The sequence below is a fragment of the Salvelinus fontinalis genome, chromosome 2, assembly GCF_029448725.1.
Source record: "Salvelinus fontinalis isolate EN_2023a chromosome 2, ASM2944872v1, whole genome shotgun sequence".
In the NCBI taxonomy this organism is placed as follows: Eukaryota; Metazoa; Chordata; class Actinopteri; order Salmoniformes; family Salmonidae; genus Salvelinus; species Salvelinus fontinalis.
In genome coordinates this window covers 39628509-39772687 of record NC_074666.1, presented here as the reverse complement: position 1 = coordinate 39772687, position 144179 = coordinate 39628509, and the positions used below count along the sequence as shown (strand labels likewise).

Sequence of the window (144179 nt, the reverse complement as noted above, 5' to 3'; positions counted from 1 at the left end):
GGATGTAAACAAACGTGTGCACAATTTGAGCGAAAAAAGCTTTTTGTGCATATGGAAAATGTCTATTTCAAATCAAAATTTTAACTCAAATGTTATTGGTCACATACACATGGTTAGCAGATGTTAATGCGAGTGTAGCAAAATACTTGTGCTTCTAGTTCCGACCATGCAGTAATATCTAACAAGTAATCTAGCAATTTCACAACAACTACCTTATACACAAGTGTAAAGAAATGAATAAGAATATGTACATATAAATATATGTATGAGTGATGGCCAGAACGGCATAGGCAAGGTGCAGTAGATGGTATAGAGTACAGTATATACATATGAGATGAGTAATGTAGGGTATGTAAACATTATATAAAGTGGCATTGTTTAAAGTGACTAGTGATACATTTATTGCATCCAATTTTTTATTATTAAGTGGCCAGAGATTTGAGTCAGTATGTTGGCAGCAGCCACTCAATGTTAGTGATGGCTGTTTAACAGTCTGATGGCCTTGAGATAGAAGCTGTTTTTCAGTCTCTCGGTCCCAGCTTTGATGCTCCTGTACTGACCTCGCCTTCTGGATGATTGCGGGGTGAACAGGCAGTGGCTCGGGTGGTTGTTGATGATCTTTTTGGCCTTCCTGTGACATCGGGTGGTGTAGGTGTCCTGGAGGACAGGTAGTTTGCCCCCGGTGATGCGTTGTGCAGACCTCAATACCCTCTGGAGAGCCTTACGGTTGTGGGCGGAGCAGTTGCCGTACCAGGTGGTGATACAGCCCGACAGGATGCTCTCGATTGTGCATCTGTAAAAGTTTGTGAGTGTTTTTGGTGACAAGCCAAATTTCTTCAGCCTCCTGAGGTTGAAGAGGCGCTGTTGTGCCTTCTTCACCACGCTGTCTGTGTGGGTGGACCATTTCAGTTTGTCCGTGATGTGTATGCCAAGAAACTTAAAACTTTCCACCTTCTCCACTGCTGTCCCGTCGATGTGGATAGGGGGGTGCTCCCTCTGCTCCCTCATCTCCTTTGTTTTGTTGATGTTGAGTGTGAGGTTATTTTCCTGACACCACACTCCGAGGGCCCTCACCTCCTCCCTGTAGGCCTTCTCAACGTTGTTGGTAATCAAGCCTACCACTGCAAACTTGATGATTGAGTTGGAGGCATGCATGGCCATGGCAGTCATGGGTGAACAGGGAGTACAGGAGAGGGCTGAGAACGCACCCTTGTGGGGCCCCAGTGTTGAGGCACAGCGGGGTGGAGATGTTGTTTCCTACCCTCACCACCTGGGGCAACATTTCAGCTCATGAAACATGGCACCAACTCTTTACATGTTGCAGTTGTATATTTTTGTTCAGTGTATTAACGCCCATCAGCCAGCTGGAACAGAGTAGTAGTCTTACTAGGTGATACTGTATTTTTAATAGCTATTGCATGACATATTTTGTGAAACAACATAGCTAGCTAGCTAGGTAGTTTTAACTACAGTACAGGAATGTTTGGTCAGTTGATTGTAATTTTATTGCTATAAACCTGAGGTTAACTATAAAAAGTGATTATTGTTGATGTTATCCAACCAGATCATAATGTCTGAACTCTTTTCTATATATCAGCAACACATTTTACAACCAGGGGAAAGGAGAGAATGAGCCAGTTGTACATGTTTTGACTGGTTACATTTGTACAAAGCACATTAGAGCCAAGAGGAACTTGTACAGAACTTGGGCCCTATTTCCAATGTGGTCGTTGAAGGAATAGATAGACCGCAGGATTAACCAATATAAATACAGTTCTCCATCCAGGGTTTGTACTGTCATGAAAAGTCATGGCATTTTAAAATAGTTTTCCAGGCCTGGAAATGTTTTGGTAAAATTATAAAATCTGAAAAGCCCTGAAAATGAATTTTATATTTTATATTAATGTGGTTTTATTTAGGCAATTTTTTTTAAATTTTGATCAATCAAATAAAAAATATACATATCAGCCAGGATCAGCATGACACTTTAGTGTCTATTTGCGCGCATCACTTGCATGTGATGCTCCCGAGTTGAGCAGCGGTCTAAGGCATTGCATCTCAGTGCTAGAGGCGTCACTACAGACACCCTGGTTCGAATCCAGGCTGTATCACAACCGGCCGTGATTGGGAGTCCCATAGGGCGGCGCACAATTGGCCCAGTGTCGTCCGGGTTTGGCCGGTGTAGGCCATCATTGTAAATAAGAATTTGTTCTTAGCTGACTTGCTAGTTACATAAAAAAAATATATAATAGTAATTTATGCATGTGTGCGAGAAGAGTGGACCTTTGCCCAAGGAGAGAGAGACAGTCGCACATTGCAGCAGCAGGTAGACAGACGTAGCCTATAAAATATTATAGAGAACAGACTAACTAGGTAGCCAATTCAAAAACATATATTGTACCCTATAGTTAGCTGTATAGCTATTATTTGTATGCATTGTTCTCGTCATGTCCCCCCAAAAAATCCACCGACACTTGCAAATAAGGCCATACAAAGTTGATTTGCTTTTTTTTGAACAATTTGCTTGTTTCATTAATAATTTAAACTATTCTTTTTGACGAAACGAACGATTCACTTCGCCATTGCATTAGCTGGGATTTGGTTCGATCGTGGTGAATCGAATCATGTGAATGAAAATAATAATTTGTGAATCACGAACAGTTATTTTGGGAAAAAATATTTGATGTGGCCTTTTGGATTATGTGGCCTTTTGGATTATTATACTTGTTTTGTAGATACTAGCAGTTGATTTGGGGATCAAATGTATGGGACATTGCAACTCAATAGACGCTAGTCAGCCTGCAATGTAAACACTTCTAAGGTAAATTTGACTAAAGTTGAATAGGTACATTTCCTGAAGAATATATATGGGCTTGCTTTAGCTGAATATAGCGATTTGTAGCTTACCATAGCCATTCGACCTTTGATTATATTGAATGAGCTAATTATTTCAAAGGCATAAAACCTATTTTGTTGCAATCAAGGGTGGTCAACCATCCCCCAGGAGAGCTAATGGGTGTGCAGACTTTTATTCCAGTCCCCTTCTAACAAACCACATTTTAGAAATTAGCTGCTCAACCGGACCTAGATAAACTGTCTCAGATGTGTTTTAAGCAGGGCTTAATCAAGAGCCTGCACACCCAGTAGCTCTCCACACTGAGGATTGACCACATGTTTTATACAGTTGCGTAACAGGTATTCTACTTTAAAAAATAATTATTTTATTTCACCTTTATTTAACCAGGTAGGCCAGTTGCGAACAAGTTCTCATTTACAACTGCGACCTAGCCAAGATAAAGCAAAGCAGTGCGACAAAAACAACAACAGAGTTACACATGGGATAAACAAACATACAGTCAATAACACAATAGAAAACATCTATATACAGTGTGCAAATGTAGTACTTGGGGGGGGGGTTGTTTAAGTGCCTTGCATAACGACAGGAAATGGTGCATGGGATCAGAGAGCAGCCTTCCAGTGTCGATACCACATTACGCTAACTTTTTTATGTACGTATAAAAAGGAAGCGCCAATTGTTGGTAATGCCGCCAACAGTTTGTCAAGGAAATTCTATCTGTCAAAATATGTATGAACCCTGTGCATCCCAATGTAAAGACAATATTCTGCCTTCTTTTTTTCTAGAGGAGGCAATGTCTCCCTCCTCCCTCAAGCTGTACGAGGCACAGTTCTTTGGTTTCACCCCTCAGACCTGCATGGTGAGAGTATACAGTGCCTTTCAGGACTGCCTGAATGAATTGCTGCTTGTCGTAGAAGCAGTGTTCGTGAGAAAACTAAGCGGGACTGAACCAAATGGAGAGCAACTACGTTTAAGGGCAAGAGAATGCACCCAAAAGTTGCAGATATTCCTTCAGGAACGCTTCAAGCGTCTGTCTGGTCGCATGGAAACCGTTTTGGTCAACAACGTCCTCTCAGTCCCGCCTAATGTGTTGCTGCCTGACGACCAGCCACACAAAAAGTACCCTCAACGTTTAGAGGAGGTTCTTAAGCTGGAGTCTTCCTTGGCGGAGCTGCAACAAGCGTACCAAGTGGAAGTGTGTGCCAGGCAGGCCTTGCTGGCTGAACTTGAGGAGCAAAGAGAGGTCCAAGAGCAGCTGGATGGGATCCTGAGATGGATTGGAGAACTACAGGCAGCATGGATGAAGGACGGAATGGGCAGCTTTCACAACAGCTTCTGTGTGATGATGCAGTCGGTCAAGAAACTGCAGGCTGTCATTGGAGAGATCAATAAGAAAAGCAAAAGACTGGATGAGGACTCGTCAGTAGGATGGACCCACATGGTGTAAAATACTTGTTAGTGGTGTTGTGAGAAGGGTAGGTTGCAGGTGTGGCAAAATTCTGACTTGGAATAGCGCCCTCTGTCAGACATAAGACAAATAGAATTCTATGCCTTTTGGATGTATTAACAATTATACAATTTGTCAGACACAAGTCTTACAAACAAGAATGTGAGCAGTTTTTAAACCATAATTCATCTTTGGTTTGATACATTTACTTTTTGATGGTTTTCTATACATTCAAAATATATTATCCACAATTTGAGTAGTAAGAGGCTCAAGCAGTTATTATTATTTTTTTTTTATCTCCCAGTCTCAACTCCGGATCTTTGAAAATCATTTTTTATAAATGTATGTTAATTAGTGAATGAACTTTGGAGCCATAGTCACCACAAGGGGGAAGCATTGGTTTGTTATTGCCATCTCAAATGTAAATTGACCTAGCAGTGCCATTGTACAGTGTGAATTATTTTTGATATTTTTGCCTTAATATCTTTTTGGCAAAATCATTATAAATGTACAACACTTTAATAATTTTGAATGAATAAAAGTGTAATTGTGCAATCGCATCTGATTTAAATCCGACATCATTTAAATCATTCCAATCCTTTCTCATCATGGTCTCTCTGTCAGATGCAGTCTTGTCTGTGATATCTAATGCTGTATGATGTTGACTGACTGATAAATAGCTGGTTTGACAGTGGGCTGCTCTGACAGTATGGTCTTGGTGGGAGTCCCAGCAGTGATCATACAGTTGTGTGATGTCCATGGCTGGAACCCCAGGCTCCATATTCACAAAGGGTCCTTCCTGTTAATGGATACCAGGCTATAATTACATTCCTATGTTTAAAAAGTACAGTAAAAACACATTTAATTGAATGTTGGCCTACATTTTACCAGCAGAGAGTACATTCAAATAGGTGTACAGATTTCCATCCAAACAAGGCAATATGCATTGGACATCCACCATGTTCTGGTGCTGGGGACATGCTGTAAGAAGAGTTTCTGTTCACAAAATTATTTTTTTCTTTTCGGTATGTCCAGATGCACATTTACATGCATGCACACAACCCAATTCTAAATTCATTGTATAATTATTTGAATCAATTGTTAGCCTGTTGTGGTGGATCCAGTCAGGTAACATCAAAGTAGCATAACATGTCTGTGAAGTCGGGTTCCAGCCTTTTCATGCTCATAATTAAACATGAGACGTATGTCTGGTTTCTTTTGATTTCTGACGCCTTGGGATACTTTTAGCTCAATCTCTTCATTCAAAGACTCAATCATGGACACTCCTACTGACAGTTGTGGCTGCTTTGCGTAATGTATTGTTGTCTCTACCTTCTTTGTGCTGTTGTCTGCCCAATAATGTTTGTACCATGTTTTGTGCTGCTGCCATGTTTTGTTTCTACCACACTGTGTTGTCATGTGTTGCTGCCTTGCTATGTTGCTGTCTTAGGTCTCTCTTTATGTTGTGTTGTCTCTTGTGATGTGTTTTGTCATTTTATTTTATTTTTTATCTCAGCCCCCGTCCCCACAGGAGGCCTTTTGACTTGCCTAGTTAAATAAAGTTCAAATAATACTTTCACATCTTAGTCTACTCAGCATATCAATTTTGTGGTTTATTATGTATGAATGTTCCACAGCCACCTCACAATTCCAAGACGTCTAAAAGCACTAAGTATTTATCCGATGCAGTAGATGTGAGTATGCACAATGGAAACTTAGATCACAAAGAATTGGTACCGTCTGAAAAATGTATTACATTTTTGCCAAATTTCCATACAACTATTGTGAATGTTATGGTACATAGAGTATACTGTACAGTAGTTCTGCTCTCCCAAAAAGTGACATGTCTTAGAAGTAGTGCTGCTGGAGGGCTAGCACAGCCTGAGCAGAATAAAAAGGATGAGAGCAGTGAGGGGTCTGAATATGGGGGAGGGGGGACTGGGTTAGCAGCCCCACCCTCTCTCTCTCTCTTTCATCTCTCTCTCCCGTTAAAGCCAAAGCAGCAGGGGGGCACCCAAACGAGCCCAAGGATGCAGGGATGGAGCCTCTCATCAGTAGGGTGGAATGGGAAGACTGGACCGGCTGCCTACTGTAAGCCCACCTTTCTCTCTCGTTCCTTCTTCCTCTCTCTTCAATCCCCTTCTTTCCCATTCCCTCTTTGCATCTCCCCAATCCCCCTCTCTCCCTAGCCTGCCACTCTTGGATTACACTGGGGCTCAAGTCCACTGATAAATAACTTATCTTTCTTTTTCCACCTTCTCACTCAGCCAGGACACATTGCTGACAGGGCTGCAGAGTAGCAGCTATCCCTGAGTGGGCCCAAAATAGTTTTTCTGTCAGATAGGGAGCCAGTGAGTGAGGCAGGAGGGCAATGTTAATGAAGTTCAATCTGGGATGGGGTGATAAAGAAGGGTGGAGTGGGGGAAGAGAGACCCCATTAGTTTAGTGATAGAGTGAGAGCTCTTTCTCAGTGCAATGGGGGATACAGGGATAATGCTGATTTGAGTATGTGCAGGTTTGCTTGGTGCCCTTATTACTCTTGAATTGAACTCCTCCTAATTGTCCCTAGAATTTCTAAGCAAAAAGCGGGAGGCAGGGCTTTCTCCTATAGATCTCCATTTTTATGGAAAAGTCTGCCTACCCATGTGAGAGACGCAGACTCGGTCTCAACCTTTAAGTCTTTACTGAAGACTTATCTCTTCAGTAGGTCATATGATTGAGTGTAGTCTGGCCCAGGAGTGTGAAGGTGAACGGAAAGGCTCTGGAGCAACGAACCGCCCTTGCTGTCTGCCTGGCCGGTTCCCCTCTCTCCACTGGGATTCTCTGCCTCTAACCCTATTACAGGGGCTGAGTCACTGGCTTACTGGTGCTCTTTCATGCCGTCCCTAGGAGGGGTGCGTCACTTGAGTGGGTTGAGTTACTGACGTGATCTTCCTGTCTGGGTTGGCACCCCCCCTTGGTTTGTGCTGTGGTGGAGATCTTTGTTGGCTATACTCGGCCTTGTCTCAGGATTGTAAGTTGGTGGTTGAAGATATCCCTCTAGTGGTGCGGGGGCTGTGCTTTGGCAAAGTGGGTGGGGTTATATCCTTCCTATTTGGCCCTGTCCGGGGGTATCTTCGGATGGGGCCACAGTGTCTCCTGACCGCTCCTGTCTCAGCCTCCAGTATTTATGCTGCAGTAGTTTATGTGTCGGGGGGCTAGGGTCAGTTGGTTATACCTGGAGTACTTCTCCTGTCTTATCCAGTGTCCTGTGTGAATTTAAGTATGCTCTCTCTAATTCTCTCGTTCTCTCTTTCTCTCTCTCTGAGAACCTGAGCCCTAGGACCATACGTCAGGACTACCGGGCATGATGACTCCTTGCTGTCCCCAGTCCGCCTGGCCTTGCTGCTATTCCAGTTTCAACTGTTCTGCCTGCGTTTACGGAACCCCTACCTGTCCCAGACCTGCTGTTTTCAACTCTTAATGATCGGCTATGAAAAGCCAACTGAGATTTATTCCTGATTATTATTTGACCATGCTTGTCATTTATGAACATTTTGAAAATCTTGTCTCTCTCTAATTTTCTCCTTCTCTCTTTCTTTCTCTCGGAGGACCTGAGCCCTAGGACCATACGTCGGGACTACCGGGCGTGGTGACTCCTTGCTGTCCCCAGTCCGCCTGGCCTTGCTGCTATTCCAGTTTCAATTGCTCTGCCTGAAGTTATGGAACCGCCACCTGTCCCAGACCTGTTGTTTTTCAACCCTTAATGATCGGCTATGAAAAGCCGACTGAAAATTATTCATGATTATTATTTGACCATGCTTGTCACTTATGAACATTTTTGAACATCTTGGCATAGTTCTGTTATAATCTCCACCCGGCACAGCCAGAAGAGGACTGGCCACCCCTCATAGCCTGGTTCCTCTCTAGGTTTCTTCCTAGGTTTTGGCCTTTCTAGGGAGTTTTTCCTAGCCACCGTGCTTCTACACCTGCATTACTAGCTGTTTGGGGTTTTAGGCTGGGTTTCTGTACAGCACTTCGAGATATTAGCTGATGTACGAAGGGCTATGTAAAATAAACTTGATTGATTGATTGACCTGCGCACAATGAGAAGAGTGACTCTTCAGGGGTGACATTTTAACATCCCAATCTATAGTGCCACTATGATTGGTCTTGAATGTCATGATATGCAAGGAGGGTAGTATGATCAATATTGTGGGTCTAGTCAGAGGCTTCTCTATGGTTGGCTAGGTCTTATGCTGATGTAGCTACAGAAATTAAAGCTTTATTTTCAGTTAAATTGCATAATGTGAATACTGACATAGTGAAGTAACTCAAATGTGATTCAGAGATCAAAAGAATTTGACTTTATTTGAACAGTGGTGTAAAGTACTTAAGTGAAAATACTTTATAGTACTACTTAAGTTTTTTTGGTGGGGGTGTCTGTACTTTACTATTTATATTTGCCGTGACACCCAAAAGTACTCATTACATTTTCAGTGCTTAGCAGGAAAATGGTCCAATTCACACACTTACCAAGAGAACATCCCTACTGCCTTTGATCTGGCGGCTCACTAAACACAAATGCTTCGTTTGTAAATGATGTCTGAGTGTTGGAGTGTGCCCCCGGCTATTGGTAAATAAAAAAAAAAAACATTGTGCCATCTGGTTTGCTTGATATAAGGAATTAGAAATGATTTATACTTTTACTTTTGATACTTAAGTATATTTAAAACCAAATACTTTTAGACTTTTACTCAAGTATTATTTTACTGGGTTACTTTCAATTTTACTTGAGTCATTTTCTATTAAGGTATCTTCACTTTTACTCAAGTATGAAAATTGGGTACTTTTTCCAGCACTGTTCAAGAGCATGTTGAACAATTTACAATTGTGATTACAGAAGGCCTGTAGTGTGAATATGCAAACATATTATTTATTTTTTAAATCAGGTAGTTCCAATTCTTTATGATCTTTTGTCCGTTTCCATTGTGCTTCCATCTATTGGTAAGTCCTTTTAGAAAATGTGATGTTGAGATAAGATCATAAAGTGTATGAGTAATGGATGATCAATAGGGCTTGTGGAAAGTTCTCCTTGGGCTAAACTTACATGGACAATTTATGCAGCCAATCAATGGAAAATAGCTGCTCAATTATGCATAGATAAATTGCTGGTTAAACAAAACTGGCTAAACAGTTTTTGCTACTTTTAGCTAGTTATTTCCTCATTGAGAAACGTACACAATTTGGTCCTACTCAGGTTTACATAGTGGCCCAGTTGAATTATAGACACATAAGACTCAAATATGCACATTTATATAAAAAATATATTCTGTCCAATTCTTACATGGACATAAAAGGCACATTAAAAAAACTCTGAGGGTACAGTATGTTTCAGTACGCTTGTGGCTGGCAGAACATGGATTAAAAAGAGAATTCATCTTTATTCAGCATGGCACATGGGGAATAACCCTGGCATGAGTTCCCCACACTCAAGCAATGATTACACAAATTCAGGGTTTCTGTGGTTTCAACTACACTCACGTTCCTATAGCAACCAGAAAATGCAGGCAGCAGAAACTATGCTTGTTATTCACCTTAGGTGCTTTAAGTTTCTTCCAGACAGTCAAACAGCATTCTGAAGTAGCCAAGCGTAGCCTTCTTTCACCAGCTATGTGCCATTTTTGGTGGAGTTGAAACAAACATTTCTTAAATAAAATGAATAAAAGTCTAGCCACAAACACTATAGATACAAGAGTATGTGGACACCCCTTCAAATTAGTGGATTTGTCTATTTCAGCCATACCCTTTGCTGACAGGTGTATAAAATCGAGCACACATTCATGCGATCTCCATAGATTGGCAGTAGAGGGCCTTACTGAAGAGCTCAGTGACTTTCAACTTGGCACTGTCATAGGATGCCACCTTTCCAACAAGTCAGTTTGTCAAATTTCTGCCCAGTTAGAGGTGCCCTGGTCAACTGTAAGTGCTGTCATTGTAAAGTGGAAACGTCTAGGAGCAACAATGGCTTAGCCGCGAAGTGGTAGGCCACACAAGCTCACAGAACGGGACCGCTAAAGCGCGTAGCGCGTAAAAATTGTCTGTCCTCGGTTGCAACACTCACTACCAAGTTCCAAACTGCACCTGGAAGCAACGTCAGCACAATAACTTTTCGTCGGGAGCTTCATGAAATGGGTTTTCATGTCTGAGCAAGCCTAAGATCACCATGCGCAATGCCAAGCGTCAGCTGGAGTGGTATAAAGCTTGCTGCCATTGGACTCTGGAGCAGTGGAAACATGTTCTCTGGAGTGATGAATCACGCTTCACCATCTGGCAGTCCGATGGACGAATCTGGGTTTGGTAGATGCCAGGAGAACGCTACCTGCCCGATTGCATAGTGCCAACTGTAAAGTTTGGTGGAGGAGGAATAATGGTCTGGGCCTGTTGGTTCGGGCTAAGCCCCTTAGATCCAGTGAAGGGAAATCTTAATGCTACAGCATACAATAACATTCTAGACCATTCTGTGCTTCCAACTTTGCGGCAACAGTTTGGGGAAGGCCCTTTCCTGTTTCAGCATGACAATGCTCCCATGCACAAAGCGAGGTCCATACAGAAATGGTTTGGCCAGATCGGTGTGGAAGACCTTGACTGGCCTGCACAGAGCCCTAACCTCAACCCCATCGAACCCCTAATCACCCAACATCAGTGCCCGACCTCCGTAATGCTCTTGTGGCTGAATGGAAGCAAGTCCCTGCAGCAATGTTCCAACATCTAGTGGAAAGCCTTCACAGACGAGTGGAGGCTTTTATAGCAGCATAGATGGGACCAACTCCATGTTAATGCCCATGATTCTGGAAGGAGATGTTCGACGAGCAGATGTCCACATACTTTTGGTCATGTCGTGTATTTTGATATAGAATTCATTGATTCCACCATAGTTTTCCTTGTCATATGCCTACAATTACAGAACTGTATTGGGCAGTTCAATTTCTGTTGGCCACAAAACACATTTCCCCAATCCAGTATGTTCAATTACATTTATTTTCCTGTGTATCCCCTCCCAACGGTCTCCAAGCCTTTGTTCCTCCGTGGCTGCCCTTTGAGGACAGACTGTGTCATTGGATTGGGGTGGCACTGGCCTGCTCTCCAGGGTGCTGAAAGGCCATTGCTCTCCTGCTGCTGCTCCTTTCCCTAGCCTCCTAATGGAACAAGGCTACTGGTTAACCTTCGCCTTCATATACCCCAGACACCACTGTTCCCATAGCTTTTCTATTTGTTTTTACTGGCCAGTTATTGAGCCTGAGCTTGTAATTACACTGATGTTATACTCTGATCTATGTTTACTGCTAGGACAATAGAGACAAGGTGGTTTCTGCCTACCATTTAGATGTCCAGCTCACAGCTTGGGGATATTTCTCAAAGGTCTCGGTTGAAAGAAAAGACTGGCACAAATACAAGCAGACTCTAGTCATTTCTTAGCAGCAGCTCAGGGATTCTGGAAAGCTAACAATACCATCACTTTTTAGGCTTTTGCCTCAAAGGGATTTTCTGTCTTCTGGGGCGGGGGCAAAAAAATCTAAATTTTCCTTAGTGTAAAATCAATTAAAACATACTTCTGTTCCCAAATAACTGTGAAACCCCAATTTCAAGCTTGTAATTGTTGGGCAAAATATAAGGAAACATTTCAGACCTTTGAGAAGAAAAAAAAAACTTAACACAAAGTATCAAGCGTGATTATAGAAAAATATTTATCTAGGATCTGAACCTTGATAAATAAACATTCTCATTATATTTGTTTTTTGGAGCAATTAAAAATGGCAACATACTGCCTAAATTACAACATACAGTAGTTTCAATAAATAGTTAGCACCAATACTTCATGATGCATCGTGCCTGTAAACAGATACTATAGTTAGGGATGGTTTGCTACTTTGTAAGTAGGCTTATTTTCCACCATTTAATTGTGGATAACCTGGAACAGGGCTTCCCAGCAGACAGAGGCTCATCCCTTGGCCTTTGGGGTGTGACTTGACCCAGTCAGAGAGTGGTGGGCAGTGAGGGGGAGGGACTGGCCCTGGTCCAGCCTAGCAGACAGCTGGTGACAGATTGAATTATCCTGGCTGGCAGCCCACTAGAGTTAGGGAGAGGAGAAGACAAAAGCCCTCCTACGCACCCACCCGCTCTGCCTGGCCCGCAGTCTGGGAGTGGAGGAGGACCCCCCCCCCCCGAGCTTCTCTCTGTCTATATGGAGCTCCATGGTTACCAAAACTCCCAACACTTGACTTTACGTACAGGCAATGGACAGCTAGAGATGGACATAGAATACAGTCTCTGAAGAGGTCTAATTTGAATATACACTGAGTGTACAAAACACAAAGGACACCACCCTAATATGAAGTTGCAAAGGGATGCTGGCCCATGTTGACTCCAAAGCTTCCCTCAGTTGTGTCAATTTGGCTGTATGTTCTTTGGGTGGCGGACCATTCTTGATACACATGGGAAACTGTGAAAAACCCAGCAGCGTTGCAGTTCTTGACACAAACCGGTGCGCCTGGCACTTACTACCATACCCTGTTCAAAGGCACTTAAATCTTTTCTCTTGCCCATTCACCCCCTGAATGGCACACACACACAATCCATGTCTCAATTGTCTCAAGGCTTAAAAATCCTTCTTTAACCTGTCTCCCCTTCATCTACACTGATTGAAGTGGATTTAACAAGTGACATCAATAAGAGATCATGGCTTCACCTGGTCAGTCTGTCATGGAAAGAAAAGGTATCCTTAATGTGTCCTTAAAGGTATCCAGTGTGTACATTGAGGCGATAGGAAATTATGGTGAAGCAAATAGTCTGTTGGCAATTTTGAGGTCAGCATGAACTGATGGGGCACCAAAACCTTTCAATGAGAATGTGCAATTTGCACCTCACGACAAAACCCTCCAAAAATATGCCTCATTATGAAAAGACGTGCATGTTTTTTCTTTATTCTACATAGGCAGCTATTAGGACACCTCAGACAATGGGCGAGGCATGAGTGGCTGGGTGAGGCAGCTGTCACAGCGGACGCGGGGAGTCGCGGCTCTCTTTCTCCTAGTTGTCACTCAGCCTGGAGGGTCCAGAGACGACTCCTGCTGGCCAATTATCCCCCCAGAACCAACTAAGGCCCCGTAATGGCAGCCCTGCTGGCCCAGTGCCAGGTCAGGAGGGGAATAACGGCTGTTCCAGAGAGAGGTAGGGCAGAACAGGGCCACTCCCCAGCCTCAAGAGCAAGACGTCCCACTAAGGAAGGGGAAGTTTACCCCCCTGCTGTTCCCTCATGTCCTTTCTCTTGTGCTGAAAGAGAAAAACGTAAGGCCTGAATTCAATTCCCCAATGGTGTTTAAATGATAATACGGGGTAGTAATGACTGAGTGTGGGTGGCATTCAATCAATTATGAACGTTTTAATGCTTCATACTAGTTGATGGATAAAGTGTAAAGCCAATACAAACTTTTCTCAGATAGAATGCACTGCAGTGTAACCTGGATTCAAGCACTTTCAACCAAGGAACTGCTGTGTATTAAACTACTGTTCTTCATACATTGAATAGTAGACAGGGGAGCAGGTGAAAGATCATTGTAGCCCACACCAGTCTCACAGTACCATTAAAATGTGTAAGAATTCCTCCATGCTACAGTTTATTAATTTGTAGGAATTCCTAGCTTAAACATGCGCCTGGCAATGTAATAACCATATTACTATGATGAAGCTGTTATAACACATGGGACTTCCCTATTTTCACAAGAGGCTTATTACACACACTTGCAGAAGAGCAGATAGCTGACACAACACAACTTACAGAAAATGACCCAATGTTTCCACTCACTGAGAATATCAGGAAGTGCCCCTGCTGACCACTGACAACATATCTTGTGACAACATGAGCCACACTGACACACCAGACTTTGAAAACAGGAACACACAAACGCACACACCAAATCTCCTGTTTAGCTGACCATTTGGTAACAAAGAACTTCTGCTACAAGACTCAGAAGGATGACGCCCAGCTCATCAGGACCAATCTGAGAAGACAACAACATGTCCAGAACCAACCAGAGGACCAGAACTTCCAGACTCAACCTACTTTCTGTGCTGTATAAAATGTCTATGCAAACTGTTTTAGGGGCTCTGCTCTGCTAGTTCCCTCTGAGCTAAAGGAACGAGACTGTGCACGCTGTACCAGATATCTTTACTCTGAATAAACTGTCAACTGTCATACAATTTAACACTTCGTCCGAATCGCTCCTTGACCGACTCTCCTTCCTCCTAAAAGAATCATCAACAAATGACACAATGACAAATCAGAGCTCATACAGTGAATATGATTACCAAAACAGCGAAACACTTAAAACTGCATTGTTTGCATATTTATTTCCTTGGCCAAAAATATCTGGGGGTCACTGTGTGCGAGACATCCATCATCCAGATTTATGTCAATGAATAAAACGCATATGAATGGTCTACCACCATGCCCTATGGCGTACACACACCATCTGCAGTGGTGTTAACATTTCAGTTTTGCTTAGTCCCCAGTATGTGACAAATAAAGGTATGGTGAAGTGTTACTAATGTATTCGCAACCCTCCACAAATTGTATCGATGGTTAAAATATAGATCTCTACAGAAGTCCAGAGAGGACATATGAATAAAAAAAATATTCCCTCGTTATGTTGAGTTGACAATTTATTTATCTCATGATCACAACATAACAATAGTTTTGTCGATATCAAAATCATTTTCTCATGATCACGACATAAACGTTTTTTTTGTCTAGATCACAACAATTTTCTCATGATCACGACATAAAAGTTGTTTTGTTGAGATCCCAAGAAACTATAAATAGGAGTGGAGGTATTGATGATAGATTGACAGTATGGCTGAGGCGGCAGCGCCCATGGTGGATCAATGCATACATTTTTATTGTTTGCTACACTAAGGGATGGTACATTTCATGCTAACCATGCTTTCATTTGTGTTTGGAGCTCATTATCAGTTTATAAGTTAGAATGTTAGCAAGTTAATTGTCCCTTACCTTTGAGCTAAGAGACATTTAAGACCTGAACGATACCTGACAGGCAGCACGGTCTCCCAGGTTGTGTGCCACCCCCAAGACCACAGCACGCAACAACACAGCTAACTTGGCTAGTCTTGTGCGCGAACTAGCTAGCTAGTTAGCCTTGTTAGCTAGCTAGCCAGTTATCTATGCTAATTGTTAGCATGCATAACTGATATGTGTATACTTGTAAGGGACACTTCATGTTTTATGGATAATATTTACATTTACAGAGTGGGTGAGCTACATTCCCGACAGGCTGATCAGATTCAATAGCAGCCTCAGAGCTTGATCAGATTCAACAGAAAATGGTAAATCAAAATGCTGCCTTCTAGGCTGCTTCATAGGTAAAGCTCATTGCAGGCGGATTAGCAATCAGTCCATTATGTATATGATCAAGAGTGGGCGTGATCTATTCCTGGCATGCTGATCAGATTCAATAGCAGCCTCAGAGAATGATAAATCAGGATGCTGCCTTGTAGACTGTCTGCAAGAAGCCTAACATAACAAAAGTTGTTTTCGTATGTAGTGATCATGAGATAAGTCGTGATCTCCACATAACGAGGGAATTGTATTTTTTTATGAATATGTCCTCTCTGGACTTCCGTAGATTTCAGCTTTGATGAATAAATACACACTGGCATATACACATGAAAAAATATGGAACTATAGCCTACAAGGCATAGCCTGTTGCATGTTTATTTGATGATACAAAAACATTGACAAGGGTAATGAATAGACAACACATGTATCTGAATAACTTAAAAAAACATTTATAAGTACAAAACATAGAAAAATGCATGACCTTGTGCATCAAATCATAACACAAACTTAAGGTAGTGTAACATTTTGCCAGTCTACATATACAGTATGGATGATAAACAGTTCCTTTAAATATATTAGAGCAGTGTTAGTCTAGTTTGCTCTGAATTTATTAGTTCTCAAACAAATGGGATTATTCCTTATCTTCACAATTTATACATTGTTATAGGCCTATAAGTCATTTATAAGTTATCTATATAAAATATGACAGTACAGGTGCAGCGCTCCTACAGTATGTGCCTGAAAGATGGAACTGGAAGTATTCAAAGTCTATTCAATTACAAACGTAATATTTTGTTCACTGTACAAGCCAGCACAGCAGCTTCGTAGCCAGTGCAATATAGTTAGTGCAACTGTGGAAAACCATCAAGGATATGTCCACATTATATAAACTAGACCTAAAGGACCAAACGCCTAAAATGCAAGCTGCAATATGAATTAATTGAACTGGTGGAAGCAAAGTGTGAGCATCAGAAACCCTATGGGCTTATTTGGGTTAGAGCATTGATAGCAATGTACTGCACAGAGACAACAAAACTCTACAGTCAATGCTATTCTATAAAATTCATGTCTATCTGAATGTTCCACCCCACTAAATAGGCACCATACATACAGTACCATTTTTTACATGACAGTGGACAAGAGTTGTGTTTTATCAGCACAGCTATACATTGTGGAGGTCTATCATTACTCATTATCCTGAGTTTAAAGTCTTCCCCTTCAGTGTTCGTAGATCTAAAATGTACAAAAGAAATAAGTAATATGGCAGAAGCTCTTTTAAAGCCCATTGGAAGTCAAGCTGAAGCCATCCCCATTATGCTAACTGGAGTTGTTTTCAGACTGGCTGCATTTCTTTCTATGTATTTATCAGTGTCCCGCTCTTTAACTCTGGGGGCATGTGTGAAATGGTACCCCAAAGTGCACTACCAGGTCCCTCAGAGAAAGACGTCCATGGTTTGTGTGATGGCCTGTCGGCAGAGGGGACAGCTGTGCTGCTGGGGGGGCTGCTGTAGCAAGATGGCCGAGCAGTGGCGACACAGGCACAGGTGGCGGCAGGGCAGCAGCAACACGTTCTTGACCCTGTCCTGACAGATTACACACTTCTTCCTCTCCTCATGCTCCTTCAATAGGCTGAGGAGGCCAGTGTCAACTGGAGAGGCCTGGCTGCCTTGACCAGAGGCAGGCTGCTGCTTCACTGGAGTCCTTGTTGTAGACTGGTGGTGGTATTGGTCTGGGTCAAGGTTGATGTCATCCCACCTAGTGTCGAGGTGTTGAAGTGTTGAGTATAACTCCACTTGTTCTCTTCCAGTCTGTTCTGGGGGAAGAAGGGTACCTGTATGGTCAGTAGGAATACCTGGGGCCCTTGGATCCAGAACTAGGTGCCCCACTCCACCTTGGTCCACAGACGGCTGTACTGTTCTGCCCCTTGGCTGTCTTGCTTGGGCCACCTGCCCCATAGCCTGTGGTCCAGCAGCATTGTCCTGAAGAGCTTGAGCTTGCTCCATGGCCAGCAGGTAAAGTCTATAGATGGTTCTCTGTAGACTTAGCATTCCTGGGATTGTGTTGACAAAGTGAAGACATTGCTGGGCCACATGACGAGGCAACTCTGGGTTGAGATATAGCAAGGTCAAAGCAACAATGACCGCTGTTAAGAGCAAGCCATAGATGTTGAGCATGAATACTGTGATAAAGACATGACCGAGGGAGCCCAGAAACTCAAGAGCTAGTTGGCAGGGTGTCCAAAGCAGTACAGAGGTGCCCACCAGGCAGCTGTATAGGAAGGTGAGGAGTGTGAGGGCCAGCTCCAAGGCTTTATGCAGGGGGCCTGACACTGCCTCCCAGGCCCCTACCATTGCAGAGAAGCAGTTCTGGGTACCAATGAGGAGAATGTTGACGATAGTGTTGACAAAGTAGAGAACGAGGCTGAACGCGATGCTAAAACCGTCACAAGTCTGTTTAAGCACAGTATGTCCAGACAGGAGTCCGCGGTGTAGCAGCTCCTTGGTGCGCCATGCAACATGAGAAGAGAGGTGGCCCACCATTTTGAAACTCTCGAACACCCCTCCTAAGGTCTGAAGCCATCCCTCCAGTAGATTGAAAGCTCCGTGTGCTGTGCTTGTGACCACCTCTGTTACAGTGAGGAAAGAGAACAGTGCACAGTTCCAGTATTCTAGTAAGATGGAGCCACTCGGGACCACTTGCAGGTCGTGCATTGATGAACTCATGTTGGAGAAAAGTCGGCCTAGCCAATTCACAAACCAGATGACCAAGTCCAGTAGAAGGCAAAAAGTATCCAGGCATTTCCCAATGGCACAGGAAGCAAAGTTCACTACATCCATATTAGTGTTCCCTACAGAATACAAGAACGTGTTAAAGTTTGCCATTGAACTACATTTACGTTAAAAACTTGCTTACACACCAGTTAGCTAGCATGCTATCAGTTAGGCTAAGCAGCATAGTTAGCTAACTTTCAAGCTGTGCAACATTATTAAGTGGCTAGTTAAAGCTATAATTCCTGATTACCAATGACATAACATGAACTGAGAACAACAGAAATTTGAAAAATGACACATTGAAGAAAAAACATCTCTGGTATGCTACTTCTAATGCTAATGGAAACCCCACCCACTATCAGCTAGCTAGTTAGCAAATTATGCTATCTAGCTATAGCAGCTAAAATAGAAAACGGATCTCACCTTACATAGCGTATATAACACGCTAACCAATTGCTACCAATGGGATAATTGGATTGACATAAATCCTGGTTGACACAATCAATAAAAATGTTTGCAGGCTCCAATCTAAAGACGCTGTCATTTTAGCCATCCATGTAAACACGACCAACCAGACAGGAAGATTCAATTTTGAGAAGCCTATCTAGACAAAATAATCGAACTCAGATCTTGTGATGGTGACTGCTTCAACTTTGATGCCTGTGAAAGAAATAAGAACGACAAAGAATAAAATAATGATAAATACAAATATTATATTCTAACTAATAATTAAATTGTAACAGTAGTTCGTTTATCACCAATCATAGTGACCTTATACTCTTAATCATATATATTTTTTTACCATGCTGTCATGTCCATATTATCCTGTTTTTGCATGGACAGTGGAAACATATTTATACATATTTAGTGCCATTACAGTTTCTTTTCACATGTATATTTCAATAGTTTCCCATGTTCTGGTGTTTCCTTGCTAGACAGTGGCCAACCGCAAAACTGTGAGATATTGCACACTCATGTCACCCCCTGTCATTCTGTGCTTTAAGAGACAATACAGGCCAAGTAATTTGATATATTTAATGTATTTACTTACCCACCCACTCACCTGAGGCAACACCATTCAAGTAGTAACACCATTAACACCACTGTACTGTAGGATATCCCAAGTAATCTCACTCAACAATTCACTAATGACTCTAGAATGAGAAAATGTATCTTGGGCAGATCCTAGTCCATGTTGTGAGAGACTAACATGCTATTTCTAATAGACGTCTTGTATCTCATTATGAGTCAATAAATCCCTCAGCACCAATGTATGTTATTTGTGATTGATCTCACCAGCAAGCTTGCCATGAGGACAGTCATAATGGAAGTGGCAAAAAAAAATCACAAATTTGACTGCTTAACACCCATGTCCACCCCCATCCTGTCTACTCTGGAACCGCAGCCAACCGTGGCCGTTATCAAATCATCGCACAACCTGAATATATGGCTTCTTTTGGAGGGTTGAAAAGCATAATCAGTCATGTTCCTTCATCCCAGCTGTGCGTGTGTGATGTTGTCTTAGAAGAGAGAGCTGTTTTGCACCCGCTTCTGTGTTTTCCCCACTATACTACTATTTCCCCACTCATGCTACTCGACTTTCTAAAAATATGTGGTAGTGTACAGACTAACACGAGCCAGTCAACAAAATGCCTCCATTTGGAGTCCAGAATAGGGTGTTGCCCTCTTCAAATGACTTAAACCATACATCAAGCCCTCTTGCTCTTTAAGTGACATCATGGTATTCCATGGATGAGCCTCCAGGTTAACAGATAGGTAACCTAATGTCCACAGTTAGTCTTTTGTTATTTCCCAGACATTTTTAAGACAGCTGCAATCTCTCTAACTCTCACTCTCTCACTCCTCGCCTGTTTGTTGTTCTTGCCCATCTTATCACAGCTGCTGCTCTCCTTCAAGCCCAATGTGGAAAAATGGCATCAGACACCCTTCTCCTGCCAATTAGGACCCCTACTAAACACTCCTCATATAGGCCTTCGGAGCATTCAACACTTGTCCTCACTAATAGCACAATTGGATGCCTCCACTGTCTCACCCTGAAAGAGTTGTCCATGTTTAATGTTTAAGATGTTCTGAGAACAGGAAGGCTGTTAAAGACTCTGCTGGTGGAAGTGCACTGTCGGTATCCTAGGTTGATGCTTGATATAAACCATTTCAATGTATCAAATAGGAAAGATAGTTGACATTCATAGATTGGTCAATATATTAATGCCAATGATTCTAATGAAACAATTGGTTTCATAGACATAATAGAATGGGGTAATAGCACACTCAACTTATTGTTGCGATGATAAGTATCTTTTCCCATACAGCCAAGGACACACAGAACAACATTGCCTATAGTCTATTCAGGCTAAATTATATCTTCATAGCCTAAATAGAGCAAGCCTTCAGTTGGTAACTGAACAAATGAAAGAATAGCATTCATATTTTCTGTCAATCTGACAATTTTGAGGGTTGGGGGTTCTCTGCCTGTGAAAGTCCGCTTTACAAGAACAGCTGAGCTATAATTGCTTTCCTCGGTCGATGCTCATAGGCCATGCTCGGAGGTGAAATCTACTGAATTGGCTGCCCTTGTCCTGGGCTGGGTGTGGGGATAGGGACCTTATCAATGGTCTGTCAACGAAGTCTCGAGGCTAACCTGAAGCATACAGCTTTTACAATCACACCCTTGTTCACAACTGAAAATGTCACAGAAACAATTTAACACAACACATGTACATAACCTACAACAAACGGTTCATCTTTAATTAAGTAACAGCTTTATTATGAGGGAGGGATAAATTATTAATACTAACATTTTAAAATGCAAGGGTTGCCCATAGTTTATATAAGAAATGACTATTCAAAGAAGTTTTTGATAGGGAACCTACAGTATGTGGTTGAATTTTTCACAGCATCAAAAAAACATATTCCGACTCTTCACCAAACCATCACGAGCTGAATTTCAATAAGCTACAACTGCTACCCTCACTATAATGTAAATGGAAAAATGACAAGAGCCAGAACTGGGAAATGGTATAATATGATAACAGAGAAATTATTGTAAAGAGTCTAGCCTTCTAATGATGATTAAGAGGTGCCCTGATCCCATTTTAACACACTATATTTGGCTCCAAGTGGCCACCTGGGTCCCACTTTGGCTCCACCCCTGTCCTCTACCCTACCCAGTATTGTGTCTGGGATTCAGCCTACAGTCCACCCCTTTCTCCACCTGACCAACCAGACCTTGATGTGTCTGAGCTGAGGAACTCCAAGGTGTTTCATTTGTTAATTATGTTGGGTCACCATGGCAACGGCTGTTATAAGGGGTCAGCGTAGATGTTAGAGTCCTCTTCAGCACAAGCCATGTCATTGTAACTGAGCAATGTGAAGACTGGCACCAGTCACCAGTCACTCCTCCCCCAAACCCCCCAGAAACCCCCTTTCCACCCACCCGCACACACAAGAAGAATAAGAAGAAGAGACAGGATAAGAAGAAACACTGTGCTGCCCTTTTTATTGACCTGTCTAAAGCATTCGACACTGTGTATCACTCATTACTTATTCAGAGGCTTTCATCAATTGGCCTTATCATAGCACATTGCACTTTATTATGGGTGATAGGTTCAGTACACATCATTGCATTTTCTATCAGAAAGTAGGCTGGCCCTCCTGGAAGTCTTGTAGATCAATGCATTACGCTATTTTTGTCTATAAAGCCTCTTGCATGAACTTCCACCATAACTTACCTCATTGCTAACCTTCAGACGTATAAGTTACCAGACTTAGGGACGGCTAACCCTGGAGTTCCCTTCAATCTTCACCGAGTTAAGTAAATCTGCTTTTAGTTTTTTTGTGCGTCTCATGTGGAATGATCTCCAAAAGTCCATCAAGTTTATGTATTTGGTGCCTTTAGAGCAATTCAGGCGGATGTTAGAGGGCCTTTTTACTGAAGAATGTTTGTTTCAAATGAATGTGTTTTGATTTTGTGTTTGCTTTCATGTATTGTGTAATTCATGTGTATATAGATATGTAGTGTAATTGTTGTTTATTGATGTGTTGTTTATTGATGTGCTTGGTCGTCCTTGTAAATAAAGGTTAAAGTGCAGATCAGACAATGGCTCAATGATTCAAAAGGCCCCCTCAGCTAGACCAGGCAATGATCATTACAAATGTGTCATGGACTCTGATTTAAACTCAATTGCAACCTCTAGATTAGACCTGTTTAGCCCATTGCTCTTGCCACAATCCTGCACCTGTGTCTGAACTCACCTCCATTAACGATAAGCAGTATTGTCAGAGCTTCCGTATAGAGAGAATGCTCCACGAGCTGAAAATCACCTTCTGACAATGTGGATTCATTTTGATCTTTGAATGTATCCTATGCCTCATGTTCTGGAATAATGGTGCCTATTAACAGAGTACTTCTGATGACTAGTCATATGAATAAAACATAACCTAACTAATGATTATGGGCATTAAATAACTACTGATTGTAATTTACTTTAATTCATCCCCAATCACAATCCTTGAAATGTCCTACTGTGGCATGAATATTTAGTTGCTTAACTCACTCAGACATTTAACATGATTTTCAACTTGTCTTGACCTGGATGAATTCAGATTTTGGTTGAATAAGCTACAGGAAAATTAGCCACTATAACCAGAAAGAACTTAGTATCCTCAAGAAGGCATAATGTTGGTTACCATTCAGATTAAACTCAACCTACCCACTGTGTCTCACACATTAGTGAAATGTTTGCCACAACTGAGATGAGAGAAATGTGTGATACCCTGAGGTGAATTTCAGTCCCGATACACACACTTTCATGGGAACAAGGATCATACAGCTTCAGCTAATGGCATACATGATTAACTTTGATAATAATCCTTAAAAGTCAGAACAACGAGAGGTCAAGGTCACTTTTTGTACACTATGACCTATAATTAAGATCTTTGGAGCCCAAAACCTTCAGCACAAACTTCAGAAATAACCTTACAGTATCTGAACTTGGAGGGGGGTGAGGAAAAAGGACCTTGACATTGTCCTCAGCTCTTGCATGTCATCTTCGCTTTTGGCTCTGGCGAGTCTGACACCCCTGTGGAGATACACTCTGTTCCCAATCTGTGTAACCAGACCTGCCAGTGCTAGCTCCCGCTCCCGGCAACAAGGAGGAGAATGCTCAGGATAATCATGTTAGCTCTGTATCACCAGCCTACATCAGCTGCCCCACACTGAATGTCATTGAACAATATGTGCCATTTTGTGTTAGGTTCTTTGCCGTACCTGGTGCTGTGGCGAATTTGATCCAGAGGCCTACAGCTGTGTTGTCTTTACAAGCTGTTTTGTTGTCTTGTAGAGTGCTGTTGTTTTGTATTTGTTTTACAGTGGTGCCGAATGTAACAGCAAGGTGAAGAGGGGACCAAAGAGTAAAAATAAAAAGTTTGGTGGTGTAAAAGAGATACACTATTTTAATTGAAATGTACACCAAAGTGCTTGAGTATGACCAAGTGCAGCCACACTCTATCACTAATTAATGAATTCACCATCAAATCAATCAACCCAGTGAAAAGTGAAAATATAAACAAAATATATACTTTCTTTTAAGAACAGGCACATTAGGGTTCTCACTCACACAGTCATTGATATCATCTCATCAGCATTCTCTAGCGACAGAACACCTCCCGCTGTGGTATAAGATGACTATTCAGGTGTGACCTGCATGGCCATGGAGGTGGTCTTTGTCAGAAGAATACACATTCCCGATGCTGCATCATTACCGTGAGTAAGTCCATACAGTGGGGATCTTATTCAAGACAAACACCAACCACCAGAATCAAACATTGTAGGGGAGAAGATTCCTGTATTGATTGAAAGTTTTGGCAGGAGAGTAGCACCTTTAGCATGACTTTGATCCCAGCAGCTCTTCCCTCTTAATTCTCAATTCACTATTTTTCATGGTTGTTTTGAGTACGTGAAACAGATAGCTTTGTTAGGGATTTCCATGGTGACTGCAAACTGTACACACTTACAAATTAGGGTTCTTCAAGTGTTTTTTGGTAAGGGCGATGGTTCTTTGTGGAACCATAATGACTCAATCAACTGTTGAAGCCCTTCAATGGTTCTTTGCAGTTTAGAAAAGGGTTCTTTCTTCTTTTAGTGATAATTCAAATTTAGGGGTGGTGGCTCATTCAAATATTTTGGTAAGTGGTTTCCTCACATCTTTTTTTTTGTGCAAGCAAACCAAATGTTTGTGCAAGCAAACCATTCCAATGTATCTAATATGTTGTGTTGCAATGTTATATATTAAACATGACTAACGGCCAGTAGCCATGTCTTGTGAAAGACTCATGTATGGTATAAATTTGTACTTTTCAATTCTCTCCACAAGGAATCCCAGCTGTTTTACATGTTGCACACCTGATTTGCACACTTGTCAATCAACCCAATAACGCCCAAGGAATTTTTATAATATAATATGGCTAACGAGAATATAAAAAAAAACCTGTATGGTTCTTAAAAATTATCTACAAAGAACTTTTGAGATTGAGGGTTATTTATAGAACCGTTCTCCATAAAGGTTTTATAAAGAACCATAAAAATAGGTTCTATACAGCTCCAAAAGGGGTTGTAACCATAGAGGAACCATTTTTTGATGCTATATAGAACCTTTATTATTAATGGTTCTTTATAGAACCTTAGGAAAGGGTTCTATATAGCACCATAAAGGTACCAAACTCTTTGGGGCTGGCTGGGGACCCCTTTTGTGATGGCAAATCCACCAGGGACCCCCTCAGAATCAGAACACAACTCGCGTTTTACTATGACTTCGGCAGTGCATTGCCGGACGAACCAAGTCTTGGGCCCTGCCCTGGGAAGAAACATTTTAAAGGTTCGGACGACTGAATTCAAATGTGAGTTGGTTTCAGAGTGTGGTTTGATGTGGGTGACTCTTGTGTGTGTTTGCAGGTGGGTTGAGTTATACAAATTATTTAGCCAATTTGCTACAGCCAGCTGCTGTGCGACCATGGCAACATTGGTTTGACTTTGGATAGCCTAACTCTAGTTAGACAACTTTTAGCTCTTTCATTGAATGCTTTCAGTATTTGTAAATTAATTTCTACAATTTACATTTGGTTTGAGTTTTTCAAATCATTGAAATTTTTTTGATATTGGAATTTTTACATCTTGTCCCATGTACATTGTGTAATTTATTGATGGTCCCTAATTAGCCCCATAGGGGTATCCATCATGAACGCAAATTTATCACGGGCATTATGATTGGGTCACATGCAGCTACACTCCGAATTGATGATTACTTGTGTGCTGCCTGCTGTGGGCAGGTTTGAAACAACCCAAACTTAATTTGTGTTGCGATGCAGTCACGACCAAAAGTCTCACAAAACTCAGTTTTGGGTGAGATTGACTTTATTTACACTTTGTAGTAAATTTTGACAGTAGAATAAATGTTTCTGATTCATATTGATGTCACATAGGCTGTTTTCTAAATTATTAGTTGCTCTTTTAAGGCCCTCCTCTTGGCATAGGGGGCAGCAGGTAGCCTAGTGAGTAGGGCGTTGGGCCAGTAACTGAAAGCTTGCTAGATCAAATCCCCGAGCTGACAAAGTAAAAATCTGTCACTCTGCCCATGAACACGGCATTTAACCAGCTATTCCTACACTGTCATTGTAAATAAGAATTTGTTCTTAAGTGACTTGCATAGTTAAATAAAAATTAGGAGAGAACATTTAGAAGTTTTCAAGCCAGAGGAGGCTGGTGGGAGAAGCTATATGAGTACAGGCTCATTGTAAAGGCTGGAATGGAATAAAGGAAATTATATCGAACACATCAAACATGGAAACCACATTTTTGTGATTTCATTCATTCTATTTCTGCCATTACAATTTGCCTGTCCTCCTATAGCTCCTCCCACCAGCCCAAGCTAACTTTGTCACGTTCTGACCATAGTTCTTTTGTATTTTCTTTGTTTTAGTGTGGTCAGGGCGTGAGTTGGGTGGGTATTCTATGTTTTCTGTTTCTATGTGGGGTTTCTCGTTTGGCCTGATATGGTTCTCAATCAGAGGCAGGTGTTAGTCATTGTCTCTAATTGGGAACCATATTTAGGTAGCCTGTGTTCTATTGTGTTTTGTGGGTGGTTGTCTTCAGTCTTTGTGTGTCTGCACCAGATAGAACTGTTTCGGTTTTAATTTTTGTTGTTTTGTATTTGAATTGTTCAGTTTTTTGTTTATCATTAAATTAAGATGAACACTAACCACGCTGCGCTTTGGTCCTCTCCTTCTTCCACCGATGAAAGCCGTTACAAACTTCCTGCAATTCTAAACATTTTGCCAAGAGGCAGATAGAAAAATTGCTTAAATTACAGTGCATTTATGTTGTTGTTTTTTATACATAATTTGGGGGGAATACAAGAAGTATTGAGTTGAAAAATTGGTTGAGTATGTTTGACATTCAGCAGACGCTCTTAACCAGAGCAACTAGGGTTAAGTGCCTAGCTCAAGGGCACATTGACAGATTTTTCACCTAGTCAGCTCAGGGATTCAAACCAGCAACCTTAAGGTCACTGGCGAAACACGCTTAACCGCTAGGCTACCTGCCACAGTAATGTGGATACCAATATCCCTGTGAGCCTCCCAGGCCCATGTTGCCCAGGGTTAAGAACATAAATTGCAGATTAATAATATTGCATTCTATTGTAATGTATTACTCCCTCTAAACTTATTCCACAGAACCCTTGTCCAAAATGAATTAGTTTAATCTGTTGTTGTTGACAATATTCTTTTTTTTATAATGTAAAAATAGCACCTCCCGGGACCCCAATTTGAGAACCCCTGCTTTATAGAATCTTTTAAAAAGTATCTATATAGTATCAAAAAGGGATCCGCTATGGTTACAAGCCAAATAACCCTTATTCGGAACTTTATAGAAGATTTTCTTTGTGTGTGTAATCAAAGCGAGTGACATGGGAAAAAAACATGGTATTCTGTGATCTTGATGATAGGGAATTGTGCAGGCAGCCACGGAAACCAGTCACACCTCAGAGCTCATCTTGATCCTCTGTTGGCTCATCTCTCTCCCTCTCATGTACTCCACATCATCAGCACCTGACCTCACCCCAGTAAGCCCAATGGAAATGGATTCATCATATGACACTAGAGTGAGGAATAAAGATATCATGTGTTTTGTAAATGTGATGATTAGTCATAAAGGTGATAATTATTTGCAGGAAATGCATTACATTCATCTAGCAAGATAGTGAATTTTTAATAATGACTTTGTCACCCCTGATCTGTTTTACATGTCTTTGTGATTGTCTCCACTCCCCTCCAGGTGTCGCACATCTTCCCAATTATCCTCGGTGTACTTCTACCTGCGTTCTCTGTTTGTCTGTTGCCAGTTCATCTTGTTTGTCAAGCTTACCAGCATTTGTCCTGCCAGATCCTGTTTTTTCCCCAGCCTCTCTTTTTTCTCACCCTCCTGGTTTTGACCCTCGCCTCGCCTGTCCTGTCTCTGTACCCGCCTACCTGACCAATCTGCCTGACCCTGCCTGCCAACCGGTACCCTTGCCCCATCTCTGGATTATTGACCCCTGCCTGCCTTGACCCGTCTCTTGCCTGTCCCTTAGACTATTAAACCATTTTTTATTCAACGTGTCCGCATCTGGGTCTTACCTTGATTCCTGATAGACTTTTTTATTCTTATTCACCATTAACTCTTTCCTTCTTCAAAAATATGTCCACGAGACAGGAAAGCACAAATACTGTAGTGAGATAGAAACTTCAGTTTATCTTTCATGTATTGTTTTTTTTTTTTTAAATTTTTTTTTTGGGGGGGGGTCTTTCATGTATTGTTGGCTGAGTTTCAATTTGGAGCTATTAGAATTTTGACATATTGTCCCATGTACATTGTGTAATTTACTGATGGTCCCTAACTAGCCCATAGAGATATCCAAATTGAACCCAAATGTACCATGGGCATTACGATTGGGTCACATGCAGCTGTACTCCGAATTGATGATTACTTGTGTGCTGCCAGCTGTGGGCAGGATTGAAACATACCCAACCTTCATTTATGTTGTGATGCAGTCACGACCAAAAGTCTCACAAAACTCTTTTTTTGTACAAGAATGACTTTATGACCAAAATTCTCCTATTTACACTTTGTAGTCAATTTTGACAGTAGAATAAATGATTCTGACTCATATCGATGCCAACGGTAAACCCAACGGGAGTGGATTCATCATATGAAACTAGGGTGAGGAATACAGAACATCTGTTTTGTGAATGTGATGATTAGTCATCATGGTGATCATTCTGGTATTTGCAGAAAATGCATTATATTCATCTAACAAGATAGTGAATTTTCAATAATGACTTTTTAATCTTATTCACCATTAACCATTTCTTTCTACAAAAATATGTCCAAGAGACTGGAAAGCACAAATATTGTATTGAGATAGAAACTTCAGTTTCAACCTCTTGTCAACCTGTCAGTTCTTGAATAATACATTGATTGATTTGAGGTATCGGTCCAGTTGTACTTTTGAACCTCCTTTTACTGGAGTGACAACCTTCTTCGTCACAGTGATCTTGACTTGTTTATGAGACACTTGTACTTGAGTCTACAAAAACCACACTTGTCTTTCCAGCCCACAATCATTCTGGAAAAGTCAACTTGGAGACTTAACGAGAGTGTGCAGATCATCTGAACTGGCACCTGTCACCTGGTAAAATAATCAGTGTGTGGGTTAATGGTGTGGAGAGGAGAGTGGAGAGAGAGAGAGAGAGAGAGAGAGAGAGAGAGAGAGAGAGAGAGAGAGAGAGAGAGAGAGAGAGAGAGAATGGATGGATGGATGGAGGGCAAAAGAGAGAGGGATAGATGGACAGAGGGGGCAAGGGATACAATTGATTTGAGATGGAGAAAATCATCTTTTTCTGCCTCTATCACAGGAACAATAAGGGATTTCAGAGGGGGCCTGGGCTCTATGTCCACTTCAAAGGCCCTTTCTCATTTGCTTCAGATTTGCCTTCTCTGCTCTGTAGAATGTACCTTGGCCTCAAGGGACTGTGCTACATTCTGCCTTTTTGCCCTCTTTCACTGGCCAAGATTTGGTGCACTTGGCAGGGGTGGTTGCAGGGTGAATTGCTGCTGTGTACAGTGATGAGTGCTTTTGCATCTGCAGGTGCTGTGTACAGGGATGAGTGCTTTTGCATCTGCAGGTGAACAAACACACTCACACAGTGTGATGCATGCGGAGTGTGTGATGGATGTAGAAGGTGACCTTAACTACACTGAGAGTACATTTGTCAGCGTAGACGGTACCTCTAGAGCCCATTTTGTAAATGGAACATCTTGAGTAAAAACTAAACATTCTCTAATTGTTTACCATTATTTCTGATGTGGTCCTTCTGAGAAGTATAAATAAAGTATAAACATGATTTAGAAGTCTAAATATACTATAATTGAGGAGATTGAATGCTTTAATACATCAAAAAGGAAATGTCTTGCTGAACAAGATATCCTGCACAGCATAAAATAAAGTAAAAACAGAACATATTGTGTCCTGTTACATCTATTGTTCAACATAGCTCTATTACCGCCACTGAAGACTGTTCTTAATTTCTGCCCAATGGGTTGATTTTCCCTCCATTTGTAACCCTATATTCCCCTGCAATGTGTCCCAGGCCAGGCTAGTAGTGATCTATAGAGGGGGACCCAACCCCGCAGGACAGCTGGAGTGGGAGCCTTACTCTGGAGCCCCTTCTGCTGCAGCTGTTAGCTGAGGTGACAGTCCAGTGATGAAAAAAACAGAGGTTGTTAACGACCTGCAAGCTGATCTGCCTCAGAGAAGCCCCTTTACTAGGGTGGAGAGTTGGGGTCACTACTATGTTGGACAGAAATACATTGGTGGACAATGTATTTCTTCCAATATTTTTCAAATGTACAGTATTTCTCCCTATAGAGAGAACAAAGGATTATTTTAATGGAATAGAATGTGAATTGATTGTTCCAATCATTTTATGTCCTTGCATTACATGATTGGATTATTATTCATGAGGTATATCATCATAGAAATGGTTTAGGGTTAATGTGCACAATAAATCACATTTTCTCATTTATCAAAGCACCTAGTTCCTTATACACCCCAATGTAAATATAGCCAAATTAGAGAATACCATTTTGGCCAAGAGGTGTTATTTCAGGCAATGATGGTAGGCTTAGCTGTATAGATACATTTTTCTCGCAAGAAAAACAATCGTGTTACCGTTACCCACTAAATAGAGGAAGAGGAAGGGGGGGGGGGGGTGGAATTTGGAAATCAAAGTACAAAGTACTACAGACAGTACAATAGACGACAAACCTTTTTTCTGCAGCTCGACTCCCTCCCTCCCTTTTCTTCACAGCCGTCCAGACTTGACTCGCTCTTTCTTTGTGCGCGCGGACCAAGTTGACTAATAACTACATTTCATTTGGAAAGGACTGGATAAGACGGGAGAAACAGCATGGCTTTCCCAAAGAACTCGTTCATATTGGTGTTTCTCCTTGTTTGTTCCCTCAGCTGGAATGGTAAGTAAGACAAATAACGTATGTTTTCTTTGTTTTAGATTTTGGGAAACTTTTCTCGCGGATTTAACGAATGTTTACAAGGGGTACAGTTTGAATGGGATGCACTTCGACTCAGTGAGGGATGCTGTAGCAGCCTAACCTTGGCTTTCGATATTTGGCTGTTTTTAATGTAAATTGAATTTATTTCGTTGCAATCACATTAAAACCTAGTAGCATATATTTGACTCTTCTGCGAAGCTGTGGACAGTTATTTAGTAATAATAGGCTACACACTTTGAGTTAAGATGTTGAATTGTTGCTTATTTTAGGAGCAAGTGCAACTGTACAAAATGCAAACGTTGAAATGTGAACCGTTGGAGCCGCATGTTTTTGGGAAATGAAAAAGCGTCCCTTTTCCCAAACTAGAAAAAACTTGACGTAGCCTACGTGTAGCCAGAGTTAACTGAACATTTCCTTTCCGTGTCATTTTGTTTTAGTGAATTTAATTGGCCTATTCATTAGTTATACGGTTTTAATTACCGTTGCTAAATTGGCACCATGGCCAGTGTGACAATGAAACACGTTGTCAATCATCATGCATCGTGTTAAATGTGGAATTCTGGGTATTAAACCTTGTTGTGTTTTTGCATTATGAACATATTTTTCCTCACCAATATTATCATATGATATTTGCTGGTTTTAAATGTCAGACAGCCCTTTCCAACGATCAAGAGGTATAAATGGTTTAATTAGGAGTTGTTTTTCCAGAGCTATCAATGACATATCTGTGTTTTTCATCTCTTGGACAACCACGCGCCTTAAAAAATGTATATAAGCTGTGTTGTGTGTACTTTGCCTGCTTTGATAAAAATCATAAGGAATTACAGGACAGTGAGTTTGTATTTGTGCATGCAAGTGTATGTATGTGTGCATGCACGCTCTAAGCGAAGATGGGTTGGGTTTGAGTGTTGCTTTTACTAAGTGCATCTCACCTTAACAGTGTGTGTGAGTGTTCTTTTCATGGTCTGACCCTGCTGGTCACCAGGCCCCCACAACCCACCAGGCCCCCACAACCTTTCCTCCCCATCCACTAAATCCTCATGGTGTACAGATGCAAAATGGATATCCTGGTGTGCTGCTGCTAAATGCATATAGGGGAAACACTTCCGCTGACACTCACCTGTTCATTAATCTACCTGAGTATGGTGTGGCCCTCCCTCTCCTCCCCCCTCTCATGCTTCTACATCTGCATTGCTTACTGTTGGGGGTTTTAGACTTGGTTTCTGTATCGCACTTTGTGACATCGGCTGATGTAAAAAGGGCTTTATAAATACATTTGATTGATTCTCCCCCTCTCCCTCCACCACTTCACAACAGGACAACACTCACTCTGCTCTGGCCTTATCCCTAATTTAGCCTCCGAACCCAGTTTTGTCCTCTTTTAACCTTGTCTTAATTGGGTCACCTCCACTTAATCCTCCTTGCCCCCCTGGAAGATGAGGTAAAGCTGTTTGTTTTTGGATTATTGACAAGATAGAAACCCTTGGCCCCTCTGGAGAACCTAAACAGGGCCCGTTGTGAGTAGGATTCTCATCCTCATTGAGGCATTTTTAATCTAACTACACTGTCCAATTTACAGTAGCTATTACAGTGAAAGAATACCATGCTATTGTTTGAGGAGAGTGCACAGGTATGAACTTGAAAATGTATCAACAAACCAATTAGGCACATTTGGGCAGACTTGATACAACACTTTGAACAGAAATGCAATGGCTCATTGGATCAGTCTAGAACTTTGCACATACACTGGTGCCATCTAGTGGCCGAAATCGAAATTGCGCCTAAGCTGGAATAATACATTTTGACCTTTCTTTTGCATTTCAAAGATGATGAAAAAAAATTATAATACTTTTTTCTTTGTATTATCTTTTACCAGATCTAATGTGTCATATTCTCCTACATTAATTTCACATTTCTACAAACTTCAAAGTGTTTCCTTTCAAGTGTTATCAAGAATGTGCATATCCTTGTTTCAGGTCCTGAGCTACAGGCAGTTAGATTTGGGTATGTAATTTTAGGCGAAAATTGAAATAAAGGGTTCGCTCCTTAATCAAGGTACTTGTATTACAAATTCTTAATAGAATATAACTGCATTTCAAAACAAGGAATTCAACAAAATTGTCCTACTGTGTGAATATTGAAAAATACAGGTAAAACAGAATTGATATTGAACATGCATGCCTAGTCTGTGCCTGCCTTTTACTGTAACTCAAAACATGAGGTAATTTCAGGACTAACAGTAACTGACACATAATCTATAATCAGGCTCCTAAGGTTGGAGATTCTTTAATGAAGTTTTGGAGAACCAAATCATCAAAACAAAAAACAAGAAAGTAGTGCTCACTGAGCAGAGAAAACAGGCCTGGCTTTCTTTGAATGACACATAACCTGCTGTTATTTGTATGGTTGCATTTTGGGTTGCATTTCTCTCCATATTTCATGATGCATTGTCCAGTAATAATAATTCAGATGAAGGAAATAATGAACTTCAAATTAAGCCATCATTGGAATATGGATGTACATTACTGGCCCCCATCATAGGAGCTTCAGTAGACCTATGCCCACTCATTAAGGAGCCTGCTTCCTGCTTGATGGAGCAGCCCCTGACCTCTACTGATGGAAGCACAATGGGATGCTGTTCCCCCTCAGAGACCATTCTTTGCACACTGCTAGGTTCGTCCACAATGGAGCCCTGCTTCTCCTTACAGCTTAAAACCTCAGAATTATTACAGTCCTTTAAGTATGTACTCGGGACTGAACTCAGATGACCCAAAAAATGAAATTAAAGAAGGCATCTTAAAGGACACTTTTAAAACAACAGAAGGAAATTCAATGGACCTTTTTAAAGGATCTTTGGTGGAGGAATATGTTCTCTTCACATCTTCAATGATCTCCCTCTTCTAGAAAGAGGGGGGAGGGAGCGAGAGAGTTTTTCGAGACGGAATAAAACTTTTCTTCATTTTGACAGTCATTCTTTTAGTGAGGAAAGGAGCCCTCAGCCCTCCCTAAAATCCATTTGAACAGCTCCCCAGATTACACACTATTCATCATGAATGTAAACATTCATGGCATAGTAATACACATCTGCTAGTGGTTCTCTGACATACATCTAGATAAGATATAATGTCATTAACCAGAGCCCCTGGCTGAGATATCGACGTGTCACTTGCTGATGGGGGAACTCAGCATGCTCATTAGAGCATAATGCAAGTGAATGTTAATCGTCACTTCAGTCACCATATGATATAATGTCATAGACATCCAACAGGGGGCAGCAACAGGGTAATTCATTCTGGATGGTCTAAATCAGTGGTCACCAACTGGTCATGCCAACTGGCATTCCTAGTCGATCACCAAACATTTCTGTAGAAAAGCCAACGATGAAGGGTTGCGCAACTTTTTTTGTGTTGCGCTGTTGGCGGTGGGTACACTTCATTCAGAAGCCCTGTGCACCGTGTAGGCAAAGTGTTCCCATTTTAAACAATTTAATTTGTCTGAAAAGACAAACTCCGCCTTCCCAGTGGACCGGGAGATCTGTGGCTAAATTGAGTGTGCCTGCTGCACTGGCCAATCGGATAGTTCAAATTACCATGCCTACCTGCAGCTTCCACAGCTTTCACGACCCCGACCACAGCAAAGTTTGATACTAGCCTACGTGAGATTTAATAACTTTTAAATCCATGACCAGTGAGAGACTATCAAAGAATACAGCAAAGACGTGCAGTTTTTAGGAGTGAGTTCATGTCGTAAGTTTTATTCAGCACTGTTATAAAACATAAAACTTGCTTTTCTCTACTTCCACTTGCGCTGCAGCTGCAATGAATGGGTAGCCAAGTGTATCGATAGCCCTGTGTTTTTATTATAATTAGCAGCTCGCATTGTCATGTCTATTTTAATATCGATATTTCATTTTCTCTGGTCATAGGAACAACATGATTTTGTGCCTGAGACAGATGTGACCATCAGGTCAGTCTCACCGGAGGAAAGGAACGAGAGAGTAGACAGGGACCATGAGAGGCGGACCGTCTGCTGCTCTCTCCCTCCCTTTGCTGAGACTAATGCCGTGTTCAAGACAACTGGAAACTCGGAAATCTCCGACTTCAGTGCGTTCAAGACAACTGTGAACTAAAAAAAAAAAAGATCCGAATGGGGAAAATAGTTTTGAACGGTCATCCAACTCAGAAACTTCGGCATCTTTCTAGAGCTCCGACTTTCCGACTTGAAGTTCACTGACGTCATGATTTGACCTCGTTTTTTCAGAGTTCCCAGTTGTCTTGAAAGCACCATGACCATCAGATGCAGGTAGCATCAGTCCAGTAAATTAATGAGCAAATGATTTGCTCCTACTGCACAAACCTCATTCCTACAGCATTTTTTTGTTTGCTTAATGTTACATTTTTTTATTCATGTTTAAATAACACATCTGAGTGGTAGATCTCGGCTTGCTTTTTGACTGCGAAAGTAATCTTGACTCAGAAAAGGTTTGTGACCACTGGTCTAAATAGATAAACATGCTTAACCCTTAATTTTTATTTATTTATTTTTTATTTTACCAGGTAAGTTGACTGAGAACACGTTCTCATTTGCAGCAACGACCTGGGGAATAGTTACAGGGGAGAGGAGGGGGATGAATGAGCCAATTGTAAACTTGTAAACTGGGGATTATTAGGTGACCATGATGGTTTGAGGGCCAGATTGGGAATTTAGCCAGGACACCGGGGTTAACACCCCTACTCTTACGATAAGTGCCATGGGATCTTTAATGACCTCAGAGAGTCAGGACACCCGTTTAACGTCCCATCCGAAAGACGGCACCCTACACAGGGCAGTGTCCCCAATCACTGCCCTGGGGCATTGGGATATTTTTTTTTTTTAGACCAGAGGAAAGAGTGCCTCCTACTGGCCCTCCAACACCACTTCCAGCAGCATCTGGTCTCCCATCCAGGGACTGACCAGGACCAACCCTGCTTAGCTTCAGAAGCAAGCCAGCAGTGGTATGCAGGGTGGTAATGATGGCGCCAACATATTTTTTTGTGTGTTATTTCTTACATTATTTGCCCAGAACGTTTTCTGTGTTATTACATACAGCCGGAAATAACTTTTGGATGTCAGCGCATTGGTAACTCACCAGCATTACGACCAGAAATGCGACTTTCCAGAATTGGATCCTTTGTTCGTACCCACCAGGGCAATTGAACTTATCCCAGAGGCTGCTCCAAGACGCCGCCGGCAGAGAAGAGGTATTCGGGAGTGGACTTCTAGTCGGACTCAGGAGGCGTGCACACCATCCACCGCTTCCGATTATATTACGATTATATAAAGTAGACGAGCTCAGGGCAAGGATCTTCTTCTAGAGATAATCAGGGACTATAACATACTCTGTTTCACAGAATCATGGCTCTCTCTGGATATACTGTCCACGTCCATACAGCCAGCTGGGTACTCAGTACATCGTGCAGACAGGAATAAAGAACTCTCCGGGAAGAAAGGCCACGACGGCCCTCAAGGAACTACACTAGACTTTATGCAAATTGGAAACCACATGGCATTGTTTAAAGTAGAGGTCAACCAATTAATTGGCATGGCCGATTAATTATGGCCGATTTCAAGTTTTCATAACAATCGGTAATTAGCATTTTTGGACGCCGATTATGGCCAATTACATTGCACTCCACGAGGAGACTGCGTGGCAGGCTGACCACCTGTTACGCGAGTGCAGAAAGGAGCCAAGATAAGTTGCTAGCTAGCATTAAACTTATCTTATAAAAAACAATCATTCTTAACATAATCACTAGTTAACTACACATGGTTGATGACATTACTAGTTTATCTAGCTTGTCCTGCGTTGCATATAATCAATGCGGTGCCTGTTAATTTATCAGCGAATCACAGACTACTTCGCCAAATGGGTGATGATTTAACAAGCGCATTCGCGAAAAAAGCACTGTCGTTGCACCAATGTACCTAACCATAAACATCAATGCCTTTCTTAAAATCAATACACAAGTATATATTTTTAAACCTGCATATTTAGTTAATATTGCCTGCTAACATGAATTTATTATAACTAGGGAAATTGTGTCACATCTCTTGCAGTATGTTTACATACTGCTTTACGCAACGGTTCCGTATTTTACTGAAAGAATAAATATTTTGTTTTCGAAATGATAGTTTCCGGATTTGACCATATTAATGACCTAAGGCTCGTATTTCTGTGTGTTTGATATATTATAATTAAGTCTACGATTTGATATTTGATAGAGCAGTCTAACTGAGCGGTGGTAGGCAGCAGCAGGCTTCTAAGCATTCATTAAAACAGCACTTTCCTGCGTTTGCCAGCAGCAATTCGCTGTGCTTCAAGCATTGCATTGTTTATGACTACAAGCCTATCAACTCCCGAGATTAGGCTGGCAATACTATAGTGCCTATAAGAACATCCAATAGTCAAAGGTATATGAAATACAAATGGTATAGATAGAAATAGTCCTATAATTCCTATAATAACTACAACCTAAAACCTCTTAACTGGGAATATTGAAGACTCATGTTAAAAGGAACCACCAGCTTTCATATGTTCTCATGTTCTGAGCAAGGAACTTAAACATGAGCTTTTTTACATGGCACATATTGCACTTTTACTTTCTTCTCCAACACTGTGTTTTTGCATTATTTAAAACAAATTGAACATGTTTCATTATTTATTTGAGACAATTTATTTTATATATGTATTATATTAACTTAAAATAAAAGTGTTCATTCAGTATTGTTGTAATTGTCATTATTACAACTATATATATATATATTTTTTTTTAAATCGTACGATTAACTTCTTGCGGATCAGTGGGACGCTAGCGTCCCATTTTTGAAAACTTCCGCTGAAATTGCAGAGTGCCAAAATCAAATTAAATTACTATAAATATTGAACTTTTATGAAATCACAAGTGCAATACATCAAAATAAAGCTTAACTTGTTGTTAATCCAGCCGCTGTGTCAGATTTCAAAAAGGTTTTACGGAGAAAGCAAACCATGCGATTATCTGAGGACAGCGCTCAGCACACAAATGCATAACAAATCATTTTCAACCAGGGAGTTGCGACACGAAAGTCAGAAATAGCAATATAATATATGCCTTACCTTTGAAGATCTTCTTCTGTTGGCACTCCAAAAGGTCCCAGTTACATTACAAATGGGGATTTTGTTCGATAATGTCCTTCTTTATATCCATAAAAACTCAGTTTAGCTGGCACGCTTCAGTCAAGAACCCACTCGGTTTCCCTCCTTCAAAACGCATACAAAATTAATCCCAAACGTTACCAGTAAACTCAATCAACATTGATACTCAAACCTTAGGTACCCTAATACGCAAATAAATTATCAATTTAAGACGGAGAATCGTTATTGTCTTTACTCTCATTTACGCTCTTGGAAACACTACAGCCAAAATTGGAGCCACCTAGAAAAACTACAATTTCTGGCAAATTTTTCCAAAAACCAGGCTGAAACTCTTTCTACAGACTGTTGACATCTAGTGCAAGCCCTAGGAACTGCAATCGGGCACAATTTTGCCCTATTATAAAAGTGCCAGCCATTGAAATCAGTGGTAGGATGACATTTTTTTTGGGGGGGGGGTGGTTTGTCTTCGGGGTTTCGCCTGCCATTTCAGTTCTGTTATACTCACAGACATTATAGTTTTAGAAACATTTTCTATCCAAATTATAGTTTTAGGAGTGTTTTCTATCCAAATCTACCAATTCTATGCATATTCTAGCTTCTGGGCCTGAGTAGCAGGCAGTTTACTTTGGGCACGCTTTTCATACGGACGTCAAAATACCGCCCCCTATCCCAAAGAAGTTAATCGGTGTCTGCTTTTTTTGGTCCTCCAATAATCGGTATCTGTACCAGTGTTGAAAAATCATAATCGGTCGACCTCTAGTTTAAAGTGACTAGTGATCCATTTATTAAAGTGTCCAGTGATTTGGTCTCAATACAGTATAAACAGAAGGCGCAACAGTGCCTCTTCAACCTCAGGAGGCTGAAGAAATTTGGCCTGTCACCCAAAACCCTGACAAACTTTTACAGATGCACAATCAAGAGCATCCTGTCGGGCTGTATCACAGCCTAGTACGGCAACTGCACAGCCCTCAACCGCAAGGCTCTCCAGAGGGTGGTGCGGTCTGCACAACGCATTACTAGGGGCAAACTACCTGCCCTCCATGACACCTACAGCACCCAATGTCACAGAAAGGCCAAAAAGATCAACAAGGACATTAACCACCCGAGCAACGGACTGTTCACCCCGCTATCATCTAGAAGGCGAGGTCAGTACAGGTGCGTCAAAGCTGGGACCGAGAGACTGAAAAACAGCTTCTATCTCAAGGCCATCAGACTGTTAAATAGCCATCACTATCCGGCTGCCACCCGGTTACTCAATCCTGCACCTTAGAGGCTGCTGCCCTATATACATAGACATGGAATCTGTCACATTCCTCTGTCTGTCTCTGCTGCTGTCGCTGCCCTTCTCCACTCCGCTTGGTCCTCTTGTGGTGGGTGTTTCTGTTAAGGTTGTCGTAGTCGTTCTCCTCCTCAGACGAGGAGGAGCATGGATCGGACCAAGATGCGGAGTAGTAGGTATTCATGTTTTAATGGCAAACCAACAAACACTACAAATTAACAAACTAACTAACCTGCAACAGTCCTGTGTGGCCCAAACGCTGACACAGGAACAAACACCCACAAAACACAAGTGAAACCCAGGCTGCCTTAGTATGATTCTCAATCAGGGACAACGATAGACACCTGTCTCTGATTGAGAATCATACCAGGCCGAACACCAAAATCCAAACATAGAAATAGAAAACATAGACTGCCCACCCAAAACTCACGCCCTGACCAATAAACACATACAAAACAAGAGAAAACAGGTCAGGAACGTGACAGAATCACTGGTCACTTTATTAATGGAACACTAGTCACTTTAGTAATGTTTACATACTGCTTTACTTATTTCATATGTAAATACTGTATTCTATTTTACTCTATTTTAGTCAATGCCACTCCGACATTCCTCATCCTAACATTTATATATTTCTTAATTCCATTATTTTACGATACTATTGCACTGTTAGAGCTAGGAACACAAGCGTTTCGCTACACCTGCAATAACATCTGCTAAATATGTGTACATGACCAATAAAATTTGATTTGATTTGATCCTGAAGCAAACTTTCAGGCTCTCAGCAATGCTTCAGATTAATTATTATATCCAAGCCGTGCTTTCCAACAGAGGAAAGCATAATCTATAAAATGGAAGTATTTTTTGAGGCCAAGAGTGAAAGAACAGAAGTTTAGCTGAACAATGATCTTCTAGCTCCAGCAGTCAGACACTGCCATGAGAACATACAATGCCAATAGGCTCATACCTTTCTTGACTTTATCTATCTTTTTTTCATGTCTCTTCCGTTACAGAAATGGGCAGCTGTGGAAATTTAGTGGATTTGCCGTGTGCTGTACAGAGGCAGCTGGGATGTGTGATGCTGTGGGCCTCGTCCACACAGCATTACTGCTTTAGCCTGAGTGACAGCTAGCCACGGCAGGCAAATATTCAAATATACTGACTCTTTCTGTTCATTAGAGAGAGAGTGCTGTCTGAGCCCATAGGCTCAGGAAATACTGACACAAATGTACACCAAAAATGGTATTGGTCGCGAATATGCTCTTGAACTGATAGGCCTATTTGATATCGAGTAGATAAGAGAATGAATGTCTCAAAGCTTAAAGTCTTTTTGTTGGTGCACTCTGTACTAATCTACTTGCAGCACATCTCAGCAGACTTTTTTGGCCAAGCATCGCAGTTTACATTGCCAATTACTTTTTGCTTGGTGCTGGGACTTTACCAAACCATTAATCGAAATTTCCGGATCTTTTATTCTGATTGACCTCGGACGTCTACAGCCCTGACAGCTGCATTCAGGAGCTGAGACGACTATGACACCTCTCATTCTGGAGGCTCATTCATCAAGACCAAGGAGCCATGGAGTTAGGCCCTGAGCGTTGCTGTGATAAGCCCCCTGAGCAATGATGAGGTGAGACAGGAGTACGGAGACTGAGGGAAGCCCCAAATCGGTCCACTCCCCTGCACCATTTGAAGTTGCCCGTCGAAGTGTGGACCAAAACAATGAGTAGGAGCTTCTAAGGGCCCCATGTTGCTCCACCTGGGCTTTCATTATAGGAGGGGGGTCATCCTAATCCCAAATGCATCTAGACCTGTAGACAGGGGTCTAGAGGCTGTGTGCTGATCTGAAGACAAGATAGTCTTGGTTTGTTTGGTTTTACCTTCTCTATTGGACCTCTTGCACTTTAGAAGCATGATACTTTCGTCGTAAGCCCACACACAAATGATTGTGGTTACATACCCATAGCTTTAGATTTTGGTTGGACGTCTTTGCCACACTGTAAAAAAAAGAAACCAGGCACAGACAGTATATCAAAGAGGCATCCAGCAGTCAGGGCACCCCGGCCTGAGCTGAGGGCTTAGCCATGCATACAGTATCTCCAGAATGTGGATTATTGATTTTAGTGTGGGATTTCAGCTGCTCTTTATGAAGTGGTTAGATTTATCCCTGCCCTCTTGGAGGGAATTTCCTCAGCATTGAATTATTGCATTCGTGCCAGAAAACGGACAAAAAACTGCTTGAGATTTAACTGTTTTATTCAGGGCACCTCTTTCATGAGAATGGAATTTTTAAAATTGTATTTAACCTTTATTTAACTAGGCAAGTCAGTTAAAAACAAATTCTTATTTACAATGACGGCCAAACCCGGCCAACGCTGGGCCAATTGTGCGCCGCCCTATGGGACTCCCAATCATAGCCAGATGTTACACCGCAAGTTTTAGCCTTGGAGTATCTAGCGCCTTCTGTAAAATACTGGTTGTTTATCAAAGTCAGACGGGGAGATTAACTATGGTAATTGGGCGTGAGAGTGAATAACAATCATCCAAGTGCATCCAGGGGGTGAAGAATTTATCATTGACAGATACCAGGGCAGTCACTCTTTCAGGGCAAATCTAGCACTCTGTAGAAAAACCACATAATGCATACTGCTCTTGCGAAAATATTTATTTTCCTGTTAATTTCAGGAAAAAAGCAGTAGGGTGCAAGTGCTTAGGACTTTCACACCTTGTTGGCGGTAGGAAAGGAAGTTTGTATGCCAAAAGCTTTGCGTCCAGCTGTTAGCAAACATGTCTTTGTATAGTTGACAAATGTCTTAGTAGGTTACACTGTGACTGTTCTTTGCTTGTGGTTTTCTCAGGGCAGAGCCTTGATGAAGCCCACAGCTGTGTTAATTACATTGGTATTAACGGTCTATTAGCATTGTAAATGTGTATAACAGTACATTATATCGATGATAGGCATTAGTCTGGGTCGCCTCATTTTTATGCCATTATAGCCATTAAAGCTAGTGCCTGAACTCTCTTTGGGCAATATTAGCCATCTCGTCTGTACAGTATGTCCCCTCATATTGGAGCGCCCATCTGTGGGACACATGGCACTCTCTTGGGCCAGGATCTCGGCCCTGGCAGAGATCCCAATGATTCCAAAGGGACTCAGAGATCTTGCTGAAAAGTCCCTCATTGTTTGTCCTTTGCCCCAAGTCTCTCAAACACAGTTCAACAACCAGCAGCTGCACACACCTGGCACCCAATTCACAGACAATGCAGATTTTGGAGGGGGAAAATTCACAGACAATGCAGATTTTGGAGGGGGAATGGGCAGGGGAGGGGGGTACTACGCTGCTCAGGTTACAGAGAAAACATACACCACAGTGGACCTCCCCCTCCAATCTTCCACCCCCTATCCTCCGCAGTCAAAAACATGTCCTCCCACACATCTCTCATGCCTAACCCCCCTCCCCTTGTTCCCACTTTATACCCCCCTTGTCTTTGTTTGGCTGGTATCCCTGGTGGATTGAGCCTGAGGCTGCCAGGCCTCTGTGTTTCTGTTGCTGTAGTAAACAGTATTGATTAACATAGAAATATCCAAAGCAGAATAACAGCACCAGTGGTTTTTAGATAAAGGGACAGACAGGGTGGAGGTGTGGGGCAATGTGCAGTCATGTTAAAGAGAGATTCATTGTTGATATGAATTGTAATTTAAATTCCTTTCATTTATTGAGTGTATTCAAGGACATTTGTTTTCTACATGGCACTTTGTGGTCGTCTTGGCCTGGGATTATTACTCCCTTCCTTTGTACTGTGAATGGGCAGCAGAGAGAAGGCTGATATCATGTCCAGATCGATTGATCAGAAGTTAAGAGCGTAGTCTGTGTGACAGACATAGGCAGTCTAGAGTAACTTGGTATCGTACACCTTTCCAAACAGTTTGGATAGATAAAAAAATTATAAAAAATGTTTTTGCTAAAACGTCACTGGTGACTGAAGATAGAAGGTATATAGGTAATAGGTTGAGAGGGCTTGTTTTCAGAACAGTTCCCAGTAGTTCCTTTGTTTTGTCCACAACTGACTTCCCTCAGCTTCTGTTATGTTAAACCATTTTTTTAAATTATTTTTTTATTATTATTATTATTATTATTAAATATAACCTTTTTTTAACTAGGCAAGTCAGTTAAGAACAAATTCTTATTTACAATGACGGCCTACACCGGCCAAACCCGGACGATGCTGGGCCAATTGTGCGCCGCCCTTTGGGACTCCCAATCACGGCCGGTTGTGATACAGCCTGGATATTGACAAATATTGCAAAGTAATAATCAACTATTCATAGAACATTGGAGTCACACGTTTAAGGTTTTATGTAAGCATTGTCTCCCCAGAGTACATTTAATGTAAGTGCTGGGGGCATGCGGTAATACTGCCCAGTTTGATAGGAAAAAAACTACTCACAGTCACATGGGCTTAAAGCTTTAAGTATGCTGTGAGGGTGCTGGAATGTGAGCTTGACTTAGCTTCACCTATTGTCCTTAATGCTCAAGGGACACACTTGAGGGTTTGTGAAATTCGACCAAGGCAATGTGTCATAAGATAGAGGTTCTACTTTCATCTTTGGTCTGGACTCTATTGTAATAGATATGATAATGTTTCGTCATAGAACAATGCAACTCACAACCTTCTTCTCAGAATGCTCTCTCTGAACATACCCTTAAACCATATCATTGTCTTGAGGAATGAGTCTTTGCTAACGCCTTTTGTTCTTAGGGTTATGTCAAGATACCAGTTTAACCAATGACTTACTTTCAATTTGGAATATGCTATCAGATTCGCAGAAAGTCTCCAAGACAAATTTTTGAGGAGTATTTGTTTTTTGTGTCATTTTACCAGAAGTTGCTTGGCTCAAATTGCAACAATAAAAAAATCCCCCCGAAAGAAAGAGCTTTTGTGTGGAAATTAGCTGCTTTTTTTGCACAATGGGCTCATTGCAGGTTTTAACTTCATGAATATTCTTTATCTGAATATAGCCCCGGCAGTGGTTTTCCTCAGTCCTGCTCTCCGGAGGCAGTTTTTCAAATAAACATTAGGAAACCAGCGGAACTCAAAGAGCTGGCCCAGTTTTTGCATGGTTTTCGATATTGCCAGCCAAACCAAACTTAGAACTCTATTCAGCAAGGGTACTTTGAGTTGTCAAGAACCCCAGTGGAAAGAAGCTATGACACTAACCATGCTACCTTGCTTCTTAGACGCTAGCTGGCTCCATCTTAAACCCTTGGCAGATTGACTCTTGGTGCAGGGCCTAAGCAGAGACAGGTGAATACGAGAAGCCAATTGGTGAAACACATGATGCTTTTTCTGGCGCCATGCCAAATTCCTGCCACCAGCAGCTCTCATCCCAAACTTTCACATGTGCCTCACCTAATTAAAATGATTCCCGGATGAGTATGTAATGGCAGCTTTGGCAAAATGACAGATATGCATAAAGGCTGTGCATATGTACATAAATATTCATGTTTACACTGGCTCTTTGAGGAAAAGCGTCTGTTTCTGTATTTGTCCTCCTTCACTTTCCTACTGTCCTTACCATTGACAAAATGATTTGTGTTATGGTGTTTAGTGGGTGGCCCCTTAGGATGAATGGTGTGAAGGTACCTTAATTGGAATGTGACTGCAGGACACTTAGCATCTGATATAGCTTAGTGACAGAATGTATGGGGATAGGGTGTCAATTTATGAGATGTTCCATCAGTTTCTTTGGTGTCAGAGATGGAATTGGTCTGTTACAGGAAATGCTGCTTATAGTACATTAATTTCGGTCATCTGTAGAATGGGTTGTCTCAAAGTGACCACTTTGTGTCAGCATAGTGAATCGATTTTCCAAAGGAAATGGTCAAAAGTGTTCCATAGTTCAATGTCTGCAATAGCTTTGCTTGTTCAACATAACTTGTATCCTTCCAGGCCATGATATTTGCTGTTAAGAAAGCACCTTATCAGAATAACTCTGGTTTATGGAATAGTGCAAAAAAAATCCTTAAACACTGGAAAGAGCTTTTGTAGAGGAACCACCCACCCTGATTCAAGGGTAATTGCATCATGGATTGCACTTGCATGCCATGCAACAATGAGCAGAAAGTAAAAACAGTCACACCGTGGTGGTTAAGTGTTAAGGTTGCCCTATGGCTACTTGACTAGCACACATGCTGCGGCAGAGGGCAATGAGCATTGTGATGACAAAGGGCAAAACTAGGCTAAATAACTTTGGTTTCTGTGTTCCTATACCCTCAGGAGGCTCATAGGGTAATTATTCAAGAACTGGCTGGGTGGACGTTCTGAGTTTCAGGGCATTTATTCATCCACCGTGTCATTGGCCCAGACACCTATGGGACAGACCTCTTTGTTTAAGTGTGTCTCAAGGGGATCATGAGAGAGAGGACAGAGATGGGGGGGGTGGAGACGGGGTGTTGATGATCAAATAATGGAGGTAATCCAGAATATTACTGCACTCAGCAATTTGTTTGCGTTATCTATAGAAGTCTGCCCCTAAAATCTGTGTGAGTATGTATTTTCCATTTAGCATTTAGTGATATTTAGCAAGACGTGTTGATGAATGTGGGACAATGAACCCTCTTATCCATCCAGTACAGCTGATTTTCCAAGGAGAACCGGAATCGTGTATCTTATAATAAAAATATGCATTAATTCATCCCACTCATGCTTGTGAAGTCATTTAAAAAAGACGAGCAGAAATACCATGATATTTGGAGTGAAACAGACGCATAATGACAAAAAGGAAGGAAAGGAAAGAACGTAATAGGATGAGGAAAATAACTTCCTATTTTCAGATTCTTGCCTCACACACGGATGCAAATGATTCATTGAAAATCACAACACAGTTTCAGTAGCCAACTGCTTTCGGCAGCCAACCCTGGTTTCTCTGGGTTAGTCAGTTCAGAGCTCGTCCACAACCTTTCACTGATAATGTATCCCAGTTTATTTCCAATTCCATTATGGAGTCCATGTCACTAAATGTTAGCTTTTAGAGAAGACTTTATGTAACCACATTAGTTACCACTTTAGTTTATGACAGGCTCTGTAATGTGTCATTTAGTGTGGCGGAATTTATGTAGAGACAACTGTTCAGGGGTGCTTCAGAGTGTCAATGCACAAAACTACTACAAAACTCAGCCAGTTTGGAGTAAACTTGAGGGGACATTTGCTCTCCAAGTGTGTCTGTTTTTCTCAAGAGTTCCATTTAAGTTTAAAGTCGTTTGAAGGGTCCAGGAAATGTGATAATAAACTGAGGCAGTCTGTGTTACCAGATTAGACCTAGACACAGAGGAGCAGCCTGGCAGTGACACATGGGTTTTTTGTTAAGCAGATGGAATTTAAAATATACTTCAGCACAAAGTTGCTTATGGATCTGAGGCACTTCTCTATGGTACTTTTTGAAGCCCAGTAATGTGAAAGTGGTAATGTGACCTAAGGCTCAGCACAGGTTTAAACCCTGGAATGTATCCTGCAGGAGAGCTGTACACCTGAAATTTGTCATAAAAACTCTGCTTATGTCCTAAATAAATCATGGTACATTTAATGGCATATTTTAGAATGCAGAGACCAATAATATGTTGTCATCAAACACCTTGTACCCATTTGTCTTTAGCAATGCAAGCACTCCCTGCTTGGAAATACAATGCTTATAAGTTACAATCAGAACTGACAACTTCAATCAGTTTGTTTTGTTTCATGTCATAGCTGTTTGGTGTATTTGACCTCTGTGTCTTTTTTAATTTGGAATGAAAATAGAACACATGCTGATTTAACAGCATAAGTAAAAAATCTGTTTGCTCTTTTTTGGATTTAGAGGAGAGAGCAGCTCCTTGTAACTTATCTTGAGTTTCCTCCCAGCTGTCTCCCAGATTTCATATCTGACTCGTCCTTCCTGACAACAGGACTTGAAGGGAGGTCTTGTTTTGCTGTGGCGGGTCAGGGCACACTGAGGGACTGTGGCACTTAATTACACACTAAAGCCCGCCTTGTCAAACTCATAAACAGCGAGTAAAATGGTCACAATATAGAGCCCTGATACAGTTGAAGTCGCAAGTTTACATACACCTTAGCCAAATAAGAATGTGAAATGTCAGAATAATAGTAGAGAGAATGATGTATTTCAGCTTTTATTTCTTTCGTCACATTCCAAGTGGGTCAGAAGTTTACATACACTCAATTAGTATTTGGTAGGATTGCCTTTAAATTGTATAACTTGGGTCAAACGTTTTGGGTAGCCTTCCACAAGCTTCCCACAATACGTTGGGTGAATTTTGGCCCATTCCTCATGACAGAGCTGGTGTAACTGAGTCAGGTTTGTAGGCCTCCTTGCTCGCACACGCTTTTTCAGTTCTGCCCACAAATGTTCTATAGGATTGAGGTCGGGGCTCTGTGATGGCCACTCCAATATAGAGGTCGACCCGATTAATCGGGGCCGATTTCAAGTTTTCATAACAATCGGAAATCGGTATTTTGTGCGCCGATTTGCAGATTTTTTATTTATTTATATTTCATATTTTATTTTATTTATTTAACTAGGCAAGTCAGTTAAGAACACGTTCTTATTTTCAATGACGGCCTAGGAACGTTCTGCCTCGTTCAGGGGCAGAACAACAGATTTTTAACCTTGTCAGCTCGGGGGATACAATCTTGCAACCTTACAGTTAACTAGTCCAATGCTCTAACACCTGATTACATTGCACTCCACGAGGAGCCTGCCTGTTAGCGAATGCAGTAAGCTAAGGTAAGTTGCTAGCTAGCATTAAACTTATCTTATAAAAAACAATCAATCAATGACTGTCATTGCTCCAATGTGTACTTAACCATAAACATCAATGCCTTTCTTAAAATCAATACACAAGGATATATTTTTTAAACCTGCATATTTAGCTAAAAGAAATCGAGGTTAGCAGGCAATATTAACCAGGTGAAATTGTGTCATTTCTCTTGCGCTCACGCAGAGTCAGGGTATATGCAACAGTTTGGGCCGCCTGGCTCTTTGCGAACTAATTTGCCAGAATTTTACGTAATTATGACAACATTGAAGGTTGTGCAATGTAACAGGAATATTTAGACTCATGGATGCCACCCGTTAGATAAAATACGGAACGGAATAAACGTTTTGTTTTCGAGGTGATAGCTTCAGGAATAGTCAAAGGTATATGGTTTAGAGAGAAATAGTCGACGCGTTATAATTCCTGTAATAACTTGCGGCTGAATTTGAAAGGGGTTCCTTCGTTATTTTACCGTTCTTGTCTTCCATAGAGAATGTCTTGATCTACTTCAAATAAGGTCTGTGTTTCGTGCAGGCTTAAACCGCCTCGACGTTTTGATACCCGTGTAAATCTCACTAGGAAAAGGTAACGTTTGTCAACATATTTTCATAAATCCACTCTACCATTTTTTTTTATCTTCGCTTATATTTAGCCAATATTGATCAGAGTTACCTTGTCCTATGGATATCTACACAGTTATAAAATTGGCACTGTGATGTAAGCCTACACGAAACACAGACCTTATTTTAAGTGAATCTAAAAATATCCTATGGAATAAATAAAGGAACCGCTTTTCAGATTTTGCTAGAAGGTGTCATGGGAATTATGACTCGCACTTTGGTTGTCAATTCTTACCATGACCATTATTAAAATAGGATTTCCTGCATATAGAAATTAAAGTTTTTGTTTCTAACATTCATCACAGGTAACTTAAACTCTATTTTTATTCAAACAGTTGAGAGTATTTGTCTCCTAAGCAGACTCTTCAGTATCATTGTCACTTCAGAGCTGTGTGCGTGTGTGTATTTATGTATTATATTAAGTTAAAATAAAAGTGTTCATTGTTCATTCAGTATTGTACCAATTGTCATTATTACAAAAATGTGTGTGTGTGTATGATATATATATATATATAACGATAAAAAAAATAAAAAAATCGTCCGATTAGTCGGTATCGGCTTTTTTTTGTCCTCCAATAATCGGTATCAGCATTGAAAAATCATAATCAGTCGACCTCTACTCCAATACCTTGACTTTGTTGTCCTTAAGGTATTTTGCCACAACTTTGGAAGTATGCTTGGGGTCATTGTCCATTTGGAAGACCCATTTGCAACCAAGCTTTAACTTCCTGACTGATGTCTTGAGATGTTTCTTCAATATATAAACATAATTTTCCGTCTTCATGATGCCATCTATTTTGTGAAGTGCACCAGTCCCTCCTGCAGTAAAGCACCCCCACGACAAGATGCTACCACCCCGGTGCTTCACGGTTGGGATGGTGTTCTTCGGCTTGCAAGCCTCCCCCTTTTTCCTCCAAACATAACGATGGTCATTATGGCCAAAAGTTCTATTTTTGTTTCATCGGACCAGAGGACATTTCTCCAAAAGTACCATCTTTGTCCCCATGTGCAGTTGCAAACTGTAGTCTGGCTTTTTTATGGCGGTTTTTGAGCAGTGACTTCTTCCTTGCTGCGCGGCTTTTCAGGTTATGTCGATATAGGACCTGTTTTACTGTGGATATAGATACTTTTGTACCTGTTTCCTCCAGCATCTTCACAAGGATGAACTGTAACTCAGTAAAATTGTGGAAATTGTTGCATGTTGCATTTACATTTTTGTTCAGTATAATAATTAAAACATAATGGATAACAGAGAACATGTCTACCGTTTATCCTCACTTCTTAGACAGACCAGAGCCTTAGATATGCAGTTTTAGAAACTTCTTCATCCTGTAAGCATCCCATGGCAACGCAGGAATGTTAATAGCGCACAGAGCTGCGGGACAGAAGGTTTTGGGTTCTCAGACCACTGTGGACAAGAGTAGAGGTTGAAAGATCTCCTTTATAGTAAAAGCATTGCATGAATCTATCATCGTGTTTGCTATGTCATTTGACATACTGTATTAGCAGAATCGTTTTTAATACCACACAAATTACCGAAATTAAAGGCTAGGAATGGACAGAGAGAAATGTATATGTGTTAATCTTATCATATTTCTCCAACAGCAAATCAGTGTGTCTTGTTTGCAATGAAACTGTGCCTGTTTGCAAATAATTAAATCTGAGACGTCATTAGGAATCTGACCATGGTACTTTCAAAAGTTACGCCTACCTTTCCACCCCAGACAGAGTAGGCCTACCAACGCAGAACATTTAAGCTTTAACTGCTGGCTACTCTTCTTCCGTGGCTTAACTCAACAAGAGAAGACGGCCCCGGAGGAGATGGCTGACATTTTACATGCTCCTAACCGATTGTGTTTTTATGTTGTTTTTTCCCCCGTTGTTTGTAACTTTTAAAAAAAACGTATTTTGTACATAATGTTGCTGCTACCCTCTCTTATGACCGAAAATAACTTCTGGACATCAGAACAGAGATTACTCACCACAAACTGGCAGAAGCTTTTTTTTCCTTTAACGAGTCCGACGAGGCCGACGTGAACGACATTTCCCGGGAACAGGCCAAAATCCCCGTAATTTGTGTGAAAAGACGACAGAGAAAAAGAGGACGGAGGTCAAACTGCCTTCTGATCATTCGTATGGAATTCGAATAAACCCCCCCTGCCTTCCGTTCTACTAGCTAACGTGCAATCATTGGAAAATAAAATCAACGACCTATGGGGAAGATTAAACTACCAAAGGAACATTAAAAACTGGAATATGTTATGCTTCACGGAGTCGTGGCTGAATGACGACATTATCAACATACAGCTGGCTGGTTATATGCTGTATCGGCAGGATAGAACAGCGGCGCCTGGTAAGACAAGGGGTGGCGGACTATGCATATATGTAAAAAACAGCTGGTGCACGATATCTAAGGAAGTATCAAGGTTTTGCTCGCCTGAGGTAAGAGTATCTCATGATAAGCTGTAGACCACACTATCTACCGAGACTTTTCATCTGTATTTTTCGTAGCTGTCTACATACCACAGACCGATGCTGGCACTAAGACCACACTCAATGAGCTGTATTCCGCCATAGGCAAACAGGAAAACGCCCATCCAGACACGGCACTCCCAGTGGCCGGGGACTTTAATGCAAGGAAACTTAAATCTGTTTTACCAAATTTCTATCAGCATGTTAAATGTGCATCCAGAGGGAAAAAAACTCTAGACCACCTTTACTCCACACACAGAGACGCATACAAAGCTCTCCATCACCCTCCATTTGGCAAATCTGACCATAATTCTATCCTCCTTATTCCTGTTTACGAGCAAAAATGAAAGCAGGAAGCACCAGTGACTCGGTCAATAAAAAAGTGGTCAGATGAAGCAGATGCTAAGCTACAGGACTGTTTTGCTAGCACAGACTGGAATATGTTCCGGGATTCTTCCTATGGCGTTGAGGAGTACACCACATCAGTCATTGGCTTCATCAATAAGTGCATCGATGACGTTGTCCCCACAGTGACCGTACGTACATACCCCAACCAGAAGCCATGGATTACAGGCAACATCTGCACTGAGCTAAAGGCTAGAGCTGCCGCTTTCAAGGAGCAGGACTCTAACCCGGAAGCTTATAAGAAATCCCGCAATGCCCTCTGACAAACTATCAAACAGGCAAACTGTCAATACAGGACTAAGATCGAATCGTACTACACCGGCTCCGACGCTCGTCGTATGTGGCAGGGCTTGCAAACCATTACAGACTACAAAGGGAAGCACAGCCAAGAGCTGCCCAGTGACACAAGCCTACCAGATGAGCTAAACTACCTATATGCTCGCAGGGAGGCAAATAACACTGAAACATGCATGAGAGCACCAGTTGTTCCGAACGACTGTGTGATCACGCTCTCTGCAGCCGATGAAGTAAGACCTTTAAACAGATCAACATTCACAAGGACGCAGGGCCAGACGGATTACCAGGATGTGTACTGCAAGCATGCGCTGACCAACTGGCAAGTGTCTTCACTGACATTTTCAACCTTTCTCTGTCCGAGTCTGTAATAACAACATGTTTTAAGCAGACCACCATAGTCCCTGGGCCCAAGAACACTAAGGTTACCTGCCTAAATGACTGCTGACCCGTAGCACTCATGTCTGTAGCCATGAAGTGCTTTGAAATGATGGTCATGGCTCACATCAACACCATTATCCCAGAAACCCTAGACCCGCTCCAATATGCATACCGCCCTAACAGATCCACAGATGATGCAATCTCTACTGCACTCTACACGGCCCTTTCCCACCTGGACAAAAGGAACACCTATGTGAGAATGCTATTCATTGACCACAGCTCAGCGTTCAACACCATAGTGCCCTCAAAGCTCATCACTAAGCTAAGGACCCTGGGACTAAACACCACCCTTTGCAACTGGATCCTGGACTTCCTGACGGGCCGCCCCCCGGTGGTAAGGGTAGGTAATAACACATCCGCCAGGCTGATCCTCAACACAGGGGCCCTTAAGGGGTGCGTGCTCTGTCCCCTCCTGTACTCCCTGGAGTTCACTCATGACTGCACAGCCAGGCACTACTCCAACACCATCATTAAGTTTGCCGATGACACAACAGTGGTAAGCCTGATCACAGACAACGACGAGACAGCCTATAGGGAGGAGGTCAGAGACCTGGCCGTGTGGTGCCAGGACAACAACCTCTCCCTCAATGTGTTCAAGACAAAGGAGATGATTGTAGACTACAGGAAAACGAGGACCGAGCACACCCCCATTCTCATTGACGGGGCTGGAGCAGGTTGAGAGCTTCAAGTTCCTTGATGGCCACATCACCAACAAACTAACATGGTCCAAGCACACCAAGACAGTCGTGAAGAGGGCACGGCAAAACCTTTTCCCCATCAGGAGACTGAAAAGATTTGGCATTGGTCCCCAGATCCCGAAAAGGTTCTATAGCTGCACCATCAAGAGCATCCTGACTGGTTGCATCACTGCCTGGTATAGCAACTGCTCGGCCTCCTACCGCAAGGCACTACAGAGGGTAGTGCGTACGGCCCAGTACATCACTGGGGCCAAGCTTCCTGCCATCCAGGACCTCTACACCAGGCGGTGTCAGAGGAAGGCCCTAAATATTGTCAGACTCCAGCCACCCTAGTCATAGACTGTTCTCTCTGCATCCGCAAAGCAAGCGGTACCTGAGCGCCAAGTCTAGGTCCATGAGGCTTCTAAACAGCTTTTTCCACCAAGCCATATGACTCCTGAACATCTAATCAAATGGCTACCCAGACTATTTGCATTGCCCCCCCTCTTTTACGCCGCTGTTACGCTCTGTTGTTATCTATGCATAGTCACTTAAATGAACTCTACCTGCATGTATATTACCTCAATTACCTCGACTAACCGGTGGCCCCACACATTGAGTCTGTACCGGTACCCCCTTTATATAGTCTCGCTATTCTTATTTTACTGCTGCTCTTTAACTACTTGTTACTTTTATTTCTTATTCCTATTTTTTTAATTGCATTGTTGGTCAGGGGTTTTAAGTAAGCATTTCACTGTGTTGTATTCGGCATTTCACCTGTTGTATTCGGAGCATGCGACTAATAAAATGTGGTTTGATTTGATTTGACAAGTGTTTCCCTAAAAGGCGACTGGGTTTAAACATCTTCTATTGCACTGAGAGTGAATAGCTTAATTACTTTATAGTGACAGAATTAGATTACTTCCCAAGCAAAGTCTATTTTTTGTCACCTCGGCTATAGAAGGTTGTAGCTCAGCCTCTGAATGTCAAAGAAATGAAACAATGATATTCCCATATGCATCTGAGTCAAGTCTTTCCCATTTATTTTACAGCTTGTATCTAGCATAAAGCGTAGTGGACCAAAGTGTGGTTATAGATCACTTTATATAATCAGATCCGTTTTATTTTCTTTCAAATCTTAAGCTTTTTGCCATTTAAAAAAATAAATGGTAGGCCTATGGCATACCCGCTTAATTTGAGTCCTGTTTTTAACAGCCCTTCACTGACATGGAGGTAGGGTATTTAAAGAGTACATGGTGGGTGGAGGAATTTACTGACAAATCTATGTACAGTTGAAGTCGGAAGTTTACATACACTTAGATTGGAGTCATTAAAACTTGTATTTCATCCACACCATACATTTCTAGTTAACAAACTATAGTTTTGGCAAGTCGGTGAAGACATCTACTTTGTGCATGACACTAGTAAACTAGTAAAGTTTTACAGCAATTGATTATTTCACTTATAATTCACTGTATCACAATTCCAGTGGGTCAGAAGTTTACATATGCTAAGTTGACTGTGCCTTTAAACAGCTTGGAAAATTCCCGAAAATTGTGTCATGGCTTTAGAAGCTTCTGATAGGCTAAATTATATAATTTGAGTCAATTGGGGGTGTACCTGTGGAGGTATTTCAAGGCCTACCTTCAAACTCAGTGCCACTTTGCTTGACATCATGGAAAATCTAAATAAGTCAGCCAAGACCTCAGAAAAAAAATTGTAGACCTCCACAATTCTGATTCATCCTTGGGAGCAATTTCCAAATGCCTGAAGGTGCCACATTCATCTGTACAAACAATAGTACGCAAGTATAAACACCATGGGACCACGCAGCCGTCATACCGCTCAGGAAGGAGATGCTTTCTGCCTCTTAGAGATGAACGTACTTTGGTGCTAAAAGTGCAAATCAATCCCAGAACAACAGATGCTGGAGGAAACAGGTACAAAAGTATCTATATCCACAGTAAAATGAGTCCTATATCGACATAACCGGAAAGGCCGCTCAGCAAGGAAGAAGCCACTGCTCCAAAACTGCCATAAAAAAGCCAGACTACGGTTTGCAACTGCACATGGGGACAAAGATCGTACTTTTTGGAGAAATATCCTTTGGTCTGATGAAACAAAAATAGAACTGTTTGGCCACAATGACCGTTGTTATGTTTGGAGTAAAAAGGGGGAGGCTTGCAAGCTGAAGGACACCATCCCAACCGTGAAGCACCGGGGTGTCACGTTCCTGACCGGTTTTCTGTTATTTTGTATGTGTTTGACGGTCAGGGCGTGAGTTTGGGTGGGTAGTCTATGTTATGTGTTTTTATGTTGGTTTAAGGGTGACCTGATATGGCTCTCAATTAGAGGCAGGTGGTTTTCATTTCCTCTGATTGAGAGCCATATTAAGGTAGGTGTTTTCACATTGTTTGTTGTGGGTGGTTGTCTCCTGTGTCTGTGTCTATGTACGTTCCTCCACACGGGACTGTTTTCGGTTTGTTTGTTCGTTTGTTCGGTTTATGTAGTCTGTTCCTGTTTCATGCGTTCTTCGTGTCATGTAAGTTCTTATGTTCAGGTGCGTCTACGTCGTTTGTTGTTTTGTAGTTTGTTAAAGTGTTTTCGTGTTTTTTCGTCTTGAATTTAATAAATCATGTCATCTCAAGAAGCTGCATTTTGGTTCAATCCTTGCTCCTCCTCTTCGGATGAAGAGGAGGAGGAAAGCCGTTACACGGGGTGGCAGAATCATGTTGTGGGGGTGCTTTGCTGCAGGAGGGACTGGTGCACTTCACAAAATAGATGGCATCATGAGGAAGGACAATTATGAGGATATATTGAAGCAACATCTCAAGACATCAGTCAGGAAGTTAAAGTTTGGTCTCAAATGGAGCTTCCAAATGGACAATGACCCCAAAGTTTACTTCCAAAGTTGTGGCAAAATACCTTAAGGACAACAAAGTCAAGGTATTGGAGTGGCCACAAAGCCCTGACCTCAATCCTATAGAACATTTGTGGGCAGAACTGAAAAAGCGTGTGTGAGCAAGGAGGTCTACAAATCTGACTCAGTTACACCAGCTCTGTCAGGAGGAATAGGCCAAAATTCACCCAACTTATTGTGGGAAGCTTGTGGAAGGCTACCGGAACCGTTTGACCGACGTTAAACAATTTAAAGGCAATGCTACCAAATACTAATTGAGTGTATGTAAACTTCTGACCCACTGGGAATGTGATGAAATAAATAATTCTCTCTTCTATTATTCTGACATTTCACATTTTTAAAATACAATAGTATTTTTATTAGGATGAAATGTCAGGAATTGTGAAAAACTGAGTTTAAATGTATTTGGCTAAGGTGTATGTAAACTTCCGACTTCAACAGTATATAGCAGTTTATAGCCTAATTTCATCTGTCAAACAGGTAGGCCTACCTCTTATTTCTTAAATAGGAAGAAATAGGCTCCAACACAAAGCCCTCTTTTTGTTAATAAAGTAAAATTAAATTGAAGAAGGTTGAAATGAATTATACCTACTGGAATTTGCCTACTTTCAGCACCATGAGCTGTCCATTTACGATTGATTGTGCCACGGCTGCTGCTTCAAGTTTCAGCACCACAGTGTAAGAATCTGGCTTATTGTGAGGTCAATAACTCTGATAAATACATCATGGGCAAGAAACATTATAGTAGTAGCAAGTTGACCTCTAGTCCTCCTTCTCATCTTCGCGCTCTCCTTCTCAAACTGAACAGAACATAGGCATAGGCTAGTCCGCACGCAAGATGGGGAATTATTTTGGACTAGGCCTAATCAAACCTGCCACTGTAGGCTTATACAGCACAGCCATTGGTTAGGCAGCACACAAAAATGTTTTTGATCAGCAAGCGCAGAGCAGGCTCTTGTGTAATGCAGCCTAGTTGTGTTTACACCATCCCAGCAGCTATCTTAGAAATGTTACTTTGCTCAGTGCTTCTCCGAGCATGCGCTTAGTAGCTTATAGCCTATAGGCACACTTGATATTGTGTACCCAGTGGAGAATCAGAGACGAGGGGCAGCATCGAGCACACATCGATATACACTGAGTATACCGAACATAAGGAACACCGGATTCACCTGGTCAGTCTATGTCATGGAAAGAGCAGGTGTTCTTAATGTTTTGTATACTCAATGTATACACTAATCAGAAACTAATTCTAAAACACTGAGAAATATTGAAATTTCATCAATAACAAATTACATGAACCTCCCATGGACTAGATAAAAAAAATACTGAGTCCTCTCCTTGACTGAAATTGAAAAAGCATGACCATCCCCCATTTTCCTCCAGGTAACCATTCTGACAATTTTGATCCATCCCTTAGTTGACAAGTCAACCAAAATTAAATAAAAATTAAGACTTTGAAATGACGTCTATGCCCAGTGGGTAGTGTCTGTTGCTGTTGCAGTTTGTCTAAATGTGGACGACGTTTTAGTACTGTATGTCCTACATGTATATTTTGAGCTTTGTCACACAAGTCATGACCTTTTTGTTAGTATAGAGAAGGTTATCAGTTAAAGCATCTTGTAATAATGTACAAAATAAAATAAAAATGATCATCTCTCTTAATGATGAAGACATGGAACGTAGGCTACGCCTACTCCCTGGTATCTTGTGGTTTGTCTTTGTTGATATATCGCCCACTCAGCAGCGCCGCAGCAGTGGTTTGTTTAAGTGAAGCCACTCTTGCTGGTTATCATATTTATGGTTGATATATGTAACCTCTCACCCTTTCAGCTTTTACTCCCATCTTAGTGAAAACACAGCCCACAAAGCTCTCTCTGTTCCTTGTGAGGAATAAATAAAAAAACATGCCTAGGAGAAACTGTCTTTAGTTAAAAAATATTCCTTGGCTCCTGGCTCTTAATTCTCCGGTGTCTTTTCTGATTGAGTGGTCAGTAGCTTTGGCCGACTGCACACTGTCTTGTCATGCCTCATGTAGATAAATCATTTGGTTGGGTTTCGTTTGGTCAGTGTGCCACTCCCAAGGTTTCTCTTTGCACCTATAAATTCGCTGACAATGTCCTATTTGAACAGTGATGTGTATTCATGGCTTCCCCAAAAAATGTACCAATAAAACAAATTGTCTCTCTGTGTTTCATAATTTTCCTTAAATTCGCAAGAGGCTGAATGTATCTCACAGGAGAAAGCATCTGAGCGAGCGAAACAGTACCCCTCTGTTTCTCTACGTGCAGGCCGTCTATCTGATGCTGTCTGGTCCAAACGACTATGACATTGTTGCCCCCCGTAGCATTGAAGGCAAGGGAAGCCAGCGATTATCTGGCCTCCCTTGACAAAAAAAGTATAAAAAATGTGCCTATCAGCATTGAGCTAAACTGAGCGAGCTCAACTGTGAATGGTCCTGGTGCACCAAAAGAAAGTGTCAAAGGAAGTCAGTTTGGATTTGGCATCACTACTATCAAATCCCATTGAGAGCATACGTCATTGACAGAAAATGTTGAATTGTTGCATCTCGTTGTGTTTTTGTCCTCCGGTGGCTATCTAACCAGCTAGCTAAAATTGGCCCTTTCCTACATTAGTCATGGATGGAGATAGGGATTTGGACTTGTGGTTTTAGTTATTCTCCGCACTGGCCAATGATTATAACGCCAATTCTGAACCTACCATTAATTAATACATTATTGTGCTTCTGGCCTGAGAGTATGAAAGTTCAATATGTAGCTAGATGTAGAAGGCTACTGTTAACCAGCTTAACGTTGCCCATGAATAGAAGTTAGGCTAGCGAGCAAGCATTTTAGCCAGGTAGCCTAGGACAACTAAAAATACAAGTGTGTACTGTATGACAGAGTGATAGACCGTTTCATCAACAGGAAAGAGAATAGGATGGCATTGGTGTTTCTCTAAAAATAGGGTTAGTCAACATGTTTTTCTACTTGCACGAACGCACACACGCACAGAAATCAGAACCATGAACAGCCACATCATATTTAGCTTACTTTGATTGTGCTAAATTGTTTTTGGTTTCTTTTAGTTGTCACTGTATTAGACTAAGCAGAGGTGATTGATGATGTTGAAATGTTGAAGTTGAAATTGTGCTGGAATAGGTTAGGCAGCTCCTGTTTTCTTTGCGACTTGTGGTAACTCTCTGTAGTTCTAAAACAATAGTTGTTTAGTGGTCCGAAAATGTCGGAAACATTAACTTGCTTGACCATGCTGTAGGTCATGTAACTGTACATGCAATATGCTTTGTGGACAGAGGTTGCTATCCGGTTTTGTGATATAACAAAGTTGTGGTTGAATTTATTTTGCCACTGTGTTTTCTTATTGTCTCTGACTTTAAGCCTATATATCATGGTTGCAAGGCATATGAATTAACAGGTTATAGAGCAAAAAATGCAATTATCACAACACATAGTTTGTAATATATAAGATAGGTTGCTTGGCTTCCCCAGTGATTTTACCCACGCATCGCTACTGTCACGCCCTGACCTTAGAGAGACGTTTTTTTTCTCTATTTGGTTAGGTCAGGGTGTGATGTGGTGTGGGCATTCTATGTTCTGTGTTTCTATGTTTTGGCCGGGTATGGTTCTCAATCAGAGACAGCTGTCTATCGTTGTCTCTGATTGGGAATCATACTTAGGCAGCCTGTTTTGCCACCTTAGGTTGTGGGATGTTGTTTTTTGTTAGCTCTGAGAAGCCTTCAGAACGTAACGTTCGTTATTCTTTTGTTGTTTTGTTTGGGTGTTCTGAGGAAATAAAGTATCATGAACACGTACCACGCTGCACCTTGGTCTACTTCATACGACGAGCATTACAGCTACTGTATTTGAATTCAGCTGCGTTTAACTACTTATTCTATAAGCATGGTTGGAATGCTGCCCGATGCAAACCTGATCACAGAAAATTGTTGTTATTGTGGATCCCACAAAATTACTGTTAAAGCATCAAACTCCTCTTAACTGCACACCACCTCTGCTGCGTGTTAAACGGTCCGAAGCCTTTCATCGTCTGAAATGAATTTCCTCCCATTAAAAGTTCTCATAAACGTTGTTTATATGCACATATTCATTAGGACAAAGACAGACATGTCAGACAGAATGTGTCCATTTTGTTGTGATTGCTGGTGGGAAGAAATATTAGCTCATAGTGTCATCCAACATTGCCTTTTATAACTTTTTCGTAATTCTTGGATAAAAATACCCGTTGTCCTCGTAAACCTTGAAATACACTGCTCAAAAAAATAAAGGGAACACTTAAACAACACAATGTAACTCCAAGTCAATCACACTTCTGTGAAATTAAACTGTCCACTTAGGAAGCAACACTGATTGACAATAAATTTCACATGCTGTTGTGCAAATGGAATAGACAAAAGGTGGAAATTATAGGCAATTAGCAAGACACCCCCCAAAACAGGAGTGATTCTGCAGGTGGTGACCACAGACCACTTCTCTTCCTATGCTTCCTGGCTGATGTTTTGGTCACTTTTGAATGCTGGCGGTGCTCTCACTCTAGTGGTAGCATAAGACGGAGTCTACAACCCACACAAGTGGCTCAGGTAGTGCAGTTCATCCAGGATGGCACATCAATGCGAACTGTGGCAAAAAGGTTTGCTGTGTCTGTCAGCGTAGTGTCCAGAGCATGCAGGCGCCACCAGGAGACAGGCCAGTACATCAGGAGACGTGGAGGAGGCCGTAGGAGGGCAACAACCCAGCAGCAGGACCGGTACCTCCGCCTTAGTGCAAGGAGGTGCACTGCCAGAGCCCTGCAAAATGACCTCCAGCAGGCCACAAATGTGCATGTGTCAGCATATGGTCTCACAAGGGGTCTGAGGATCTCATCTCGGTACCTAATGGCAGTCAGGCTACCTCTGGCGAGCACATGGAGGGCTGTGCGGCCCCACAAAGAAATGCCACCCCACACCATGACTGACCCACCGCCAAACCGGTCATGCTGGAGGATGTTGCAGGCAGCAGAACGTTCTCCATGGCGTCTCCAGACTCTGTCACGTCTGTCACATGTGCTCATGTGCTCAGTGTGAACCTGCTTTCATCTGTGAAGAGCACAGGGCGCCAGTGGCGAATTTGCCAATCTTGGTGTTCTCTGGCAAATGCGAAACGTCCTGCACGGTGTTGGGCTGTAAGCACAACCCCCACCTGTGGACGTCGGACCCTCATACCACCCTCATGGAGTCTGTTTCTGACCGTTTGAGCAGACACATGCACATTTGTGGCCTGCTGGAGGTAATTTTGCAGGGCTCTGGCAGTGCACCTCTTTGCACAAAGGCGGAGGTAGCGGTCCTGCTGCTGGGTTGTTGCCCTCCTACGGCCTCCTCCACGTCTCCTGATGTACTGGCCTGTCTCCTGGTAGCGCCTGCATGCTCTGGACACTACGCTGACAGACACAGCAAACCTTTTTGCCACAGTTCGCATTGATGTGCCATCCTGGATGAACTGCACTGCCTGAGCCACTTGTGTGGGTTGTAGACTCCGTCTTATGCTACCACTAGAGTGAGAGCACCGCCAGCATTCAAAAGTGACCAAAACATCAGCCAGGAAGCATAGGAACTGAGAAGTGGTCTGTGGTCACCACCTGCAGAATCACTCCTGTTTTGGGGGGTGTCTTGCTAATTGCCTATAATTTCCACCTTTTGTCTACTCCATTTGCACAACAGCATGTGAAATTTATTGTCAATCAGTGTTGCTTCCTAAGTGGACAGTTTGATTTCACAGAAGTGTGATTGACTTGGAGTTACATTGTGTTGTTTAAGTGTTCCCTTTATTTTTTTGAGCAGTGTATATGAATCTGCCACTGACATTCAAGATTTATCGTTGGGAAATTATTATGCTGTGTTTCTGGTTCCTGTGAGGTTCCTTCTTGCAATTTTCAGATCAAGTTTCACTTCTAAGAAGGTTATTGATTACACAGCAGGGTCAATCCACAACTTGGCATTGGTTTGTTCAGAAGTAATGAACTGGAATGGAAGTCATTATTGTCACATAACTCACCAGTAAGTCACCAATCAAGTACAGTATTTGTCTGCCCTCAAGCCAATACTTCATTATGTTTCACTTTGTAATCCAAGAACTATAAGATAATCGCTCCTTGAGTTGTATGAATAATAGGGAAGGTAGCTGTTCCTTCATCTGATTGTTGATTTATAGTCCTAGTGTGTTAGTTCAGAGTGCTTAGCTTTGCAAGGGGTTACAGGGGTTACAAGTCTATGGATGGCAATTCTCTCGATTAGTATTGAGGAGAGGGATTAGAGGTGAGTTGCCCCATATGGTCATTCTTATCTAATATGTAACAATATTGATATAAACAGACCCCTCCCAAGTTCCATGATTATTAGCCACTTAATTATTGATGTTTCCTGAAGTGCTGCTCAGTCAGCCTCCGCTAATCCCAGTCACGTAAGGACCCTTAAGTGTAACCTACGTAGTCCACTGGGCTCAATTTAGTCCATTAACAGAGGTAGCTAGCTATGTATGTTTGCTTACAAAATGAAGTAAAGCTAAGACTCTATCACCCCAACCAGGGGCAACTGGTTTACAACTGTTGTATATCCAATGGAGAGTGCCAGCAGGTCTGTTAGAAAGCAGCTGACTCAGCACTTCCCCCTGCAGTGCTGGAGGAGTCATGGCACAGCGGGCTCTCCACTCCTACTGACTGGCATCTGCTCTCCCAGCGGACACCAGGAACTGTGATATTGACAAGCACATACAAACACACAAACACCGGGCACAGGGAGAACACCTAAGTAGCCAATTATAGTGAGGAGGGAAACAGACAGGTCAATGTCTTACTGAGATAGATACCACACCACTGAGGGGATCTCTGTTGTTACTCAGGAAGGAAGGGTTATTTTTGGCATCTTCAGGCAGCTAAATCACCCCCCCCAAAAAGATTAATTGAATTCATTGTACTGTCTCTCTTCAATGGCAATTCATTTTTGTAGCGTCATTTTGTTGGCTGCTAAGCTCCCCAAAGTTTCATTAAATAGCTTTATTTGGTCATTGCCTGCTTGGAACTTGCTATAAACCACATTTTCTCCATCAGTTTTAGGGGCATTATTGGATTAAATATCTGTTGTCCTCGAAGGTTGAGGCCATTTGATGCCTTGAAGCGTTCTCTGCTGAGTTATCATTCTCATTATTCCTTCATGTCTTTATTTCACCACCCAACTGTAGTATCATTTAGGAAACATAAGTGACATAATAGCAATTGAGCTTGGAGAGAGGGTATTAGGTACAAATACTATAACTCAATCTTCTGCTTTTAGGGTACAATACTATCAAATCGCATCACAAAATTCCATACCAATGACCCAAGCCTTTACCCATGACCAGGGTTCTAACATGCAATGAAATATTTTGTTGTGTGACCTGCAGTTTTAATTTGGGAGCACCAGTGAGACCCCCCAAGAAATACAATGTACACTGAGTGGACAAAACATTATTTTGAAGACATAAACTGACCATGTGAATCCAGGTAAAAGCTATGATCCCTTATTGATGTCACCTGTTAAATCCACTTCAATCAGTGTAGATGAAGGGGAGGAGACAGGCTAAAGAACGATTTTCAAGCCTTGAGACAACTGAGACATGAATTGTGTATGTGTGCCATCAGAGGGTGAATGGGCAAGACAAAATATTTAAGTGCCTTTGAACGGGGTATGGTAGTAAGTTCCAGGCCCAACGGTTTGACTGTGTCAAGAACTGCAACGCTTCTGGGTTTTTCACGCTCAACCGTTTCCCGTGTGTATCAAGAATGGTTAACCACCCAAAGGACATCCAGCCAACTTGACAGAACTGTGGGAAGCATTGGAGTCAACATGGGCCAGCATCCCTTTGGAACGCTTTCGACACCTTGTAGTCCATGCCCCGACTAATTGACGCTGTTCTGAGGGGAAAATGTGGGTGCAACTCAATATTAGGAAGGTGTTCCTAATTTTTTGTACACTCAGTGTATATACACTGTTGAGCGTGAAACCCAGCAGTGTTGCAGTTTTTGACACAGTCAAACTGGTGCGCCTGGAACCTACCTACCATACCCCGTTCAAAGGCACTTAAATATTTTGTCTTGCCCATTCACTCTCTGAATGGCACACATACAAAATCCATGTCTCAATTGTCTGAAGGCTTAAATTCCTTCTTTAACCCGTCTCCTCCCTTTCATCTAAACTGATTGAAGTGGATTTAACAGGTGACATAAATAATTGATCATAGCTTTCACCTGGATTCACTAGGTCAGTCTGTCATGGAAAGAGCAGGTATTCTTACTGTTTTGTACACTCAGTGTATATTTTTGTAATGATAATTGTTGTAATGATAAGGCTTTGCTGTACTGTTGTTTACCGAGCTCAGATTTGTTAGCGTCATGCTTGCACCATTACTACAGCAAAAACTGCTTGTTTCTAGTCCAAACAGTTCAAAAGATCAAGGCCTGATTGTTTTAATGACGCATCGTTCCTACAACGGCCGATAATATTATGTTGTTAAGCAATATGAAATATAGAGGAAAAAATGACAGAAAGCGTACAATTACCAAAATAGAACTCAATTGATTGAACATTAAATGGATTTCAATATTATTGAATTATAGGGCTTATGTAGCCTACTGTATTTATATTTTAATGCAGTCATCTCGGTTTTTATTTTAAGCATCTTTTAATCCTTCTCTTGTTTGGAAAAGTAGCTGCTGCTTTTGCAACAGCTAATGGGAATCATAATATAATACCAAATACCAAAATAATTGCACAGACATGGGCAACTTTGGGTTTGTATTGATCTTCGTTCTAATGTTACCCGCGGTCACAGATAGACAGATAAACATCTTGATTCTATGTTTAGCTGAGATATTCTGTGTATAAAGTGCAAAAAAGGGCAAATAAGTATCTAATGACACATCTTATGACGCTATACAGTGACTAACTTCCTGATGAAAACAAAGGGCATACAAACAAAGCATACCATAGGAACCCACATTAAAACGCTTTGAGCCATTCAGTAGTATAAAGGAATTAACCCAAATGCTCAGCTGTGGAGAAAAATGAATGCTAGTGGGGAAGTATATCGGCTACTCTTCTATTTTCCCATATCAATGACTTTCCAGCTTGTTCTCTGGCTCGCCTCCAGTTCAGCAGGGCATCGACTGGGGCTGACAGTGGAATTGAAGGGACAAAAATGAATTGGCAAGGCATCACAGAAACACTTCCTTGAATCAGTGCCCACTTTGCCTTGCCTCCAAAAGCTCAAATTTACAGTATATGAATTTTAACACTTCTACTTTAATACATTTTTTCCTAAAATGAGCATTCCACTTGTATCGTGCTGACTCAGTAGTATACTCTAGACTATGTGTACTACGTTTGCATATAATGTTCAGTTTTGTTCATACTGCACATTTTTTGGATGAAAGGGCTCGACTGGTCTAGACTTCAGGCTAAGAGAGTTAGCATATCACAGGGACTGCCTTGGATCACTTCCTAATTGAATAACTTAATTTGGTGATAAAAGCCTCAAATATCTAAGAATATTTCATTATGCAGAAATTGCTCTGATTTGATAAAACTGAAAGGAGCATGGGAAAAAACATAAAAGAATGTGGATCCATTGCGCTGCAGAGCTATTTTTGTGATATTATCATTGATAATAATAATAATACTTGTCATAGTTTTCAGGAACCCCCCATTGTCTCATGTCGGTATTGATCCGTATGATAACTCACAAACACTCAAGGGATATCTAAATAGAAGTCTGGCTATAATATCCTATCCTAACATTCAAAAATGTTACCAAGGTGACATTTCATCCTAAAAAGAATCAGAGATAATGTTAACAAAAACCATAAACCTGTAGCTAACTTTGAACAAAAGTATTCACTACCTAATTATACATCCAGCTAAGGCATTTTGTGGTTGTAGAATCAGTATTTATAAACATTTAAATGTGCACAAAAATTTACTAGCTGGCTAGTGTCTGCTTGCTGAACCAGTCTCAAATCAATCCATATGAAACGAAAGGGATGCTAACAACTCCAGTTCACACACTCAATGCTGAATACTCCCTCTAGCTAGTTATAGATACATTCTGATTTCTTAGAATAGTCCCATCATTTGGTGATGTGCATCAACAAGCTGGCAAACTATCTACCATAATGGCTATTCAAATAAGCTAGCACTAGGCTGCTAACTGGAGCAAATTTGCTCAGCTGATCGAGCATGGTTTGCCGTAGTGAGTGATTTTCTGCGTTAGGAACTAGTGCAGGGGTCTCCATCAGGTCGATCGCAAGCCACCTGTAGCTCACAGCTACTATGAGTAGGTCGCCAAACAATTCCCAAAAGTAGGCCTGTATGCAATGTTCCATCGCAAACTGTCATAAACAAATCTCACTAGTATCCGACACCACAAGCTCCCAGCTACTATCCTAGCTACTAAAATATAAAACAGAATTTGGGAAAAAATCTCACATTTTATAGGGCCCCCCTTAGAATTGTTTATGAACCATTATTTTACCAAGTATATTGACAGAACACACACTGCACAAATGACGCCATCTGAAGTCGGACAATGGGAACCACAAATAAAGACATTGCTGTTGCTCTATGATGAAGAACAGTTGCTTAGTTATTCTTAAGGTCGTCTAGGCCCACAGATGAAGGGGATAGTTGTGTATCTTTGAACTTGACGTTTCAAAGAGAGACGATAAAAGCTCCTTAAATATCAAATCCTCCCCTTCCTCTCCCCTGATATTAGACACTGTTAAAAGATCACGAGTGAATTAAAGTGGTGTGTTGGTGTGCATACTGATTATTTGGCGCGATTGCTTGTGCTGAAGTGATTCATATACCAGCTTCAGTGCACACCTAAAAAGGAGCCCTTTACCTCTTTTGAGAATTTTGGGATAGTGAGCCCAAAGCTATTACGTCCAATAATTCAATATTGCTACTATCTCTCTGATTCAGAATGCGGAAGACACATTTCAGTTGAATGTATTCAGTTGTACAACTGACTAGGTATCCCCCTTTCCCTTTAGAGCAGGACTTGCAGAACGAGAATCAGATCCTGACTTTTTCTCAGTTACCCATTCTTTCCATCATCACAATGATTGACAAAATCACACACTGTTAATTACACAGAGAGCCTTTGGGTGCTTGTTGAGGATATGTTGAGTTAGATAAAAGCACTTCCCTCCAAACACATTGTGCTTTGCCTCCCCAAAGGCAATGTAGTGTAATCCTTCAAAAGTCTAACTCATCAAACCAAAGACAGGCCACTTTAAAAGGAAAACTGAAGAATAATAGGAGCCGTGCACTCAAACCAGGCTTCCTTTTCTTGCCACAGGGAACATAGACATTATGGATTACACCTTTAAACTGAGAGACTGACATACTGAATTAACTCAACGAGTTCAGAGACTGATTAGTTCATGAGTTCAGTAGTATTGAACAGTGTTAATAAAGACTATCCCTTATCCTATGACAGCGTAATGACATATTCAAACAGACCAGCAGCTATGCATTGTCTACAAAATAGTAGGCTACATAAAGTTGCTCTTAAATCCAAGTTATAATAATAATAATAATTCATTTAATTTGTAAAGCTTTTTTCACATCCAAGGTGCAGTTAAAAAAATAAATAATAATAAAAACAATCCAAAACACAGAACATAGAACACAGACAACAATCAAAGGTGTCGTCAGATCCGGAAGACATGAGACCAGAATTAGGACAGAGAATCTGCAGCGCTAATAGTGTCTGGAAGTGCGTTCCACAGCGCGGCTATTATGGCTTAAGCAAAAGGCATATCCAGTTAAAAGCACCAGAGCACCTGCTGTTGACATCCCAGTGGGGGACATTAACCAAGCCGGTTTCCGTGACCCAAACTTCTGCAGAGAAACCGCTGAACAGATCCCTCTGAATGAGGGGGAAAGGAAGTGCAGGATTTATTATGGGCACAGGTGTGGCTGGTGTGGGAGAGAGAAATAAAAACTTGAGAGAGAGAGAGAGAGAGAACAGTGTCAGTCAGTGTGTGGTCCACTGCCTCTCCTCTACTTTCTCACCATTGTTCCCCCTCTGCCCACCTCCACCCACTCCTCCACCACTTTCCATTAAATCACTTGACAAATGGCCAGGCGACAGGTGTCAATAGGAGAGTTCTCTGTCCCCAGCTGCGCCTGTCTTTAGCTTGGGAGTCTGAGAGATGTTCCCATTGTTGCAGCTGCCCATGTCAGTGTGAACCCCACCTCTCTATCTATCTCAGGACTATTCCGTCCTCTCTCCCTGCGCAGCGTGACATGGGCCACCCAGCGGACTGGAGCAGCAGCCATAATAGTAGCATCTTTCAAGGTATTGGCATGGCGCACAGTCAATACAACATTAGTCTGGAGCTGTTGATATTATTTCCGCCACAGTGGATTTAGTTCCAGTCACAAGTTTAGATGTACAGAAGATATGAAAAGGAAAGCGCTTAACATTTTGATATGAAAGTCTGTGGCTTGGAGTTATGAAAACAGTCGATATGTCATTGAGCTTGACATTGTCTGACTGGTAGTGGATTAATTTGAGGTAAAGGAGGCTGTATTTTTGCTCCTGGAGTTGAGACTGTTTCAAGGGGAAACATGGGCATTTTTTTGTGAAAACAGAAGTGGTTGTAGGACTTCAAGTCCTGACGTTTAGTGCTAGGCTGTTTGAGGCTGCTGTAAACAGTGCTTAGGACGGAATGGGAGCAAAGAGTGCAATACACTGAGGGGTACGAGGAGAAAACCAACAGTTGTTTTTTAACTTTCACCTTTGACACTTGCTGGTGGGGAGAGAGGCTTGGGATTGGTAGGCAGCTGAAACAGCTCCAGGCAGCAGGATTCAGACAAACCTTTCCAGTGCCAAACTTTAGAACATTTAAAATACTGAATTCTCCTGTCGAGCTTGACCTACTATTTCAGTCCAAATCAAGCCATTCAAAGCCCACACAGGCCCTGTCTCCCAAAACATTGTTTGGTGGTTTGGGGCTGTGTACCTCTAAAACTGCCAATCTTAATTTAAACACGGAAACAACTCACCTACTCACTGCCTGTTCATAATCCTCAAGACCAGGCTTATCCAAAGCCCCATTAAAGAATTCCTGTAAAAGAGAAGATTAGAATTCAGACTAGCCCAGGCTCTCATTAGCTGACAGCCGGGAGTTTGAGAATGGGGGGGTTTGGGGGTACTAGTCCCCCCCACCCCCTCATTAACGCTATGGTGCACCTGTGATCAATCTGTTATTCTCTTTGAGGTCATTAAGCCCTTGTGGCGGGGGGTTCATAGAACTGGAGATATGCTGCTGGTTGATCCTCGTTTCGGGTGTGTCTCTGACCGGGTGACAGCGTCCTGACGTCTGATCGATAGGATAAAAGGACGGGTGTATGCAGATTGGTCTTTGTTGTGTGACTGGTAGAAGCTGGCTGAGAGTTCTGCCAGCACAAGAGGGATTGGTTGGTTGATGTAGCAGCACACACACAGGCCAACAGCAGCCCACATCCAGGGGATGGGAATGTTGGAGACATGCCAGAGAGGCTGGAGTCAGATTATTGGCGAGGTCGTACTGGAAACCATAGCGCTCTTTATATCTGGTTCATTTGATGGTTTTCAGTGTATTTCATGCTGAAAATACATAGAATACTTTGTCCAAAGTAAAGAGAAAAGCCACCGAAGGCCAGTGGGTTTGATTCCTCAGCTCCTCCACTCTTTCCTCTCTCCTCTAGGACCTTTCTGAGAGTATCTATTACATTGGTAACCACATGCCTGTGCACAGAGACAAGGAGATCTTTTGTCAGGTTCCTGTGAGGCTGCTGTCATGAGAGCTGACGTGATGTCATTAGGTGAATGCACCAATTTGTAAGTCGCTCTGGATAAGAGCGTCTGCTAAATGACTTAAATGTAATGTAAATGTAAGCAGGGATTCTATTTATAGGGTTGTAATAACGTCACATGCAAACGTCTGATATACGTTTTATATTTGCCACGGACCACCTGACCTTTCTGCTTTAATGTCAGTCAAACTTGTCTGTCACTCCTAGTGATTTTAATTCTAGATAGAATATGAATTGCCTTAATCAGCTTAGGGTTGTCTACCTGGAAACGCATGTGAATGTCACTCATGACTTACGTACATTTTCCAGACCCTTTTTGGATCATTATGACCTAAGGCTAGATTTATGATCTCTGGAGAGACTGTGAAAATACATAAAATTGAGAGAAGCCAAAAGGACCAAGAAAACCAAGCTGGAAAATAAAGTTAATTAATAGATCAATGAGAAAGAGAGTTCCAAATAGGGCTGGGCAGTATTTAGATTGTCATACCTTCGCTGCTTTAGGTAGCCTACCTCCTATCCTAGTTGGGTCTGCGAGATCAAGTATGCCTAGTATATGTGTGGTCTCAATGGGCAGTTTTCTTTCCAAGGAAATGTATTTCCTAAATATGATTAAGCTATTTCTACATTGCTTAGAATAAATAAATATTGATCACCCGTATTTGTCTCCATCTGAAAATCATCCCACTCCTAAAAGGTAGGCTGTAAAACGTAGCTCAAGAGAAAGTGCAAGTTTCTCCTACTCAGCTGTCTTCAAACTACGCCTTACCTATTCGCTGATATAGCCCAGTAATACCGATAGCCTAATATAATGATCCACATTAAAATCTGGTAATTTAACCTATTTCTTAGGATATTTTAGCGCATTTTGATATTGGCTATAAGGCGCAAAATTGCTGCGACCATGGCTGGCAAGTGAGCTGCATCATCACATATGCCTAAAATAACATTGCGAGACTGGGGTTGGGTTTGGACCAGTTCGGATTCGGACAGAAAGCCAGTGGTTATGGTATGGAAAGGTGCGGGTGCAGGTGGAGGTGGGAGCAGAATTAAGAAATCAGTTGCGCAGACCTCTAATGATTGCAAGAAGCTAACCAATTAGCTAGATAACTAGCTACTAAGTTAGTAAACCAAATGCACATCTGCAGAGCATTTAGATATCTAGCTGGCAAACATTTAGTTGTGAATTCCATACTGTAATATCACCTGGTGTATGCTGCACAACAGTGAGTGACTCACAAGTCTCCAGTCTCTCCTCATTGTGTGCTTGTAAACAAAGGAAATGTGCCTGGGGACTACTGGTAAGCTTCATAAGGTCAAATAATGTGACAGGTGAAATGAAGAACACAATCTGCTTTATCTCCTAACGTACATCACAAGTTGATTGCGGGTATTTACTTAAAAAGTAGCTGCAAATATTCAAATGTATTAAAACACGTCAAAGATAAATAGTTTCAACGGTATTGACGGTATTGAAAAACCATCCAGTGGCTATTGATATATAGGCTACGTGTGCATCTTTTAAATTGATGAAGTTCTGTCCTTGAGCTGTTCTTGTCTATTAATGTTCTGTATTATGTAATGTTTAATGTTTTGTGTGGACCCCAGGAAGAGTAGCTGCTGCTTTTGCAACAGTTAATGGGGATTCTGAAAAATACCCCGTTAAACGGTATATACGGTAGAGGTAGACCGATTACGATTTTTCAACGCCGATACCGATTATTGGAGGACCAAAAAAAGCCGATACCGATTAATCTGACAATTTTTATTTATTTTTTATTTATTCATTTGTAATAATGACAATTACAACAATACTGAATGAACACTTATTTTAACTTAATATAATACATCAATAAAATCAATTTAGCCTCAAATAAATAATGAAACATGTTCAATTTGTTTTAAATAATGCAAAAACAAAGTGTTGGAGAATAAAGTAAAAGTGCAATATGTGCCATGTAAGAAAGCTAACGTTTAAGTTCTTTGCTCAGAACATGAGAACATATGAAAGCTGGTGGTTCCATTCAACATGAGTCTTCAATATTCCCAGTTAAGAAGTTTTAGGTCTTAGTAATTATAGGAATTATAGGACTATTTCTCTCTATATGATTTGTATTTCATATACCTTTGACTATTGGATGTTCTTATAGGCACTTTAGTATTGCCAGTGTAACAGTATAGCTTCCGTCCCTCTCCTCGCCCCTACCTGGGCTCGAACCAGGAACACATCGACAACAGCCACCCTCGAAGCAGCGTTACCCATCGCTCCACAAAAGCCGCGGCCCTTGCAAAGCAAGGGGAACAACTACTCCAAGTCTCAGAGCGAGTGACGTTTGAAACGCTAGCGCACACCCAGCTAACTAGCTAGCCATTTCACATCGGTTACACCAGCCTAATCTCGGGAGTTGATAGACTTGAAGTCATAAACAGCTCAATGCTTGAAGCATTGCGAAGAGCTGCTGGCAAAATGCACGAAAGTGCTGTTTGAATGAATGCTTACGAGCCTGCTGGTGCCTACCATCGCTCAGTCAGACTGCTCTATCAAATCATAGACTTAATTATAACATAATAACACACAGAAATACGAGCCTTTGGTCATTTAAATGGTCGAATCCGGAAACTATCATTTCGAAAACAAAACGTTTATTCTTTCAGTGAAATACGGAACCGTTACGTGTTTTATCTAAAAGATGGCATCCCTAAGTCTAAATATTGCTGTTACATTGTACAAACTTCAATGTTATGTCATAATTATGTACAATTCTGGCAAATTAATTACGGCCTTTGTTAGGAATAAATGGACTTCACACAGTTCGCAATGAGCCAGGCGGCCTAAACTGCTGCATATACCCTGACTGCTTGCACAGAACGCAAGAGAAATGACACAATTTCCCTAGTTATAAGAAATTTGTGGTAGCAGGTAATATTAACTAAATATGCAGGATTAAAAATATATACTTGTATATTGATTTTAAGGAAAGGCGTTGATGTTTATGGTTAGGTACATTGGTGCAACGACAGTGCCTTTTTTGCAAATGCGCTTGTTAAATCATCACCCATTTGTCAAAGTAGGCTGTGATTCAATGAGAAATTAACAGGCACCGCATCGATTATATGCAATGCAGGACACGCTAGATAAACTAGTAATATCATCATCCATGTGTAGTTAACTAGTGATTATGTTAAGATTGATTGTTTTTTATAAGATAAGTTTAATGCTAGCTAGCAACTTACCTCGGCTTCTTGCAACCCTCGCGTAACAGGTAGTCAGCCTGCCACGCAGGCTCCTCGTGGAGTGCAATGTAAGACAGGTGGTTAGAGCGTTGTACTAGTAACCGGAAGGTTGCAAAAACTAATCCCCGAGCTGACAAGGTAAAAATCTGTCGTTCTGCTCCTGATCAAGGAAGTTAACCCACGGTTCCTAGGCCGTCATTGAAGATATGAATGTTTTCTTAACTGACTTGCCTAGCTAAATAAAGGTGTAAAAACTTTAATAATAAAAAAAAATGTATCTGCAAATCGGTGTCCAAAAATACAGAATACCGATTGTTATGAAAACTTGAAATCGGCCCTAATTAATCGCCCATTCAGATTAATCGTTAGACCTCTAATATACGGTATACCGCCCAAGCCTAGTTCCTAACCTCTCTGCCAATAACAGCTAGTTTTCAGTCAATGTGCACACATGGCGGCCTGGCTGCTTTTGTTCACCTGACCTAGAACTCCTTACAATCAAATGCCGACCACATTATCTACCAAGATAATTATTTTTGATTATAGTCACAGCCGTGTATATCCCCCCCAAGCACATACCTTGACGGCCCTGAAAGAACGTCACTAGACTCTATGTAAACTGGAAACCATATATCCTGAGGCTGCATTTATTGTAGCTGGGGATTCTAACAAAGCTAATTTGAGAACAAGGCTTCCTAAATTCTATCAGCATATCGAATGCGCGACACGAGCTGGTAGCATTCTGGACCATTGCTACTCTGAGAGTGAGAAGCACTCCCTGTCCTTTCCCAAATCTCTCAGTGGCCCCTAGCCAAGGTCGGCACCGAATCTTGCTCAGACAGTCTGTGTTTAAGACACTTTAGAGACATATTGTACAGATATATTGTTTTACCCTAATTCTGACTAAAACTACACACATCATTTATTATAATTTTACTGACTAAGACTACACACATCATTAATAATAATTTGATGATTTCCTTGATGATTCTAATCAATTACATACAATTATATAGTTTCAGGGTGGAATATTCTAATCATTAATTTAAACATATAAATTCCATCCACAACAACTTTGCTCGCTTTGAGGACAATACAGTGCCGCTGACACAGCCTGCTACCAAAGCCTGTGGGCTCTCCTTCACCATGGCCAACGTGAGTAAAACATTTAAACATGTTAACCCTCGCAAGGCTGCCGGCCCAGACGGCATCCCGAGCCGCGCCTCAGAGCATGCACAGATCAACTGGCTGGTGTGTTTACGGACATATTCAATCAATCCCTATCCCAGTCTGCTGTGCCCACATGCTTCAAAATAGCCACCATTGTTCCTGTTCCCAAGAAAGCCAAGGTAACTGAACTAAGTGACTATCACCCCTTAGCACTTACTTCTGTCATCATGAAGTGCTTTGAGAGACTAGCCAAGGATCATATCACCTCCACCCTACCTGATACCCTAGACCCACTCCAATTTGCTTACCGCCGCAATAGGTCCACAGACGACGCAATCGCCATCACACTGCCATATCCCATCTGGACAAGAGGAATACCTATGTAAGAATGCTGTTCATTGACTACAGCTCAGCATTTAACACCATAGTACCCTCCAAACTCGTCATTAAGCTCGAGACCCTGGGTCTGAACCCCGCCTTGTGCAACTGGGTCCTGGACTTTCTGACGGGCCGCCCCCAAGTGGTGAGGGTAGGAAACAACATCTCCACCCCGCTGATCCTTAACACTGGGGCCTCACAAGGGTGCGTTCTCAGCACACTCCTGTACTCCCTGTTCACCCATGACTGCCTGGCCAAGCACGGCTCCAGTTTGCAGATGACACTACAGTGGTAGGCTTGATTACCAACAACGACGAGACGGCCTACAGGGAGGAGGTGAGGGCCCTCGGAGTGTGGTGTCAGGAAAACAACCTCTCACTCAATGTCAACAAAACAAAGGAGATGATCGTGGATTTCAGGAAACAGCAGAGGGAGCATCCCCCCATCCACATCGGCAGGACAGTAGTGGAGAAGGTGGAAAGTTTTAAGTTCCTCTGCGTACACATCACAAACAGCGTTGTGAATAAGGCACAACAGCACCTCTTCAACCTCAGGAAGAAATTTGGCTTGTCACATAAAACAGTCACAAACTTTTACAGATGTACAATCGAGAACATCCTGTCAGGCTGTAACACCGTCTGGTATGGCAATTGCTCCGCCCACAACCGTAAGGCTCTCCAGAGGTAGTGCGGTCTGCCCAACGCATCACTGGGGGCAATCTACCTGCCCTCCAGGACACCTACAGCACCCGATGTCACAGGAAGGCCAAAAAGATCATCAAGGACAATAACCACCCGAGCTACTGCCTGTTCACCCCGCTATAATCCAGAAGGCGAGGTTAGTACAGGTGCATCAAAGCTGGGACCAAGAGACTGAAAACAGCTTCTATCTCAAGGCCATCAGACTGTTAAACAGCCATCACTAACATAGAGTGGCTGCTGCCAACATACTGACTCAAATCTCTGCCCACTTTAATAAATGTAATAAATGGATTAATAAAGGTATAACTAGTCACTTTAAATAACGCCACTTTATATAATGTCTACATATCCTACATTATGTAGACATTCTGTACTAGAGGTCGACCGATTAATCGGAATGGCCGATTAATTAGGGTCGATTTCAAGTTTTCATAACAATTGGAAATCGGTAATTTTGGACGCCGAATTATTTATTTAAATTATTATTCTTTTTATTATTTTTTACACCTTTATTTAACTAGGCAAGTCAGTTAAGAACACATTATTATTTTCAATGACGGCCTAGGAACGGTGGATTAACTGCCTTGTTTAAGGGCAGAAGGACCGATTTTTACCTTGTCAGCTCAGGGATTCAATCTTGCAACCTTACGGTTAACTAGTCCAACGCTCTAACCACCTGCCTCACGAGGAGCCCGCCTGTTACGCGAATGCAGTAAGAAGCCACGGTAAGTTGCTAGCTAGCATTAAACTTATCTTATGAAAAACAATCAATCAATCATAATCACTAGTTGTAACTACACATGGTTGATGATATTACAAGTTTATCTAGCATGTCCTGCGTTGCATATAATCGATGCAAAAAAGGACTGTCGTTGCTCCAACGTGTACCTAACCATAAACATCAATGCCTTTCTTAAAATCAATACACAGAAGTATATATTTTTAAACCTGCATATTTAGCTAAAAGAAATCCAGGTTAGCAGGCAATATTAACCAGGTGAAATTGTGTCACTTCTCTTGCGTTTATTGCACGCAGAGTCAGAGTATATGCAACAGTGTGGGCCGCCTGTCACGTTCCTGACCTGTTTTCCTTGTTTTTGTATGTGTTTAGTTGGTCAGGGCGTGAGTTGGGGTGGGCATTCTATGTTATGTGTTTCTATGTTTAGGTTCATTGTCTATTGGCCTGATATGGTTCTCAATCAGGGACAGGTGTTTTACATTTCCTCTGATTGAGAACCATATTAAGGTAGGCTGTTCTCACTGTTTGTTTGTGGGTGATTGGTCCTGTGTCTGTGTCTGTCGCACCACACGGGACTGTTTCGTTTTCGTTCGTTTGGTTAGTCTGTTCCTGTTCGTGCGTTCTTCGTGTTATATTGTAAGTTCTCATGTTCAGGTCTGTCTACGTCGTGTTGTTGTTTTGTAGTTATTCTAGTGTATTTCGTGTCAGTGTTCGTCTTGTTTAATAAATTCATTATGTCTTCATACAACGCTGCGTTTTGGTCCGATCCCTACTCCTCCTCTTCAGACGAAGAGGAGGAAAGCAGCCGTGACACCGCCTGGCTCATTGCGAACTAATTTGCCAGAATTTTACGTAATTATGGCATAACATTGAAGGTTGTGCAATGTAACAGGAATATTTAGACTTATGGATGCCACCCGTTAGATAAAATACGGAACGGTTCCTTATTTCACTGAAAGAATAAACGTTTTGTTTTAGTGATGATAGTTTCCGGAATCGACCATATTAATGACCTAAGGCTCGTATTTCTGTGTGTTATTATGTTATAATTAAGTCTATGATTTGATAGAGCAGTCTGACTGAGCGATGGTAGGCACCAGCAAGCTCGTAAGCCTTCATTCAAACAGCACTTTCGTGCGTTTTGCCCGCAGCTCTTCGCAATGCTTCAAACATTGCGCTGTTTATGACTTCAAGTCTATCAACTCCCGAGATTAGGCTGGTGTAACCAATGTGAAATGGCTAGCTAGTTAACGAGGTGCGCGCTAATAGCGTTTCAAACGTCACTCGCTCTGAGACTTGGAGTAGTTGTTCCCCTTGCTCTGCAAGGGTAACGCTGCTTCGAGGGTGGCTGTTGTCGATGTGTTCCTGGTTCAGACTCATGTTAAAAGGAACCATCAGCTTTCATATGTTCTCATGTTCTGAGCAAGGAATTTAAACGTTAGCTTTCTTACATGGCACATATTGCACTTTTACTTTCTTCTCCAACACTTTGTTATTGCATTATTTAAAACAAATTGAACATGTTTCATTATTTATTTGAGGCTAAATTGATTTTATTGATGTATTATATTAAGTTAAAATAAGTGTTCATTCAGTATTGTTGTAATTGTCATTATTACAAATACATTTAAAAAATCGGCCGATTAATCGGTATCGGGGTTTTTGGTCCTCCAATAATCGGTATCGGTATCGGCGTTGAAAAATCATAATCGGTCGACCTCTATTCTGTACCATCTACTGCATCTTGCCTATGCCGCATGGCCATTGCTCATCCATATATCTATATGTACATATTCTTATTCATCCCTTTACATTTGTGTGTTTAAGGTAGTTGTTGTGAATTTGTTAGATTACTTGTTAGATATTACTGCACTGTCAGAACTAGAAGCACAAGCATTTCGCTACACTCGCATTAACATCTGCTAACCATGTGTATGTGACCAATAACGTTTGATTTGATTTGATTTGACATGTTTGATGTGGACCATGACTTCTGTCACGCGTGCTCCCGCTCTTCCCCCCTGGAGCTTGAGTGCGCACCTGCCTTCCCCCTGTCAAGGGCATCAACGATTATTGGACTCACCTCTACTCAATCACCTCTGTCATTACCTTCCCTATATCTGTCTGGTTCCTTGCTCTGTTCCCTGCTTCTGCATTGATTGTCTTATGTCCTTGTATACCTGTGTGCTGACGCTGTTCCTGTCTTGTTTTATGTCTGTTCCTGATTAAATGTTTGACTCCCCATACCTGCTTCTCATCTCCTGCATTGTTCCTTACACCTTCATTCCTCCAGTTCTTTCTCTGGGAAGTAGTTGATTTTAACCCTCCCTTTGCTGCCATCTGAATGAATGCCACAGCCCTGGCCCTGGCTCAGACCCACCGTCCTGGGGAGATTTGTGCCAGAGTGTAGTTCACAAAGCCAGGGTGTGTGTGTGTGTGTGTGTGTGTGTGTGTGTGTGTGTGTGTGTGTGTGTGTGTGTGTGTGTGTGTGTGTGTGTGTGTGTGTGTGTGTGTGTGTGTGTGTGTGTGTGTGTGTGTGTGTGTAACAGCACACTGAGAGAGCAGAGCTGAGGCTCAGGGTCACTTTGATCTCAGGTGGGTGCTGTGTGGACTCCCCCGGGTGTTTCAGTGGGACCAGGGGGTGCTGTTTAAAGTTCTGAGGGGGCCATCACTGCCTAACTGTCACCCCGGGTTACATGCCAGCCCCACAAACTGACCCCTTTGACCCTTTGACTTCCTGAGGTGGCTTAGAACCACCAGGTATGCCATTTTCAAACCACACCACCTAGAACACATGGTGTTTGAAGAACAACAGAAGGAATCACCATTGCCTGGATAGGCTTTGGTGACTCTATAAAGATGTGAAGGTTAGATCAGTGTGTTGTAATTAAGAGGATCACACGTCAATAGGAATCAATAGAAAACTACAGACGTCATAGTAACCGTCTGGGAATGAGAAAGCCTCAGCGTAACAGCTCCTCTTTGGAAAGTGTGTCGCTGATCTATATGGGGAGTTGGTGCAGGCAATGCCCCTAAGCAGAAGAAGGCTGAGAGTCAGAGGCAGGGAAAACCACCATGGGGCCCCAGGCACATAAACGTTATACCTCCACTTACATTAGTCACCCCATATTACCAAGATTTCACATGATATCAAATCAAATCCAATTTTATTGGTCACATACACATGGTTAGCAGATGTTAATGCGAGTGTAGCGAAATCCTTGTGCTTCTAGTTCCGACAGTGTAGTAATATCTAACAATTCCCCAACAACTACCTAAAACTCACAAATCTAAAGGGGTGAATTAGAATATGTACATATAAGTATATGGATGAGCGATGGCGAAACAGCATTGGCAAGGTGCAATAGATGGTATAAAATACAGTATATACATGTGATGTGAGTAATGTAAGATATGTAAACATTATTAAAGTGGCGTTATTTAAAGTGGCATTGTTTAAAGTGACTAGTGATCCATTTATTAAAGTGGCCAGTGATTGGGTCTCAATGTAGGCAGCAGCCTCTAGTGAGTTAGTGATTGCTGTTTTGCAGTCTGATGGCCTTGAGATAGAAGCTGTTTTTCAGTCTCTTGATCCCAGCTTTGATGCACCTGTACTGACCTCGCCTTCTGGATGGTAGCAGTGTGAACAGGCACTGGTTATCTGCCACAACATACATATTGCACTATTTCATGCCTGGCTAGACATGGAGGGATTAGGCTATATCTCCCATTTAAATAGCTTTAATTTCTATTGCCACAGGTGATTCGTGTGTGTTGTCGTCAACGGTTGGCAGAGGCAGGGTGGGTCTGTTACCGTGGATAAGGAGGATGACGAGGAACAGCTGGAGCTTTAATGGAGCTCAGATGGGCCTGCAACCCAAGCTGATCCGCTTTGTCAGTGAGGGAGGTGAGGGGAGGTGCACAGAAGCTAATGTTGAGACTACCGTGATTAGCTTCTAATGCTATTGTCTGCGTATTAGGTGTATAATGACCGACTGTATGCAAGACCCCCCTCAAACAATCCATGCGGCACTTCCCATTGTCTCAGTGCTATTGTCTGCAATGCCTCTGACTGTTAACAATGCAGCTTGGATTCAATGGGCAATGTTCCCTAAGAACGGGACAAATTTTAAATCTCCTTGGTACACCCCCCTCCATTGCCTCTGTGACAGCCCAGCAGTTTCGGGCCTCATTGCCTCATTACGGGCCCTGTCAACACGTCCAAATATCCAGTGGCGGTTTCCAGCCAGCAGACTGTGGTAACCAGGGACAACACTCTGACTGAGTAGTCCACAGGTGAGGTATGCTGCTGTTGTATCTGTAAGTCTACACAGATAAGGCAGCCCATGTTGGCTTTGGAGTTAAATCCCCCGATTAGTAGATATTCTGTCCGCAAGCTAATCGGATTAGCCCAAAAATGACGAGGCCCAAAGAGACGGAAACTTTGCCCCCTCCTCTCTACTCCTGTTCCCTCATGAGCTAAACCACCACAGCTCAGGAGATAAACAGCAAACAACCTTAGTGGTACGTGAAAAACTCCCTGTAACCTCTGAGTTTGAGGTGAACAAACATTCTGGAGAGAGGCAGAGGCTAAGGTCTTACCAGGTGTGGGAACAATGGCGTGTGCGTCTTAGAGCTGACTGAATACAGCCTGGGGCCTCATGGCTCGGAGCGAGGGAAAGAGAGATTGAGAGAGAAACCAGATGAGAGACTGGGAGAATTGACACAAATAAGCCTCAACAAGCAGGGCCACAATGAGCAGGCTGGTTGCTTGGTGCTGTGGACAGGATAAAGGAGGGAAAAAGCAGGCTGACAGTGGGGGTGGGAAAGCTCAATAGGACCAGCGGGATGTGACTGTGAGTTTAATAAGGGCTCTGTATGTATGTGTGTGCGTCCATGCATTTGTGTGTGTGTATGTGTCTGCGTGCATGCATTTGTGTGTGATTTAAAATGACGTATCTGAATATAGAAGTTTGAAAATACTTCCAGAAAGTGCAAATGGTAATGGCTTGTGGGCTTGGACACACACACATACAGACTCAGACACATACCCTCCTCACAAACACACATACAGTACACACACACCACACAAACAAATGAATGAGGCCGATTCCAATTCCATTCCAGGACCCCCCTAGCCCCCCCCCCTCTTGCCATGTCTTCTTTGACATTGGCATTCCTACTCTTATGTGGTGAGAAAACAACAAGATAATTACTTGACACATTGGAAAGAAATAACAAAAAAGCTGAGCAAACTAGAATGCTATTTTGGCCCTAAACAGAGAGTACACAGTGGCAGAATACCTGACCACTGTGACTGACCCAAAATTAAGGAAAGCTTTGTACAGACTCAGTGACCATAGCCTTGCTCTTGAGAGAGGCCGCCGTAGGCAGACCTGGCTCACAAGAGAAGACAGGTTATGTGCACACTGCCCACAAAATGAGGTGGAAACTGAGCTGCACTTCCTAACCTCCTGCTAAATGTATGACCATATTAGAGACACATATTTCCCTCAGATTACAGAGACCCACAAAGAATTCAAAAAACAAATCCAATTTCGATAAACTCACATCTTTTGGTTGAAATATCACAATGTGCCATCACAGCAGCAAGATGTGTGACCACAAGAAAAGGGCAACCAATGAATAACAACCATTGTACAACCCATATTTATGTTGATTTATTTATTTGCACATTGTTACAACACTGTTTATAGCCATAATATGACATTTTAAATGTCTCTATTCCTTTAGAATGTTTGTGAGTGTAATGTTTCCTGTGAAAAGAAATCTCATTTTTTTCTGTTCATTGTTTTTCACTTTTGTTTATAATCTATTTCACTTGCTTTGACAATGTAAACATATATTTTCCATGCCAATAAAGCCCTGAATTGAATTGAAAAGCAATTTCACCCCCTTACCACTACCAATGTCTGCTCTCCCCTTCCCCTCCACCCAGTCAGGGCTCCTTCTGCCAACATGGAGGAAACCCATTAATACTCCCCGGCTCCCTACCAGCACCAGTCCCCGCCTCTCACATGCTTCCGATTAAGAAGGAAGCCTCTCTCAATTCTCTCTACTTCTCTCCATGCTGAAGTGAAGATGGAGGTTAGAGAGAGAAGAGGGGTTGGGGTGAGATAGAGAAGGTGGGGTGCGGTTGAGACAGGGGTAGACAGCGAGAGGGGGGGTTGAAATGGATTGAGAGAAAAATAAAAAGACGAGGGGGTGTAGATAGGAGGGGGTGCATGGTGGCCCCAGTGGACTAGGATCTGGCTAGATAGATGGAGGGGTGGGACGAGGGGAGAAAAACAGACTGTCTTTGAGCCAGAAAGAGGGGGATGTGCGGGGTAGAGAGGGAGAGGAGAACAGAGTGGGGGTCATAGCTTACAAGTCAGTGTGGCGGATTGCTGTGGCACCAAGGGTAGTTCAAGTTTCAAGTTCATGTTTATTTATCGTATGTACAGGATACACATGGTATGCACAGTCCAACGAAATGCTTACTTGCAGGTTCCCTCTCGATATTGCGACAAAAATAAGAAATAATTAAAGATAAAAATTAAAATAAAAAAGGAAATGAGCGCAGTAGAATAGAATAAAAAAGTAGCTTTAGTATAAATACAGGAAGGCACTCAACAATTTACCATGCAATATTTACATGTGTGTCGGGGAAGGGGGATTGAAGAGCAAGTATCTCTCCAGCATGAACGGGAGGCTTAATTTGAGGCATGTCTCCTTTTCTCTGGCTCAGACAGGGTATTACTATAGATAGAGATCTGTGTGGGGGCTACCTACTGGAGATCACAAGAACAATGTGGTAACAAAACAACACGTACTGTAAGACTGTCTCAGAGAATGTCTGTGTGGCCCAGCTTCAATGTAGTGGGAAGAGGCTTGAGAACAACGTTGCCAGATCATTTTGGAAAAGTGACCTTCAGAACAGACATGAGTGTGAAACATGATTATAACCCAATTCAATTAATATTGCATATTTGATTGTTACCTAAAATTACAAAACCCTGCAGTAGAAAACTATATAACTTTCAATTATTTGGTTATGGGTAGCTGTGTGACCCTAAAGTCTAGACAGATCTGCCAAGAATAGTGCTAGATTCTACATCCTATTAAAAAAAATGTTTTTATAATGCTGTTATACATCAAACAGGCTCTATCTTGTGTCTGGTGGTTCTCATGACGATGCTGAGCGGGCCAGTTTTAGGATAGTTTGTTGGCTCGGTCACGGGTTAACAGGGAACACTGCAGTAATTCTTCAGTCTGTGTGTAAAACAAGCCTTTTCTCTGTGCTGGCGGCTGGCGGGTGACATGCTGAAGAGCTGGACACTGCCCAGTGCTCCTGGAGGGACCAGGGTGGGCCCTGCTTCACACATTCCACACATTGTAACATCTCTCCCCTCTGCCAGCCAGCCACAGTGTCTAGTTCTCACACCGTTAGAGCGGACAAAACACAGGTCCCACTGATCCATCAGTTTGCAATAGAGTGAACATGCTGGCTTTCACACTGTGCCTGTGTGTCATTATAGTACTGGCACAATAGGGGTAATGAATAAAAAAAAAGTATTTTGAAATATAAAATGCGAAGCCTGTTTTTGGCCTGCCTTGCATGTTGTTGTGGTCCTTGGTGTGACAAGACACTGATGATGGTGTTGTGTTTGTTCTTTGCAGCCTGGGCCAAGGTGAACATGACCATGGAGGAGAGTGTGGAGGTGTACCTGGGTGACATAGCAGACATCCCCTGCCAGTATGTCTTCAGTGAGCAGGCCAGAGCAGTCATGATCCAGTGGTTTGTGGTGAGTACTTCTGGACCATTTTCTGCCTCTCTCTGCCTCTCTCTCTCTCTCTCTCTCTCTCTCTCTGCCTCTCTCTCTCTCTCTGCCTCTCTCTCTCTCTCTCTCTCTCTCTCTCTCTCTCTCTCTCCCTCTCTCTCTCTCTCTCTCTCTCTCTCTCTCTCTCTCTCTCATCTAAGTATGTGTGCGGAGCGTGCCCAATTTGACTGGAGCGCAGAGCGAGATTCCCAAAGGTTGGAGCGTCGGACTCCTCGCTGCTCGAATTTCACTCTTGTAGCACTCACTTAAAGAGCTCAGGGCATGCCCGGCCCAACATGCATTTGTAGTCTCCTTGTGTGCTGCTATAGCCCCTTGCTTCAGCTACTGTCATAGAGTTCACTAAATATTTTCATAAAGAAACTGATAGAACTCACAGGTGCTAAATCAAGGTGACTTAGAAAGATGAGGACCAAGAGCAAGAGAGGGAGTGTGGTGATGTAGTGTCCACAACTTCAAAAGTGTCCACAACGTCAACAGTGAAGAGGTGACTCCGGAATGCTGGCCTTCTAGGCAGAGTTCCTCTGTCCAGTGTCTGTGTTCTTTTGCCCATGTTAATCTTTTATTTTTATTGGCCAGTCTGAGATATGGCTTAGTCTCCCTGTCTGGCTCCTGACCTATTTAGAGTGTTTATATGCTGTTTAATATGACATTTAGCCTATTTTAAATTATGTGCACTTCTTACATTCACCTTTTCATGTTTATTCAAATAATTTTCATTCAAATCCATATGGTTTGGTTTCAATACTTCAAAACCAAATGGTAGGTCCAGGTAGTCACAGAAATAGATTGCTGTTGGTCAAATTGTGATTTTAATGAATGGAGCGAATTTGGAGCGGCAGTTTTTTTTCCTGTGAGTACACAACGGTTTTAGGCGGAGCGGTTGGAAAGGAGCACCGCTCCATGAGCGATGAACGGGATTTCCAACTGGTCCACTCCGCTCACATGCGATGACACACCAATTAATTTCTATGTACAGTACACTGTATTTTTCACATTCAACCTAGTTCATCTTCTGGCACTTTCCTTCCCTACAGAGGAATCCCGGTAGCAGTAGCCGGGAGCGGATCTACTACGGTGACAACACACAGCAGATAGTGGATGGTGGTACAGACTTTACGGGCCGTATCACAGTGTCCGACATTGGGGACCAGGAGGGCGTGCTGCTTACCATCCAGGACGTCCAGCTGACTGATGAGAGGGAGTTCTTCTGCCAAGTCAACGGCATGGCTGCAGGCAACGGAGAAGGCAAGACCCACCTCAGGGTGTTCGGTAAGACATTGGACTCTGCATCAGTCTCTTCCTAGCCTGATGGTCCAGATCTGTTTGTGCTTGATCCAACTTCTCTCTCCTTGTTATCCAAATGATTGAGGATTTGGGTACAGCACAGTATGGGCACATACTCTTCCCATTACCAGGTGTTTCAGTGGTTATTGATAGAATGCGTCTATACATTGATAATGTTATTTTTTCCAGATCCTCCAGAGGCCTCAGTAATTGAAGGTGTCCATGCTGGAATCTCTGTGACCAATGAGCTGCCATCAAGGGTAGGCACTAGGCAGTCCACTTGAGTACATCTCACTTTATCTCTCAGTCCATGAAAGCAACATTGAACATTATAAAACGCTTTACGGTATCTTATTCCCTCTATACAGATTGCATCGTGTGAGGCAAGGAACAGCTTCCCCAAACCCAACATCACCTGGTACCGTGACAGCAGCCCACTTACCCCCACACATGGCCGTGAGTAGCAAGAATACCAATGGACTATCTCACCAATGGACTATTTGAGAAAAACTAGTCAAGCAATTTTCTTGTTTTGACTTCATGTGGTGAGACTCACAACAGTTACTGAAATACATGTTGTCGTTACACGAAGAAGTGTTTCCGGATGTCAGCTATCTATCAGTCTGTGATAGCAGCTAAATCAGTGTTTTTCTCACCCCTCACAGAGATCAATGTGGTAACATTGGTGACCCGTGAGTCCAGTGGCTTCTACACGGTCCAGAGTGAGCTGCAGTACAAAGTGGCCAAGGAGGACAAGGACGCCCTGTTCTCTTGTGAGGTCAGCTACTACGTTCCAGAAGGTGTGAGGACAGCCAAGTCCAAGGTCATCAACATCACTGTGCACTGTAAGAAACCTACCAACTGTCATATACCCCAGACATGCTATCGCTAACCGCACAACTTATGCTAACTCAGCATGCTAATACTTTTAGCATTATTGAGTTCAATTGAATGTATTGCTAACTAGAGCTAATGCTTCCTCTTTGTGATAAAGGCGCTCTCCAGTTGTTTTTATGAATTTCCCTACCATAAAACTAGTAGGGTGTTTGCTGGTGTTTCTCTCTACAACACCCAAGTTAAAGCCTATGAAATATATCAGCCTATCTAAAACAAGTCAACAACAGCTTCTGGATTGTCAAAGTAGTAAACCAACTAATCTAATCCAAACCCACCATCTTTGGCGCTCTTTCAATTTTAGCCCACAATGTTTTCTCAATATGTCTGGTGTTGTTTGAACCAATTTCGCATACCATGACAGTGATGACAAAACACAAACTTTGCTGTTGTCAGTGCTGAGTAAATGACTGGCTTGTAAAGCGGCGTAGCCTGGTGACTTCACCAGGCGTTGAATAGCCCCGTTGATGTATGGTTTTTGTCCCGCAGTCCCCACGACCATCATCGAGTTGTGGAAGGAATCTCCCCAGGGCCTGGTCAAAGAGGGGGACACTGTGGAGCTTCGTTGCCAAGGCGATGGCAACCCCCCGCCGCCCTTCACTTTCAACCGAGAACAAGTAAGAATGGCCCGCTTTTCTGCGTCTGCCTATTGAGTCCAGAGAACCATAAAACGAGGGGGAAAAAATGACACGCAGGAGACATCTGGAGAATGTTTTTGATATTCAGACTCAGGCCTCGGAGTAGAAGTGTAGGCCTTGTGAACGGGACCGCATAATGTTTGACCCTGTGGCTCTGGGAGAGATCTTTGGACCCCGTCGGGCAAGGTCTGTGACTGACTGGAGATCAAAATCTTCAGGATGGAATAGTTCTCATTCCCATGTCTCACACACAATACCTACAGTATGTTCAACTGACCACAATAACACATTTAAGGTTTCCCCTGTTGGGTCTTAAGACTGGAATGTGGATAGAAGCATGATTTGGTCATTCAGAGCAGGGGTTCCCTAACATAACGTAACAGGCGTAAAAGAAACGCCTGAGCGTGACACCCCACATTCTGGTCCTGACGAGAGGAAAAACCTGTCGAGTGAGGTTCAACCAATCCAGTAAATGTGGAGGAGGAGTTAAGATGGAGTGTTGCCTTGTCAATGACCAAAAGCATAAGTCGCGTCACAGAAAAGTCTATAAACGGGATCCTTGGGACACCCCAACTCTGACGTCACCCCATAGAGCCCCACAGTGGATGTGTCATAGTACCCATAAAACCTAGTGGTCAAATAGGGAAATGGTTCCAATTGTTTTTCCGCCCTTCATTTTCCCCATAGGATTTTAGAGCCACTTAAAATAAGGGCTGTGTTTCGTTTTAGGTTTACCCTGGAGTGACGTTTTGATAACCATGTAAATCTCTCTCGGACAAGGTGACTTTTATCAATAGATTCGGCTCTATTTACTCTCAGCTGACACCTTTACTAACAGGTATTGTGTCAATTTAAAACTTGCACAAGACAGTTCAAAGAATTGTCAGTTTAAAGAAATGTTGCCAATTTATTAATTACTAAATATAGCTAACATTAGATAGTTAATACAGAGATTCTTACTTTTGCCTCAATTTGGCAGTCTCGTCCAGATCATCAAGGCATTTGTAGTTTTTGTAGGATGACCACATAAAAATCATCTGTACTCGGTTGCAACACTTACTACCGAGTTCCAAATTGCCTCTGCAAGCAATGTCAGCACAATAACTTTTTGTCGGGAGCTTCATGATATGGGTTTCCTTGGCCAAACAAGCCTAAATTCACCATGCGCAATGCCAAGCGTCAGCTGGAGTGGTGTAAAGCTACGGACATATTCAATCAATCCCTATCCCAGTCTGCTGTGCCCACATGCTTCAAGATGGCCACCATTGTTCCTGTTCCCAAGAAAGCTAAGATAACTGAACTAAATGACTATCGCCCCGTAGTGCTCACTTCTGTCATCATGAAGTGCTTTGAGAGACTAATCAAGGATCATATCACCTCTACCTTACCTGCCACCCTAGACCCACTTCAATTTTGCTACCGCCCCAAAGGTCCACAGACGATGCAATCGTCATCACACTGCACACTGCCCTATCCCATCTGGACAAGAGGAATACCTGTAAGAATGCTGTTCATTGACTACAGCTCAGCATTCAACACCATAGTACCTTCCAAGCTTATCAATAAGCTCGAGGCCCTGGGTCTCAACCACGCCCTGTGCAATTGGGTCTTGGACTTTCTGACAGGCTGCCCCCAGGTGCTGAAGGTAGGAAACAACATCTCCACTTCGTTGATCCTCAACACTGGGGCCCCACAAGGGTGCATGCTCAGCCCCCTCCTGTGCTCCCTGTTCATCCATGACTGCGTAGCCATGCACACCTCAATCTCAATCATCAAGTTTGCAGACGACATAACAGTAATGGGCTTGATTACCAACAATGACGAGACAGCCTACAGGGAGGAGGTGAGGGCAGTCGGAGTGTGGTATCAGGAAAACAACCTCTCACTCAACGTCAACAAAACAAAGGAGATGATCATGGACTTCAGGAAACAGCAGAGGCAGCACCCCCCTATCCATATCGACTGGACAGCAGTGGAGAAGGTGGAAAGTTTTAAGTTCCTCTGCGTACACATGACGGACAAACTGAAATGGTCCACCCACACAGGAGGCTGAAGAAATTTGGCTTGTCACCTAAAACCCTTACAAACTTTTACAGATGCACATTTGAGAGCATCCTGTCGGGCTGTATCACAGCCTGGTACGGCAACTGCACCGCCCAAAACCACAAGGCTCTCCAGAGGGTGGTGCGGTCTGCACAATTCATCACCAGAGGCAAACGACCCGCCCTCCAGGACACCTACAGCACCCGATGTCACAGGCAGGCCAAAAAGATCATCAAGGACAACCACCCGAGCCACTACTTGTTCACCCCGCTACCATCCATAAGGCAAGGTCAGTACAGGTGCATCAAAGCTGGGACCGAGAGACTGAAAAACAGCTTCTATCTCAAGGCCATCAGACTGTTAAACAGCCATAACTAACACAGAGAGGCTGCTGCCTACATACAGACTTGAAATCATTGGCCACTTTAATAAATGGATCACTAGTAACTTTAATAATGCCACTTCAATAATGTTTACATACAGTGGGGAGAACAAGTATTTGATACACTGCCGATTTTGCAGGTTTTCCTACTTACAAAGCATGTAGAGGTCTGTCATTTGTATCATAGGTACACTTCAACTGTGAGAGACGGAATCTAAAACAAAAATCCAGAAAATCACATTGTATGATTTTTAAGTAATTAATTAGCATTTTATTGCATGACATAAGTATTTGATCACCTACCAACCAGTAAGAATTCTGGCTCACACAGAACTGTTAGTTTTTCTTTAAGAAGCCCTCCTGTTCTCCACTCATTAGCTGTATTAACTGCACCTGTTTGAACTCGTTACCTGTATAAAAGACACCTGTCCACACACTCAATCAATGGGTCGTGGCTGGGTCTTCCAGCATGACAATGACCCGAAACACACAGCCAGGGCAACTAAGGAGTGGCTCCGTAAGAAGCATCTCAAGGTCCTGGAGTGGCCTAGCCAGTCTCCAGAGATGAACCCAATAGAAAATCTTTGGAGGGAGCTGAAAGTCCGTATTGCCAAGCGACAGCCCCGAAACCTGAAGGATCTGGAGAAGGTCTGTATGGAGGAGTGGGCCAAAATCCCTGCTGCAGTGTGTGCAAACCTGGTAAAGAACTACAGGAAACGTATGATCTCTGTAATTGCAAACAAAGGTTTCTGTACCAAATATTAAGTTATGCTTCTCTGATGTATCAAATACTTATGTCATGCAATAAAATGCTAATTAATTACTTAAAAATCATACAATGTGATTTTCTGGGTTTTTGTTTTAGATTCCGTCTCTCACAGTTGAAGTGTACCTATGATAAAAAATTACAGACCTCTACATGCTTTGTAAGTAGGAAACACTGCCGATTTTGTAGGTTATCAAATACTTGTTCTCCCCACTGTATCTTACATACTCGTCTCATATGTATATACTATATTTTATACCATCTATTGCATCTTGCCTATGCCGCTCAGTCATCGCTCATCCATATATTTATATGTACATATTCTTATTCCATCCCTTTAGATTTGTGTGTATTAGGTAGTTGTGAAATTGTTACATAACTTGTTAGATATTACTGCATTGTTGGAACTAGAAGCACAGAAGCTACACACACATTATCTGCTAACCATGTGTATGTGACCAATAAAATTTGATTTGATTTTATGTAGTGTAGCAACAACATATCACAGTCATAGCAAGTAAAATGTTTCTGTATCGGTTACTGAAAATGTTGTTGCTGTATTTTAAAATACTAAATACAGTTGAAGACGGAAGTTTACATATGCTTAGATTGGAGTCATTAAAACTCGCTTTTCAACCACTCCACAAATTTCTTGTTAACAAACTATGGTTTTGGCAGGTCGATTAGGACATCTACTTTGTGCATGACACAAGTCATTTTTCCTACAATTGTTTACAGACAGATTATTTCACTGTATCACAATTCCAGTGGGTCAGACGTTTACATACACTAAGTTGACTGTGCCTTTAAACAGCTTGGAAAATTCCAGAAAAGGCGTGTCATGGCTTTCGAAGCTTCTGTTAGGCTAATTGCCAACATTTCAGTCAATTGGAGGTGTACCTGTGGATGTATTTCAAGGACTACCTTCAAACTCAGTGCCTCTTTGCTTGACATCATGGGAAAATTAAAAGAAATCAGCCAAGACCTCAGAAAAAGAATTGTAGACCTCCACAAGTCTGGTTCATCCTTGTGAGCAATTTCCAAACTCCTGAAGGTACCACGTTCATCTGTACAAACAATAGTATGCAAGTATAAACACCATGGGACCACGCAGCCGTCATACCGCTCAGGAAGGAGACGCATTCTGTGTCCTAGAGATGAATGTACTTTGGTGCAAAAAGTGCAAATCAATCCCAGAACAACAGCAAAGGACCTTGTGAAGATGCTGGAGGAAACAGGTACAGAAGTATCTATATCCACAGTAAAACGAATCTTAAATCGACATAACCTGAAACCATAACGCTCAGCTAGGAAGAAGCCACTGCTCCAAAACTGCCATAAAAAGCCAGATTACGGTTTGCAACTGCACATGGGGACAAAGATCATACTTTTTGGAGAAATGTCCTCTGGTCTGATGAAACAAAAATAGAACTGTTTGCCCATAATGACCATCGGTATGTTTGGAGGAAAAGGGGGGAAGCTTGCAAGCCGAAGAACACCATCCCAACCGTGAAGCACGGGGGTGGCAGCATCATGTTGTGGGGGTGCTTTGCTGCTGGAGGAACTGGTGCACTTCACAAAATAGATGGCATCATGAGGTAGGAAAGGTATGTGGATATATTGAAGCAACATCTCAAGACATCAGTCAGGAAGTAAAATTTTGGTCACTAAAGGTCTTCTTCCAGGGGTGAAGGAGAGGACCAAAACGCAGCGCGGCTAGTGTTAAACATGTTTAATACAAACACAAATGAAACACTACAAACAACATACAAAATAACAAATGTGCAAAACCGAATACAGACCTATCTGGTGCAGAAGACAAACACAGAGACAGGTAACAAACACCCACAAAATCCCAATACAAAACAAGCCTCCTATATATGAGTCTCAATCAGAGACAACGACTACCATCTGTCTCTGATTGAGAACCCACACTAGGCTGACATAGAAACAGACAAACTGGACACACAACATAGAATTCCCACCCAGCTCACGTCCTGACCAAATAAACACATACAAAACAACAGAAAACAGGTCGGGAACGTGACAGTCACAAATGGGTCTTCCAAATGGACAATGACCCCAAGCATACTTCCAAAGTTGTGGCAAAATGGCTTAAGGACAACAAAGTCAAGGTATTAGAGTGGCCATCACAAAGCCCTGACCTCAGTCATATAGTACATTTGTGGGCAGAACTGAAAAAGCGTGTGCGAGCAAGGAGGGCTACAAACTTGACTCAGTTACACCAGCTCTGTCAGGAGGAATGGGCCAAAATTCACCCAACTTATTGTAGGAAGCTTGTGAAAGGCTACCCAAAATGTTTGACCCAAGTTAAACAATTTAAATGCAATGCTACCAAATACTAATTGAGTGTATGTAAACTTCTGACCCACTGGGAATGTGATGAAAGAAATTAAAGCTGAAATAAATAATTCTCTCTACTATTATTCTGACATTTCACATTCTTAAAATAAAGTGGTGATCCTAACTGACCTAAGACAGGGAATGTTTACTAGGATTAAATGTCAGGAATTGTGAAAAACTGAGTTTAAATGTATTTGGCTAAGGTGTAGGTAAACTTCTGACTTCAACTGTACATGTATTTTAATTAAATACATTTCAGAATACATGTATTTTGTAGTATTTGATACATTGATCTTTATGGTATTTTGTCATTGTATTTTGTCATTTTTGCCCATCCCTTGGTGTGACAATGGGCGTGGTCGGTTTTCTGCACTGCTGAATTCTGCCCTGGCCCTGGGCAAGAACATTTTAGGCCCTCATCTTGGCAGCAAGGAGAATATATATTTTTTCAATGCACAAAAAATATCCTCCCGTGACCCACCTGGACCCCTGACCCTTTAAAATTTTAAGGAACATTTTAAAGGGTTTATATACTGTAGCTCCCGGTAACCAGACTAGTTAAGCGGGGGGCCAGTACAAAAAAAGTATGAATGTATGTACTTGTAAGTCGCTCTGGATAAGAGCGTCTGCTAAATGACTCAAATGTAATGTAAATGTTAAGCTGTTGTTTGGGTGTGACTTAAAAGGGATAGTTCACCCCAAAGTCTACATTTGCCAAAGATTTCCATTCCATAAAAGTATCCAAAATGTAGATCCATTAATATGACAGTGTACACCTGATGTTGCCCCTCTCAGGAGCAGGAGACGGCGCTGGAGGCCAGCGATGACACTTTGGTGCTGAGGGAGGTGATCCGTGGGGACAGCGGGGTCTACCAGTGTCGTTCTCTGGACTTGGACACCTACGAGCAGGTCACGGGAGACATGCAGCTCACTATCCACTGTAAGTTAGCTAACACACACACACACACACACACACACACACATAATGAAACATGCGCACGCACACGTACACGTGTATTTTTTATGCTCTGTTTGTTTAGACTGGAAGTGGTTGAATTAGTTGCTTGACTGAGTTTACGCCATCAATTATTTTTACTCATGGACCTTTGATTACCAAGATAGCTCTGCTGTTGTGTTCCAATTGCTCACTTGTCACTGCATCACTTCACTACTCATTAAGATAATTTAATTGAAGTCAACATTTTCACCGTCGATTAACATGATTTGCAGTGATGTAATTCAAATTGAGAAGGCATTTGAATGGAAAAAGGTTGCATGGACCACACACTAGCATGGTACTTAGCAATGTCTTGTCCTCACATCATGTCTACTCTCTCCAGATCTGGACCCAGCTGTTGTGGTGCCCAAAGACTCAGAGATCTTGTTAAAAGGAGAGAGTCTGACTGCTACCTGCAACGCTCTGTCTTCCCTGGAAACCGCCACTGTCTGGTTCAAGGTACAGTATACCCCGTAATAAGCACTACCTTAGTGCTTTAAATGAAAGCCATTTATAAGACTGACATAACAGATGACCATGTCACTTGCCGAATGTAGCTAATCATGCATTGTTATTCAGTTATGTGGACTTAGTAATGTTCCCTCTTATATGTCTTATGTTTGTGTGTATATTTTTGTCTTTGTGTAGAATGGGCAGCAGGTTGGAAAAGGCCACGTGCTGTTCCTGCAGGATGCCACCTATGACACGGCAGGAGAGTATGTGTGTGAGGTGACTGTTTCTTCCCTGCCTGGACTGCACACCTCTGGCTCGGTCCACATCATCGTCCAGGGTGAGTCACCACGCCACCACATGTACTCTCTGTAACATACAGTCCATTTCTGGGGAACTCCCAAGGGGGTACACATTTTTGCTTTAGCCCAGCACTTTCACTACTTGGCGATTAGTTGTATCAGGTGTGATATGACAGAACAAAAACATACACCCACCCTGGTTGTTCTACCAGAAACAATGGATTGAGAAACAATGAATTGAGTTTGTCAGATAAGATGTTTTCATAGCTCAAAAACGGTCTTTTACCTGAGTCTATAATGTGTATGTGTTTGTAACCCATCTCCCAGGTGCTCCCCAGATGAAGGATGCTGACAGGGAGGTTGAAATGGATGAGGGAACTGGGAAGTGGGTGAACCTGAGCTGTGAGGCACATGCACACCCCCTGCCCACCATCTCCTGGACCGTGACTGGCAGCCAGGTAAAACAAGGCTTGGCAGTACACTGGGCAGTTTACATATGTGGGCATATTTACATTGCATGAATTTTTTTATGCTATCTAATTTTCTTGGTTATGTCTCTTTCCGATGCACATTGCTGTGACTGATGATATGACATTAGTGTGTGTGTGTGCTGTGTGTTAACAGAGCTGGCGCGAGGTGCTGACCAGAGCCACGGAGCAGAGCACTATCAGCGTGGTGTCCATCAAAGTGACATCTGACATCACAGCCTTCTGCAACGCCACCAACGATATTGGCACAGAGACAAAGTCCTTCAGCATCAGAGCCAGTAAGCCACCCTGCCACATACACTATAAGGAATATATGGGCATTAGTGATGCGCGGGTTGACTCATTACCTGCAGTCCCCACAGTTATGGAATGACATTGACCTCATCCCATCAGTAGAGAATGCCTGGTTATTCTTTAAAAGTGTCTTCCTCACCATCTTAAATAAGCATGCTCCGTTCAAAAAATGTAGAACTAGGAATATATATAGCCTTTGGTTCACTCCAGACTTGTCTGCCCTTGACCAGCACAAAAACATCCTGTGGCGTCTGCATTAGCATCGAATAGCCCCCGTGATATGCAACTTTTTAGGGAAGTCAGGAACCAACAGGCAGTTAGGAAAGCTAAGGCTAGCTTTTTCAAACAGAAATTTGCATCCTCTAGTACAAACGCAAAAAAGTTCTGGGACACTGTAAAGTCCATGGAGAATAAGAGCACCTCCTCCCAGCTGCCCACTGCACTGAGGCTAGGAAACACTATCACTACCGATAAATCCACTATAATTGAGAATTTCAATAAGAATTTTTCTACGGCTGGCCATACTTTCCACCTGGCTGCCCCTACCCCGGTCAACAGCCCTGCGCTCCCCACAGCAACTCGCCCAAACCTCCCCCACTTCTCCTTCACCCAAATCCAGATAGCTGATGTTCTGAAGGAGCTGCAAAATCTGGACCCCTAGAAATCAGCCGAGCTAGACAATCTGGACCCTCTATTTCTAAAATTATCTGCCGAAATTATTGCAACCCCTATTACTAGCCTGTTCAACCTCTCTTTCGTATCGTCTGAGATTCCCATAGATTGGAAAGCTGCCGTGGTCATCCCCCTCTTCAAAGGGGGAGACACTCTAGACCCAAACTGCTACAGACCTATATCTATTCTACCCTGCCTTTCTAAGGTCTAAGGTGTAAGGTTTAAAGCCAAGTTAACAAACACATTACCAACCATTACGAATCACACCGTAACTTCTACGCTATGCAATCTGGTTTCAGAGCTGGTCATGGGTGCACCTCAGCCATGCTTGAGGTCCTAAACGATATCATAACCGCCATCGATAAGAGACATTACTGTGCAGCTGTATTCATCGACCAGGCCTTTGACTCTGTCAATCACAACATTCTTATTGGCAGACTCAACAGCCTTGGTTTCTCAAATGATTGCCTCGCTTGGTTCACCAACTTCTTCTCTGATAGAGTTCAGTATGTCAAATCGGAGGGCCTGTTGTCTGGACCTCTGGCAGTCTCTATGGGGGTGCCACAGGGTTCAATTCTCGGGCCAACTCTCTTCTCTGTATACATCAATGATGTCGCTCTCGCTGCTGGAGATTCTTTGATCCACCTCTACGCAGACGACACCATTCTGTATACCTCTGGCCCTTCGTTGTACACTGTGTTAAATAACCTCCAGATGAGCTTCAATGCCATACAACTCTCCTTCCGTGGCCTCCAACTGCTCTTAAATGCAAGTAAAACTAAATGCATGCTCTTCAACTGATCGCTGCGCACACCTGCCCGCCCATCCAGCATCACTACTCTGGACGGTTCTGACTTAGAATATGTAGACAACTACAAATACCTAGGTGTCTTGTTAAACTGTAAACTCTCCTTTCAGACTCACATTAAACATCTCCAAACCAAAATGAAATCTATAATCGGCTTCCTATTTTGCAACAAAGCATCCTTCACTCATGCTGCCAAACATACCCTCGCTAAACTGACCATCCTACCGATCCTCGACGTCGGCGATGTCATTTACAAAATAGCCTCCAACACTCTACTCAACATATTGGATGCAGTCTATCACAGTGCCATCAGTTTTGTCACCAAAGCCCCAAATACTACCCACCACTGCGACCTGTATGATCTCGTTGGCTGGCCCTCGCTTCATACTCGTCCGCAAACCCACTGGCTCCAGGTCATCTACAAGTCTCTGCTAGGTAAAGCCTCGCCTTATCTCAGCTCACTGGTCACCATAGCAGCACCCACCCGTAGCACGCGCTCCAGCAGATATATCTCACTGGTCACCCCCAAAGCCAATTCCTACTTTGGCCGCCTCTCTTTCCAGTTCTCTGCTGCCAATGACTGGAACGAACTGCAAAAATCTCTGAAGCTGGAGACTCTTACCTCCCTCACTAGCTTTATGAACCAGCTGTCAGAGCAGCTCACAGATTACTGCACCTGTACATAGCTCATCTGTAAATAGCCCATCCAATCTTCCTCATCCCCATACTGTATTTATTTTATACTATATTTATTTTATATGTATTTTATCTTGCTCCTTTGCACCCCAGTATCTCAACTTGCACATTCATCTTCTACACATCCTACCATTCCAGTGTTTAATTGCTATATTGTAATTATTTTGCCACCATGGCCTATTTATTGCCTTACCTCTCTTATCATACCTCATTTGCACATGCTGTATTTAGATTTTTCTACTGTATTATTGATTGTATGTTTGTTTATTCCATGTGTAACTCTGTGTTGTTGTATGTGTCAAACTGCTTTGCTTTATCTTGGCCAGGTCGCAGTTGCAAATGAGAACTTGTTCTCAACTAGCCTACCTGGTTAAATAAAGGTGAAATAAAAAAATAAACATGGGGCGGGAGGGTTTAGGGTCATGAAACATCGTGTGGATGGGCAGGTTGAATAAAGAGAAAACAATGCATAAAAAATCCATAAATGTAACATTCTTGTGCAATTCATATCTATAGGCTACACTGAGGTTTTTCTTTCATTCTTTTTATCTAGTGCGTAGCCTAAGCCTAATCTTTAGGGTATAACTGTAGAACAACAAATACATGCCAATTGCCAAATGCTTTTGGGAACTTGGGCAGAAAAAGTTAACATTGATCCGCTGAGGCAAAAAGGACAAAGTCGTCAATAAGAGAAACGCTGCGAAATGGAGTTGAAAATGAATAGAAGGGAGGGCCAGAACAATAGTCTCGTGTTTGGGAAAGATTTGCTGACGTGGTAAAAGAGGATGATAGCAGTGTTACGTCTGATAATTGTGAGGCGCTATACAAATTCGACAGTCATGGGGACTTCAACATGGCCCGTCAAAGGAACTGTACTGTTCAGATGCATTAAATAGAATACTGGAAGCTGACTGTAGGTCTATAGCCTCTCACATAGCCTGATAAAATATGAACTCCTGCAGAATGAATCATTTCTTGCAGTAAAATTATACACCAAATGTAAATTTTTACTCTGGAACAGGAGTGGAGAAATATGATTTATTTATTTCAGCATCTTGAGAAAACGAATTCACGTTTAGGGACCGTCTGTAAAGGTGCCACCTTTATCAGCATCATAAAAGATGATAGTATTTCAATCACATAAAATATGCATCCAAGCCAAACTGAAATCAGACACATGTTGGGTCTTTTAACAGCTTTTAAAGACTAACTTACATATTTAAAAATATATATTTTTAAACCAGATGTTTTAGGCATAGTTATAGTGAAATACGTCAATTCTGGTCTTCATTTAGACAGTTTGTTGCAAAAGTGATACTCTATATATACAGAAATATGTAGTGGATTTGGAAATATGGAAATATGTAGTGGAAATATTTAGTGGATTTGGCTATTTCAGCCACACCCATTTCTGACAGATGTATAAAATTGTGCATACAGCCATCCAATCTCCATAGACAAACATTGACAGTAGAATGGCCTTAATGAAAAGCTCAGTGACTTTCAACTTGGCACCGTCATAGGATGCCACCTTTCCAACAAGTCAGTTCATCAAATTTCTGCCCTGCTAGAGCTGCTCCGGTCAACTGTAAGTGCTGTTATTGTGAAGTGGGAACGTCTAGGAGCAACATCGGCTCAGCCGCAAAGTGGTAGGCCACACAAGCTCACAGAACGGGACTGCTGAAGCGTGTAGCGCATAAAAGTCGTCTGTCCTCTGTTGCAACACTCACTACCGAGTTCCAAACTGCCCCTGGAAGCAACGTCAGCACAATAACTGTTGGTCAGGAGCTTAACGAAATGGGTTTCCATGGCCAATGATTTTGGAATGAGATGTTCGACGAGCAAGTGTCCACATCCTTTTTTTGTGTCATGTAGTGTATACAGTTGAAATCTGAAGTTTAAATACACCTTAGCCAAATACATTTAAACTCAGTTTTTCACAATTCCTGGCATTTAATCCTAGTAAACATTCCCTGTTTTAGGTCAGTTAGGATCACCACTTTATTTTAAGAATGTGAAATGGGAGAATAATAGTAGAGAGAATGATTTATTTCAGCTTTTATTTCTTTCATCACATTCCCAATGGGTCAGAAGTTTACATAGAATTGCCTTTAAATTGTTTAACTTTGGTCAAGCGTTTCAGGTAGCCTTCCACAAGCTTCCCACAATAAGTTGGGTGAATTTTGGCCCATTCCTCCTGACAGAGCTGGTGTAACGGAGTCAGGTTTGTAGACCTCCTTGCTCACACATGCTTTTTCAGTTCTGCCCACAAATGTTCTAAAGGATTGAGGTCAGGGCTTTGTGATGGCCACTCCAATACCTTGACTTTGTTGTCCTTAAGCCATTTTGCCACAGCTTTGGAAGTATGCTTCGGGTCATTGTTCATTTGGAAGACCCATTTGCGACCAAGCTTTAACTTCCTGACTGATGTCTTGAGATGTTACTTCAATATATCCACATACTTTTCCTACCTCATGATGCCATCTATTTTGTGAAGTGCACCAGTCCCTCCTGCAGCAAAGCACCCCCACGACATGATGCTGCCACCCCCGTGCTTCACGGTTGGGATGGTGTTCTTCGGCTGGCAAGCATCCCCCTTTTTCCTCCAAACATAACAATGGTCATTATGGCCAAACAGTTCTATTTTGTTTCATCAGACCAGAGGACATTTCTCCAAAAAGTATGATCTTTGTCCCCATGTGCAGTTGCAAACCGTAGTCTGGCTTTTTTATGGTGGTTTTGGAGCAGTGGCTTCTTCCTAGCTGAGCAGCCTTTCAGGTTATGTCAACATAGGACTCGTTTTACTGTGGCTATAGATACTTCTGTACCTGTTTCCTCCAGCATCTTCACAAGGTTCTTTGCTGTTGTTCTGGGATTGATTTGCACTTTTTGCATCAAAGTACGTTCATCTCTAGGAGACAGAACGCGGCTCCTTCCTGAGCGGTATGACGGCTGCGTGGTCCCATGGTGTTTATACTTGCGTACTATTGTTTGTACAGATGAACGTGGTACCTTCAGGCGTTTGGAATTTGCTCTCAAGGATGAACCAGATTGGTGGAGGTCTACAATTTTTTTTATTAGGTCTTGGCTGATTTCTTTTGATTTTCCCATGATGTCAAGCAAAGAGGCACTGAGTTTGAAGGTAAGCCTTGAAATACATCCACAGGTACACCTCCAATTGACTCAAATGACGTCAATTAGCCTACCAGAAGCCTCTAAAGCCATGGCATCACTTTCTGGAATTTTCCAAGCTGTTTAAAGGCACAGTCAACTTACTGTATTTAAACTTTTTTTTTTATTTTTTTTTATTTATTTATTAAATACATTTTCTCCCCTTTTCTCCCCAATTTTCGTGGTATCCAATCGCTAGTAATTACTATCTTGTCTCATCGCTACAACTCCCGTACGGGCTCGGGAGAGACGAAGGTCGAAAGCCATGCGTCCTCCAAGGCACAACCCAACCAAGCCGCACTGCTTCTTTAACACAGCGCGCCTCCAACCCGGAAGCCAGCCGCACCAATGTGTCGGAGGAAACACCGTGCACCTGGCCCCCTTGGTTAGCGCGCACTGCGCCCAGCCCGCCACAGGAGTCGCTGGAGCGCGATGAGACAAGGAAATCCCTACCGGCCAAACCCTCCCTAACCCGGACGACGCTAGCCCAATTGTGCGTCGCCCCACGGACCTCCCGGTCGCGGCTGGCTGCGACAGAGCCTGGGGGCAAACCCAGAGACTCTGGTGGCGCAGTTAGCACTGCGATGCAGTGCCCTAGACCACTGCGCCACCCGGGAGGCCCGTATTTAAACTTCTGACCCACTGGAATTGTGATACAGTGAAATAATCTGTCTGTAAACAATTGTTGGAAAAATTACTTGTGTCATGCACACAGTAGATGTCCTAACCGACTTGCCAAAACTATAATTTGTTAACAAGAAATTTGTGGAGTGGTTGAAAAACGAGTTTTAAAGACTCCAACCTAAGTGAATGTAAACTTCCGACTTAACTGTATGTGCTTTTACAAAGAAAAAAAACATGTAGGCTATGAGGATTATATGTTTATATTCATAGCTACATCCATCAGATGTAACAAGAAATAGATGACAATGGTGGTAATGTCAACTTGTTGTATTTTTTCCAAACTGTTATGACTGATTGCTGGTGCATTCCGCTAAGACAGTTGCATCATAGTTCACAAATTGTGAGTTCAAATCGTTTATTTGCAATATTTGTCCCATGCCCACACACTTCTAATTCTTAAAAGTTAAAGCATACCTGTGGGAAAGGGGTCACACCGGTAGTAGTTGTAGGTTTTTGTACAGTACCCAAGACCAATCTGTGAGTTAATTTGACCATTGAAAAAAGAGCTACCGCATAAAAATGCAGGTTGAATTGAATCTTAATTTTCAAGGTGATGATTGCACTTTTCTTCCCGACACCGCAATAAATATGAGTCCACATTTAAAATATTTGTTTTGCCCCACATGGGGGATTTGAACTTACACCACAACTGGCAATACATGTCAGGAACTCAGCACCTTATCACTGTGAGCTAACTGTCCAAAGCTGTATTTACTCGCAGTGAACATCATTTTATTATCAGAGCGTGACAGTGGACCTCTGGTAAGTATGCTTTAGTGAGAAAGTTTTAGGATCAAGGACAACTACGTTTACCCACCCCCAAAATTGATATTTATGAGCAATTCCCCACACCCACAATAAAAATGCATTTTTATTTTAAACAGCTCACTAATGTATATTGTTGATGGGAAGGTCTTACATTTTAATTGTTGTTTTGCTTGTCCACAGTTCCCATGGTCACTTCAACTGCGCCCTACTCCCCCGGTAAGACAGCAATCTCGCTATTATTTTGTTCTTGCTGATCTCTGTTTCTCCTCATCTTTTTTTTAAAGGAGAACAGGAGCATATTTTATCATTTTTTTAGACAGTTGGAAGTAGTACAGAGAAGAAACAGCACAAATGTGTGGGGTGGAATTCCTACCCATGTCACTATGGGTAACATGTGCTTTGGAGGCTTCAGCACTACCACTGAACCACACTCCCACACTGTTTCTGTTCTTCGTCACCTTTAGATCACTCTTATCTAGTGGAGAAGAACTTTTAGATTTTTTTCATTTGCTTTCTCTCAACTTTTGTTTGATTCTCTCTGAATGCACACCAACCCAGACAATGAAGGATAAGCCAACGAGGCAACTAAATAATTAATGATTTTCATACGGGCAAAGTGTTCGCTGGAATGAGTGGGAGGATTGGCTCTGCTCATTGCCTGCGGGTACATTTAAAATTCTGTCTGAAAGAGACAAATCTAACAGGAAAAAAAGAGCAAAACAACAGTGGTCGAGTTCCAAAATATAGTGGTCGAGTGCCAAAATCACTTATATTTACTTATTATTGGGGAAGTTAATGCGCTGTCTCACTGTTTTATTGAGCTGTTGCAATAGAAATTCTCATAAATCCACACCCAGACTATTGTTTCCCTTTTAACGAGGGCTTGGCATGGTTAAATATAGGAGTTAATTGCTCTGGTAGGTAGTAGCACTCTCTAATTTTCTCCTGGGGGGATTGCACTGAAATGTTGATGGCTCTGTCACAGGGGCAGGCCAGGGCTATTTCCCATCTCTCTCTGCCCAGTGTCTGGAGCACTCACTCACAAAGCAATAGAGCTGAAGCTGGGAAGTTAATGTGTATATTCAAACCCACTTTTACATTAACAACCACACCAGCCTGTAGGGAACATACAGTCATTTGTACAATGTTCCAAACACAACAAATTAACTACATCTATTGTGACATTCTGTCAGAGAACCAGGAAATTGACATTTGATTTGTTTCCCAATCTGCTTCTTATGACTTGGCCATAATTCATTACCAATAGCTCCATACTCTACAACTGTTCTACAATCTGGATCCCAGGACTCCCTGGAAAACAGTGGCAAATGTTACTGAGTGGATTATCCTGGCTAGTGGCTACTATCCTCCACATCTTTCTACGTTTTGTCCTACTATTACATCTATTTTTGTTGGTACTGCAAGAAGAGGATGGGCCACCCATCCCTGGCCACTATGCTTCTGAATTTGCTTCTGCCTTCTCTTTGGGGTCATGGCTGGGTTATTTACAGTAACCACTTTCTGACAACTGCTGATGTAGCAAATCTGAAAACGTTATTGTACGAGTCATTTTGGCCTTGTTACGTCTTGGGTATATGTTGTCTGTCTAGGGATGTTTTCACTTGTTTTTTTACACTAAGGGCACTCTCACATCATGGGTCATGGGTCATGGGTCATTGGTCACGTGTAGTCAGCACAGGTGACCAGGAAGTGTTTACCCTTATCATGTCTGGATGATTCTCCATGATCATTCTCCATTCTCCCAGTTTATCGGATTGGTGAACGGGTGTAAGCATTAACCTGAGCTTGCCCTCCCCTCTGTCTGTTTGTCTGTCTGTCTATATAGCTGAGGGGAATGGTGTGATCATTGTGGTTATCATCCTCTGTATCCTTCTGCTGGCCATCCTGGGCAGTGTGCTCTACTTCCTCCACAAGAAGGGAAAGATCCCCTGTGGCCGCTCTGGCAAGCAGGAAATGTGAGTATTGCACTTTAACAACTGGTCTAGGGCCAGGTTTTGTGTCTAGTTCTATAAGGTAGGTGCTACACATTTGTAGTGTGTTAGGGTAAATTACAATGTAAACCACTCTGAGCACTTGAAAAAGTGTTATGTAAATGTATTCTATATGATCCTCCATAAATTAGTATTTTTTCCTCTAAGAATGTGATACTGTCCTCACTGGAGAGGACTTTTGAGAGTAAACTGAGTGTGCTCTCCATCCACAGCACCAAGGAGAACCCCAACAAAGATGACATTGTGGTGGAGATGAAGACTAACACCAAGACCGAGGATGCCGGACTTCTGAAGGGCGTCAACGGTGACAAGAATGGACCCAGCGACCAGGTAACTATGGATACGAAAGCTATACGCTAAACAGAAGTAGCCTACTGTCTAATGTATTTCTTGAATCTTCCATGGCTCACCGAATTGACATTATCTGGTGTTTTTTTCTCCCTCTCCCCCATACATTTCCGTGTGTGTTTTTCCCTGGAGTAAAGTACATGGATCTGAGGAAGTGACATATGCAGAGGGCCGAGCTCTGACGTGGCCAGCCGAAGCTCTTCGCCACCCCACCACATCCACCCACAATCCAAGGCTAGACTACTAGAAGCCTTGGAAAAATCAGCTTTCACAATCACTTTATAATTAGGACTCAATCAATCACTTTCCCCACATTTCTTCTGTGTTCAGCAGTATTCCCCATATCTGGCCAAAACCACACAGGAACACACCACAGATTTGAAGGTATATGATAGAGGTTTGTAGGATGTTTTGATTGCTCCGTTTGACTGTTTCTTCTTTTGTACCGTTTCCCCAAAGCCTTTTTGATTTGATTTGATTTTGCTGTTTTCAAGTGTACGATGATGTTCATTAATTGTGCGTTATAAACTTTATAAAGTGTATATATTATATATATTTCATTATTTAAGATATTTTGACACATACCTTTCAAACTTCATGGTAGTATCTGTTTATGGTGTCATTTTGCTTTAACTATTCATCCATGTTTAGGCGTTCCAACATTATCTTATGGAGGTGATTTGACCATAAATGTCACTCAAGTCAGGCCAAGGGTTCTCTCTTCATACCTTCACCCTCTTAGGGCTCTATTCAATCTGTAACTCTGAAGTGTTACAGATTCCACAATATAAATGTTAAGATCATTCCCGATTGAGCCGACATAAGCAGCGTCTACCGTGAATGCAGTCTCAGCTAAAGCAAGAACATTGCCTTTAAATTACAATCATGCTGTAAAGCTGAATTTCCTCGATGCGGATTAAATAGAGCCCTCAGTTTCTTTTCTGATTGTTATGTCTTCTTAAGCACTATCAGTGGCATCAGTGGAAGCTTAAAGGTACTGCATGTAACAATTCAACAACGAACCGTCTCTTGTTGTCAAATTGACTGGTCCGTTGTTGAATTGACAATACAGGATTTGCTGGCTTCAGTCAATTTGACAACAAGAGATGGTCTGTCTTTTGATAGCCAATACGGCTGCACCATTTGAATGCAATTTTGTGTAGGCAGATTGTTAAACAAATTCAAATAAATATTGTGAAACTATCATTCCACTATAACTATACATATATTAAGGACATTTTCTGAAATTACAATGGAAAAATATTACATATAGCCCTTTAAGTCCCCACACTAAAACTCCCTGCCACGGGGGCAAGGTGGATCTAAATCCTCAATCCGTGTTGACATATTCCAGCAGTCACACCACTGAATTACAGGACTCTCCTCTTCTACTCTAATCACCATTTACTTATGTTACATGTACATCCAGATGTAAGAAGTATGTGACCTGTGGCAGTATACATGACCTGTTGTCTGCCAAAGCTTATGCAAAGCTGGTTAGTTTTGTGAATGGTCTACTATCAGTGGACCAGTTGGTGTTTTTATGTTTTTTGTTTTTACTTTTCTTTTGGAAACATGCAGTAAGTATACTGGTGTTCAAGACCTGATCCGATGAATAATCAGACTGTGTCTACAACTCTACATTCTTCAAAGCTCTGTTGTACACAATTATAACGCAATAATTTGTTATCCATTAATCATTCATGATATCAATATGATATTCATAATATGCTAATCTGTTGACATTGGACCAATTACCCTTTGTAATGTTTAGAGAGACATACATTGTGAGTGTGTGTACAGCACTATATTGGCTCACTAAAATCTTTGACAGCTATACTCCATCATAAGACATAAGTTCTGGAGCTGCCTATCTGAAGAGAGAAAGCCTAAAGTAAATCAGGGAACCAGTGAGCTTGTCATGTCAGATAAGCAGTAGTGGCCCAATGCTTTGCCACCGTTATGTAAATGGCGAAACGCCATGCCAACAGCCGTTTAAATTTAGTCCGGAAAACTCGCCCATCCGGATGGGTCATTCTCTTGTGAACTACTGTCAAGCTCTTGTACTGTTTGTAATCGTAGCATAAGAACCTTTGTAGCCATGGCCTTCAACTGTCTTTTTTTAAATGGCCTACTGTTTTATAATCTGCAGTGCCTGTGGAAATTTGTCTCATTTTGAAAATGTAAGATACACTGAATATTTTCTTTTTTCTTATGTGCTCTGTGTATTTCTTTGTGTTTGGGTGAGCACCAAGCAGACCTGAAGGTCATTTTGTGTGTGATCCATTTTGGATGCTTATTGTAAGTTGTGTGCAGGGAAGAATTGTTGCTCTGATTTGTATCATTTACGGAATGGTGATATGTTAGAGTTCAATTTGTACAAATAGTGTATGTTGTGATCCTAACATTGCCTTCAAAGGTAATATTTTAGTGGTCATTGTAAGTGTTTAGTTGAAATGTAATACATTTTGTTCAGCCAGCTTTCATCCTGCCATTGGACTGCAGATATTGGACCTTTGGTAGTAGTATGACAACTGTGTGCCTTTTTTGTTCAGTCTGGTTTAGTTGTGTTATAGTGTAGTGTTGTGATGCTTATGGAAGGAAGAGGTCTGGACATAGGAGTGTTTTAGTTTCGTTCATTTATGTCACCCCAAGACAGATCCCAACACAGAAGGAAAAGCTTGTGGATGACTGGCCTACATGATGTAAAAAAGGTTCACCGTTAGCCAACACCACCAGTGAAAACAGCATGTTATGCAGTTGGCTCAGAAAATATCAAGTTAAACCTGCTTCCTCCCATCCCAACCACTTTCTTTGACTGATATGTTATGACTATCTGGAACAGCTACTGGTGGACAAAAATGTTTGGACCAGCAGTTTATCATTGTTTTGTAATATTTTGATTTTGCAACTGTGTGTAAATTAAGTATAGTTCTTGTGATTTGATGCTTGCATTTTTTATAATTCTTTTTTGCAAGAAAATGCCAAATAAAAAAGTTAAATTTGATGTCGCTTTTTCATTGTCATCTTTATACAAAATATTTAAAAGAAAGGTTTACAGCAGAGAATTGAAAACATACTACGAGTGCATTTCAGTGGCTAAGGCATGACTGAAAATACATTTAATTCACAACAGCCAAAATATGACTGACTATACACCTCAGTATGGTCTATATCAGAGACCCAGAATGTGATTGACGGGGGAAAGGAGAGAATTCTCCCCGCTAACCACTGTTATGCTGGAGTGAGTAGTATAGTAGCTCCAGATTTCCATAGAGAGCATGCTTGGTTGGAGGAGGTTCAACAAAAGAGTCTAGACATGTAGAAACAGCACATTTCATCTGTATTTGAATGCCCTTACTGTTACCAGATTGGAAAATGTTATTTTCTAGAGCTACATTATAAACACAATATTTTTCCAGGACTACAATATTATTTATATATTTTTCAATAAAATATACCAAATCAAATTTTAAAGAAAATATGGTTTATTTTAAAATATTTAATGGCTGAGGCATGAACACATGGCAACATAATGAATGCTGAGTATATTAAAATCAATAAATACAATATTTTATCTACACATGCAATAACAAGGCAATGAAAAAAGCCTCTCCGTATGTAAACGGTTAGGCGAACAATGAGTTATACCATACATACATTTTCACATTGGATCTTAGATCAAATGACAAAGTACCAACTGTACTACAGTATACCAGTAAATTCTGCAACTATTGAGCACTGTATGTGGAGTCAGAGACCACAGCAATATCTTATGACAGAGTGCCCTCTTGTGGTGAGTCTACATATGAGTGACAGTGGAAAGCAGAGGGCTTACAAAGTACTACTTTGAACAATTTCAGGTTCATTTTCACAAGGAGTGGCACTTAAGTTCATGATCAAGGAATTGCAGTCAACGTACATTACAATTTGAAAGAAGTTAAAACGGTAATGAGATCAAGAGAAACAAACAGATGCAGAAATATCATGGCCATTCTTTACAATGACCTTACAAGTATTTACTACTAATATGCGATTTAAACCTGTATTTTAAATGCTTTTGGCTTTAAATCCAACACATTTACAACTAACATTTCTGGAGTGTGAGTCCCCATACAACCTTGGCATATCACTACACATTGTTCAGTTTCTGTTGTGTACCTGAGTCAAGAGGACAATGACAAAAACTCCCTCTGTCCAACCGGGTTTCAAATTCAAAGGAAATAAATGTAATTATTAATATATGAACAGATTCTCAATGTGTCAAAGCCACATCCCTGGGGGAAAAAGCCTGCTAATCAAGGTAGGTACAAAGAAAACGCATTAACAAAGTTACATTTTTTTTGCCAACTTACGATGGGGTCATGGTCTGTTTGTAACGTAACAAGAACGTTGTACAAGAGGAGGCAGCAAATCAAGTCTGAGGTAGTGCCAATTAAGTATTTCCTTTCACTAAATATCAAGGAGTGATATATATATATATATATATAACTGTATATGACTTGGATCACTTTGTCTTCTCTGCCCAATCAATATGCTATTGTCTGGAAAATGAATAGTGTGGATGTGAAAAAAATACAGATTAGGCTAGGAAAATTATGATAGGGCACATATACTCCCTTAATTTTAAGTATAACATTAAAAAAAGCACACTGTCACTTTAAAATATACAAGCTATTCACATAATTAACAATAAGGCTTAACCATGAAACCACTACCACTGGTGGAATTAAAACAATTATAAAAATTAATTACAAATATGATAAATGTTACGTTAGTTCATCCGTCAATGTTTGCACTACATTGTACATTACTGTACATTTACTGTACATTCCAAGATTACGTACACGTCAGACTGTTATATATTATAAGACCATCAATAAACCAGGAACTAAAGCAATTTGGAGTTATTCTTAATTTTTAAAAATCATTACTTCATTTACTACAATACAGTGAAATGTATGACATGGAGCCCTGTAATACTGCAATGCAACTTCAAGATTCACATTCGTTAGCTTTAGCACAAACCACAGAATTAAACGCTTTAGTCTCCACCTGACGTATTTAGCTACAAAATGTATGTACGAGGGGAGGGGAATCATGAGTCAAGTACGCCCCGACGACAGTTACTGCTGCTGCACAATAAGTCTCAAACTATTCCTTGCGAGACATTGCAGCCTAAGAACACAGTGTAAAGCTAGGTTTACTCTACGCTGTACCCAGAAACAAGGAAATGCTTAGATCCACACAATAAGACTGGAGGCAAGCGCAAACGACCATGCAAGGTTCAAAGGCTTGGCCGTACACAGGCCACACGACGCATTCTCCCTCTCTTTAGATTCTCTCACTAGATGCCTGTGCATGGGACCAAGGTGAGCCCTCCTTCCCTTACAAGATACAGCACTTCCAGACCTGTCAAAACTAGCGGAGCAGAAATGCTATCCATTATGGCACAAAGGGTAAAGGATATAGGGTGTGGTGTTGCAGCTGCTACGTGAGGATGTGGGCCGTGGAAGGGATGGAAACAAACTCGCGCAGGATGTTCTTGGCCGTCTCCAGGTTGTTCTGGGCGATCATCAGGGCCTTCTGGATGTCCTGGAACGAATAGCCCTGGCTCATCAGACGCTCTATCTCCCCGTTGATGGGTAGTTCCGCACCAGGAATTGGAGAGGGCCCTCCGGATGCTCCTCTGGAGCCCGCTGATGGATTGGCAGCAGCGGGCAGGGCCTCTGGGGTGAGGGGGCGGGGCTGCCGGTCTGAGTTGACCCGGCGGGGGAGGGGCTTAGGGGGGCGCTCGGGGTCCTGACCTGGTGCAAACATAGCTGAGAGAGGAAAGAGAGAGGAGAGATGGTGTTTGATAACTATAACACTGTTAACATAAAGCAAGAGAGTGAAAGGACTGAAAACACTAATGCTAAGCTACATACAGGGATCCATGGTAGACAGGCTGTCCATGGAGAGGCACCTGAAGGCGGCCGAGGTGCCGGTGACATCAGAGAGGGTGCGCCTGGCGGGGGTCGGGGGAGCCTGGGGTCGGGGGTAGTCATAATCACACACATCCTTTGCCTCAATCTCCTCTACTGCGAGGTGCAGGGGAACCGCAGGGGGTGGAATGAGGTAGTCTGGATGGAAACAGAGAATTCAAGGGATAAAAAAAAGATGAAGTGATTTTAATACCCCAAATACAGAATATACATTTTCTATGCATGATAACTGGCTTAACAAGATAACCTGATCAATGGTGGGGATCAAAATGAACTGTTATCCAATCGTGGCCACATTCATTGCGATAGTAGGTTTCTGGGCAGGTATAGAGTAGCAATTTTTTATTGTGATTCAAGCCCAAGTTAGATGATGGTTTTCTGATTGTACAAAGGTATGACTCATGCAACTTGATGTGCAATCAGAAAGATGAGAATTGAGATCCTTAATTTATCTCTATGTACCGGACTCTGGGGGCTGCTGTGGCAGGGAGGGCAGAGGCTCAGCAGCACTAGCCTGGGCCTTGATGTTACACATGGACTCATACACCTGAGGGTCCTCACAGTCCACATCACACATCACAGTTCTAGGAGAGAAGGAAGGTGAGAGAGAGAAAGAAGCAGGGATGGAGAAACAGAGAGGGAGAGATGGCGGGCAGAGGGAGGGGCATCAGAAAAACAGTAGTCATGACCCTGTACTGATTTTAGAGATTTAAACCATTCAGGAATTACATACATCTAGGATGGTACAATCATAATCCACTGGGCCACCTCATAGTGACATTCTTGAGTGCTCACCGTGAGTCGTGGTTAGTGGTTTGGGGCGGTGGTGGCACGACAGCCCCCGCCATGGCCCAGGAGGGTCCTCCTGAAGGGAGAGAGGTGGGGCTCATGTACTCGTTCTCCTCGTCACTCCCAGAAGACTTCTCACCAGTAGCCGCCCGTTGAGGTGTCCTAACAGACAGACACACAGACAGACACTGAGGCAGGTAATACATATGACGCGTTTGAATTGCTGATCAATCATACCATGAGTCACAAACAAGGAATATAGCCAGTTTATTAAGTACACCACCCGGTTCACGAAAATGGTTTGCTCCTACACAGTGGTCACGTGGCCTGCTATATAAAGCAGGCAGACAGGCATCAAGGCATACAGTTACTGTTCGACAACATTAGAATGTGCAAAACGAGTGACCTAAGCGACTGAGCTTTAGTATGCTCGTCGGTGCCAGGTGCGCAGGTTCCAGTATCTCAGAAACTGATTTTCACGCACATCAGTGTCTAGGGTTTACAGAGAATGGTGCAACAAACAAAAAAAAATCCAGTCAGCGGCAGTCCTGTGGGTGAAAACAGATCATTGATGAGAGGTCGAAAGAGAATGGCAAGAATCGTGCAAGCTAACAAGCGTGCCACAAACCTACAAATAATGGCGCAGTATAACAGTGGTGTGCAGAACGGCATCTCGGAACGCACAACTCATCGATCTTTGTCTTGGATGGACTATTGCACCAGACGACCACACTGAGTTCCACTCCTGTCATCTAAAACCAAGAAGACCTGGCATCAGTGAGGCCTCCCGAGTGGCACAGTGGTCTAAGGCTGGGGGATGGGACACATGGGGCGGCACATGCTGTGCCACTAGAGATCCTGGGTTCGAGTACAGGCTCTGTCAAAGCCGGCTGCGACCGGGAGACACATGGGGCGGCACACAATTGGCCCATCGTCGTCCGGGTTAGGGGGGGGTTTGCCCGGGAGAGATTTCCTTGTCCCATCCCGCACTAGCGACTCCTGTGGCGGGCCGGCCGCAGTGCACGCTGAAACGATCGCCAGGTGTACGGTGTTTCCGCCGACACATTGGTGCAGCTGGCTTCCGGGTTAAGTGGGCATTGCGTCAAGAAGCGGTGCGGCTTGGTTGGGTAAAGTTTCGGAGGACGCATGGCTCTCAACCTCTCCCGAATCCGTACGGGAGCTGCAGCGATGAGACAAGACTAACTACCAATTGGATAGCACGAAATTGGGGAGAAAAAAGGGCCAAAAAAAACAAGGACTGGAAACACATTTCCTGGTCCGACAAATCCTGGTTCATGTTCCATCATGCTGATGGCAGAGTCAGGATTTGGTGTAAGCAGCATGAGTCCGTAGCCCCATCCTGCCTGGTAGCAGTGGTGTACTGGTGTGGGGAATGTTTTCCTGGGACCTGAGCGACTAATCAAAATTGAACATCTACATTACATCCACACATATTTTATCCATATCTATACAAATGCCATACCTGATTGCCAAGGAGTAGATAGCGTTGGTCGCTGCCAGCGGCTTTGCTCTGGGGATGCAGTCACTGTCACTGGGCCCGTTGGTATGTGGCAGGGCCTTGGCAACAGGCCGGGGAACCATGTAGTTAGAGGCCCAGTTGGGCTCCGGAGGGGTGCATGGCAGGGGTCTCCTCTGGAGCCGGCCCTCTGTGGGTGCAAGGGGAGAGGGACGCTGGGGTGGGGGAGGTGGGGGTAACTCTCGCAGGGCAGGAGGGAGAGGCAAAGGTTTGTCTCTGTGGAGGGCTGTAATCTGGGGAGAGCAGACATTAATATGACTGGATGCAATTTATAATTGTAAATTCATTGCAAGTCGTTCTGGATTAGAGTGTCTGCTAAATTAGTCAAATGTAAATGTCCCATGACATGCATGGTCACACACCATTATATACATAAGAAAGCTTGAATTCGATTAAGTGATTGATGGATTAGGTCCTCCACTTGCCTTGGGTGTGGCTCCTTGGCCCAGGGCCCCTGGGGAGCTGGGGGGCCTCTGCGGCACCAGGTCCAGCCGGGGGGGCACGGGGGGCAGTGGCGTCACAGGGGAGGGTGGGCGCTCTACCTGAAAACACAAAGGGGAGACATTAAAACAAACTCGAGGTCAAACTGTTTCTACAACTTATAGATGGAGCTGTTTTTGTTGTTGTTGATTTACTGGGTGGTGTATCTGATTGGCGAATTCTGAAAACGGCCAAGTCTTTTACAGATTGCCTTTTCACTTTGAGCACATAAGGAAACAATTATGTTGTGAGATGGTGTGTAGGAGAAAGAGAGAGAACATGACAAAGTCTGACTGATTCCAGATGGTGGCTGGGGGTGAGGAAGTCTTGCCTTGGTGCAGGCCAGCCTGCTCATGTTGAGGTGGGGGTCCTCCAGGCGCTCGTCATCGTCCTCGTCGTTGCTCGGGGAGACTGACAGGGAGCCCCCTCCCTCCGCCCCGTAGGGCCCCTGGAAGCTGGCGAAGGAAGCCCCGCTGCCGTTGTTCTTGGGGCGGAAGGGGTCCACCACGATGGGCTCCGTGCCTTTAATCTCACAGCGGCAGAACGGACAGCCCTGTCCCTCCGACTCCTAAAGAGAAAAAAAGAAAGGCGAGGAAGAGGGGAGAATAACAGTACAGGACCAAAATAGACTAAATCTAGATCAAATGTATAAAATCCGTGAGTGAAACAATAGACGCTCTTTCAGGGTGAAGCAACTCTGGGACCTACCTGCCAGGCAGTGAGACAGGAGGTGCACATGAGGTGGCTACAGGGCTCGATCTTCACGTCCTTGTCATTCTCGGCACATATCTTACACAGCTGGAATGTGGAGCCCATCTCACAGTAGAGCTCGTACTGCTCCTGTAACACAGAGAAGAGAAAGGAGACAACAGAAATGTCAGAATATCTCAGAGCATGCATACTACAATTGAACAAATATTTCCTTTTCTGATTTTAGTTAACATCCATCTAAAACAGACAGCATTCTGACTTGAGAAAGACGGACATAAATCGGAATAACTATACAAATGTACATTCAGGGCGTTGTAAGCTATGGAAAATTACAGTAAGCAAACTTTTGAGTCACACAAGTGAATCTGAAGTCTGAATTACGACCTGTACTTTGTGGACGTTTCTGACCTGTGTGACTTTGATGTGGTCCTGTGGGGAGGGCTCACACAGCCCTGTGAGGTCTGGGTTCTGGGTCCGGCCGTCTGGGAACAGGTAGCTGGACAGAGAGAGCAACAAACCAAAACATTTCAATGGCCAGTTGAAGCCACAGGCTGTATGATTTCCTGTTATTTCAACTAATGTGCAATTCTGTGGTGACTTTAGTTTAGTCATAGAAACTGATTTCAACCATTTTCAGAGGAAACTTCATAACAGATTCAGCAAACGCCTTGACTGAACCAGAGAAGGTAGTAGTTGGTCATTCTTTCATCTTGGCTATGTCATGGTACTCACAATCCCTCCCTGTATCCGTCAATGAGGGCCTGGAAGAGGGGTTTGTTGTGGGGGATGGTCTGCAGAATGTTCCCATCTGCAGTGACGTAGCCAATGGCCCACTGGCCCAGCCGAGTGCAGCTCAGTCTAAAGATATAACTGGGACAGAGTGTGGTGTGTGAGGGCCGGCCGTAATTTGCAAACCAGTTGTACATGTAGAATGATCCCTGAAATACAGCACGCCGAATGAACGGCAGACGAACGGTAGATCCAGAAGGCGAGGTCAGTACAGCTGCCTCAAAGCTGGGACCGAGAGACTGAAAAACAGCTTCTATCAAGGCCATCAGACTGTTAAATAGCCATCACTTGCACATTAGAGGCTGCTGCCCTATATACATAGACTTGAAATCACTGGCCACTTTAATCATGTTCACATATTCTGCATTACTCATCTCATATGTATATAGTGAATTCTATTCTACTGAATCTTAGTCTACGCCGCTCTGACATTACTCGTCTAAATATTTACACTACCGTTCAAAAGTTTGGCGCCACTTAGAAATGTCCTAACTAGCTACAATAGTAATAATAATAGTAATTTACAACATTAACAATGTCTACATTGTATTTCTGATCAATTTTATGTTATTTTAAATGGACAAAAAACAAGGACACTTCTAAGTGACCCAAAACTTTTGAACAGTAGTGTAAATATTCTTAATTCCATTCCTTTAGATTTCTGTGTAGTTTGTGTATTGCTGTGAAATTTTTAGATTTTACTTGTTAGATATAATTGCACTGCTGGAGCTATAAACACAAGCATTTCACTACACCCGCAATAACATCTGCTAAACATGTGTAAGTGACCAATAAAATTGGATTTGAGATTAACATTCAGTGCGGTGTGTGTGGTCAATAAGGGGAGTTGTGAGTGTACATGATGTATTTGGATGGTCTGTGTGCCTCACTGTTTGTGTGTTAGTGTGTATCGAAGTGCATGCAAGTGTGTGTGTTTCTTACCTGCCAGGCTTGTGGATGAACCTCTGAAGCCGGGCCTTGACCTCGTCGTAGGTGAGGAAGGCCATGTACCCAGAGTGTGTGACAGCCAGACTGTTCCAGTTTCTCAGGAGAGATGACCACGGCTGCACAATACAACACACAAACCACGGTCAAAACCCTGACAACAAATCATAATCCTAGTTGATAATTTAAAAAAACACTTGTTCCCACTGGGATTCTCTGCCTCTGACCCGATTACGGGGAATAAGTCACTGGCTTACTAGTGCTCTTCCATAACGTCCCTAGGAGAGCAGCATCACATCGTGGCAGGCTTTAATCGCAATACTCGACTTGAGTGGGTTGAGTCACTGATGTGATCTTCCTGTCCGGCTTTGCACCCCCTCAGGCTCGTGCGGTGGAGGAGATCTTTGTGGGTAGTAAGTTGGTGGTAGGGCTGTTACAGTGACCGTATTACCATCACACCGACTGTCACGAGTCATGAGTTCAAATTCCACGTGACCGTTTAGTCACGGTATTTAGGCTTCTCCAAGCTCTGATGTTCATTAGTAGCCTACCAAACTTGTTAACTGCCTGGTACTCAACATTCTATTGTCCCTCTAATCACTCTGACAGCAATGCAAATGTAATCAAAAATCGAATCAAACACTTGATGAGAGCCCATGAGCTCATGTTGCGCAACATTTCTATATGCTTTGCAATTGCGTGAAAACAGAGTGATGGCATCTATTAAAAAGAGGATGATCCCATCAGCTTTCTATAGGCTAGGCCTACTATATTTATTTCTCAGCTTTACTAATGTTAAGCACATTGCTTCTCTTTACAACAGGAGTATAGCCTACCTGACTGGCATGAAAATTAACCACGTGAAAAGCATCCTCCAATCGTTATTTAAGTGCATAGGTGACAGATCTTTTTTCCTGCTGCCCCTGTTTCGAGACAGGCGCATGATAATGGTCCATTCCAAGTCAAAACAAATTCAACACATATTATTCAGTATATGTAAAGACAAGATTAAATCAAGAAAAGTCTGATGGGTGACAATAGCCTATAACTTGTGAATTACAGTTGAAGTCGGAAGTTTACAAACACCTTAGCCAAATACATTTAAACTCAGTTTCACAATTCCTGACATTTAATCTTAGTAAAAATTCCCTGTCTTAGGTCAGTTAGGATCACCACCATATTTTAAGAATGTGACATGTCAGAATAATAGTAGAGAGAATGATTTATTTCAGCTTTTATTTCTTTCATCACATTCCCAGTGGGTCAGAAGTTCACACACTCAATTAGTATTTGGTTTTTGCAATTGCCTTTAAATTGTTGAACTTGGGTCAAACGTTTTGGGTAGCCTTCCACAAGCTTCCTACAATAAGTTGGGTGAATTTTGGCCCATTCCTCCATGACAGAGCTGGTGTAACTGAGTCAGGTTTCTAGGCCTCCTTGCTCGAACACACTTTTTCAGTTCTGCCTACAAATTTTCCATAGGATTGAGGTCAGGGCTTTGTGATGGCCACTGCAATAGCTTGACTTTGTTGTCCTTAAGGTATTTTGCCACAACTTTGGAAGTATGCTTGGGGTCATTGTCCATTTGGAAGACCCATTTGCGACCAAGCTTTAACTTCCTGACTGATGTCTTGAGATGTTGCTTCAAAATATCCACATACTTTTCCTACCTCATGATGCCATCAATTTTGTGAAGTGCACCAGACCCTCCTGCAGCAAAGCACCCCCACAACATGATGCTGCCACCCCTGTGCTTCACGGTTGGGGTGGTGTTCTTCAGCTTGCAAGCATCCCCCCTTTTCCTCCAAACATAACAATGGTCATTATGGCCAAAAAGTTCTATTTTTGTTTCAGACATTTCTCCAAAAAGTACGATCTTTGTCCCCATGTGAAGTTGCAAACCGTAGTCTGGCTTTTTTATGGTGGTTTTGGAGCAGTGGCTTCTTTCTTGCTGAGTGGCCTTTCAGGTTATGTCGATATAGGACTCGTTTTACTGTGGATATAGACATTTTGTACCTGTTTCCTCCAGGATCTTCACATGGTCCTTTGCTGTAGTTCTGGGATTGATTTTCACTTTTCGCACCAAAGTACATTAATCTATATCAGACAGAACATGTCTCCTTTCTGAGCGGTATGACAGCTGCATGGTCCCATGGTGTTTATAGTTGCGTACTATTGTTTGTAGATGAACGTGGTACCTTCAGGCATTTTGAAATTGCTACCAAGGATGAACCAGACTTGGTGGTCTACAATTTTTTTATTTCTGAGGTCTTGGCTGATTTCCCCAATGATGTCAAGCAAAGAGGCACTGAGTTTGAAGGTAGGCCTTGAAATTCATCCACAGGTACACCTCCAATTGACTCAAATTATGTCAACTAGCCTATCAAATTGCTTCTAAAGCCATGACCTAATTTTCTGGAATTTTCCAAGCGGTTTAAAATGCAGTCAATTTAGTGTAAAGCACAATCAACTTCTGACCCACTGGAATTGTGATACAGTGAATTATAAGTGAAATAATCTGCCTGTAAACAATTGTTGGTAAAATTACGTGTCATACACAAAGTAGATGTCCTAACAGACTTGCCAAAAATATAGTTTGTTAACAAGAAATTTGTGGAGTGGTTGAAAAACGAGTTAATGACTCCAACCTAAGTGTATGCAAACTTCCAACTTCAACTGTATATATTATGATGCCCAGCTAAAGGCAATTGCGCATTATTTTTTTTGCAACTTTTTAAACTTATAGCTCATGTAGCCTAGCTCATAGGCCTATATGTTTCGATAATGTTTGTATCACAACTAAAGTGGCCAAATAACTTCTTAAAATAAAGCACATTAATCTGCTTTACAAAGGGTGTAGAAGCTAAATGGCATACATACGCAGTGCTTGAGTTACAAGTTTGGAGAAGATCATTTTCACCATAAAAATGCACCTTTATAATAAAAGCAATAGATGCATATTCGCATTTGTGGTCACTTGAGAAAGGTATTTTCCTGCTAATGGAACGTTAGCGCTTATAGCCTACTGACGTGCGCGCATTGCTGCGCTTATAATGTGAAGAAATAGCCTAATCGTTTATCTTAAAATGTTGATAAACTTTGTCATCTGTTGTGTCAGGCTCATTGCTTAAAACAGGTTTTTTGATGCTAGTGGTTGTATTAATTTGGGATCTATCGCATCCCACAACTGTCCCAGATAATATTTGGAATATTTATTTATTGCACAAAATAGAGTAGATCGACTTTTGTACTATGGGGTATAGTAGATTAATATAGGCTAATGCTTTTGGTGTTCGTTAGGCCTAATCATCTTGTTGGCTGACAAATTAAATGTGGACAGTTCTTCCAATATGTGCTTCGGAATTAGATAAGGACGCACCCCGATGTGTCTGTCTTCCCTTGTAGCCTGTGAGAAAGACCCGATCACGTGACGGAGAGGTGCTTCTGCAGGCAGCTGGGAGAAGCAAATTATATTTATTATATTCAGCCTAAGGGCACGGGCTGCAAAAGGCACCAATTTTTTTAGGGGGCATTAAGGCCACACAAAGGGGATGAAGACGGAAAATTCGAGGCATTATCAAGTGCTTATCAAATTGTGAGAGAGTGATTAAGTGTGTACAGCCTGCGCAACAACAAAAAAAGTAGAGCTCATGCCTTTCATGCAACATTTTTCAAATCACCATCAGTCACATCATGCAGCCTTAGAAACTATTAAAAATCTAAACATATAGCCCAACATTTGTATCACAACTAAAGTTACATAAATAACAGAATAGCCGCATGTGCGCACTCCCTCAAATAATTTGGAGAAAATATCCTTTCTATTTTATTCAGCTATGTTCAATTGTATTCTTTATACTATAAAATAATGCCACGGAATTCTAAGCAAATATTGTCTGCTAAATGAACTAGTGTAGCCCACAGGCATATGGCATAGCCAGATCAGGGTCTAACATAAGGACGACTCAGAGTACCGTATGCTATTCCGTTCTTCTGAAATAGACTATATTTTCTTCATATCATGTTTCTTTAGACCCGTTTAAAATAAATAATGGATTTATCGTGATGGTGAAGGCTATATTACATGGATTTATTAGACTTTAAAATGTAGATGATCCGAAGACCTGCATCAGTGACTTGTAGGCTATGCTTGGAAGCCAGGAGATGCTAAATGTGTTTATGTAAATTAAAGGTCAATTACCATGAGACCGGCAGTTATTTTCTTGACAATCACCGGCTGACAAAATGTCATGACCACCAGCCCTGGTCTGTTGATATCCCACTAGTGGTGTGGGGGCTGTGCTTTGGCAAATTAGGTGGGGTTATATCCTGCCTGGTTGGCTCTGTCCATGGGTATCGTCGGAGTATCTATTCTGCAATAGTCTACGTGCCGGGGAGCTAGGGTCAGTCTGTCCTATCTGGTGAAATTCTCCTGTCATATCTGGTGTCCTGTGTGAACTTAAGTATGCTCTCTCCAATTTTCCCATATTTCTCTCCCCTCCTGAAGGACCTGAGCCCTAGGACCATCTGGCCGGATGACTCCCGTCTGCCCCCGGCCCCAGTCCACCTGTTCGTGCTGCTGATCCAGTTTATGCTGTTTCGCCTGTGTCTATGGAACCATGACCTGTTCACCAGACAAGCTATCTTGTCCCAGACCCTCTCCCTCCCACACCTGCTGTCTCGACCTCTGAATGTTCAGCTATGAAAATTCAACTGACATTTACTCCTGAGGTGCTGACCTGTTGCACCCTCTACAAACACTGATTATTATTTGACCCTGCTGGTCCTCTATGAACATTTGAACATCTTGAAGAACAATCTGGCCTTAGTGGCGATGTACTCTTATAATCTCCACCCGGCACAGCCAGAAGAGGACTGGCCACACCTCAGAGCCTGGTTCCTCTCTTGGTTTCTTCCTAGGTTCCTCCCTTTCTAGGGAGTTTATCCTAGCTACTGTGCTTCTACATTGCTTGCTTTTTGGGTTTTAGGCTGGGTTCTGTATAAGCGCTTTATGACATCTGACGATGTAAAAACAGCTTAATAAATACATTTGATTTTGTTCTTCACCTGATATTTACTACAACTGTGGTCACCCATCATGGTCTGGAGAGCTACAGGGCGTGCATGATTTTCTTCCAGCCCAGCTCTAAATCCCCTCAATGTCTTGATGATTAATTGATTATCATATTCAAGCTGATGCGTTAGTGGTGGGCTGCAACAAAACCCAGCATACCCAGTAGCTCTCCAGGGCCACTGGCTGGTAACCACTGCTGCACTACAAACTATATTGGTTAAACATTTACAGGCATCTCCAGTTCACATCTCAAGGCTAATTTGAGGAAGTCATTTTGGTTTCAGTCTGCCCGGAGTCAGGCTGTGGAAACACTTGTGGCCTCTGTGCACACACAGTCGAGGGAACTACTGTAAAGGCCACGCACAGTCAGGATACGTTCAATAGAACACGTACTGACTGAACTTTAACCACCCCACCCTAAATAATGATAGAGCAGCTGTTTCTACCTTTGTACTCACATGTCCTTATGGCCTAAAAAAAGGTACCCATGGTTGAAATTAACCACCCACACAGTGGTGTCACAGGCCTTTCCTTAGCCACCTCCAACAGTTTTGTTAACTTCTACAGTGAACTTTCTACACAGCAATTGAGCTCTGTATAGATTTGGCACCCCAGAGAGAAAACAACTTTGTGACTGTAGAAGGTAATAAAGTTACCGTTGTGCTTAAAGCTAGAATCCTTAGTTGCTACATCCATTTTTGGAAACGTCCAATGGCAGAGACGCAAGTTGCTTAGGGTGGTTACTTAATTATGCATACAATGACTGGATGACCATGTCAAAGTAAGTGGTCCTGAAAGCACTTACTATAAGTCACTTTGTATTCATTTAGCAGACGCTCTCATCCAAAGTAATATGATAGTGAGTGATTCAGGAAAGGAACGGGGAGCAGTGACAGCACATTCCCTATATATTGGTGGTGGAATGGGTGCAAAACTATTTTGGCTAGTGGATGAGTTGAGTTTCCCCCAATCAATCTAAAGTGTTTTAGGCACCTGGAAAAGCGTTATACAAACGCATCCATCACCATCATTACTTGAGTTTGAGAAACATAAATGCAAACGCATGCAAATCATTACCTGGAAGAGCCTGGTGAAGATGTCAAACTCGAAGACGGAGATGTAGTCGTTGCAGGTGAGGTCGATGGTAGACTTGAGAGCCATGGCTTCCAGGCCTGAGCTGATGGGGTGGAACTCATGAAGAGACTGGCGGAACGTCCTCCATGGAACAATGGTCCTACAGAGGGAAAAGCGTTTAGTGATACAAAAGTAGTAATTATCCCCAGGCATGTTTTGGTTAAGCGTTTAAGTTTAATTTTAAGGACATTTTATATAATAGATGAGCCAAAAAAAAAACTCACTTATCACCAAAAGACCTTCTCCAGAACTCAGCGGCGTCAGCTTTGGTGATGCGGAAGTTGTCTCCTTGGAACAGACCATTGGGAAAGATGGCTTTTAGCTCAGCCAGCATGTGGCTGAATATCAGCGACAGCTTGGTCAGGTTTCGCCTATGGAGAAAAGGTATCTTATATCTCATCTTAGCAAATCAGGTCCTCAAACAAACCTCATATATCCCCGAGGTTGACTAATGGTAATGCATTCTCTTGACTTTGGCACCCCCTGGTCAAACATTTAGGCTAGGTAGTATAAGCCTAGCCGCTTAGGATTGGATACTAAATTCACATTAGTTTACTAAAGCAATGCCTTTGAGTGGGGACTGGTATGCAATACCAACTGGAGTATTCACTAAAGGCGATCAAAGGGAAAGTGCAATAGAGAAGCAATTGCGTTTGATTCAATTACATTCATCTTACTTGCTCACCCATTCAGTTGTAATAAAGTGTGATGAGGTTCTTAGAAGTGTAATCTGTGTGGTGGTATATGCTGGAGACATTCTGGTGGGTTTATCTTTAGACCACATAAGTTTTCACAGGGGCTATACTTTTTTTTTTTTTTTACATTCCTCCGAATACTTGTTTAGAAGATGTTCACCTTAAGAAAAAAACTATTTTTCCGACCAAACTATTTCATGTTGTATACAAGTACTAGCACGTCCGTTTCCTATAATGGCTCATGCACTTGTGCTACTTGTGAGTAAGAAGAATTAATAGCATCATTGCATTCACAGAACTAGAATGAGATTACAGTTCTATGATTGCTTCACTGAAACCTGAAGTAAACAGGATGGGTTTCAGCTTAGTAGTGTATTTTTGATTAAAAGAGGAAATACACCCTAAACAGATCTGCTCATCATTTAGCCTAGTGGTTCTTGCATCACTCAGCTTTACAGAACGTTAGCTTCACCTAAATAACAAAAAATGTCCAATTCCTATTTTCTAGTATTTTTTTGTGTGTAAATGGCTACAAATCGTTGCAAATAACACAACATGTGCTTTATTCATAGGACATTGGATTGAGGTGTGGGGTAGTTTCTTGGAAGAAAACACTGATCACACAGCATTTCCCACTACGGCATTCCTATTTTGAAGCTTCACTCAAGAGTAGGTTAACACTGCTGAGACATGTATAAATGCTCTTTTACCTCCCCGCAAGTGGTCGAAATCACTTGAGAAACTCTTTGAAAATAAGACATATCAGTCACCTTGATAACGAGAAACGAAACCTTTGATAGGAACTAAGCCTACTATTCAAGTTTGGTTCTAGCCTTAAAACTGAACAACAACAAGTTGGCTAAAGCAGAAACAGACTGGCACCCAGCAGGCTCAATATCCTCCGACATTTTACCTGGGCTGAGAGTTCTCCTCGTACATGCGCTCCTTTGCCTCCTTGAACAAGCTCATGGTCTGCTTGATCTTATTGGTCAGGTTCTCCATCACCACCCGGAAGTACTCGTTCTCCCCGAGAATCTCCATCTTGCCCTCGTAGCGGGAGAGGATGGTGCGGAGGTGCTGGTAGGTGTCTGGCAGCAGGTCCAGGATGTAGGGGGGGCTGTTCTTCAGTGCCACCTTAGGGTTCTGGCAGAGACGTACCACCTGCGTGGGAACGGGAGGATGAGACGAGTTCAGAGGAACCTGGACGTGTTTCTCCAACATGCATCTGTGTGAAATTAAACGTTTCTTTTTTTTTTTTTACAGTCTGGTTGATGTTTATATTTCAGCTGGTTCACCCAACCAGGCCTAGCTAGTACCTTGTTCGTGTCTCAACTGTCCTTTTTGAAAGTACACCAAGTAGTCCTTATCATCTTTGTTTATAAGCGCTTCGCTAAACCTGTGATAACAGCTGCAAAATAAGTGTACCCAACCATTAAAATTTGATTTGTAGAAAATATAGTTGATATTTTTACCACACCAGCAGTAGGAAAGGAAACATACCATTTTGAAGGCCTATGATTTCTTTTAGTTGTGTCAAATGTAAAATACATGTGAAAATAATACCGTTTAGGCCTACTTGATATTGTTGTAATATCTGAATAGGCCATTTGACACATGGAACTGGTACGCTTGTGTTCATTCAAACTGGAGTGAGTGAGCAAAAGAGGAAGGATGTAATAACCACCTGATGGTTAGTTCATCAGACTTTGAAAACAGACTTTGTTGTGAAACTGAATAGGCAAGTGTTTTCCTGCCAAAGACAACTTGTACACTCTGCTTAAGTCAAAATTGCCCAATCAGCATAATTGGTAATTGTGGCCATTTGGAGAACAATGCATTGGAGCCCATTGTATAAATAAAAAAATGCCTGAATATGTTACCTTCTTTTTGCAGAATAAATAGTTTTGACTTAGCATGATCAGTCTTGTGGTAATTTCTCACCGCATATGAAAAGGTCACTGTCCTATTGTTTTGCTATTGCTACACTATGGACATTTGCAAACCTTGCATTTCATATTTTGAGTATTCTGGCTATTTAAATGGACAATTGCACTACCTATCAAAAGGACTTAACATAACACCTGAGGAAATTAGATGGCTTGTTACCTACCTTATCCATAAGTTTCCAGCATTTCTCCACCATTTTCTTGTCTACCACCGCAGGTTGGGGAGGCTGGAGAGGCTGGTGATTGGGCTGAAATGCGTCCTTCATCAAGCCGATGAGACCCGCGCCCCTCCTCGGATTTCCTGCCATGCTTCTGTCGCCGGCCGGGGGAGAGCCCCGGGGCTTGGAGGCCGTCAATGAATGACAATTCTGGGCACGTATTTAGTAACAACGGTAGTTGCCTATCTCTATTGTTCTCGAATAAAGACAGTAATAACCACACAAATATCACAAGACGAATTAAAGGATGGTAAGCTTGCTGGCTAGCTGATTTAAAGTCTTCATCTGCCCTCTCCTTTCGTCGGAAAAGACAGGCGTTTGCATAGTTCAACCTCCTGCCTGGTTGTTCAATTTGTGACCCGTCTGTTATATTTGTGGACAGGCTTGGATGAACACAGGGCACACGCAAATACAAAAGCGTATTGATAAAAAAAATTATAATTATATCGAGCTAAGTATACTGGCTAATTTCTTCAGACTTCTAGCTAAATAGGAGCGTAGCTAGGTTGCTACTATTTGTCTGTTTTCTTCCTATGTTTCAGTTTTTTTCCGCCTGTAGAGCAAATCGGGTAACTTCCGGTTTGGAATGTAGCTTCAAACGTAAAAAAGTATATATATATATTTTTTTTTTAAAGTCTTCTTCTATTGTATTATGGAGGTCGCAAACAAACGTTAGAGGTACATGCCGCCACCTACTGTGTGTCCATCTACTGTTCTGGAGCATTAATTTTCTCAATTAAGATAGTATCAACTCCGGTGTCCTCTCTCTGGCCTCCTTATGAAAAAGGTCAAAGGTAATCAAGAAGAGGCGGCGAGGAGAGGGAACGTGGGCTAAAATGCGCTCCTATGAAATGAGACTGTCCTCCAATCACGCGCCATCAGGCAAATTACGTTTACAGGGTGGAATCCCAAAATAAATGTATAAAGTGATACAAACGAATTTGCAAGACATTTTATACATGAAAGGATACGTAGCATAACGTTTTTAAATGTTTGTATGCTTTTCTCATTCCAGAAAACGATAGCTGATTTAAAGGGGGTGTGGCAGATTTCAAAGCTTTTCAGTGAAGGACTCAGGTAGGATACACTTGTGCTTCCTCGCCTAAAGGAGGCAATCGAGGAGTGAATGGCTGTCTTCCATTTGTCTACCAACGAATTGATACACTCTCCGATCACTTATGGGTTTTCGGGTCACAAAGAAGAGGAAGAGTTTTTCTCAAAAGAGAAATCCCCACTGTGACAAAAAAGAGGGATGGGGTAAGGGAAGAAAAAAATTGTCCTACCAACTAACCCTACACTCTTTAAAACCTTACCACTATTCCACTACTTTGGCCCTATCTGATCGTACACCAAGCCGGGAGCCTGTGAGGACGGGACACTATCGTTCAATACACCTTGTAACTCTTCTGCAGAAAAACCTTGTAAACCGAGTACTTTTCTGCAGCTGCCACCACAACATCTATTTTCTGTGATTTAAGTTAAATTTCTGCGGTCAGTTAACCATAACCATGGCTATGAACGCTAAGAAGCCAACCTTATAGAAGGAGGTCGGTGGCACATTCATTGGGGAGATGGGGCACGTGGTAATGGCTGGAGTGGAAAGAAGTGGAATGGTATAAAATACATGGTTTCCATGTATTTGATGTCATTCCATTTGCGCCGTTCCGGTCATTATTATGAGCCATCCTCTCCTCAGCAGCCTTCTGTGCTACACATTCCTTTGTCTCATGCCCTCCTGCACACTTCTCACAACTAGGTATCTCCCTCCTACACACTGCTGTATGACCATAAAACTTGGCACCCAACACACCATAATGGGTTTGGGACAAAAGCTCTTATGGGATAAATGACACACCCTAACTTGACTTTTTGGGGGTAAAGACTCTGCATCAAAACTCAGCAGGACAGACAGTGTCTTCTCTGTTTCACCACACTCTCCACTAGGTCTGTGTCGCACCAAATGGCAGGTGTCACAGACACCAGGAATCTTCCATTTCAGTTGATCCTCCACAACACTTCCACACCCCAGTTATCACTCCTTTCAACTGCACCCTGCGTCGGAGAGGAAATCAAGTCACAGGTCTTGTCCCGAGGCGCGTGGTGCGGAGACACTACAGAGTGGTAGTGTAAAACTACAGAGTGGTGTTGGAACAGTAAACACCAGAAAGCGTTTGAGGAGCTCAAGGCATTAATCATGCATGCTCCAGTACTGAGGTTCTGTGATGAAGAGCGCAAAACCAAAATCTTAGCAGATGCTTCTAAAGCAGGTTTAGGTGCAGTGTTGTTACAGCAGTATGGCACTAAATGGTGCCCAGTTGCATATGCCTCCAGGGCTCTGACAATTTCTGAGTGTAACTATGCTCAAATTGAGAAAGAAACATTGGCACTGTCATATGCATGTCAGAAATTCCATGTGTTTTTCTATGGCTAACACAGTATGGGCCGAAACAGATCATAAACCTTTGGTTACTTTTGCAAAGAATGGTCAAGGGTACAGAGACGGTTTCTAAAACTTCAGAAATATGACTTGCAACTCGAGTACAGGCCAGGGAAAGAATTGTTAGTGGCAGACACATTGTCCAGAGCTTTTGACAGCTCAGAACCAAACCAGATATACTAGCAGGATGAGGCCATACATGTAAACCTTATCAGAAAGAGTTGCCCAGTCTCAGATGAAATGTGGACAGTTATTTCACGTGCTACTGCAGAAGATGAGTGTTTGCAAAAGGTGATTCAAGCCATAACATGCGGGTGGTCTGTACAAGTTATACCATACCCTCATGTTCAATACAGGTATGAGCTATCTGTACTTAATGGAATTCTCTTCATCTGTTCAAGAATTGTGATACCAAGTGTGTTACAGAAAAACATGCTGATCAAAATAGGGATGGAAAAGTTCTGGCCCAAGATGAAAATTCTGGCCCAAGATGAATGCTAATATAGAGCAGATAGTCAGAGTCTGTGAAACATGCCAGAAATACAGGTCAAAACAGAGCAAAGAGACAATGTGGGTTGAGGAAAAAGAGGTATTGAGATCATGGGGCAAAGTAGGAATACATCTCTTTTCTCTTGAGGGCAAGAACTATGTTCTACTGACAGACTATTACTCTCATTACCCAGAGATGGCTTTGCTGAAGAACACTACTGTTAGTCAGGTGATAACTCACAATGAGTCATTCTTTGCTCGTCATAGGGTCGCATAGGTAGTCGGTACAGACAACGCCTCACAGTTCAGTTTTCAGTGATTTTGCAAAACTGGAGAGTTCAATCATGTTACATCTAGCCCACTGTACCCACAGTCTAATGGGTTCGTCGAAAACAGTTACGAAACAGTGAAACTACTGCTTAAGAAAGCTCCCGACTCAAAGACAGATCCGTATCTAGCTTTGTTAAACTACAGGGCTACTCCACTAAAACATGGTGTCTCCTGCAGAGCTGTTGTTCAACAGGAAACTCAAAACTAGGTTGCCAGTACTCCTAGAAACAGAGAACGATGACAAGGTCATTCTTAACAAACTGAGAAAAAGGAGTGAACAGAAAAGGTACTATGACAAAGAGTCCAAGGTGCTCAGTGCCCTCAGTCCAAATGATAGGGTGAAAATGTATGTTTTTCAGCGGCAGGGACTGGGACATGGTCAGTATCGAGGCAAAGATGAACGGAGAAAAGTACAGAGAGTTCCTTGATGAAAACCTACTCCGGAGAGCTCAGGACCTCAGACTGGGGGCGAAGGTTCACCTTCCAACAGGACAACGACCATAAGCACACATCCAAGACAATGCAGGAGTGGCTTCGGGACAAGTCTCTGAATGTCCTTAAGTAGCCCAGCCACAGCCCGGACTTGAACCTATCAAACATCTCTGGAGAGACCTGAAAATAGCTGTGCAGCAACACTCCCCATCCAACCTGACAGAGCTTGAGAGGATCTGCAGAGAAGAATGGGAGAAACTCCCCAAACACAGGTGTGCCAAGCTTGTGGTGTCATACCCAAGAAGACTCAAGGCCATAATTGCTGCCAAAGGTGTGTCACGGCCATCAAAAGGTGGAGACCAAGGCACAGCGTGGTAAGCGTACATTCTTCTTTATTAAAAGAACGAACACTGAACAAACGAACAAAATAAGAAAACGAACCGTGAAGCTAATATGGATAGTGCAGACAGGCAACTAAACATAGATCAAGAACCCACAAAACCAAAAGGGAAAATGGCAACCTAAATGTGATCCCCAATCAGAGACAACGATAAACAGCTGCCTCTGATTGGGAACCAATTCAGGCCCCCATAGACCTACATATACCTAGACTACCAAAACCCCTAGACATACAAAAAACCCTAGACAATACAAAACCAGCATACCCACCCTAGTCACACCCTGACCTAACCAAAATAATAAAGAAAACATAGATAACTAAGGTCAGAGCGTGACAAGGTGCTTCAACAAAGTACTGAGTAAAGGGTCTGAATGCTTATGTAAATGTGGATTTCTGTTTTTTATTTTTAATACATTTGCAAAAATTTATAAAAACCTGTTTTTGCTTTTTCCTTATGGGGTATTGTGTGTAGATTGAGGAGGGGTAAAAACTATTTAATACATTTTAGAATAAGGCTGTAATGTATTTTTTTTGTTTGAAAAAGGGGTCTGAATACTTTCCGAAGGCACTGTATGTAGGAACTCTAGAGGAGTTCAAGAGCAAAAGAGTCAGTCCAGCAGTGTGTGTTGGCTCTAGGCCACATCTACCCTCAGGGAGAGGATTTCCTGGTCTCAACCTGGCTAAAGAAAGAGCTCTCCCCTTGGCTGACCAGTGAGGTTCATAATGTACAGACGAGAAGGTACAGCTGCCCTCCAAATGGAATGTTTTCAGCACTTTGACTTTGCCTCTATCACAATAACTTACATTCCAACACAATGGTGAAGAACTCCACTTGGAGTTCCTAAAAACGGACCCCCTGGACGCATTCTGCAGCAATATGCCATCCCATCTGGTTTGCGCTTAGTAGGACTATCATTTGTTTTTCAACAGGACAATGACCCAACACACCTCCAGGCGGTGTAAGGGCTATTTGACCAAGAAGGAGAGTGATGGAGCACTGCATCAGATGACCTGGCCTCCACAATCAACCGACCTCAACCCAATTGAGATGTTTTGGGATGAGTTGGACCGCAGATTGAAGGAAAAGCAGCCAACAAGTGCTCAGCATATGTGGGAACTCCTTCAAGATTGTTGGAAAAGCATTCCAGGTGAGGCTGGAATGCAAATGTAACGGTCCTGACCTGTTTTATGTTGTTTTTGTATGTGTTTATGGTCAGGGCGTGTGTTTTGGGTGGGCAGTCTATGTTTTCTGTTTCTATGTTGGTTTTGGGTTGCCTGGTATGGCTCTTAATTAGAGGCAGGTGTTTTGCGTTTTCCTCTAATTAAGAGTCATATTTAGGTAGGGTGTTCTCACTGTTTGTTTGTGGGTGATTGTCTTCCGTATCTGTGTTATGTTTTGCACCATACGGGACTGTTTGGTTGTTCGTTCGTTTTGATGTAGTCTGTTCCTGTCCGTGAGTTTTACGTTTAGTTAGTTAAGTTCATGTTCAGGTTTCGTCTACGTCGTTTTCTTGTTTTGTAATTTTGTAAAAGTGTTTGTTTTCGTGTGCCGTCGTTACGAATAATGAGATGGCTTATTTCCCTAATGCTGCATTTTGGTCTACTGATCCTTCTCTCCTCTCCTCATCCGAGGATGAGGAGAACGACAGCCCTTACAGAATCACCCACCACGCTAGGACCAAGCGGCAAGGGAAAGCTCAACGGAGTAAGGGACAGGAAAAGAAGGAGCAATGGACTTGGGACGATATATTGGACGGAAAAGGTTGCTACACATGGGAGGAGATCCTGGCTGGTAGGGATCGCCTCCCATGGGAACAGCTGGAGGCACTGAGGAGAGCAGAGGCTACCGGAGAAAGGAACCGGAGTTATGAGGGAACGCGTCTGGCACGGAAACCCAAAAAGCCCGTAAGTAACACCCAAAAATTTCTTGGGGGGTGGCTAAGAGGTAGTGGGCCAAGGGCAGGTAGGAGACCTGCGCCCACTTCCCAGGCTTACTGTGGAGAGCGGGAGTACGGGCAGGCGCCGTGTTACGCAGTAGAGCGCACGGTGTCTCCTGTACGAGTGCATAGCCCAGTGTGGGTTATTCCACCTCCCCGCACTGGTAGGGCTAGATTGGGTATTGAGCCAGGTGTCATGAGGCCGGCTCAACGTGTCTGGTCTCCAGTGCGTCTCCTAGGGCCGGCATACATGGCACCTGCCTTACGCATGGTTTCCCCGGTTCGCCTACATAGGCCGGTGCGGGTTATTCCACCTCCCCGCACTGGTCGGGCAACCGGGAGTATTCAACCAGGTAAGGTTGGGCAGGCTCAATGCTCAAGAGTGCCAGTACGCCTTCAAGGTCAGGTATTTCCGGCGCCACCTCCCCGCCCCAGCCTAGTACCTACAGTGTCTACACTACGCACTAGGCTACCAGTGCGTCTCCTGAGCCCTGTTCCTCCTCCACGCACTCTCCCTGTAGTGCGTGTATCTAGCCCGGTGCCTCCAGTTCCGGCACCACGCACTAAGCCTCCTGTGCGTCTCCAGAGCCCTGTACACACTGTATCTTCTCCCCCTACTAATCCTGATGTGCTTGTCCTCAGCCCGGTGTCACCAGTGCCGGTACCTCGCATCAGTTATAGAGTGGGCTTTGAGAGTACAGTGTGCCTTGTCCCTGCTCCCCGCACTAGTAGGAAGGTGCTTATCCTTAGCCCGGTGCCTCCAGTTCCGGCACCACGCACCAGGTCTACAGTGCGCCGTATCCGGCCAGAGCCATCCGTCTCACCAGCGCCATCTGAGCCATCCGTCTCCCCAGCGCCATCTGAGCCATCCGTCTCCCCAGCGCCATCTGAGCCATCCGTCTCCCCAGCGCCGTCTGAGCCATCCGTCTGCAATGAGCCTGCAAAGCCGCCCGTCTGCCATGAGCCTGCTAAGCCGCCCGTCTGCCATGAGCCTACAGAGCCGTCTGCCAGACAGGAGCCGCTAGAGCCGCACGCCAGACAGGAGCCGCTAGAGCCGCCCGCCAGACAGGATCTGCCAGAGCCGCCAACCAGACAGGATCTGCCAGAGCCGCCAACCAGACAGGATCTGCCAGAGCCGCCAACCAGACAGGATCTGCCAGAGCCGCCAACCAGACAGGATCTGCCAGAGCCGCCAGCGAGCCATGAGCAGCCAGAGCCGTCAGAGAGCCATGAGCGTCGAGAGCCGTCAGCCTGCCATGAGCGTCGAGAGCCGTCAGCCTGCCATGAGCGTCGAGAGCCGTCAGCCAGCCATGAGCGTCGAGAGCCGTCAGCCAGCCATGAGCGTCGAGAGCCGTCAGCCAGCCATGAGCGTCGAGAGCCGTTCAGTCAGGATCTGCCTGAGTATATCAGCCGGGACCTGCCCCTTGTCCCGGTGCTGCCCCTTGTCCCGGTGCTGCCCCTTGTCCCGGTGCTGCCCCTTGTCCCGGTGCTGCCCCTTGTCCCGGTGCTGCCCCTTGTCCCGGTGCTGCCCCTTGTCCCGGTGCTGCCCCTTGTCCCGGTGCTGCCCCTTATCCCGGTGCTGCCCCTTGTCCCGGTGCTGCCCCTTGTCCCGGTGCTGCCCCTTGTCCCGGTGCTGCCCCTTGTCCCGGTGCTGCCCCTTGTCCCGGTGCTGCCCCTTGTCCCGGTGCTGCCCCTTGTCCCGGTGCTGCCCCTTCTCCCGGTGCTGCCCCTTCTCCCGGTGCTGGCCGTTCATTTAGGGGATGTTAGTTTTAGGGTGGTCATTGGGAGGGGAAGACAGAAGCGGGGAGTGACTATGGTGGTGTGGGGACAGCGTCCAGAGCCTGAGCCACCACCGTGGTCAACTGCCCACCCAGACCCTCCCCTGGACTTTGTGCTGGTGCGCCCGGCGTTCGCACCTTGAGGGGGGGGTTCTGTAACGGTCCTGACCTGTTTTATGTTGTTTTTGTATGTGTTTATGGTCAGGGCGTGTGTTTTGGGTGGGCAGTCTATGTTTTCTGTTTCTATTTTGGTTTTGGGTTGCCTGGTATGGCTCTTAATTAGAGGCAGGTGTTTTGCGTTTTCCTCTAATTAAGAGTCATATTTAGGTAGGGTGTTCTCACTGTTTTTTTGTGGGTGATTGTCTTCCGTATCTGTGTTATGTTTTGCACCATACGGGACTGTTTGGTTCGTTCGTTTTGATGTAGTCTGTTCCTGTCCGTGAGTTTTACGTTTAGTTAGTTAAGTTCATGTTCAGGTTTCGTCTACGTCGTTTTCTTGTTTTGTAATTTTGTAAAAGTGTTTGTTTTCGTGTGCCGTCGTTACGAATAAAGAGATGGCTTATTTCCCTAATGCTGCATTTTGGTCTACTGATCCTTCTCTCCTCTCCTCATCCGAGGATGAGGAGAACGACAGCCCTTACAGCAAAGCTGTCATCGAGGCAAAGGGTGGCTACTTTGAAGAATATAAAATATATTTTTATTTGTTTAACTTCTTGCCGCACGGATTCCAAAAAGTATCCGTAATGTTCGTGGAAACATGTCAAACGTTTTTTATAATCAATCCTCAGGTTGTTTTTAACATACATAATCGATAATATTTCAACCGGAAGGTAACCTATTCAATACTACAGAGAAAGAAAATGTCAGGCTACATCTGTCGCGCGCAGGAACTAATCAAAGGACACCTGACGCGTTTTGAAAAATCTCACTCATTTTTCAAAATAAAAGCTTGAAACTATGTCTAAAGCCTGGTCTCAGCCTGAGGAAGCCATTGGAAAAGGAATCTGGTTGATACCCCTTTAAATGGAGGGGCAGGCAACGGAACAAGGATTTTTCCAAATAAAAGGCCCTTCCGGGTTGGATTTCCTCAGGTTTTCGCCTGCAAAATAAGTTCTGTTATACTCACAGACAATATTTTGACAGTTTTGGAAACTTTAGTGTTTTCTATCCTAATCTGTCAATTATATGCATATTCTAGCATCTGGACCTGAGAAATACTCCGTTTACCTTGGGAACGTTATTTTTCCAAACATAAAAATTCTGCCCCCTAGCTGAAAGAAGTTAACACTTTCTAGGTTACTACATGATTCCATGTGTTATTTCATAGTTTTGTCTTCACTATTATGACACAATGTAGAAAATAAAGAAAAACCCTTGAATGAGTAGGTGTGTCGAAACATATCCATTGATGCTTGAAGAATATAACTTATAGATTACTCATGAGCCTAGTTCAACTGTCACACTCCATGTGAACCCAAAATATAATCTTGTTTTTCTCTAATGTTTGTAAACATTGTAAATGCAAACAAACACTGTATAGCCTCATGATTAAAATAATAATTTTGATATCATGGTCAGTCCTTGCATCCATAGCTCTCTCTATTAAACTGAGAATGGTTACATTTCTCCAGGGCCATCCCTTAGCTTTTTACCAAAACATGGGCGGGGCGGTGGTTTGTTATTGTTTCATCTGTGAATTTGTACTTTAAACAGCAGAATATTATCAAGATATCAAAGTGTCACCAACAAAAAGGTTAACAATAGGCCTATAGCAAATGCAGCATATGGCATACATTTTTCACATGTAAATAGCACTTTTCAGTAGTGTTCAAAACATACCATTCCATGAGCGCAGCATGTATTTTTCAACTCGAATCAATGAGCCCAATCAGTCCTCCATGACAACAAAATCATAAACAAAAGAGTAGGGCTGGCTAATAAGTCCTTAGTTTTTTGGTTATGTTCAGGTAAAACAATTTGCTAATCTATACTTCCATATTTCCAAGTCCTTTTCTTGAAGATCAAGGGGTATAACATTTATTTGAATGACTGGAATTCTGATAGAGTTTGGTTTTTAATGTAAAGATATAATTTAATCGTATTATTATATGTAGTAGAAAGCAATGGGTTATTTTTATTTAACTAGGCAAGTCAGTTAAGAACAAATTCTTATTTTCAATGACGGCCTAGGAACAGTGGGTTAACTGCCTTGTTCAGGGGCAGAACGACAGATTTGTACCTTGTCAGCTCGGGGATTCGATCTCGCAACCTTTCGGTTACTAGTTCAACGCCCTAACCACGAGGCTACCTGCTACCCCACAGGTTAGAAGAAGCCTACATAACCAACCCATAAAGTAAAATGTAACATCCATATGTGGCCAGCTATGTAAACTTTAACACTGATTTATCCTTCAATAGATGTTGTTCAATTGGTAACATACATTTTTGGCTTCTTCTAATGCCGCTTAAGGGGAAAGTAATCTAAAAGTATCTGGATGTAATCAGATTACGTTACTGTGTTTGGGTAATCCAAAAGTTACGTTACTGATTACTATTTTGGACAGGTAACTAGTAACTGTAAAGGATTACACTTAGAAAGTAACCTTCCCAACCCTGCAGGTAATTTACAGCTATAGTAGGAGGGAATGACAACCCCTTCCCAAAACCTACCTGTTGGGCCACTCCTGCTATTTCCTGCTCCATTTCCTTGAGCAGCTTCCTACCAATCTCGCTCAGGTTGGTGATAGGGTCCAGATAAGGGCTGCAGTGGTATAAGAAGTATTCCACAGCAGGCGGAGAAAAAATGACATGGACAGGGCTGGGAGGAGTCAAAGGCCTTGGGACATCCTTTGGGGAGGGAGGGAGGGGCCACAGCAGAGGGCAGGGCCAGAGTGTAACGGCAGCCTTCCTCCTCTTCACGAGAAGAGAAGGTGTAGCAAGGATCGGACCAACACGCAGCGTAGCCAGTGCTCAACATGTTTAATTACAAAACTGTGAACACTTACAAATAACAAAATAATAAATGTGGCAAACCGATACAGTCCTAACTGGTGCAGAGAAACACAAAGACAGGAAACAACCACCCACAAACCCCAACACAAAACAAGCCACCTATATATGATTCCCAATCAGAGACAACACAAAACACCTGCCTCTGATTGAGAACCATATTAGGCCAAACATAGAAACAGACAAACTAGACACGCAACATAGAATGCCCACCCAGCTCACGTCCTGACCAACACTAAAACAAGCAAAACACACAAGAACTATGGTCAGAACGTGACACATAGGGCTTCATCCAGGGTCTGCGGTGCTGAAGTCACAAGAGGTGAGAGACCAGTCATGCCAGACACAGGACCAGAGACCTTCCCTGGGCTCTGTAGGACCAGAAACAACAAACAAACTATCAGGACAGTGCTATGTTATAGACAATCTCTAGATATACTGTATAACTACTTCATAACACATTGCAGATGTGACTACACTCAATAAGTAGGAGTAACTTACAAAGCTCTGGACAGAGTTCTTTTTCTCAGGCTTGAGGATTCTGCTCTCACCTATGGTGGCCTGCATTTCTGCCATGCTCTCTATCATTTCGACCATCTCTCCAGTGCATTTCTTGAAGGCCACTTTTAACTTTTTGAGGTCATTCAGCCAGCTGTCCAGGCCTACTGCCTCAAGATCCCCTTCGCTGCAGTTTCTCTTCATCACTTGGATCAGTGCCCTTACCTCCATGCCTATCCTCCCTTTGTCCTCCCTATTCATCTCTTTCAGGTTCTCCTCCTTCATCGTCCCATGCACTTCTCAATCCAGAATCTGAAGCATCACTTAGTCGTCTTCTGATTCTCTTTTTGAGGTACAGGTTGGTGTCCAGACCGTCATTGATAAGGGCGCTATAATTTCAATGATTTCACTCATCAAGACGCACAGATCTTGTATGAAGACCTTTATTTTGAAAACCCTTGATAAGAAACGCTACCGGAAGTTAGTCCCACCAGCTATTGAGTCCCTCATTCAATAATTGTGTTGTGTATGTTCGCTGTTTCTGCATTCTTATATGCAACTACGTAGATAACTAACGTTAACTAACTGTTCAAATATGAACGCGCCACCGGCATTCGAGTCATTTCTGTTGTTTGAAGGGGAAAAGAAGTACGTTTTATACATATAGCTAGATAGCTACTGTAACATATTACCTGATCCCTTGCTGACGTTCAGATAGCTAGGATTAGCTCATTTAGCTATTGTTTTTCTGGTTTAGGTTAGCTAGCGATCATAGTTAACTGCCAGGTAAGGAGGTATCTGAACCATAATCTGGGTTTACAGAAGACGTTGAATATGGCGATTCTCAGAAGAGAATCCCAGATTCTGGTTCAGGAAGTAGCTAGATAGGTAGCATGCTACAACATATCATATTTGATAGCCTAGTAGCTAGATAGGTAGCATGCTACAACATATCATATTTGATAGCCTGACAGTTAGCTAGTATGCTATGTTTGTGCGTTGCCAGTGGCTAAAGAATAGTAACTAGGGAAGTCTGTCAGGCATTATCAGCTAGCAAATTCGCGTCTACTGGCTACCAGAGTTATATAGTTATGGCTTTGTTGCCTACTATATTTTAGCTCAATTCAGCATAAACTAGCTAGCTAACTTACACGCCACAATGCTTGGTCTGCCATTACCACTGAATATGAATCTGAAAGTGAAATACTCTTACAAAAAAATGTTTTTAGAATCACAATCATCAAGGACACAAAAGTCCCTAACGCCTGCCTCTTCACGTTGAACAAAGAGGATCACACGCTTGGTAACATCATCAGACAGTGAGTGCAATTCTTGAATTTTATTGTGATTCTTGTCTAATCAATGATAATTGCAAAGTTCCTCAATCATAACTAAAATGTATTGTATTTGCAGACAACTTCTGAAAGACCCCCAAGTGCTATTTGCTGGCTACAAGGTCCCTCATCCTCTGGAGCACAAGATTGTGATCCGTGTTCAGACCACACCAGACTACAGTCCTCAGGAGGCTTTCACTAATGCCATCACTGACCTCATCAGTGAGCTGTCCTTGTTGGAGGAGAGATTCAGGGTGAGTACATGAGATACCGTCATCATCACATCTCTTAATCGGTACATTTCGTGGAACAGTTCTACTGTAGCGAACTGTCAATATATAATATTATATGGTTTGTCCTCTATACTAGAACTGGTTGTGGAAAATATTATTCTTTGACAAAAATGTATGTACGCCAGGGGAAGTTGCAGAGGGGAGGACTGCTCATTATAATGGCTGGAACGGTGCGAATGGCATCAAACACATAGAAACCATGTGTTTTGATTATTTGATACCATTCCACCTATTCCGCTCCAGCCATTACCTCGAGCCTGTCCTGTGATGTACGCGCTAACTACATTTCCAACAACCTTTGCTTAGTAATTTACCTGAAACACTCATCTGCAATACTATTTGGATTAAAACGTTGTGTGTGACTCACTTGGTAGAGCATGGCACTTGCAATGCCAGGGTTGTGAGTTGGTTTCCCATGGGGGACCAGTATGAAAATGTATGCACTCACTACTTTAAGTTGTTCTCGATAAGAGCATCTGCTAAATGACTAAAATGGAAATTTATTTTTGAAAAATAATAATAATACAAATTAGTGAGTATAGACCTACTTGATCAGCAGAATGTGTAACTACTAAATTCATATCTCTCAACTTTGTTTCAGGTTGCAATTAAAGACAAGCAAGAAGGAATTGAATGAGGATTGGTGCATAATGTTGGGAAAGAAGATTTCACTTTGAAGATCACATTTTATTTGACCAGGATTCTATAAAATGACTCTGTTTTGGACTTACTGCCATGCTAGGCACAGCATGGCCTCTGTATACAAAGTACTGAATGGCGTTTTGAGTGAGTTTTCATTCGAGAATACGGTAACATATTTGCAAGAATGGATGTAATTGTATCTGTTAAATAATACTTTTTTCACACACACTGAAACATAAGGAAATTGGTGATTTGATCATATAGTGGATTGGTTAATTCAAAACAGAATCACATGTTGTTTTACTCATTTGAATTCAATACTGTAGTTTGTTAGGTATGTGCTGAAAGATGACAAGCATGGTTTAAAAGTTTATTTAATGGAAATATTTTGCATGATATCCATTCCTGTTAAATGCTTTAATTTTACAATGCCCGACATGCTCCTTATTTGGCCCTATATTTTCTGAGAATAATAGTGTGTCATGAACATTTAAGGTTTGTTTTTCAATAAATCATTCTTGTAATATTTATTTTCATGTAACGTTATAGCCAGCCCCCCAATAGGTTTGTCACTAGTTAGCACTGCCACAAAGTCAAAATAGTCTATCCTAACTTAATGAAAACAAAAATGAGCTTTTTGGTCTTCATTTAAGTTTCAGGTTAGGCAGAAGGTTAGCAGTGTGGTTAAGTTTGGGTTAAACATAGAATTTTAAGAAGAAACATTTTAGAAATAGGCAGGGTTTATGACCGTGGCTGTGTTAACTAATGATATAGAGCTCGCCAGCTTGTCCTAAAAAACGGAAATTAGTTACCTCTGTTTTTTTCATCCATTCCTATGGGGGAAAATAATGGGGTTTTGGGATGAATGCCAAAAGTAAGGTCTGAGGGCAACACAGGCTTAGGTCTTATACGTTTTGTTCTATGAGATATCGGTCCATTTACAAATTTTATTTAATTTGTCACATGCGCCGAATACAAAAGGTGTAGTAGACCTTACCGTGAAATGCTTACAAGCCCTTAACCAACAATGCAGTTAAGAAAATATTTAGTAAAAAACTAAAGTAAAAAATATTTTTTAAAGTTACACAAAACATTGAGGCTATATACAGGGGGTACCGGTACCGAGTCAATGTGCAAGGGTACAGGTTAGTCGAGGTAATTTGTACATATACAGCGCATTCGGAAAGTATTCAGACCCCTTGACTTTTCCACAAAGTTACCTTACAGCCAGCCTTATTTAGAACGATGGAATTGTTATTTTCCCTCAATCTACACACAATACCTTATAATGACAAAGCAAAAACAGGTTTAGACATTTTTGCAAATGTATTCAAAGTAATAAAAAAAACACATTTACATAAGTATTCAGACCCTTTACTCAGTACTTTGTTGAAGCACCTTTTGCAGCGATTACAGCCTCAGGTCTTCTTGAGTATCACGCTACAAGCTTGACAAACCTGTATTTGGGGAGTTTCTCCCATTCTATGCAGATGCTCTCAAGCTGTCAGGCTGGATGGGGAGCGTTGCTGCACAGCTATTTTCAGGTCTCTCCAGAGATGTTTGATCGGGTTCAAGTCCGGGCTCTGGCTGGGCCACTCAAGGACATTCAGAAACTTGTCCCAAACCACTCCGGTGTTGTCTTGGCTGTGTGCTTAGGGTCGTTGTCCTGTTGGAAGGTGAACCTTTGCCCCAGTCTGAGGTCCTGAGCGCTCTGGAGCAGGTTTTCATCAAGGATCTCTCTACTTTGCTCCGTTCATCTTTCCCTCGATCCTGACTAGTCTTCCAGTCCCTGCCGCTAAAAAACATCCCCACAGCATGATGCTGCCACCACTATCCTTTACCGTAGGGATGGTGCCAGGTTTCCTCCAGATGTGATGCTTGGTGTTAAGGCCAAAAAGTTCAATCTTGGTTTAATCTGACCAGAGAATCCTTTTTCTCATGGTATGAGAGTCCTTCAGGTGCCTTTTCGCAAACTCCAAGCAGGCTGTCATGTGCCTTTTACTGAGGAGTGGCTTCCGTCTAGACACTACCATAAAGGCCTAATTGGTGGAGTGCTGCAGAGATGGTTGTCCTTCTGGAAGTTTCTACCATCTCCACAGAGGAACTCCAGAGCTCTGTCAGAGTGACCATCGGGTTCTTGGTCACCTCCCTGACCAAGGCCCTTCTCCCCCGATTGCTCAGTTTGGCTGAGCGGCCAGCTCTAGGAAGAGTCTTGGTGGTTCCAAACTTCTTCCATTTTAAGAATGATGGAGGCCACTGTGTTCTTGGGGACCTTCAAAGCTGCAGAATTTATTTTGGTACCCTTCCCCAGATCTGTGCCTCAACACAATCCTGTCTCTGAGTTCTATGGCAAATTCCTTCAACCTCATAGCTTGTTTTTTGCTCTGACATGCACTGTTAACTGTGGGACCTTTGACAGGTGTGCCTTTCCAAATCATGTCCAATCAATTGAATTTACCACAGGAGGACTCCAATTAAGTTGTAGAAACATCTTAAGGATGATCAATGGAAACAGGATGCACCTGAGCTCAATTTTGAGTCAAATAACAAAGGGTCTGAATACTTATGTAAATAAGGTATGTTTTTATTTATTTATATAAATTAGCAAACATTTTTAAAAACCTGTTTTCAACTGGCAGCTTCATTATATAGTACCCCCAAAACTGTCGGTTTGGTTGTTATTTTGTGATGTCATAAAAAAAATTATAAAGGAAATTTGGTTTAAACTTTGAATCTCAACACGAGGTAGAGACGATAAAGTCACCTCCCGGACAATCACTGGTACGGCTGATTAGCAGTCTAAGTTAAAGTATCTAGAAAAGGGAATTTAAGTGGGAACATTCTGCTACTCTTCTCAAACCACCGTAGTACGCGACTCTCATCACCCCACTCGGAACCATCTACACGGCTTGCTTACCTACCTTCATAGAAGCATCTTCCAGATTGAATGGAAGTAGAATAAACTCTGTAGTTCTGTTCAGGACTATATGACAAGATACTGGATGACTGCAGAGGAGAACAGTAGAAGAGGAGTGAGGACCCCTTTTGGACAATCAGAGCCTTACAAGCGTGCTGCGAAAAGGCCCAACAATACACGGCAATCAAAGGCATTTCCACGTAAATACATTCATGATTTCTTACTCCAAGCGGGTGCCGGTTTGTGTGCAAAGTATAAGTGAGAGTAGTTTCAAAATGTACTCATGTTAAGTGTGGCTTTCTCGCCCTCTCCATGTCTTTTTTAACAAGCAGCCATATCGTTGTCAGTCTGCTAGGGACCTTTCTATTGCATTAAGTGTGTATGTTTATCCTGTGTTACCATTTAGTTAGCTAGTAAATAAATAATTAAACCAATTTGTGTAGTACTGGACCATAAGTAAGGCTCAGGTTTTTGCAGATGCAAGGTTATGACTGTTCAGAATGATGATATGATACAAGGTTATGATTAATAAGTTGACTGTTTATGGATGTGATAGGTAAAGACCTTTATAGTTTAATTCGGGAGATGGTAACTCTTTAAAGAACCGCTCTCGTGGTGCCCCAAATACTAATGAGTTAATTGTTAGATTATTCATTTAAATCGGGTAACAATTAAACATAGTTAGTTGATTAGATTAGTAAGTCATCAGATTAATGAAAGTAAAGTTGCGACAATTACCACCCCCAGCGTGTCTGCCATCGACCCCCACCTGGATGACAGCTGTCCGTGGGGTTAGCGTCTGGACACCGTCGCCTTACCAAAAAATGGTGCAGTTTTGAAACTGCAGTGTCTGCAGTCGACTGTGGTATTTTGGGCGCAGTAATTGCAGCATACTGCAGTTATACTGATATCTTTTTTTAGTAAGGGTCAAGCTGCTCTTGTCTATTAATGTTCTGTATTATGTCATGTTTCATGTTTTGTGTGGACTCCAGGAGTGGTTAAGCAATTCCTGCCACAGAGGTACTTATTAGTGAAACTTTTTATTAAAGTGAAGTTTACTCCAAAACCTAATTTTGTCAGGGGTTTTCAGACCTTAAAAGTGGTCTACTGTTGAGATTAATCTATGTCATAGCCATCTGCTGTGTATATCCAGCTATATGCCTCAATCCTAAATTAATGGGAATGGTGGTCACCATCTAAAGATGTCCCATGGATCCCACATAGCAAGGACCGTCAGTCAAAATCATCCTTTCTCACTGAAACGATACATGTTTTCCATGTCATTTGATTGTCTAATAATGAGCTGTTTGGGGCATTGCAGATTCTGGAATGACCGTTACCTGTGAGGAAAGGACAGGGCCCAATGGAAGGTCCCACTATCAACAGTTTGGCCATGGACCCCGAACTCAGACAGCTGGTGGCCCTTGTTGACAAGTGTGGAGAAGGGTAGAGTCCTCCTGATGACCAGAGAGAACTTCTCCTGGGCTAATTTTCTTCATGTTCACTGATGGGTTGCCAACCAAGTCTTTTCAGGTCAGTGATGATCAGTAAGGAAAGGAAGCTATTCAAAGCTATTGGGAATTGGCATTGACTTGGCACCTTTCTGTTGTTTGGTTGACCTTGCTCTACTGTTGACTTCTCACCTTAACACTTGGCTAAACTGTACCCTCCCTAATTTCCACTCCCCTCCTCGCCAGGCAGCACCTATTAGACTAGTTGATTTTGATGCAGGGGTTGTTGATGCTTGAAAATCATTTCTTAAAAACATGGGTCAATCTTATATATTAATTGTACTGAAGATGCATAAGAATATGCATATGTGACGGTGTAATTAAGTTCCTGCATAAAGTGGGTATTATGCCACCTCCTGGTAGATGAATGTGTTTACATTGTCTAATACACTCACTGATAAAGGAATGGGATTCTAGGTCATTCACAGCAGATTTATGGAAAATGTAATGGTCCCGGGATAGAAATGCATAAAGTTGACATTACATCATAAAATCCACCTTTTACATCGTACATTAGCAATTTATGTTATTATTATTTATGTTGTTGGTTTGAAGTCAAATAAGCAACACTTTATATGTTATTTGCCGAATTTCAGTTTTACAAATGTATAAAGTATATATTTTATAAACTCATGAACACCAGCCAGCGTATTTAGCCTGGTTTTGTCAGTGTTGGAAAACGTGTGGTACATTCTAGGTGTATTATATTCCTTCGCCACAAGAGTGTGACATTGAGTCATTTTTCAGGTTAAATTGATATATTTTGAATACTGAAATGGATTATAGTTTTCTGATGTTGTAAGTATGAGATTACATATGGAAACGATTTTTTTATTTTTATTATAGTAAATTAGGAATAATTAGAAATGGTTAAATCCACTATACAATCACAATGACTTTGATAAACATTTCGATAGTTTTTGTTTTTTTGTATATTATACAGCAGATTTATGGAGAATTGCTGTGGGAGTGATATTTATATCCCGTCGACTACTGACCATTCATCTATACTGTGTGTGTCCCATCACCGCGGCTTTGGAAATAAATTAACTATCCAACCATTGCTCCTTCCTGTGTTGACTCACTGACTTGAGGGACGGACCGGGACGGTCACACATATACTGAAAAGCATGTGTGATGCCTAAAGATTGTGGATGTATTTGTTTTTATATAATTTTACTAATTTTGACCTTTACTATTCAGTTATATATATATTATGATGGAGTGAGAGGGTGGGTGTGTGAAGGCCGGTACATTCATGACGTTGGCTACTTTTGCTGGCCACAAGATAGGGCGGCCTGGAAGGGTAAGGGCCTAATTACACACATCTGGATATAATTAGCTTGGAGGTTGGGTGGTGGCTGTTGTAACCTGGTTTTGGCCAGATCTGTTTTTGGTCTGGATCAGCAAGAGTTGACATTCAGAGCCCGCCAACGCTGTGAGGGATATCGAACCCAACTAGACAGGAACCTACCGGACGTTACTTGGCCGTAGACCTGACCCCAGGAAGGGCAAGCCTGTTGGATTTGTTTTATTTTATTTGATATGCCGGTAAACAGGTTAGCTGTCCGGTTGCAGAGGGACCGGAAGACCCGTGTGGAAAGACTCAAAGAGGAGCTAGGTTTTTGGTTGGGGTTTTATTGTTACCCA

The 144179-nt window shown here is 42.4% G+C and overlaps 5 protein-coding genes across 6 annotated transcripts in view; 3 read left to right on the top strand and 2 right to left on the bottom strand.

The window, feature by feature from the left end:
• The window catches only part of LOC129818573 (protein MIS12 homolog), a 10354-nt gene extending 1415 nt beyond the window's left edge, over positions 1-8939 (top strand). Inside the window, exon 2 of the mRNA XM_055874613.1 lies at positions 3643-8939. Within this exon, the coding sequence (XP_055730588.1) occupies positions 3643-4304 (662 nt within the window). The 3' untranslated portion in view covers positions 4305-8939. The remainder of the gene's footprint in view (positions 1-3642) is intronic.
• Positions 8940-16031: 7092 nt separating this feature from the next.
• LOC129818563 (E3 ubiquitin-protein ligase RNF26-like) lies at positions 16032-19091 on the bottom strand. Its single transcript, XM_055874602.1, has 2 exons — positions 18894-19091; positions 16032-18547 (listed from the first exon to the last, which is right to left on the bottom strand). The coding sequence occupies exon 2, from the start codon at positions 18534-18536 to the stop codon at positions 17133-17135; it is 1404 nt and encodes a 467-aa protein (XP_055730577.1). The 5' UTR covers positions 18537-18547; positions 18894-19091; the 3' UTR covers positions 16032-17132.
• Positions 19092-30786: 11695 nt separating this feature from the next.
• On the top strand, positions 30787-107227 carry LOC129818553 (cell surface glycoprotein MUC18-like). 2 transcript variants are annotated; one of them, XM_055874589.1, is made up of 16 exons: positions 30787-31056; positions 83999-84123; positions 85194-85428; positions 85633-85703; positions 85812-85899; positions 86109-86288; positions 86827-86954; positions 93326-93470; positions 93871-93986; positions 94176-94317; positions 94607-94737; positions 94904-95045; positions 102041-102076; positions 103707-103836; positions 104085-104202; positions 104358-107227. In XM_055874589.1, exons 1-16 carry the CDS (start codon positions 30993-30995, stop codon positions 104376-104378), a joined length of 1872 nt encoding a protein of 623 aa, XP_055730564.1. In that variant the 5' UTR covers positions 30787-30992; the 3' UTR covers positions 104379-107227. The 2 variants fall into 2 exon arrangements, with proteins under 2 accessions (XP_055730564.1, XP_055730555.1); XM_055874580.1 differs by lacking the exon at positions 30787-31056 and having other exon boundaries at positions 83956-84123; positions 104353-107227.
• A 315-nt stretch (positions 107228-107542) lies between these two features.
• LOC129818548 (E3 ubiquitin-protein ligase CBL-like) lies at positions 107543-125262 on the bottom strand. The gene is made up of 15 exons (XM_055874565.1): positions 124469-125262; positions 123272-123519; positions 121888-122034; positions 121607-121763; positions 115453-115574; positions 114454-114591; positions 114130-114217; positions 113719-113850; positions 113342-113578; positions 112956-113072; positions 112477-112763; positions 111000-111155; positions 110667-110788; positions 110148-110342; positions 107543-110042 (listed from the first exon to the last, which is right to left on the bottom strand). Exons 1-15 carry the CDS (start codon positions 124610-124612, stop codon positions 109711-109713), a joined length of 2622 nt encoding a protein of 873 aa, XP_055730540.1. The 5' UTR covers positions 124613-125262; the 3' UTR covers positions 107543-109710.
• Positions 125263-136317: 11055 nt separating this feature from the next.
• On the top strand, positions 136318-138627 carry polr2j (RNA polymerase II subunit J). Its single transcript, XM_055874552.1, has 4 exons — positions 136318-136480; positions 137062-137151; positions 137246-137420; positions 138061-138627. Exons 1-4 carry the CDS (start codon positions 136428-136430, stop codon positions 138094-138096), a joined length of 354 nt encoding a protein of 117 aa, XP_055730527.1. The 5' UTR covers positions 136318-136427; the 3' UTR covers positions 138097-138627.
• The last annotated feature ends 5552 nt before the right edge of the window (positions 138628-144179 follow it).

Excerpts from the sequence above, each read along its gene's own strand:
- polr2j (XM_055874552.1), top strand. The coding sequence starts at position 136,428 with ATGAACGCGCCACCGGCATTCGAGTCATTTCTGTTGTTTGAAGGGGAA. Across the intron at positions 137,152-137,245 it reads CTTGGTAACATCATCAGACA|ACAACTTCTGAAAGACCCCC; the intron begins GTGAGTGCAATT and ends TTGTATTTGCAG. Across the intron at positions 137,421-138,060 it reads TGTTGGAGGAGAGATTCAGG|GTTGCAATTAAAGACAAGCA; the intron begins GTGAGTACATGA and ends ACTTTGTTTCAG.
- LOC129818553 (XM_055874589.1), top strand. The coding sequence starts at position 30,993 with ATGGCTTTCCCAAAGAACTCGTTCATATTGGTGTTTCTCCTTGTTTGT. Across the intron at positions 93,471-93,870 it reads CATGCAGCTCACTATCCACT|ATCTGGACCCAGCTGTTGTG; the intron begins GTAAGTTAGCTA and ends TACTCTCTCCAG. Across the intron at positions 104,203-104,357 it reads AGAATGGACCCAGCGACCAG|TACATGGATCTGAGGAAGTG; the intron begins GTAACTATGGAT and ends CCTGGAGTAAAG.
- LOC129818548 (XM_055874565.1), bottom strand. The coding sequence starts at position 124,612 with ATGGCAGGAAATCCGAGGAGGGGCGCGGGTCTCATCGGCTTGATGAAG. Across the intron at positions 121,764-121,887 it reads AGAAGGTCTTTTGGTGATAA|GACCATTGTTCCATGGAGGA; the intron begins GTGAGTTTTTTT and ends TTCCCTCTGTAG. Across the intron at positions 113,579-113,718 it reads CCTGTCTCACTGCCTGGCAG|GAGTCGGAGGGACAGGGCTG; the intron begins GTAGGTCCCAGA and ends TTTTCTCTTTAG.
- LOC129818563 (XM_055874602.1), bottom strand. The coding sequence starts at position 18,536 with ATGGATGTAGTGAACTTTGCTTCCTGTGCCATTGGGAAATGCCTGGAT.